Below are 129,770 nucleotides of genomic sequence, written 5' to 3'. Positions count from 1 at the left end.
TTTTTCCACTTCCATTTTCAAAAGGAGAGACCCTGCCAGCGGCAGGGCCAGGGAGCAGAGAGCCTGGCTCAGTGTCGGAGTGTCCAGAGCCTCAGAGCCCCGACTGGCTCCCACCAGGCATGTGTGGCTGCTGACCCTGGGCTAGGACATGGTCCTGGGACCCAGCCAGGGATACTGCCCATGGGGACAGGAAGGAGAGGGGAGACAGGGGCCCCACCAGCCCAAATGGGCAGTTCTGGTCACCACACACAACCCCCTGGCTGAGGGAAAAATAAATAAACTCAAAATCTGAGGTGTCATGATGTAGCTGTCTGAGGTGGAACAGATTCCATGATTCTCCCCACTCTCCTCTATTTTCTGAATGTTTTTTTCTTATAAAAATGAGACTTCTAATGTACAAAACATGAAAAGGCTGTAACAAATATTTCTAAGAAATAATTAGGACTTCATGACAGCTGAAAGACACACAGCTTATTCTGAACTCTTGTAATATGCTTTTAGTGGAGATGTACTGCTAGAAGAAATGTCTCAGTACATTAAGAATTATCAAGGCAAAATTCAGCTGTGAGGTAACATAGCACCTTTGCCACATTAATTTAAGGAAGCAATTTAATTTTGTGTATCAAGGCAGACTTTGCCTTCTTCCAAGAAGCAAATAGTCTTATTCTTGTGCTCTTAAATACATACTCTGTGAATTCCTATGAGACATATATATTCCTTATTGAACCAACTGTGTTTGTCATTTGGAATGTATTGTCTATGTTGCTACTTAGTTGCTTATCAGTAAAGTGATAAATAGCTGGATACTTTTTGTTCTCTTTCATTATCACAACAACCAGTAATTTTATTTTAAATTAAGAAGAACCCAGAAGAAGAATCACAAAAAAAGGGCTGTAGAAGATGCAGCTTGCCTCTTTTAAACTAGATACAAAATGTTTCAGAAATTCTTAGCCTTTTGAAGATAATGTAAACAAAACAGCAAAAGCATTAAAGTTTCATAATTGCATCATATGCTCAAGACTTTCCAAATTCAGTTATATGTTTGATCAACTACAGATATATATAAGAAAATATGACTCAGGATGTATTCAAAATGCAATGATAACATGGCCAAAAATTCATGGCTACTTTTTAAAGGAATAATTTGTTGTTGATATACTTGATACCATCCACTGCTCTGAGCTGCAAATGGGTCTTTTGCAGCATGGCAGGCATTACAAATGTCTAATCCTCAAAAACCACGGGTATAAACAAAATGGGGAAAAAAATGATGCATCACTGTTAATTTGTATGCTATGGGTCATTTGTCAGTTCTTCAAAGTGTCCTCATCATGCTTTCATTCAGTGGTTTACTCTATCTGTGCCCTCGTCAGTCCTGATATCAGTCTGCAGCCTCCAGACTTCACCAAAACTTACTCCTCTGGGGAGTTTTGCAGATAAATCCTTGTCTGGCAGATTAAGCATCCTCCTTTTTCTATTATCTGTATGCAAAATAGATGTATGATTTCAGTGGAAGTGCTTACATACTGCAAATCTGCCACACTGGTGTATCTCAGTGTACACCCAGTCTTCAGGCTGTTTACAGTGGCATGTCTTGCCATTCATTAATGCCGGCCAAACATGAAAGTGAATATGGGCTTAAAATACGTCCTAGCTGGTATCCATCACAGGCTATTCTTTGGGCTGCTGTAAATAGTCATTGCATGTCATCTAATGTATGGTTCATAGTGCTATTCTGGGATATTCAAATAGAAATGGGCTTTGCGATCTCCTAGCTGAGGGTATCTGGAGTATCGTGTTGCCCCAAACTCTGATATGAATCATACCACATATAACAGTTCTCAGAAGATCTTGCCTCTCTGTGCTGTGAAAGGTTACTTGGGCGCCATTTTCGCCAGTTCAGTTACCTCAAGAATTTGCAGTGAAACAAATATTGAAAAGATAAATTTCCCTCTTATTCTGTTTTCCACAGTTTTCCATCAAACTTGAGAGATAATTGGACTTCATGTGTTTACAAATTAAGCCATCAACAGCTACCAAAGTATCGGAGCTGGGCAACTGCCCACCAAGCAAAACCCAAAACAACCAAGTGAGGAAAAGGGAGGGAAAACAGATACAAGAAACACAATATTGGAATGTGACAGGCACTACAGCAAAAAATGTTTAAGTCTAAAGAATATACTGATGTTTCCTGAAACAATTATTTGCTCCTGCATGTTGTGTATTATGCATACATCATATCTGGATAATTAAGGCTAGTTCATAGTTTTGCATATACTTCCTAACACTGGAAATTAGTGCCTTGGGGCAGCCTGTCTGCATGAACGGATTTTAAACATATAAGATACTTTTCAGTGTGTTGGTCCATGAAACGTGGCAGCAAAATGCGAGAGGCTTTATTCAGAGAAGTTGTAGTTACTGTGTCGGCCTCCCTGCCAAACTCTGGAGGCACTGATCTGAGCTGCAAGTCCAGCAGACAGAATTTTTAACATATTGATTAAGTAAGGATGGTGTCATACGATTTCAAAATACAAAACAGTGGCTATGTTAAAGAAAAAAAAACCAAATACTACATGCAAGTGTACATTCCTTCACAGAATGCAAGGCTTTAGGAGAGAAATTTTTAGATTGTTATGAAGTTTTTTGACGCAATATAAAATTAGGAGGCATTATGAATGAAAAACTGCATGATCCTGATGACCGGAGTAGTAAGACTGAAATGAAATTCAATGGTATGAAGATTAAGGTCATGCACACATGAACTAACAGCAACATAAATCTGTTGGAAACTGGAAGCACATCAGTAGGAAACAATGGCAGAGGAGAATGACTTGTATCTAACCTGGCCGATCAGAGGATGGCTGTGGGAGGGAAGTATCGTGTGAACATGAAGAAAAAGTATTTTAAGATGCATGAAGTGTCTCCAGCTGAGACAGGACAGTGTTAGTGCCATTTGTATGTAGAATAATACTACGCTTAATTCTTGTCACACACATTCATAAGCATTGAGGAGACTCCTAGAAGGGACACTGTGATGGTCAGGGGAATGGACAGTCGGTATTACAGAAGGAGAGTGCCCTCGTATGAGTGAAATGAATACAAGATGGGATGCAATCACTGCATGTAAACATGGTGGGGATGGGAAGAAATACTTAAAGAACAGCTGACCTGAACAAATGGATAAACTGATCAATAAATTATTTCAGAAATCAGGGGGATCCTGGCACAATTGGAGCAATCAAGCTTTGGAAAGCCTGCTAAAGGGGCTGGGAGGAAGAAAACAGACAGCTTTAAAGACAAATCAGCATTAAGTGTAGAGATCCCATGATAACTTGGAGCAGCAGTGGTAGCCAGTGGGTAGCTTTGAACCCTGCAATCACAAAGAATACAAGTCCTAAAAGACTGAGGACTGAGGCTACAGTCACACCCTGTCATGCCCTTCCCATGTCACCTGTACTTGTACTGTTCACAGGTCCAGGAGTTCAGGCTTGTGAGCCCATCTCAGGAGGGCAAAGGGCTGTGGCTGGGCACCAGAGGGGAGCTCAGCCCCTTACTGTCGCCATCCAGGCTATCCACAAACCTCCAGTTTTGTGGATACCCAAAGTACTTTGGAACTACTCCAAAGTTCCAGTATTTTGTGTGACGTGCACACATGTTTGGTGCTAGTGACAGCCTTCCCCTCTCGTCCTGCTCAGGGTGGGACTGCCAGCCAGGCATCACGGCTGCACCGTCCTGCATCCAGCCACCAGCCTTGAGCCTCTCCGCCTGCCGCTGAGGCTCCTTTGTACGCTACGGTCTGCTAGCTGTCTGCCCAGGAAAGAAAAATATCTGAATTTATTCTAAATCAATGTAATACATTCCAGTGACATATTTAATGATGTCAGCTTCCACAAACCTAAATGACGTCCCTGCTACGTCGACATGCTTTACGCTCCACTGGGAGACATTTGGATCTGTTGACACACAGAGATACTTAGCATTTGCTGAAATGTGAGCTGAGGATCTAAAAATAGGGCAGAGTTTTCTAGGCTGGAGCAGAGAACAGTCATCCAGCAGGCACCCACTGAAGGTACAGTCAGAATAACACCACGGTCCAATAGCAACACTACACCCATGCTACCCCCTCTAGAAAAGGGGTGTTTGTCTCAACTTCACAGATGATAAATGAAGATCATTTAAATGCATTCTAATAACAAAGCCTATTTTTTACTTTTTATTTCACCAGGAACTGTGGTTGAACATCCATATAGATTACAGATTTTTGGTATATGTTACCCCTTTCAATGTTTTTTTACAACAACTGACCTCATGAAGACTAATGTGATTTGTGGCTCAAGAAGCTTCCTTCGTGTGACTGCAAAGTTCAAACAGGTTCAAACTGGCATTTCTATCTTTCTTCTTACAGCTTTCTGTACTATCCTCTAATTTGTCTGTTTATATGGTGGATACCAAAGGAGTCTGGTATTATGCAAGCCTGGAATTCTAATACATACAGCCAGGGTCTGCTCTTAGTTACTGATATAAATATTGAGTATCTGCATGAATTTTTCTAGAACAGAACTACGTCCATATTAAATGTGTATATATAGATTATAAATACTTTTTATTTTTGCCAGATTTTCCATTACCTGTTAAGTAGTTGAAACAAATACTTTTTGTGACTGCTAGAAGAGGAGACCAGTTTCACCATGCAAATTTCACATAATGTATTCAGCGGTTTATACTGCAAGGAAAATGTACAGAAGAGGGAACATGGGAAGTTACAACAGAGAGAAACCTAACTGAAAGATTTTGAGCTTATGTTGCTAGGAATGGATTTCCATATTTCTTCTTCTCACAAGCAAGTAATCTGAAATACCACAACAGATGGGATCTCACCTGGAGTGCCCTACCCTGATGTGCTAAAACACACTGTGATGAGGCCGGCTTGCTGAAATTCACCAGACAGCACAATGCGAAAAAACTGTCATATAAACACAGCGTACAGGCAACACTTTGGTGGGAAATAGGAGTTTTGTTCTTTATGCCACTTGTAAGGGACCAGCAGGCTGCCACATTCATGCTTGGGGTTCACTGCAGTGAGCGCTTGTTTCACTTGGCTGTTCTGGGTTTGCTTTTGTGATAAAGAGAAACATTGGGATTTTCTTCATCTTAGGTTGGCTGTTTTTTAAGGAAAGCTCCGTAGGTAGAGACAGTGTTTTCCATTAGGCCAACCAGTATCAGGAAAAGGTAGAAAAGCTTTGAGAAAACCCTCCTTTGCGTTTTTAAAGTATTTGATTCAGTAACCCCAGGTGGATTCAAACCCAGCTGAAATGCACAGCAGCCCAGCACTAATCCAGATTTTCTGGTAAACAACTTTTTATCGGGTCCTGATGCAAAGCTCTGCCACCCCGGAGCTGTACTACAGGTGTGGCATTGTTTCTTGGGAAGAATTAGGTTATTATCTGGAAATTCAAACTCCAGATGCCCTAGCAAAAGAATCACATCAGGAAAAGCTTTAATTAGAGAAATAAAACCTTTTTTTTTGCAAGATTGCTTCATTTCTTTCAGACATTGTATTTCATAGGCACTGTCAAAGCTTTTACTTTTTGTTCTGGATCATGAAACACTGAAAACAGAACAAAAGACTTCCCAGCAACTTGGGTTGTGTCTACATTGCAACTGTATTTAGAAATACCTGAGCCAAACTTAAAAGAACTGGTTTGTGTACCCAAAAGTAGTAACATGGAGTTTCATGCAAGCTTGCTTCCTCTGCAGAGAAGCAAAGCAACCTGGCCAACTCTAGTGTGTTACCTTAATGTACTACCACGTGTAAACTTGCAGTTACTGAAGGTACTGAGCGGAGGCAGGAAATTCTAGACACAGAATGATTCACATCTATTGACTATATTCCATATCACTAAGATTTTTTTCCAGCCTGCAGTTTTGCCTGATTAAGGGACCTTCTGTGTTTCAGTCTCCCACTTTCAGCTTTCTCTGATGCTGAAAATGATAACAGATCTACATACAGGAGTTTGGTAGCCAGTGTTGGTTGTTTCTTTTGGTTGTTTTTTTGTGTTTGGTGGTTTTTTTTTTTAATTACTACTGTTATTTCTGTGTCAAATTTGAATTGTGTTTTAATTTGTAATTTTGTTCAGTACAGAATACATCATGTGACTGATTTCTCTTTGGACATGTTCTGCAAGAGCACTACAGGAAAAAAAGTAAAACACACATTTAAAAAATGCCAAGTGACACTGTCTCTAGTGCTCCCAGTTAATCCTGATTACTGTCCAGCATCAGCACTGTCAGCTACTTAATTGCCAGTCATTTTGGAAGACTGATGAGAGTTTTGGGTAACTGGCACTAGTAGCCAGCAGTCTTGACAATGGAGTTTTAACCATTTATTCACGGAGTCAGTTCTTCTTAAGCCATGGAAAGAAAGCTCTAACAACATTTTTCCCTTTTCACACACAGACCCTTAACAGGTAGCGTGATACTTTTGTTTCTTAAGCAGTATGTTTGCACAGAGTTGTGAGAAAGGTCTCCAAGGAGCTGACACAGGGCTGCTCAGTGTTGGTGCCACTGAACTTTCAGTACTTTTCCCATTTTTTTCTCCTGTGTTGTCTGCATACCTTCTCCCTTCCCTGCCTAGAGAGGGGCACATTTTGGAAAGCAATTTCCCTGCCCAGCATATTTAGAAATAGATTAATGACACTGCAACTTTAAATAGCAACCTAATGTGCAAAGGCTGGATTTATGGGCACAGTCAGTTCATTGAGCAGCAGCAGCTCCCTGGAACCACCCCCACCCCACCCCAGACAGTGGAGCAATGACTCTGCGCATTTAGACTGTAGAGACTTGAAGTTGCATCCTCTGGTGCAGTCATCAGCCCTATGATGACTTACCTCTCAATGAAAGAATGGCAGTGAAACAGACATTTCAGGAGCCTGCAGGCTTTGAATGCACAAGAACACTTTGAAACTCCTCAGGCGGAAGGATTTTAAGTGGATTGTTCTAATAAAAGGTGCATCTTTACAGCCTCTGTGTAAGGAAAAGCCCATAGACTCCATGGCATAATTTGACATATGTCAGAAATCTTGCTATACTGGCCAATTTAGGAAAATATTTTTGCTGCATTAACATTAGGAGAGTTGCCCTGGTGCAAGAAACATCAGAAGTTATTAAGCAGAGCACAGATATCGCTCTCAGCATGTAATTTACTCCAAGATTTTGAGTGATACTGAGGTAAAAAAGGGATCAGCAGATAGGGATTTATTATAAAGCATGGATTATTATAAATAGATGTTCTTAGGTTTTTTGTATTTTTAAGCAAGTTTCTTTGTCAATCCTAAAATAGGAAATTCTTCTGTCTTTCTCCATTAAAAGTGAGATGCCAGACATCAAAATTCAAACATTGAGGCCAAATTCTGCTGCGTTTGTAATATACCAGGCATCACACACAAGAATTTAGCTAAGGTGCTAATATGATATGATTAATCGCAGGTTATCGCAAAGCATCATCCAAAACAGGACAATGATTAGACACCGCAAGAAGTGCCAGATATAGAAGAAAACATGACGCATATAGGAACAGCCACTAGCCTTAGACGTTACAATTACAGAGTTTGGAGACAGGAACTACTAGAATAATCAACAATTAGTCACATGGGAATTAATCCTGATGAGTTGGAGTTGTTTATGTCCAAGAGAATCCCTCAGTATCTTACTTTCCCAGTGTGATATTTAATGGGTGCCATTGTACCCAGCAGATGTTGTTGCCGTCCCTGCTCTTATAAATATTATGTGATACAGAGCTGGAAGTTCTGGCTCTGGTATCTCCTGGCTATGGCTCGATTGTGCACCATCAGAGTTGAAACACCTCTATGCCACACACCTGCTAATTCAAGACCTGGGATGCTCATCACCTAAAAGCATCAGATTTTTATTGCTGTATTATGTGTGACATATAAATATATCTTATTTTTATACATCTATGAATTGCTTAAAATATAAACTTGAGTAGCCATCTGTTCTCACTACTGTTACATTCCTCTTTTTGCTCTTCACAAATTCTGTTGTACTGTGTTCCCACCTTGCATCTTGTCTTGAGGTGTGAGCTTTCTCAGCAAGGGCTGCCTTTTACCCTCTTTCTAAAGTTCCTCACACAGTAATGATCCGACTGGTACAGTTGGATTTTACTGAACTTAAGAAAATATAATATGTATTTTTATTTTATAGAATAAATGAACACCACCAACTCACAAGGAGCACATTTTAAAGAGCTACATAGGTGATACCAAACTACTACAAATCGGTAACAGTTCAACTATTTCATTAATGTAAATGTCCACTGGAATGCCCATTTATTGCCTATCAGTTGTCCCTATGGCAGGATAGTTCTGGATTAATACTGAAAATGGTTGGATATAAAGTACTTCCAGGATACTAATAGCAGGAGTAATGACAATTCAGCATTAAAAAAGGTTTTATTGATGGTATTTGTCACAAAATTTAAGATACCACTTTAAAACTGATCCCATGAGAGAACAGTAAGTTTTGATGAAGCAAATATATGAAGCCACATTCCTTGCTTCCCTGAATCCAGGATATTGGCTGCTCTACTTGTGCCAGCTGGCAGAGATTCCCAAGGGGCTGTGTGCCAGGTATGTGCCGTCAGAACACTCCAGCCGCTGCTGCTCTTCTTTTCTGTGCCTAGACCTCTCCTCCCATGCCAGAGACTATGAGATGAGGTAGGAGCCGAAAATACTAGCTGCCGTTGGCATAGCTGGGGAACGGCAGTCTCTTGGGCTTAATGGAGGAGAAGAATTTGCTTTACAATTCCTAGATATATCTGAACTGTATTTCCTTACAATCAAGTATAGGACACATGGGGTCAACATGAACATGACTTACCAGTATCCTCAGGCCCCGAGACTGTTTCATGTATTATTGAGGCATGGTTAGGCACCCATACTAGTAGCAGAATTAATCTTCTTAATTATCTAGAGATTTATTTGTCTGTCAGTGTGGGGTATAAACATCTGACCTGCTAAAAACTGTTGGTAAACACTTGCAACCTTTTAGGAGTAATGATGAGTTGAATTATTCCTTTCTAAAATCTTTTTCTAACTTTTTTTTTTTTGAGCTTTCATGTTATGACCAGAGAGCTATTATGCTTTCTAACTTGTTGAACAGCTAAAAGCTCTTGGGAAGATGCAGCAGGCTACCTGCAGGTATGTTGAATTAATCATGTGGACTAGCACTATCCCAATGTCACCCTGCGGTCAGGCCTGCTCTCTGGCTGAAGCAGCTCGGAGGTGCTGCCCTGTTGCGCGAGAGACCTGGATCAATAAACTCCCTCTTCCCCACCTCCCCTGCACGCTACGTTTTTGCTGGCTGCCTGGAACATGGACTTCCCCCAGCCACACGGGGTTCTCTCAGTTGCAGTCCGTTCCGCTGCTGGTTTCAGGTATTTAAAACATATCCCTTCTGGGAAAAATCCCAAGTTTTTGAATGAGAGGCAGGTTCTTGTGAGACTTCGGCTGAAGGGCGTGAGAAGCAGCGGCCAGGCGCTGACGGCGGGAGCCCGCGAAGAGGCTGCGGCGGGGGGGCCGGGCCCAGCGGAGGCCTGCGAGGACCGAACGCCCTGAAGGGACACTGGGCGCCGCGCCACAGCGGCCGAGCGCTGCGAGGCTATGGGAGGGGACAGCGGGGACCTGGCTGGACTAGGTGGAAAGCGCGAGGGCGAAGCGGCAGCGAGCGGGACCGCGGGCCGCAGCGGACACCACAGCGCGGCCGGTACCATGACAACACGGAGAGAGGCGAGACGAGCTGGAAAGCGCGGCCCTACCAGGACATCCTCTCTGGCCGCTGGAGGATTTGCTCTCTGTGGCGGCCGCTCCTTCCCCCAATGGGAGGCGGCGGCGGACAGCATGGCCCGGCATGCACCACGGCCTCCGCCTCACTTCCCGGCCTGGCCGCTAAGATGGCGACTCCCATGCACCGCCTCATCGCTCGGAGACAGGCGTGAGTGTGGCGAGCGGCCGATGTGGGGCAGGGCGTGGGAGGCGGCGTGGTGAGGGGTTTTTATAGGTGAAACCGGAGCGAGGGGAGGCCCGCCGGGCAGCGGCCCGAGGCAGCCGCCTACGGGGAGGGGGCTGCGGAGCGGCGGCTGCGGGGCCCAGGCAGGGCCGGGGTCTTCTGCGCGAGTGTGGGCTCTGGGTCCGGGTGCTGGCTGAGGGCACGGAGCTCCGCCCTTGCAGGTGCACCGCATCCGAGGCAGGGCGCTGCTCGTCTGTGAGGAAACAGCTCCGAAGTACGGCTGGGGTGACCCGCTTAGTGGCACCGTTGCAGTGAAACGATGAGAAGGGAAGCGGGATTGTGGAAGAGGAGAGCGCTCTCTCGGCGCTAACGCTGGTTAGCGGCCTGTGGAGGGAAGCCGCCTCACGGATGACGGCATGCTGTAGTGTCGGTGGGGTGTGTAAGATCTTGTGGTCGCTGATCTTCACTGTAGACTTTCAGCAGTCTGATAAAACAAAATAAATCCTAGATTAATGTTTTGATCTGCTTAAAGAACCGTGAAAGGGGGGTGTGTGTGGAGCAAGCAAACGACCTTTACCCAGATAGGGCTATTGTGTTCAGTTAATTCCCCAAATACCAGAGGGACCTGATTGCAAAAAAAAAAAAAAAAAAAAAAAAAAAAAGAAAAGCCAATGTTTTTGCTTGTTTATGTTAAGTACAGCAAATGTGTATGTTCTGCTCTCATGTATTACTTGCATTGGCTTTTCATTTATTTATTGGTTTGGGTTTGATTTTTTTTTTTTCTCTTTAGAATAATTTATTTAGTGTGTTTAAATTTTTGGAGTGTGTTTGGGGTTTTAACCTGGTCAGAAGAGTTGGATAGAATATGAATGAGTTCAGTATTCTCTTTCCTTTTTCATTGTTTATTATAGTCTCTTTCCTGTGGAAAGTAACTTAGAATTTCAAAGTACTGATGGAATATGTGATCTTTTAAGTTGCTATTTTATATGTGTCAATTATTTCTTGCATTTCTTTGATGTCTGTGTGCTTGAATTGTATATGCTGAATGTGTATCTGCTGGCCTTTGCTTCTAGGCTGTGGTTATTGATCGCTGTTTAAAACTGTACTTCAGTCTCATGCTTTTCATTAGTGTTAAAACTTAGTGCTGATATGGTACTTACAGATCTGTAGCTGTTGTGCTAGTCTGCTCTGTTTTCCAGGTAATTACTTACATTGCTTTTAGAGCTTGATCATTATCTTTTTAGCTCACATAGAACTGCATGCCCTGATCATGTGAGTAGTACTAAAGCCCTGGAAATACAGTTATATTACTGTTGCTTTAAATGTTCATTCTCTTCTTGTGGAGACAGGTCTGGGCTAGTTTGTCATGAAAACCACATTTGCCTATTTGGGTTTGCATGTTGATGAAGAGGAGGAACATCGTCATTCTGTTTATATGTAACTCTTAGATCCAGAAGTCCAAGGCAAGACAAAGCAAACCACTCAAAGATGTTGGGGTTTTTTTGTTCACTGCTAGATATACTGCTTCCTGTTCAAGTCAATTGTGCAGTGTAGGCTATAAGCTTAATTAGTTTTCTAGTGCTGATTTAGATTGGTGTTTATAAGGCTAGACTATGAAGCCAAATCCTCTTTGCGTTGAAAAAGTGGTGGATGTTCAAAACAGGATTCTCTTCGAGATACAGTAGCACTGTCACAAAAAGCGATGGATAGAGTTGAAAAGCAATGTTTCTTTTGAGAGAAAAATGCTCACTACTGGTTTGTCACTTTGTGCTCTCTAAATACTAAATGAGCAGTCTAGGAACCTGCTCTTAGTTAAGCCAAGGCTGTGAGTTTAGGTGGGGGCCTATTCTTTAAAGTATTTTGGAAAAAAAATGATAGAAGGTGGGAGTAAGTTACAGAAGCTGCGATGAGCTGTATGGGAGGTACAAAGTCCTGATTTCAGTCCTGGATCTAAAACTAATTTGTGATTCTGACCTCGAGTGAGTCACTTGACTGGTATATGAATTTCCTTATTTGTAAAGGGGGCAGGTGTCTGTGAGAAGGTAGCAAAGCAGCTACATTCTGTACGTATCTAATGTTCCTGTTCATGTCCTGACTTAAGGTAATAGCTAAAGCACACATGAATGTCTAATCATAACTGTATGCAGTTAGGAATCTGCATGATTTAAAAATATGTCTTTTTCAGTAGGTAGAACAGACTTGGAGTCAGTCACTTAAGCAATTCTGCATTTTTATAGGGAAGCAAACAAGCAGCATGTAAGATGTCAGAAATGTCTAGAGTTTGGACATTGGACGTATGAATGTAAAGGGAAGAGAAAATACCTGCACAGACCTTCGAGGACAGCTCAATTAGCGAAAATTCTTAAAGAAAAAGAAAAGCAACTATTACTGCAACAAAGGTAAGATTGGCAGAATTATAACATCTAGTTTATTAATGAAAAAGTAATTTTGTATGTGGGTGGGTAAGGTGGTGTCCTAGACCTAGATCTTTTCTTTCAGACTGTGTGGTGCTTGCTTAATATTAGAGCTGGTTTGTATGTTAGGTGGAATATATACACTCGGGTCCCAAAAAATTAAAATGTTGTTCATTAACACCTACTCATCTGAAATACACTAAAAACTTTTTTTGGCCTGCCTGAAAAAGTCGTGCACTAAGCCAAAATTAAAATAGTTGGGGCCTTTTTTAGTGGAATACTGTTTCCTGAATTCCTTGGTTGATTTCTTATGTTATGTGCTAGCACAAGCAAGTTGGTGTGAAAACTGTAAATGTATTTATATCGAAGATATTTCTATGGAGGTTCTCTCACTTGTGTTTAGGTTTGCTGTTAGACTGTGCAGTTAAAACTTGGTCTTCTGGGTATGACCTGACAGTGGATCTGTGCCAGCACAGCTTCTGTATGTTGCTCAGTATGAGCTGTAATGGCTAAACAGATGAATGAGAGTTGGATTATCAGGTGTTTTTAACTCTCAAGCATGAAGTAAAAACATCTCGCTGAATTGCATAATTATTTCCCGTTTTGACATCTGAGAAAGTGAAAGATGCCTGCATATGTAATGTGATTTCCTTTGCACTTTGCCCTGTGACTAGACTTTAATGCTTCCCCCAAGTTTAATAGTTGATAATTTAACAAGCAACTCCAGGTGACAAAGAGAAAAATAGAGTAGCACATTAGTTTTCTGTGAAATTCCTATATATGAGGGTTTCCATTCTGCCATTGCAACTCAAATTTGGTTGTGGTAGCTGGAGGGTTGTTGCCTCAGCCCCACTGAGGCATTTACAGTACCATTTGTAGCCATTGTAGCTAAAACTGTTGAGGATTTGGAAACATACTGTCTGTCATGGCTGCTTGCAGCTCAGTATGTTGGCTGTAAGTCATTGCTGCCAGGATGTGAGTTATGGAAGGGTGTTCACGCTTTTTGCTCTGTTATCTTAATGCAGAAAGAAAATGGGTGCTAACCTCTAGCAGTGAGGTCTGGTTTGACTTCGTCAGCTGTTTCAACTGAGGCGGCACTATGAATCAGAGTGCTGAAATACTGACTTAAGTGGAAACCCGTTAGCTTGTGTTGAGTGACATAAAATGTTTGAAATTAATTTTGGTCCAATGAGTAGTTCTGAAGCAATTGTAGTCACCTGGTATTATAGGTAAGAAATCAGGAGTGCTTAGGTGCTAAAACTTGCTCTGTTTGGAGACAGTTTGGAAGAGTTCTTCAGAGACTCAAGATCTTTAAGACTCAGATTATTTCCTTGTTCCTTTTCTGCCCTATTTCCGTTGAATTCTGCAGGTTAACATTGGAAGATAGTGAATTGAGGGCAAAGTTGCTTGTTCCCTGGCTATTGTGCTTGAGTCCATGTGGGGGATAATTTTATATAAGAGTTACAGGACTGTCCAGTGTCTGACATCAGTGGAGGTTTTTTTGAGCTGTAAGTCTTACCAGTCGACAGCGTGAGGGGTATGTGGTGTGAAAAATCATCTCATAAAAGGAAGACGAGGTAATCCTTAGATGGAAACAGTTTTTAATCCTGGTTAAATTGGGCTGGATTCATAGTGGTTACATAATCCTAAGCTTTCTGAATCCCCTTGACTGTGCCATGGGGTTTCCCGTTCCTCAGATGCCAATGTTACACTATTGAGGATGAATCTTATTCTTCATGGAAAGAATTTCCTAGGTCGCACCTTTTACTTTTTGTATAGCTTGCTTTGGAAGGTTATTTCATGTGTTCAGAGAAGTTGGGTCTCCTACAGGTCTGCTTCAGAGTATTCGTATCATCATCTTTAAAGATCTAATAATGAATTATTAACCAGAAGGTAAATTTAGTCTTATAAGGTTAATGTTTACTTTTTGACAATTGCATACAAGATTTTTCAGAAGTTAACTAATTTCAGCAGTTGTTCCAGGATCCTTCTATTTGCCCTGTGTTGACCCCATGATTCTGATGGACATTATGGAGGTTTCACTTACTGGCATCAGTAAAGCTGCTTGCTTGTCCTAGAGTAGGAGTTGGGAGGGAAGGAAGTGTAAGGAAATGTTTATTCCTTGGTGATGTTACTGCGTTGAACGAAAACCAGGATGCCTAGAGTCTTTTTTTTTTATGGTTCTGAAGACAGTGTGATGCCATAGGGAGAACGACCAAGTGTCGTGAAGCATATTTGATCCGCAGGGGACTGACTACTATCGGTTGTGTAGTTTCTTGGAGTAGTGAACTCTTAGACTTATCCATACATTAAACGCTAGAGGGAAGCATAGACCTGTACCACGGCAGCCCTGGTTACTCATATGCCAAACTAGGTCCCGCCCTCTAAAAGGTGCTTTGGGATCGAATTCTGTTTACTGGCAGTGAGTTCTCTTACTTGTGAAACACCTACTTACCGATGCTAAAGGTATAAAGCCCTAATAAAATAAATGTTAACATTCAGCAGTCCAGGAGGGATTATGATTTTGTTTCAAATTTGAAGACGAATGAATCTTCCTCTTGCCCACAGATTGCAGAGAATGTGGAAAAATCTTCTATATAATGATAATATTTGTATACCATATGTATGAAAAATTTCTCATTTTTCTGGCATACAAATTCCATTGAGTACTTTTGTGGAAATGCATTATAATTTGCACTTAACACTTTCTTCTTTATGCCCTTTTCTGGAGTCTATATCAACACATTCTGCTTTCTAATTTATAAATGAAATATATTTGCAGCTTTTACTTTTATTTTGGGGGCTTAAGATGGCTTCTAATAATAGGTTTCAGTTGAAGAAAAAGTATCCTGGTTCATGAAAGAATGTACAACTTCCTCATATATCATTGACACATCAAGCATGTTGTAAGTATATGATGAGAGACTACTATAATCATACATATACATTCCAGGTTGAATTATGTGCCATATATCTGCAATGGATTGAGAAGGGCATGTGACTGGTACATTTGACTGAAAGAATTTTATTTAAAAAAAAAAAATCCAGAAATGAATACTGTTTTTAAAAAAAAAAATAAAATCCTTAGCGTTTTGCTAAAAGAAACTTTCTTCTGTGTCATTTACTACTAAAACTTTGTGATTACATGAACACATGGGAATCTGAAAGGTAAATAGCTGGAAAGCATCAATATAAGTAGATCTGTGTCTTTTTGTGCTTGAAATGCATATTAAAACTACAGATTAATTCAGTGTTTTACCCTTTGTTTCAGTCAATTTGGTTATTGCTAAATATGGTTATGCAGAACTTTTTTGCATCCTTTTCTCCTATGCATTTCCCATCCCAAAATGTTGTTGTCTGTGTAATATGAAGTAAAGAATAAAGAAGAGAAAATCATAATTAACACAGAAAATTAGAGGTGAATTGCTGCTCTTTTGTTATTTTTCCTTTCCTGATTTGTAAGTATTGTTTTTCTGGTTGGAATAGTGACTGAAAATAGATGCCAAATGAACTTTGGGCAGTGTGGCTCTCTGTCAGTGGGATACCAGTGTTCTAATATTAAACACAGTTCTACTGTGCTGCTATTTATTTAGTTTTCCTGTTGTATTAATCAAAGCCGTTGTTTCCCCCCCCCCCCCCCCCCCCCCGCCTTAATTAGCACTGGAGAAAGTACTGCAGAACGGAAGGCCAAGAAAAAAAGGTATGTGGGGAATGATGACAAATTGTGCAGCTGTTTGTGTGTGATCTTGCACTGGGTATTGCAGCAGGCAGTTTGGAAGGGGTGTGTAGGGAAGGTCAGCACTGCAAATACAGTTTTGATTTTACTGACTTTAGCCTGTTACAGGCATTTGTATGAGAAACATCTGGAGAATTTCTGCTCTTCCCTGTCGAAAAAGTCTAAATTCTTTGTCCTTTGCTTTTGTCCCTACTGATTGTCCTATCTTTGTGATCTTGTTTTAATAACAAAAATCTTCCCATTTCTGCCTCAGTTTGTAGTGTGTAGTTTAAACAATTGTGTAAGAATGGCATACTGTTTTCTAGTCTGTGATTGCTCCACCTACCCGTCTTGCTCTTCCTTTTGTTGTTTTCATTCCCTTCTCATAGCAGCTGTCTGTCTCTCAAGCTTCGTCTAGAGAATTAAATAAAGCATCTAAAAAAAACCCCCAAAGTCACCCAACCCCAAAACCAAACAAAAAGCTCTTGATCCCAGACCAAACCAAAATCCAGGAAGTAAACCTCCCCCTGCCAAGGTTCTTTGAGCCAAGAACTCTTTTTGACATTATTTCTACATCACTTCACATTAATGTTTGCTTGGGCATTTGCAAAAATGGTTCAGGAACAGCTAGAATTCAGGCTGTAATACTCCTGCTAATGTTGTGAGTTTTACTTATGAAGGATGTCTGTATAGTAATAGCCTCATTTATCTATTCACATTTAGCTGTTTTCTGTCTCTAAATCTGATCTTCTAAAAACAGGTTTTGGAAGCTTTTATGACTAGGCCTTTTGCTTTGTGTGGAAGTCATTAAATAAACCACAGCAGTTTTTTAAAACACAACTTTATTTTAGTCTGTCGTGTAGAATGTGGCTTTATTGCAATGCTTCTTGCCAAGTCTCTCAGTTCTGCTATCAGAATGTGTTTTATCAAAGGCTCCTTTCTCAGTAGCGTCCATTTATTGTTGGGAGTTACTTAAGATTAGCGAGATCATAAATTAACTGATTTTTAAACAGTGTAGTTCAGACCTCTTCCTGCCTCAGCTTTTTCATAGGGTGCAGTCTTCTACTTATGATGTTCAGAGAGTATAATGATTTTCAGAGTATTCGTGCTCTAAACAAATGCAAAAATGAAAAGAGCAAAAGGATTTATGGAGATTGGGGTGGTTTGGTCACTTTTTCCCTTCAAATTTTAAAAGTCTTCTAGGTTTGAATTTTTATCCTGGTTTTATGCAAGCACCAAAACTGTCAGTATACATTCCCTATTTTATGCTATTTATATTTTTTTATTAAGATACAGGAAGAATTAAATGCAGAAAATTTAGCAAAAGGTTACCGTTGAATATGAGTTTCAGATGTTTTTTAAAAAACGCAAAAGTTAGGGTTCTGGCAGAAGTGAGCACTAACCTTTTACATAGTGTATGTTTGTTTTGATATAAACAGTAATAAGCAAGCTACAGGCTTAACCAGAAAAACAGGAACAGGCAAAAGAGCTGTTGTACAATCTTGCGACCTCAGGTGACCCAGAGCTGTCTTCTGGGTGCATGTTGACTTCAACGTTCCCATACAGCATGCTTTGGTTATTGAAAGCCTGTTTCATTCTTGGATCACACATAAATCTACCTGTCTGAAGGACAGAACCCTGTCTTAATTCACCTGTTTCTTCAGGCACTCAGCTGTGACTGTGCCCAAGACTGTAGATTCGATTTAAGTAGCATGTTTAAAATCCCCTGGGGCTGTGAGATGATTCCAGTAGAATTAGAAAGGACAAAAAGTCTCAGGGGAGGGTGATAGCATGTATTACAAAATGTAGCAGTTCCACAGTTGGTGCATAGAATCAAAAAAGATATTAACAGTTGAAAAGTTGTTTTGAGGAGAATAAAACTTTGTCTGCTGGAGAAATTTTGTACCTTTACAGTGGTGTAGTAGACCCAAAAATCTTAGATCTACTGATCTATAGGATCTGGATTGTCAAGTTACCTAACTAGGACAAGGTGAAGTAGGTGATTTTTACTTGCTACCAACAGACCATGTATGAAAACAAGTATCTGCTTGTTTCTTCTGTCATAGATCTAGCTATTGCTTTCCTCTTAGAGAAGCGGTATTAAGTGTTACATTGTGATGTTTCTGTTGAGTGGTTTCAGATCATAACTTAAGTATTGGAGGTCCATAGACTGCTTCTAGGGATTCTGTGAAACCTTGTTAGGAAAATAAAGTTCAGTCAAAGCTATCATTCAGGGGATCCTCTGACTGTTCCCTGCCCCTATGAATGGCTCTGCACATCTAATGAAACTTTAGATTGAAACTGCTACTCTCACCCCCCACATCTTAACAGTAGTTTTTCCACAAACAGTAAATCTGTATTTAACCAGCCCTTACGGATTTCTCTTTAATAAACAGCCATTGTGTCTGCACACATGGAGATAACATATTACAGATGTATTATGAAAACTTCAGTGGTTCATGGATTAACACATGCATCCACAACTCTCAGCTGATGTGACCGTGGCTGATACGGTGAAAAAACATTACTCTCTAACAGTCTTAACACAGGCATTTCCTGAGTTGTTCTATTGAACCAAACCATCTGATAAAAACTACTACATTAATTTTTCTAATGGAAAGAAGATTCTGCATTACTATATCTAGCACTTTTGCATGCTGTTTGGTTGACTTGGTGGGAAGAGAGGTGAATTAGTACCTTTACACTACATTTGGAGGAAGATCTATGGGAGAACTTAACTGTACTTTCTTGGAATTCATATTGCCTTACTTAGAGATGTTGATCTTGAGAACAGTCTCACTAAGGGCTAAACATGGCGGGGAGGTGGGGATGAGAGGATAACAGAAATCCACTTTGTGTTCATAATTCTGTCTTTATCTTGGACTGCTTCCACCCTTTCTCTTCCACCTTGAAAGCATAAGCATCTTGTAGGGGCAGGTAATTTGGGTTCTTTTGCCAGGAGTAATCTAAGAACAGTTTCCGATGAGTACAATTCTGACATTTGTGAAATCACTGATGAAACTTCCACCAACTGTTACATTGCCAAAATTTCACTTCTTATTACAGTAGTGTGCCAGGGAACTGATTTTTGTTAATTTTCCCCAAGGTTTTAGCTGTACAGGACAATCCTACTTCTGCGTCCTTGTTCTTCTGTTTAGCCAGGCCAGTAAAGACACTCGTCATTACTCTGAACAAGATCCTTGCCAGCTTTCAACCATAACCTTTTCTGTAGTCTTCTTTTGGCTTACTTCATGTACATGGTGTCACTCTGCCATTGCTCAAATAGCCAAAATGCATTTGTTCAGAATTGGAGGGGTGGAGTGGGTGGGCGGGCACAGGACTTTGTCTTAAATTGTCAGGCCTGGAAATTTTCAGGCCAGATAATTGGACCTTTGGATCGTAACACAGCAGAATGCTGTGTAATGAATGCTTTCTTTAGCAGACCTGTTCTCATCTGTGTATATCTTTTCTTTCAGATCTAAAAGCGTGACCAGTTCCAGCAGCAGTAGCAGTGCCAGTTCGGCTAGTGATTCCTCATCTGACAGTGAAGATTCTTCTACCTCTTCTTCTTCTGACGATAGTGACAGTGATGAGAGCTCTTCTACTTCCTCCTCTTCTCCATCCTCGAGTAGTACTTCTTCCTCTTCAGAGTTTGAATCAGATTCTAGTTCCTCCAGCAGTAGCAGCAGTAGCACAGACAGTAGTTCTGATGATGAGCCACCAAAGAAAAAGAAGAAGAAATAGTGCGGTACAGTGTAGAACTGTTGTTCAGTGATGATAACACTCTTCAAAGATGTTTTGAGCACATGATTGCCAAACAGTTTAAATGGTCAACATTTCTACTGCTAAAACTTTCTAAATGTTTTGCATAGTTGTTCATAGGACATGAAAGGCATTAAATGGCACATGAGACTTACTGAAAGAGTATTTTTGTGGTTTATCCTTTTATGGAAAATTTTACTTTTTTAGTTCAAAAATCTATCATCAGATTTGTTTATATGAGCTAAGGTCCAGTAACCTGGATGTTTACATGCTGGAAAGCAAAAGCTTTTTATTGCAGATCATGCTGTGCATCATATGCTACTATGTTTATGACAGCTTCATTTACATTTAGAAAATCCTCTAAGCTATTAGAAGCAAAAGTTTTACACTGCTGGCTGTAGAGCACTGTCATTGTTGAAATTGAATGCACAATGTTGCACACAGAGGGCCTTCTATCTCACTGTTAACAAATGTATTATATGCTGCTGAGCTTTTTCTCTGATGGCTTTTCCTGATGCTTCCAGGTTGAGTCTTAACTACAACATAGAACTTTAAATAGTGTTAATTTGTTAATGATCAATATATTACTTGTACTGTACAGAGGCTTTAGTCTTTTCAACTCACTTGTTTCCTTAGCTCATGTATTTATAGTATTTTCTGAGACACAGAGTGTCTCTTGCAGCAGTGTCTGTGTAAGGAAGAGGAGCAGTGCACAGTGAAAGAATTATGACTGATGCTGCTTAGGAGTTTCATCTTTGTGCCTTTTTTTGTAAATTAAATGTATCCTAGTGAGAGAAGGGCTTGAGTGGGTGTTTTTCAGCACTCCATTAGCTTTCCATACAGAACATGGTCAGTGAAACCAGAGATATAGTAGTAACAAACAAAGATGGGCACTATTTTTGAGGAGATGGGAGAAAAGGTTATTTCACTGGACACTCAGTAAGAAAAGGAGTTGCTTTTAAATAGAGGCCCCAAAGGAAAGTGTTTCCCTTTTGATATTTTTGCAAAAAATTGTTGTGTAATGCAAGATATACCAATCCATGTTGTTGGCCACATGGTGGCTGGCATTATGGTCTGCAGTATCATCACTCCATTATTTTTATGTAATAGTGTGTATGTGTCTGTGAAAATCTGGCATGGGAGAAGCAAGTTAGTGCCAAAAAAAAAAAAAAAAAAAAAAAAGGCAAATTCCAAACATACGGCAGTTCAAGTATTGCTGGTTGCAAATTTGAAGTTATTTGTTCTTTTGGTGGATTGAAACAGTTGGCATTAGTATTCTGATTTGTGATGGCAGTCTCCTAAACTTATTGTTGGAGTGCCCTTTTTTGGGGAGGGGACATCACATGTGGAAGAATTCCTAAATATCTTGGTTTAGGTAAAATATAGTAACTAAACTATTTTTTATATTTTTATGGAAAAAGTAGTGTGTAGAATTACTTTTGAATAAACTGTGCTTATTTAAATGTTTGAAAATGTATGTTGTGTGTTTTAGTCTGTAATCATTACTGTGTTTTACAGAACACACTGCAGACTGCAAATAAAATTACCAGCAAATGGTTTTAAGTCTTTTTGAGTAAATGTACCATTTAATGGGAAAAGTTAATAAATTATTAAACGGTAATTGCCAAGTTCATGCTTACTGCAAACCCAAATGTAAGTGATATCATAGTAGCTAATCATAGAACGGTTTGGGTTGGAAGGGACCTTAAAGATCATCTAGTTCCACCCCCCTGCCACAGGCAGGGACACCTGCCACTAGCCCAGGCTGCCCCCAGCCCTGTCCAGCCTGGCCTTGGGCACTGCCAGAGCTAAGCGTGTGTAAGCCCTTTGGAATAGAGGGCGTTATAGTGAAGGGTTTAGGGCTGTCTGGGCAGTTCCAGCAAGCCATGCTTGATGCCCGACGCAGGTGTGGTGGTAAGCTTGCTGTCAGCAACCTCTTTGTTGAATGGGGATGGTTGAAGAGGGATGTGGAGCTCTTCTGGGTGGTGGTCCCATCCTACAAAAAATACAGGTGTTAGTTCAGTCAATGCTGAGCAGGGCAGCACCAGTGTGGGTGTGAGGGCTATTCAGAAGCGGGGGGATGGGGATCATGTCTCTGCTGTGTGCCTCTGCCATCCTGCTCAGACCATGTTGTACATTCATTTCTTTAATGTTATTGGTGTTTGAGTGTAGGTGTTCCATCAGAAGTGCTCCACACAAGTGTATTACTTCTACCCATTAAGTTGCCAAGAAAAGAGAGGTTTGTTAGACAATTACTAAGTACTAAAGCCAGTCATTAAAATCAGAGGGTTGGTCCTTTCATAATCTGTTTACCTTTGGTGTCTACAGTCGGACAAATTGGGTCCATTCACAGAGACAAAAGGACATGCTTGTGTATGTTCGGTTGTGTCAGCAGGAGCTGGGATAAGATAACGTAATTACAGGTGATATTAAGGAGACCTTAATTCAACTTCTGGGCTGATGTTGGCTCATGAGCAGAGATTCAAAGAGGTGGCTTACTGCGTTCACTGTGTGTCTGGTACTGCCAACTGCTGAAGTCCCTCTACCCTTATTTGTTTAAAATGTGTTTAATTTCAAATACAGTGTTTTGTTGGTTTTTTTAATTTCCCTGTTTACTTTGTCTCTATGTATTCTTATTTTACAGAGTAAAACCCACCAGCCTGTTGATCTTTACCAGTTCATCTTTCACTAGATCACATCCTTGTATCTGAGTGGATGCTTTTGATTCAAATTTTTTTTTCAATGGGAAAGGTAGTTCTTTAATTACTGTCTTCCAAAGCTCTAGGTTAAGTTGAAAAGATCATTAATTTTTAACCAGAAATTGTTATATTTGCTAAGCAGTTACACAAGGCTTGTGTAGCTCTGAACAGCCTCAATTTAATCCTTCCAATTACAAGTACAGCTGCCGTTGCTAATTGAAGGGAAGCAATTGATGTGGGCTGGTAGAAAAACAGCCTCAGGTAAAGGCATCACATTTCAAGGAGAAACGCTGGGAACCGAACCGGTGGGAGAGCAGAGGAAGGGAGAGATAACTTGATCTTCTAGTCTGGGTCTTTATTAAATCAAACATCTGTCAGTCAGAAACAGGTTTTTGGGTGCCCTCAATGAAATTGCATTACACAGTCTGTTGTGGATTGATAGATAGATTTTATTTTTTTTTAGGGAGGAGTGCTTAATAAATAGGACTTTTGCTAGCAAATGGATTTGATTTATAAAGAAACGATTCAACATACCTTAGCCCCATGGGTTTAATTTGCTTTATGAAATTATATTTATTTAAGCTCTGCCTTTAACCAGACACTGAGACACCAGTTGTGGCTGAGGCAGATCTTCGCAACCTGATTTCGTTACTCGAGATGTGTAAGGGGAGGGAGGGGTGTAATAAAAAAACATAATACCAGGACATGTTTGATTTTGGAAATTTGATGTATCAGAAGTGTCACTGGCAGAATGTAATTCTAAAAACATCATTGAAACGGATAGGAACAGTGTATTTTTGTTATTTTCTGTTATTTACAGTACTGTGTTACTTTCCTAGAGAAGCTGCCTGTGCCTTTCCTTCCCTTTATAGAGAAGGGAACTTACATGTGCGTTTAATTTTCAGGTAGGTTGGGGCTCCACCCCAATTTGATTGCCTTTGTTGTGTCATTGGTGGGATTTCAGCATCACCACAAACATTAGATTTCACTACCAGTTAGAGTAGCTATGAACTGCTTCAGATTGGCTCTAGATTTAAAACTTTTATTATGACTTTTTACATAATTTTTCTTTGAAGGGTCTCTGCAATCATAGTATCAGAGACTTTTTAAAAGAGGATTTAGGTTCTGGAGTCTGTTACACTTATGGGGGAAAAAAAAAAGTCGGTGTGTTTTCACTGTTCTGCTGCACTTGACTCAGATATTTCAAGCCATTCAAAAAGTATTACTTGGTAACAGCCGAGCTCCCGGTAGAACCGTGCTCCAGTGCCTTTCAGCATCAGTTTATGTGGAAGAAGTGGTTTTTGTTTAAATTAAAAAAGGTTTACATAGCCTAGTTATAAGTTTTTTCAAAACGAGCTTCTGTTGGAGATGCTTGTTCAAGCCGCTGCCGGGGGGTTCGTATCCTGGCGGGTGCGGGGGGCAGCCCGGGGGGGCCGTGCCCGTTGCCGGGGGTCGGGCCCACCCCGAACGCCGCCGGGGAGCGGAGCAGCGGGCAGAAGAGCTCAGGCCTGGCCCTGCGTGCCCGGGCAGGCGGCGGGGCCGGGGCCGCGCCGGGCACGGCTCTGCCGTGCGGGAGTTCACCTTCCAGTAGGAGGTGGCCCGTGAGAAGGGCGCGGGCCCAGCGGCTGGCGGGCGCAGGGAGCGCCGCAGTGCGGGAGCGCGGTATTTACATGTGGATATTTAATCGCCTGCGAAAGTGACGGGGTTTTAACCGACGTTAGCGGGCGCGAGCGAGGCCGGCAGAGGGCGCCGCGGGCGGGAGCGCGCTTCAGGGGCGGCCACGTGACGAGCTGCCCCGCCCCGCGGGGTCGCGTGCTCGCGGGAGTCCCCCCCACCCGGTGGGTGGGTCACGTGAGCGGCGGCTGGGGCTGCGGCGGCGCGGGGGCTGTCGGGTAGCGCCAGTGCCCGGCTGCGGGAGGAGCCGCGGCCCGGCAGGACGGGCGGAGGGAGGAGGGAGGCCGGAGCCGGGCGAGGGGCCGAGGGCTGCCCAAGCCGACGTCGCCGGCCCTCGCCGATCTCGCCTCGCAGCCAGCGCGGCCCCGGCCCGCGATGGAGCGGCGGGACCCCTGGGGAGCCGCCGTCGCCACCTCCCGCCTGTGAGCCCGCGCCCCCCCCGCCCCCCTCTCCCCGGGCCTCGTCCCGGCCGGGCCTGCCCCTGCGCTCCCCGGGCGCTCGGCGGCGGCGCCCCGCTCCCTCAGGCCTCTTCGTTCCCCGCCCTCCCCCCCCCCACACCCTTCCCCGCCCGGCGGGCCGGTGGCGGCAGCCAGGAAATGGTCCGGGCCTAGCGGAGCGGCGAACGGAGGTGAGACGCGGCCGGGGGTGGGGACGCGCCGGGGCCCGCCGCCGGGATAGGCCCTCCCGCCGAGACTGGCACCCCCGCCGGCGGGGGAAGGGCGGGATCCCGGTGCGGCCAACGTCCCCTCCCCCCGCCCCCCCCTCCCCCCCTCCCCCCCGGCTCACTTCTCGGGAGCTTTCCTGGCCCGCCCCGCCGTCCCTGCCCGGCCGCAGCCCGCCTCCCCCCGCCAGCGCTACCTGCGCGGCCCCGGCCCGCCGGGCGCCTGGGACGGGCCGGTTCGTGGCGCATCTCCTGTTTCCAGCGGCGGAGCTGCGGCGTTTCCCCGCAGACGGACGGGGCGAGGGACGCGCCGAGAGGAGCTGCGGGACCGGCGGTGGGTGGCTGTGTCGGGCCCCGGTCCCCCCGGCCCGGCCCTCCCGTCTGAGAGCCGGAACCCTGGGAGCGGGCACCCGGGGTGCATCTGGGGGCCGGTGGGGCCGGTGCCTTCCCCTCTCTTAGCCGATGGGTTTAATCCTTTCCCAGTAATTGACGTCAGGGCTTTGTTCCTTCCCCTTTGCTGTCAGTGCTTTAGGCCCGGAGCTGCTCTGGGGATGGGGAGGGCAGGGCTGGGTGCTGCTGGTGCTGCGGCGGCCACGGGAGGTGGCTCCGGTGGGTGCTGCCGAAGGTCAGGGGAGGGCAGACTCCGGGGTCACAGTCACATCCTCCTCGCAGGTGACTGGATAGTTGTTATGTAAAGCATTGTCCCTGATGAGGGTTGTGTTATAATTTGTAATCATAAGAGCATTTGCTTGACGTTTCTTTGACCTGGGCTGATCAGTGGGTTAGTCGTTCTTTTCCTTTTTCCAATGAACAAAACGAAGCAAGGAAGTATTGGGATGTGTAATGCCCGTATCGGTGCTTTCAGTCCCTGTGTCTTCCATTCACTTCTTGAAATGAGAAAGTGATTAACGTCATTTTGGGGGAAAACGGAGTGCTTATACCCGTACCTCAAATTCGGCCTGAAAAGGTGATGTACTGATGAGAAGAGAGCGCCACCTCGCAGGTGGGGACCCCTCTGTTTCACAAAGCCTGTCTCCTCAACTTACTGCGGTCTTGTTTGATTATTTACTTACGAAGACTGATGGTTTTAAATGTTTGCGTTTCCTTCCACTGATGTCGGTCAGACCTCCTGCTTGCGTCTGTGTGAGCTGAACAGGCACTTACTCAGCATCAGTAGTCTTTGAAATCAACTTGTTCTGCTCAAGTCTGTGCTTTTATTTGTCACCTTATTGCCAGCTCTCTTCTGGCAGCTGAATTCTCATGGGTATGTTTCTGGTTCCTTACATTTCTTTACAACTTCTGAGTACTTCTCTTTAAGTCACTGGAACACAGTGTTTTCCAGCCCAGGGGCGTTATTGTGAAATTGGGTCTAGTCAAGGCTTTGGAGGGGAGTGATTGTACACTTGATTTCTCATTTTGTTATCTCCTCTAATGAGAGGAACATTATTAAACTCACAGTGGTCCGGTTGTGTCGTCTGCCCCAGCAAGGTGTGGTATAGGTACTGTGTATGGGTGTTATACTGTAGTTATACAGTGGCTTGTAATGGTAATCGTTTTTTCTTGTTGGTCAATAACAAGAAAAAAATTCTACCCTTTGGCATTGTTAATATCTTGGCTTAATTAATATCAGCACTAATTTTTATGATTTCCTAACTGCTATACCGTATATTTGCAGCTTTGTGCAAGATCAAGCTCTCCTCTGTTGAACAGTTTTAGCAATGATGAAAGAAAATAGTAAATTTAAACTCTAGTCTCAAAACCAGTTTCAGGTCCCTGATATTTCCTTTAAGCATCTCTGCAGTTCTCATTTTATGACTTTTATCCTATGTCTCAAAACACTGAGTGAGCAAGACTGAGCCTCTGGGGTAGGTTTTTGTGCAAGAAGGCACACTGCAACCAAAAAAAAATAGTTCATATTTGTGCGGTTTGCATTCTTCCCAGTTCTAATTCTCTGAGCTTGATAAAACATGATAAAACTTCACTGAAATGTTAGTTGGATTCCTAGGTTGTCTTTTTCAGTAAGCTGGAATGTGCAAGTGCTTTTGCATGGTTATGACCCAACTGTTTTATAAAAAGATGCTGGATATTTTTATCTGCAATAGCCATACACTTTGTGGTGTTCAGGTTTTGTAGAGAAACAGTCGCAGCAGAAAGTTGCCCTGACTTTACAGTTGGTAGATAAGTGGGCACGTATGTGCTAGTTCCTGCTTCCTTTGCTAGCTCACAGCTGGCAAGGATGTTCTGCTGCACTTAGTTTTCCACTGTGGTTGCTCCTGGATGTTGGATATGACTAAAGACATACATGACTTGTGCGTTACTGACAGAGAGCAGTTCACAGCATCTTTTAAAGTAGACAGGGGACTCTGTGACCAAGTAATGGTGAAACTGCTGTCCCTCCACACCTATTTTCAGTGTTTGTAATGAGAGTTGCCATAACAGCTCATATCTGCTTCTGATGCCTGCCTTCCTGCTCATCCTCTTGTTTTGTGAGCTTTTTAATTATTACTGCTCTTACTCTTTGCTCCAGATCGACAGGAGTCTGCAGGGTTGAGGGTAGAAATATTAACCCATGATACCCATGTCTGAGGCTGAATCTTGAGACGAGAAATCAGCACCTGTCCTATAGGCAGATTTTGCCTTTGTTGGGCATATAAAAAACATACAAGCATCTTTCAAGAGGCTGCCTCGAGCAGCAGCAATGTGCATGTAGAGCTGAGAGGAAAGTTAGTCACGCAGTGTCGCGTTTGGGGTATACCTGTCTGAGGATGTAGGAATAGTCTTGAGATTATAGTGACTCTGAGGTCTTTTTTCTGCTGCAGTAATTGTTCTTGGCCACGTAATTTCAAATTGTTACTCACATGTGGTTTGTTCTACAGGTGTATTTCCTTTCTCTCATGTTCCTACAGTCTCACAGTTACCTTCAACAGAGGCTAAGAAATAACTAAACTTGAGTCCACCTGTCTTCCTTGTCATTTGATTTTAATGTCTGTCTGAGAGTTTGTATCAAAAAAGAAGCGATGTTGATGTCATCTTCACTATGCATTGAGGAAAGAATGCTCTAAATTGTGGGGAGATGGAGAGGCTGAAGGATGAAGGAGGACTGCCTGGAAATGAGTTGGGGAAACTATAACAGATTACATTTAGATAGAGCAGGGTTAGATGTATGTAAAAATATACTGCTGTGTTAAGATAAGAAATCAAGTTCATAGAATTGCAGAACTAAGGATGAAGGAACTTACCTGGCAGTTATACTTCTCTTGCAGAATTGTTCCTTCTCTGCTGTTACTAATGACTAACAAGATGCTCTCCAGCTTATGAAATGATAGGGGTTCTATCGCTGCTTAGGAAGTGTAACTGCACAGGCTTGTGCTCCTTCCTGTCATAAAGCTTTTCTCGTAAGTTTAGTCAGTCTGATTTTTTTATAGTAGTTCTGTTCTCTCTCTTACTGTATATTTTTGGCCGATGGGAATCCAGATTTATTCTTTTCCTAGATACTTGAACTACATGTACGTACTCCTGTTGAATTAAGGTTTCCCATTTTGAATAATTGTATCTGCTCTCTGAAATGAAAATCTGGTGTTGTGTATGACTTTTGTAGAGGTGCCTAGCACAGCACATAGCTGCAGCGTAGCACAGCTTGCTTCCTTGTCTGGTTCTGTGCCAGCTTCGTACGTGCCGTCCAAAATTCCATTTTCCCTGTAGCTGTGATATTGTTTGTCTCATGCACTCGTGTCTAATTTGGTGTCTGCCATCTCCCCAGGCTCTCAAATTCTTACTACTTTCCAAATTCCTTTCTCCAACTTCGTGTTTCAAAACTCTCTTTTCCCTAGTGTAGCGATCTGTATTTTCTCCCCGAGTGCGTTAGCTTGTAGTTCCTCAAGTTGTCATTTCTCTTGTTCTTACTTGATTCATTAATTCTTGCTGATGACTGTAAAACCTGGTTTATTAACTGGCAGTAGCACCAGGTACCAACAGGAAAAAAAGGAAAAAAATATCTCCTGCTCAGTACTGTACAAACATTGAATAAGAGAAGTTCTTGCCCTGAAGTCTTGAACTAATTTCCTTCTGTTAACAGCTCGTTAAGAAAAGTTTTCCTGCACTCCTTTCTATTGAGCTGTGGTACTCAGTCCCAGCAATACCTCACTAGACAGCTCACAGCGGCCTTCTATTGATATTTTTTTTTTTTAACAGTTCATCTTAGCTTTTGTGTCATAACATTTACTGATAATTTACTTAAATGTGTTGCTTGCCATGTTTTATAGTTAAATACAGAGTGTACTTTTACTAATACTGTAACCCTGTAATGATTGTATTTTTCAGGAGAGACACTTTTTATCATTCCAGATCTCTCCCTGTGGATAGGTGTACTCCTCTGCAGCCTTACAGCAGCTTCTTGCTGTTTATCCCCAGTGCTACACTGGGGACATAAAGAATAGATCTAGTAGACAACAGGCCAGAATAATGGTGCGGTTCTCTTCAGTGTTAGCGCTGTGTTTGTCTTCTGGTAGAGGATTGATGTTTTTCCTTTTATCTGCAGTTTCCAAGAGCAGCTCTAAGATGCTTGTCTTTTGGACTGGACTCCAAACTTCCCTCAGCTTGTAAATTTAGTGGCTTATTTGTGGAGGGGCAGAAGCAAACCCTGGAAATGTGTGTGCTGCTCCTGAAGCTCTCAGGGGTGACTGGCATTGGGAATAGCATCAGAGAATGTGTCAAACCAAAGTGGATCCCTAAACATGGTGCTTTTGATATTCTGTGATTTTTACTGTATATGGTGTTAAAATGAGAAGGCACCCAGGTTTAGGTACGCTCTAACTTTGTAATCTCCTGGAAATGGAGGCAAGTCGTTGGTCATCTCACTGTAGTTGGTTCATACATCATTTTATTTACATGCATTTTCCAATTCTAAGAAAAAAAGCGTGTTTAATTTTTAGAACCAAACATTGGGAAAATAGCGTTTAGAACCATTAACCGGTTGAAAAGTACTCTTCAGACAGGAAGGATTGTTTGAAGTTGTCCTTAGTTCAGGTTCTGAGATTTCACCAAGGTAAATTCTTCCATATTAGATACTTCCCTCAACAGTTTTGGTTCTTGCTGAAGTGTCACACCATTGAGCAGTCTCTCTGCCCTGCTTTTTCACTGAAGCGTAGCAGCTACATGTGAACCTTTACTTTGAGGGTTGAATTGTGATCTGTCATCAGGCAGTGATGTGAAACATGGAAGTGTGTTTCAAATATAGAAACCAAATAAGAGGAGAACTGAGCAGATGTTTTGTGCCTCTTCTGGCTGCATTTAGTGTGTAGATCCTGAGGTAGTAGGCACCTACCCATAGATAGACACGTAGTTACAGATAAATGTGTAAGGACCCTGGAGCCTTATAAGGCAATGTTAGTGTAACTGGTCCTCCAGCATCACAAAACCTGGGAACAAGTTGTGATAGCTGTGTTCACCCTCGAAGGCAGTTATATTCAGTGCTTTCCCCCGCTCCTCGTGCTTCAGGGCTGTGTAGAACAGTCAGAAATGTAGAATGCACTTTCCTTAGTGTGATCCTGTTGCAAGTGTCTGTTTTTAAATGAATGTTCAGTATGTGTATTGGATGTTTGGAGTATATATAAGTTACGCTTCAAAATACTAAATGTGTACTTCCATGGACGTCACCACCTATGCTAACATTACTACAAAAGCTCAATAGATGATCATAATTGTACAGCTTTGTACTACTGGGAAGCTGCCCGGTGGGAAAGGGCCTGGGGGGCTGGCTGAGGGCTGGCTGGGCATGAGCCCCTGGGGTGCCCGGGTGGCCAGGGAGGTGGTGGTGTCACCATCCCTGGAGGGATTTAAAAGCTGTGGAGATGTGGCACTGAGGGCCATGGTTTAGTGGTGGGCTTGGTGGTGCTGTGTTAATGATTGGACTTCTGTAGGGAACAGCTGGCTGTGCCTGCTGGATGGACCTGCTGCTTTTGCATCATCTCTGCCTTCTTCATCATCTCCTCATAAGCTTCCTCAGCTCTCTTAAGGGGCTTGCTGGCCGGCTGGCTGGGGCCGCTGTCCCCTTTCTCCATCAGGACCTGGCACAAACATTCTTGTGTTTGATCAGAGTTCAGCGAACACAGACACACTGCGAAGGACCCCAAAATATTTAAATGCATTCCCTAGCACATGCTATATAGAAGATAAAAATAATGTATGAAGAGATGCTGGCTATTTTTTGGCATTTGTCAAAGTCACCAGCAACTCTGTTCAAGAGGAATAAATGCACTGGATGATCTTAAAGGTCTTTTCCAACCTAAACGATTCTATGATTCTATTTTTCCTATAAGGCAGCGTAAAAGCAAACCAAAAAAGCCACATCAAAATAGGAATTTAGTTTTTGTGTGATGTTGTGTATTTTGTGGGCAGAGGAATAACCAGAGTTTCTGGGGGAAAAAAAATGAGAAATCTGCCAGTTTAATTTTCCAGTGTTCTATTACTATTAGCATAAGCATTTCCTTATTTAAAGGTAATTAAAAAAAAATTTGGTCAAAGTCCAAATCTGAAAAATTGAGCCATTAAGATTAAAATTTCAGGAACATTAAATATGGAGAAATGGGTTAAAGGATTTAGTGGAGGAACATGTTGTAAATTGAATTTAGCAAGTTGTACTGTGTTTCGGCATAAATAAGAACAGCAGCCTAATGGAAGTTGCTCTGGTTGAAAAATGCTTCATTTTACAAAGGTGTCTTAATAGTATTTTGTTCTTGTAACTTCAAGGGCCTTGAAGCATAACGATTGGCTAAGATGAGATGAAATGGACTGATATTTTTCCTATCTCATGTCTTTTTTTGATGTGCTGGGTGGTCCTGTATGGAAAAGAGCTTACTGGTAGTTTTGTTTGTGTGATTTGAGTAGGTTTTTGTATATTTGGGTGGGTGGGGAGCTGCTGCTGGTGGGGTTTTCTGTTTGTTTGAGATCTACTATTAAATCTTCCAGTTCATGTGTGGTTTGTACGTCAGTGACTCGTGGTGGATTGCAGCTGCTGCAATCCATGCTGGCTGTGGGTGGAAGGCAGTATGGTCACTGTACCTCCTTGTTATACTATTTTAAATTGCCTGGTGAAGTTTTGGAACCACTGTATTTTATTTTGTCCTTACAATACCTATAGGGTATACTAATATCATATTAAAATGTTGATCTGACACGGTGAAAGCTATGGTGTAGATAGCCTTTAAAAGACAAAGGGTGAAAATGTTTTTCTTGGAGCAATGATTACTGCTGCTGAAATATCTGCACCAATTATATTTAATGAGGAAAAAATACAAGTAAGAAGTTTGTGTTGTGACACATTCTTAGCCAATAATTACCAGAAATATGTTTTACTAGGAGTTTCAACAAGTAGTTTTCAGCTTAAATTTGTTAATCACTAATAACTGTCTAAAAAATAACTTTTTTTCTTGATTTTTTTCTCCAATTTTTTTTAAGGAAAAACTTGCATCCTTTTATGGCCACATGAAGCAAGATCCATGCTGAATTGACATGTAAAGATGTTTTCACGGTGTCCTCTTCACGTGCCTAATCAGCCCAAATAGCTTGTGTCGATGTTTTTGTTGTTTGGGGTTTTTTTGATAAAGCCGATTCCCGTTTGCTCTGGTGATGCAGAGGAGCAGTGTGGTGTGTGTGGCAGGGGGCACGGGCAGGGAGAGGGGAGCACCAGTCACCGCAGGTACTTGCATCTGCTGTGTGGCACTCCTGCTCTCCCCTAGTGGCACGTGCCAGCAGGTATTTATTCAGAGGAATGTTAAAATACATTCAGTCATGATTTACCGACAGACTCGAAAACTAAAGATAAAAAATGGGTGTGGTTTAACCTTCCTTTCTCTTTAAGAGAACAAAATTTGGATCTCATTGGCTGGTATAATGGGTTGATTTCTTGCTAGCAGGAGTGTATTTTGCATTTATACAATTTATTTTAATCCATTAAACATTAATATTTTTTTAAAGTATTATGTGTAAGTGAATAGTGAATCATACCTTTAAAAAAATTAATCTTAGCTTGTACTTAGTAGAATTCAATTAATTCAACCAACAACGAGTTGCTGCCATCCGTGCCAAATGTCTAAGAAAGACGACAAAACTGGTTGAAGCTACTTAGTCCACCGTATCCTTGGAAGCTTTAGCGATGAGAAGTGTATCTTACTGTGCAATTTCTGTAGCACTTGAAAACAGTTCTATCTGTTAAGAGACGTTACCAGGTTTAAGCTTTGTAACAAACTGACGTGCTGAGGGGCTTGGTATGAACAGCCTATTGCATTTAGTGTTTTGAAATTCAACTGAATTTTGGCAAGGGTTTTGCAAGGTTGCCTGTGGGTTTTTTTAACAGCATTTGACAAAAAAACTTCATTCTCTAGTGGCAAGATTCATTGAGTTTCACAGACTTTACATTATATATGTTATGATTCTACATTTTGCAGTTCCATGTCTGTCAAGTCTTTTAGCTTATAGTTAAAAATATGTTAGGAACAGGAGTTCAGAACCAGCTTGCACAATGCCTTTACTAGTTTATCAAATGCAGAAGTTAAGTTTTTGGTCTGGATAGACAGAAAATTCTTTATCTTCTGTGGAAGATACTTTGTAATCATTACTATTGGGAGTTATGACATCTCTGGCGTAATGGCATGGTCCTGGGATGTCAGTGGGTACCACACGAGTGGTGCCGGTGCTCTGTGGGGATGACCACAATGGCACTGTTTGATTGCTGGCCGCCCTGCCAGCGACACGGGAGCAGCCCAAGGCATGTTCTGTCCGCAGTGTCTTTGGTGGCTCAGTCTCCTTTTGGTCCTTAAATATAATAGACCTTGAATAGCATCACTTTTGTTTTAAGGCCATATCCAGAAAAGTGAGAAAAGCTGTAATAACTTTGGAAAAAAAAAACCCCAATCCCCAAACAACTTAGTGGCATTAGTAGTGAAAAAAGGTAACATCACTTTATTAAAAGGGTTTGTATAGCTAAATTAATGTTTATCATCTGTTTTCCTGAAGTAATTGATACTATATTAAATGTCTTGATACTCAGTGGCTGCTGAAATGTTAATAATTTTCTCGGTCTGCTCACAGGGATTATAAAATACAGGTGGCATTTAATAGGTAGGATGAAAGGTTAAAACTTTCCAATTTAGACTAGTGTTTGTTTGGAAGCACTGCACATCAAAGCTGTGGCTTTCCTGCTGAATTTCAGCTTACCTCTGTAGATTGTTCTGGTCCCTTCCTCTTGCTTCCAGATTTTTTTTGCTTTGTCTGCAAATCTTAAATACTCCTTCTCCCTAATGGGTTTTTCCAGAGTTTAACTAATACACGCTCTCCTCATCTTCAGTATACTTAAATGGAAAAAGAAAGTTTTAAGTGATCAGAAAGTGTCCCTGGTTTCAGAGCTGTCATGTCATTCAAGTACTAATAGCAGATTTTAGATAGGTGGCAAATGGTTATTAATTTGGTAACTTTTTGCATGCAAGTTAGGGCTGAAAATTGGGAATCAGAGTTAAAATTCTTATTCTCTCTTTTCTGGTACTCAAAACTGTGGATTTTAAGAAGTCTGTGAACTCTCGTTTTCAAAATGTAAGGCAATCCTGGAAATACCGTAACTGGTAATGGGGACCCTTAGTGCTGTGAGAGCCCAAGCTGTCACGTTTGAGAAGATACTCACATGCCGACATGCATGAACTCAGTTGGCTTTTTGATGCTTCCCCTCCACCCCCTTCGGCTGTTGCCCTAACAGTCCAGAAACATAGTTTGCTTTGTTGTGCTACAGAATGACAGAGTAGCACACCTTGAGTGTTTTCCCGTGGTTCTGAAGAGAGTTAAATCACAAAATGGTGAAGTTCATTCTCTCTGGCTGCTCTGCTGACGTGCTCTCCAGCATCCTCCTGCTCCTATTTCATCAGTCATAACCTCGCTGCTTGTCAGCAGCTGCAGACAAAGTCCACCTATGACACTGATACAGAAAGCAGAGGCAGTAATATAATGAGACTTTTGTGGATTTCTTGGGGGGTATTTTTATTTGTTCGAGGTTTTTAGTCCTTATTTTGTTTTAAACAGGTTGCTTATTCCTGCTCGCTAATGCCAATGTGACTTTCAGGGGCCATGGAGCATTCAGGTTTACCTGTGTTTAAAAATAGCCCTACCCCCAAAATAAGTATTTTGAACCAGCACAGATTTCCCTAATTCAGCTTAACCAGCTCCAATAGACGGCTATGTCAGCACAACCAGGAGAGGGGTTTGGGGCTGGCGCACAGCACGCGGGTGGGAGCTGCGTCGAAGATCTGCCCTGGGCCAGGGGCTCGGAATCGCACCCAAGCTACACTCTTGAGTTGTAAAAATTGCCTTTTGCTCTAAGTACCAAGTAGAGCTGTGGACAGGGTGTATTAATAGCCCCCAAATATTTTATTATTGATATTTGTGTTGTGAAGATGTATCAAATAAAAGCTGTGTTTAGAAAATAAGCTGCTTGAAAGAGCAAGGGGAAGAGGCAGAGATGCTATCGGTGTTTATGCAGCATTGCCATGTGGAAGAGACCTCGCTGCTGTGAGCAGTTACAGAAGACCTACGTGGTTTATACAGTGGCAGAGTGTTACTATCTCAGACCCTGATGTTTGTTGTAGTATGTTATACAGTAGGATGTGTGAACTTTGACAAAAGCAAGTCCAAGATAAATGTCTTGTGAGAGAGTGCAGACAGATGATCTTTCAGTAAGGCTGGAGGAAATGGCAGTTAAACCTCAGTAATGTATTTGATAAACTTTTTCTCTCCCTGCTTTCTCTGTAGTTCTGTTGAGATGGGAGAAGGATGTGAACCTTGAAATGAATGTGGTTTTTCACTTTTGCCTTTTCCACTCTTTCATTTTAGAGGGCACCTCATTAAAACATTGTCTGCAGTTTCAGATCTTATACAGAGCATATTTATCAGAATTTCTGTGAAGTGAATCCTTTCTTAATCCTAATGCCATAGAGTTCATAACACTCAAATGTAATGATGTCTTTTATGAAAGTAAATTAGTGTGAGGAAGTCAGAACTATAATAGTCAGATTAATGTTGGATGTCTGAATAACTATTGCTTAATAAAATTTAAACGCCAATTGTCTTGGCTTCAAAGTTTAAAGAGAAGAACATGTAGGCACAGGAATTCGGTTATTAAGTTTCTGCTCAATTAGACTGGAGAATATTGTTGGAGAACAGTATTAGAATATGCTTTGGTTAGCCTGTGTGGACACGAAAAGATAGCATGTAAAAATTTTGTGTTCATGATGGTCTGTCTTTGCACTGTGCAAATTACAGAATCTAGCAGTGCTGGAGAGTTGAAGGGGTGAGGAGGGGATGTCATTGAGTGTGAGGCTGGATTGGGCTGAAGTTTGCTGAGTTGAGAATTGCATGAGAAACAAAAATGTGTTCCCTATGATGGCAGAGCTCTGGGTCGAGTCTGTGCTGCTTGGTTTTGTTATCTCCTGACCTGTTGGATGTCAGGGCTTGAGCTTCAGATGTTAATAAGAATATCGTTGCCTTGGTTAAGAAGGCCTCGTATCCCTGAAAGTAGTTTTGGTTTTAAGCCAGGTGAAGCAAATAGAAATGCAAAGACTTGGGAAGGCAAAGTTGAAATTCTGCTTGGCTGAACAGCAGGAGCGAGCTTTACTGCTGCTGGCTCAGGCTTGGATATCGGTAACGGGAGTGTGTTGGGGCTCCTTTGCCTTACCTGGCTCAGAGTCCTGACTTGGTGCAGAAAATGACAATTTCTGTGGATTATGACCTTGCCATGTCGCAGCATTCAGCCTTGGGGATATCTTTTCCTTGAGAGTCAGTAACACAGCTGTCAGGCCATTCCTTGGTGGGATCTCTGCTGTCTGCCGGTGCTGGTGCTTTGTTAATGGGGCAGTTGATGGAGGAATTGACATGTATCTGAGGAGAGAGCAGGGAGTGGTGCTGTCACTTCCTAGATTTCCCTGTTTCTCTACGATTTCTCAAGAGACAGGACAAAAAGGAGAGACTGAAGTTGATGTCTTGTAAGCAGCTCCATTCTCTACAATGAGGAAGAGCTGGGAACTTTGTTTCTGTGTAAGGTTAATCATTGGGAGGGGGGAATCAGATGTTTTCATTACCGTGTAATACTTTTGCACAACAATACAACGTTTTAGAGAATGGATAATTTTGGATCTTTTCAGATCCCTTGAGTAAATTACATCAAACCAGTTTTGCAAATTCTTCCCAGGTGTAAACAATTTTAAGCTATTTTAGTAGTATGTTTTAGAAATGGACTTAAAATTTTGTTTTGAATGAGCTATGTTTCAACTGCTGAAGTTAGAATTTCCTCCTTAACTTGGCTTCTAAAATGCAGTTGCTGCGTGTTAACTTCTACCTTAGTCAAAATGTAGTCCTTGCTTTCTTGTGCTGAATCTTGAATTCTCATCTGAACTTGTTTAATGAAACATTATCCTATAGAGCCTCTTTAGTCTCTTTAGTTCTAAAGGATCCCAAAGTCTTTTTCAGTAGTTAGTGTTACTAAGTTACGAATGATCGCTATAATTCTTTAATCCATCCTTTCGGTGTGGTGGCTTCTCAAGTAGAAGATGCTGGCTGATGCTTGGGTAACCTGATACAGTTTTGAGGGGTGAAGGGGGAATCTGGCAGATAAAACTAAAGAGCAGGATGTAATTACTTGCATTGTCATTTGACTGAGACACTGGAATTAACGTTGTGCTCTTTTAGAAAGTACTGTGAAATTTGTCTTGACTAACGGTGGTGAAGGATTTGTGCTCATTTGTCTGAGAAGCAGTGGCAAGCCCAGGCATATAGTGCTTTCTTGGGAATTTCTGCGGTGTTTCAGAGCTGAGTAGGAAGGAAAAGTGCCTACAGCAAATTGCTAGCTCTGCCCTCCCTGGTAGTTCTTGTCAAACATTAACCTGACCTAGGCCAACTTATCTTTTTTCTTTCCCCTTTTTTTAAAGCTTTCCCACCCTCACAATACATAGCAGCTCTTACAGTATTTTATGATGTCCCTGTTGAATGTGCAGAAGGGATCCCTGATGTGATGAGTGGGATATAAACATTTATGTTTATATTACAGAAACAAGAAACGTTTATGTTTGTATTAATGGTGAATCACTGGTTTTGTATTTGTATACCAATAAAATTGTATTACCAATAGCTCCGACCTTTTAATGAAACCTTGGAAGGCAGGATAGCACTCTCCTAGAGATGGAGCTATGTCAGAGTTCATTCTCATCAAAATATCTAAATGAGGTTATGGCTCAAGTTTCTTACGTTCACATATGCAGTCTTACTGTGTGAGCATGCCTAACAGCAAGTAGATTGATACTTAGTTATAATTTAATAACATACATGCTGCTGGTATAACCAACCTTTTCTTTGGTGGAGCAGATACCATTTGTAGTTGGAGCTGCCCCAAACTAAATACCCCTCCCTTGGCACAGCAAACCACTGCGGTGTTAACCAGAGCCGATGGAAAACTGCAGCCTTTGTGTCAAAAGGTGCGAGGGAGAGAAATAGAAGAGGACTTCATCCTTTTGAAAAGTTGTTTTTTCCTCTTTATTGACACATACACATCTTACTTGAATTCTTTGTAAACTGTTGGTCTTAGTTTTCCTTATTTCAGTGTTACAAAACTATGAAGATGACTTTGATGATCGTGGTGCTTCTATATTCGCAACATACTTTAGACTACTTGGAGAAGCATACTGTTTGTAATTCTTTGTGCAAAGCTGTATCATTATCATTTTGGGGGTTTTCTGCCTTTTTTTTTTCCTCTTTACCGTAATGTAGAAAGCTAGAAGTTGAAACTACGCATTCATTTTTTTGTGATAGGTATTAAATAGTTCTTGGTGACACCAGAGCATGTTCCTATTTTGTGTGCTGGTGGGTTTTTGTTGTTGTGGGGCAGTTATTTTTTAATTTCTCTGTTTAACAGCTGTTCTGTGAGTGTATTTGTATTAAAAGCTGTCAGAGTAGCATTTTTGGATTGTATATGTGATTTTAGCAACAGGATTAATAGTGACGCTGTATTTGACCCATGAGTTGGAAGAAGCTTGCCATGCCAGCTCCTTAGATACTCCTTGCTGTTCATGGTACAAGTAAGAAAAATAGTTTAAATAAATAAAATGTATCTTTGGGAGGGAGTTGGATAGCATTAAGGCAATTTCTGGTGTTTTTAAATGCCTTCTGAAAACATATAATTCCATACTACAAGGAGGATTTCTCAGGGTTTTTTCCTCCTTTTTTAAAAAAATAATAATTTAAGAAAAAAAATTGAGTTGTCTGTGCTTCGCGCAGCTGGGTGTGCCCTGCATGAAGTGCTAGATACTGTGTTTTCTCTCTGAAGACTGTTTATCGTTCATGGCCAAATGTTGTCAAACAAAATTTGTGTTTCATCACAGCCAATTAACCGGCACTGGATAAGTGAACTGTTTGATTTCTCTTGCTTATGAAACCAATTCAGATAGAAAAAAGCCCTTGAGTTAAATGAGGATGTCTTGAAGGAAGTCAAGGTGTTGTAAACATGCTTTGAAGATCCACTAATGCCTGCTTGAAAAGTGGTGGGTTTGGATCGCTTTTTGATGGGTTGCCTGTGGAGGGTCCCTCAGGCGGACCTTCACCTTTGATGGTTTTGCCTTACGGTGTCTGGGAAGATGGAGAGATGCTGCTGCTGGTGAGGGTGCTGGTGAACTTGTGCAAGGACAGGCTCTGGGATGCCTGATGTGGTTCAAGAGGGATGAGAGGTACCAGGCTGTTAGTCCCACGCCCAGACCCAGGGACCGGCGGAGGTCTTCTTTCCTTTAACAGCATTGCCAGGAAAACTTTGGCAATGAGGGTGTGTTGATTTTTTAAAAATTTTATTTATTTTTAACCTGAAAGCATGGTCCAAGAGTCCCATATGTGGGATCTGCCCCAGAGCTGAGGGAGTGGGTGGTGGGAAGTGGGAGAAGGCTGCAGAGGGTGGGCAGGGCAGCAGCAACGCTGCAGTTTCGTAACGCGAGTTATAAAGTCCAAGACGATGATGGCTTGAGTGAACTCTAGCCAAAGCCATGCCCTTTTCGGATTAAGGATGAACAGAAATACCAAATAGGATTTAGTAAGATGTTGGAACGAGAAATTAAAATTGTGTTTCTGGTATGGACGATTAGAATGACGCAGGACTAGTTCATGTGCTCAGTATGTCTAGGTCAGCAGTTAACAGCGGTGAAAGAATACACACAAGTGAATTTTGTCAGAGGTTTCTGTCAACTTCCTGCTGAATTTCCTGCATTCTTTCATCTCTTCGTATTGAGCTGGAGAAGAGGCATGAGATTTGAACAAAGCCAGTTGCATAGTTGAAATCCCATGCCAAATGGACGATGCAGAGGACAGTGTGGCTAACTGCACAAATAGTGACTCAAACCTGACAGAATTAGTCTTTCTAAAAATGGAAGTACTGTGCTGTGCTTTAGGCCTGTTTTTTAATTTCTTTTAATTTTTGGACTTTTCTTTCCCCAAATGTGGAAATCAAGGTGACTTTGGTCCTTGCTGTGAGGATGTTAATTCTGTCTCCTTTAGCCTGGCTCTACACCTCCTAGGTGTTCACACTTTTGCTCAGGCCTCCTGGGGAGAGGAAAAGGGAAATTATAGCAGGATCCTCTTGACAGCAGCAGGTAGAAGTTCTCCATCTTCCCCTTCCAGGGCTGGTGTGCAGGGAGGGAGCAGGGATGCTGCCCTCTTGCCCAGAGGGTAGGGGTGGCAGGAGCTGGGCTGCACCGAGCTGCTCCCAGCTCTTTTATCTTGTGGGAAAACATTTAAATCCAGGAAGCAGGTGTGGATGTGGGAGAGGGAGAAGCAGTTCTGTCTCTGTGCAGCTCTGGATGCCTGCAGCAGTGGTGGGGCAGAGCACCTTCCCACCAGTCAGCGTTGAACTGGGCAGGAACGGAGCTGCTCAGGCCAGCGTGGGACTGGGCTGGTGTCCCCTCTGACTTGGGCAAAAACCTGGACACCAGCATATAGTCTGTAACTTTGATCAGAGTGGTAAATTTTAGGTGGTGGATTTGAAAGGTTTGTTTTATCTACAAGTGGTCTTAAGACTTTGTTTTGCAATTTCCTTTATGCTGATGTTAATTGCTAGCAGTGTTAATTTAGTAGGTGTGCCTTAGTCTTCTACTTTCAAACTGTCTCTACTGCTTGCTTTTCCTCAACGCAGACAAATTTATCTTCCGTTATGCTTTATGGCTGTGGAAGATAGGGGAAGTTGTCTGAAGTACAGCGTTAAGGAAGCCTCGCTAACTTAATTTATTTACACATTTAATGCTAGTGTGATTTTAATAGCTTTAGTACACACTGTAGGCACTTGAAATATCTCTGTGTAGAGATACGGATTAGATACAAACAAGTTTAACTTGAAGAACATTCAAACTATTGACTCTAAGAAAAAATTTAAAATAATTAAAAAAGGCCTTAAACCTAGTCCCCATACAGTCAAAAAGACTATCCATGAAGATGTTTATCATTTAGTGTATCACAAAAGACTGGGGGGCAGTAGTAAAATCTGTGATTAGCTGGTATATATTTCTGGTGACTAATTTTATGTTAACGTGGCAGGTATAGCCAGATCAGCTCTGGTTTTGCTCCAACTCTGATCTCAAGTGGATCTTTCTTAACTATAGTGTTCCTTTCATGGGACAGTGTTGGTACAAACGGGGTTTTTTCCTCAGTCCCAAGAGTTACAGTCATTGTTGATACAATTTTGAAAGATGCTGCTTGTCTCTGTAAAAAAATAGTAAAGGTCTTTGTTAATATTTAACCCTCTATTTGTAAAATGTAAATGTAAAATTCTTAGTTAAGATTATAATCTTCTAAATGTATAGCTGTCTAATCCAGTCTTAGTGTACTGATGTGTTGGTACTCCTATTCCTTGCCTCACATTTTGCCTTTAATAGTAAAATGGCATAGATTCAAACTGTTCCAGTGGGCTTTAACTGATCAGTATTTACAATTAAATCTGTATTTGTTTCTGTTCAAATCTTACACATATAAGAAGTTGGGCTGCAGTCTGAAGAATAAGCTTTTTAAGCCTCGAACTTGTAAACCAAGTTTGCTATTAATGTCAAAATGATCCAGGTAGTTTGCTTGCCACAATCCTGTGTACAGGTCCCTCTCCCAGCAGGCAGCCTTGATGTTCCCTCACAGTTACGTCAGTCCAGCTGATTACAGGATAACTGGGGAAAAAAGGGGTTGTATCACATACAATTTTGAAGTTATCATAATCCAGTTGCATTACGCTAAATGCTTTTACCTTGTTACAAGAGGAAGTAAAACAAGCCTGTCACCTTAAAAAGCATCAAATATTAAACTTATGCTGTGGGTTTATTCTGGTTTTGGCGTTCTCTTAGATATCACTATATTCAGAGTAGTAGATGAAATTAAGCCAAACAGAGGCTGAAATGTTACTAAGGTGAAAAGACTAATTTTTTAAAAACTGGGTGATAGGTTGAAGGCTTCTTGTTTAGAATGGAATAGCTGGTTTTGCACAGCTTTCAAAGTAATGCTGTAGCAAATATGTATGTTTCAGTTTTTTATAATCAGGCAGCTGTCTAAAAACATGAGATAATGATTTTCTAAGCAGACAACGTATTCATTTTAGAGTGCAAATTATGTGGAAGAACATCTGTTTCTTTCATGGAAGCACCTACTGTACTTCTTGCAGATCACTAAGGCACATTTGTAACTCTCTTGATATAAAGTACAGCACATGTTAAAAGAGTTAGTACCACCTTATCTATCATCTTATATTGTTTACTCCTTTGAGTCCCAACGCTTTATCAACCTCAAAGGGAACCTTTCCCAACCTTTTTTTTTTTTTTTTTCTTTTCTCAACAATTTGATGCATTTCTGTTAACCCAAGCAGCAAAACCAAACTGCAAAGTAAAATTTTTAAGGAGGGAGATTGGTAGCTTATAAATCTGCATTTTTGCATTAGGATGCCACTGTATGGATTAAGGCAAAAGGTGTGATATTGCCAGAGCTCCACTGAAATTACTGCTTTGAATAGAAGTGTCTTTTGGGAGTCAGGAAGGGAGACTGGAAACAACATCAAAGCTTGAGGTTAGAATATGTTGGGGAATGGGTGCCAATAAAGGTATGTCAGCAGCAAAACAAAAACCAAATCTACAGTAGAAGTTGGGTGCTGAATGGGTGGGGGCATAAGAGAGTAAAACTGCAGAACATTTGGGGGATGTGGAGGAGAAAAAGTCTTTTAGAAATGAATGGGAGATGTGCAGCGTGGGTTGAAATAGCTGCATGATTCAAGAAAGGGAAATGGACTGAAATAGTTACTTGCCTGAGGACTTTGTGGATTATTTTTTTCATTTTTGATTATTACTGCCTAAACTTTCCCTGTTAGAAGCTAGCTGTAGATTGTGGGTTTATAGCTCTTCGAAGTATGAGGTGTCTTGAATGGGACAAACATTTTTCAGTTTTGAGGAGTTAGAGTCCGCACCAGCAGGAGGTTCTTAACTGAAGTCATTCTTTTGGCAGAACAGGTACAGGGGCTCGCCGTGTATGCTTGCATCCCTCCTCATTTCCTTCTGTGATCAGAAATTATTCTTTTGTTCATAGCAACATGAACCGTGAAGACCGGAATGTGCTGCGTATGAAAGAAAGGGAAAGGCGAAATCAAGAAATTCAACAGGGCGAAGAAGCCTTTCCACCTAACTCGCCTCTCTTTGCTGAACCATACAAAGTTGTGAGTTTATGGAGTTCTTACAAATGCAGTTTTTATAGCAGAAGTCGTATGCAAATGCATACTTTGTTTTTATCTGCCTTCTTTTTAGATCTGCGGCTCTTATGTCAACCAGGTATTTAAGCAGGACTTGAAAATAAGGGTGGACAGTTGCTAACCAGCTCTGCTGGCAGATGTATAATAATGCGTACGAAGGAGGGGGGGGCTGCTTTGCAGGGAGTGAGAAAAGGGATGATAAAACCATCAAATTGTTTTGCTTTCTTCAGCTTTTGCTACAGTGACTTGAAACAAACTGTCCATTTGTGTCCAAATCACCCCAGATTGCTTTTTTTGGGGTACTTCAGCCTGTTCCTAGACTTACATTGATTGAAGGTTAGAAAGCCAGACCTGGGTAAGTTCAGCAAGAGAATATTTAAATAGGAGGTTAATTTTAAATACTGAAATGCCTGATATGATAGAATTACCAGCTTTAACCAGTAGGCCAGTTGTTTGTTTCTGATTTTTTTAGTTTGTTTGGAAGGGGTTGACTCTCTTACCTTGTACAGCTTTAAGCCTGTGCTAGGTTTCCTTCCCAGTTTGCTTTGCTAAGCAGAAGTGGAAAAAAATAACCTAGTTCTGGTACAGCTAAACCAGTACCATTTAAGATTTTGATTATCTAGCTCAAAACTCAACTTTGAAAGCACTCGTTCAGTTATCGCAAGGTTTGCAAGAAGTGAAGTACCGTGACTGAAAACTGTCTTCCTTCAGGAGGAAAGCTGACAATTTTTTTTTTTTTAAATTTCTGTCCTCCTGTCACTTTACTGTATTTGATAACCAAACCCTGTATGTATGAGGTTAACTAAAGCTGGTAGGGATGCAGGGGTAGTGATACAGTATACCTGATTTTGAAAATAAACAGGTTATATAAGAAAGAACCCTTATAACTGTTGGTAACAAGAGTTATGCCAGTATAAATACCAATTAAAAATTACATGCAGTGGTGAGTTTAAGCTGATTTTATTTTACTGGTAATTAAAACTTCTTAGACTAATGCATTCTGTATTAGAGAAACAGTCTTTAAGGTGACAGTAGGCATCTACAATTTTTAAACTTGAATCCAGCTCACCAGTGCATTATCTGAAGCACTGATTAGTGCTGTTTCTACTGTTCCTGCTGCTGAAGTATGTTTTCCTTATGTTTTAGGAGGTTAAATTACTGCTTTAAGAACTGCAATTGGGAATTGGAAACAATGGCAAAAAAGACATGGATGCTAGCCGTGATCTTAGCCCTGAAGTTTAGATAGTGGTCAGATCAATTAACTGAAAGTAAAGTTGTGATTTTTTTTTTTTTAAAGCATTGTTTTTTAAAATTATTTTCACAGACTAGTAAAGAAGACAAATTGTCTAGTCGTATTCAGAGTATGCTTGGTAATTATGATGAAATGAAGGATCTTATAGGAGATAGATCGCTACAAAAGCTTGTTGGAATTCCCAAACCAACTGTACCATCAACACCAGATGAAAAATCAAACCAAAGTTTCTTTGGTGATCAGAGACATAATACTAGCTCACATCAGAGCAGCAAATGGACTCCTGTAGGACCAGCACCTAGCACTTCCTCACAATCTCAGAAACGGTCCTCGGGCTTACAGAGTGGACATAGTAGTCAGCGTGGCAGTGGCAATAACACTAGCAGTGGTGGCCAGAGGCATGACCGCGACTCGTACAGTAGCAGCAGCAGCCGCAAAAAAAGCCAGCATGGGTCTGAACACTCCAAACCCCGTTCTTCCAGCCCTGGAAAACCATCTACTGTTTCTTCTTTGAGCTCCAGCCATTCAAGATCTCATGGAAATGATCACCACAGCAAAGAACATCAACGTTCAAAATCTCCCCGGGATCCTGATGCCAACTGGGACTCTCCCTCCCGTGTACCCTCATTTTCAAGTGGACAGCACTCTAATCAGTCTTTTCCACCTTCACTAATGTCCAAGTCCAGCTCAATGTTACAGAAACCCACTGCGTACGTAAGGCCAATGGATGGACAGGAATCCATGGAACCAAAGTTATCCTCTGAACACTACAGTAGTCAGACTCACAGCAGCAGTGTGAATGAGCTGAAGCCTAGCAGCAAAGCACATCTAACCAAGCTGAAAATACCTTCTCAACCACTAGATGTAAGTTGCTCTCTGTTTCCTGGTTGCTTAAACCTAAGTTCCTTTGGGCTGGGATTTTCCAGCTGCTTTAAAATCCCAATCTACATAACCAAAATTTAGTTTTTGGTAAACACTGGATTTTTTTTTAATTACACAAAGCATCTTAAACTTATGCAGTGAAAACCTGTATTTTAAATGGGCAATGTGCAAAAGTGTTTTTTTCCTTCTGTTTCTTCCATATGAATACGATGATTTTTATTAAATAATGGCTGTGAGACTTTCAGAAAGGCTAACTTAACCAAGAGAGGCTAATTTTTGTAGAGTAGGATATTCACAAATACTTTGACAAGCTAGATACATATATTGTTATTACTGGGAGCCATGTTGTCTTAGGCTAGTGATAGTATCTGCATGTATCGGATTTTCTTTTGAAGTGTGTAGCAATTACTAGATGTGATTATTTCATCTTCACCTAGGGAAAATAAGGTAACCCTAAAGCACACCAAATTGAACAGGGTTCAGAACTTCTTATCAGTTATGCTGGATACAAAACACTATTGGGTTAACAACTTTTAGTAGTTTGGTAATTTTTGAATCATTAAGGCACAGACTCTTGACTACAGCTCACTTGCAAGGAGAGCATCTCCTGTTTAACTGCTTGAATTGTGGTAGCTAGAGAAAAGCCTTTGTTCCTGGGATTTCAACAAATAGCAAAATAAGATCCAGGACACAGGTAAGAATTAGAAAATTATTTTCTTACTTGCAAAGACTTGACATGCTAATGCTGATGCAGTGAATCGTATAGTAGCTTTGCTTCCTTTTTGCTTGTAGCCATCAGGGATGCAGAAGATTCATAGTTTCATAATTATTGCTGTTTCTAGAGTCACGCTGTAATGTATGTTTTACTTCATAATGCAGTTTGTCATTACTGGGCTTTCACGGTCTTGCATTGGAATTCAGATATTATCCAGTGGCATCTTCCAGGAAATGATTGAAAGCTACGATTCTCTTCCCCCCGCCCCCCCCCCCAAGTTTATAATATCAAACTGCCTGTGATCACTTTAACTGTCAAGTGAAAAGTAAGACGTTATTGTCAACTTTTTATAGATCTCATGTATTGCTTTTCAGAACTGGATGTGACTCATACCATAAACTATGGATCTATCTGATATTAAAATTAACGTTGCTGAAAAGAAGTAGCAAGATCTGTTTGTATCTATATAGAGTCCATATGAATCATGATAAGAATTGAAGGCTTTTTAAATGTTTCTAGCCCCTGGAATCTTTTAAGGAAAATTTGCTTTAGGAGAAGTTAATCTTGAGTTTTGATTTGTAGGCATCAGCGTCTGGTGATGTGAGCTGCGTGGATGAAATTCTGAAAGTAAGTTCTCTGTGGTTTTGTTCATAGCTTACTTACTGAAAATGCAAACATTGCTAAAGAGGTGGAAAGTACTCTGCAGTTGATTAGTGCCTCTTAAATTGACTTGGCTGCAAGTTGTTACAGGAGGGCTCTTCAATTACTCCTCTAGTGCAGGCAGACCAGGGAAAACTGGAAGCAGAGCGGTGTGAGCTGGGTACTGAGCGTTGCTGGGTATGCACATCATCTTCTGGATATCCTCACTGCATTCGTGTTCTTCTAGGCCTCCTCCCTGTTAACCTAACCAGAATTGCCCATTTCTTCCACCAAAATACAGTCCTGACATTCTGATAATCTGTAGTAGGTTTTTTCCTACCCCACAGCAAAACTTTCCCTTCTCTTCTACCCAGGTTATTTTCTCAAGTCTTTTTACCCCTCATGTGATCCCCCTGGTTGTATGTCTACCATCACAAAAGAATTGATCATGTTTCCCTTGAGCATTTCTGTGGCTTACCATTTGCTCTCACCTTTGGTACTGCATGGTCCTTGGAGATGCTCTGAGAAATACAAGACACTTTCTTCCCAGCTTCAGGCATTTGATGTTTCCCCGTTTTCCTCAAACTTTATAGGCTTTCCTTTCATAGGATTCTTCTTGCTATCCTTGTATGCTACGTGTGCTATTCACAATCTTAAGTGATCAGACTCTTAAATTCTGCTGGAGTTTATGTTCAGGTCTGCTTGTTATTACAGCTTAACTGTCTTATCTCACGGCTGACAATTTGAAATCTAGGTTTATATGCAGAATCTTTGTTCCACATTTGGGAAATTAATATTTGAATATAAAGCTTAGTGAAGTGTGGACAGTGAACTGAAACCTGAGAGACAGGGTAGCCATTTGAGTCAAGATTGTAACATGAAATCTTTGCTTTTTAATTTTGTTAATAGCTTTCCTTTTTTTTTTCCTGGTTGTAGGAGATGACCCATTCTTGGCCTCCTCCACTGACTGCTATTCATACACCATGCAAAACTGAACCGTCAAAATTTCCTTTTCCAACAAAGGTCAGTGCTGTAGTCAAATACTGAATGCTGTTGAAAGAGTAACTCCTGTTAAAGATCAGGATTTTGGAACTCTTCTAAATTCAGTTCTGCATAGTTCTGGGTTTGTTTTACTGCTTTGCATCTCTTTTATCTTGCTTCACCACAACATTTGTCAGCAGTAACCTTATGGAAAATGTCAGCATTTTTTCTCTGGTTTACACACACAGAGCAGTTTGCAAAGATGTCTATAATGTAACTTTCCTTTTACTACTTAAACCTTGTTTCATAAATTCAAACCTTCTTCAGGATACTTCTGAGGTTTGAAAATGCCATTGAGCCTTTTTCACTGTTGGGGAAACACTTTGCACCATTTTGTGTAGAACCAAACAAGTGCATTTACCTCTGTCTAGCAAAGTAATGGAGGCTGACTGGTAAATGCTAAGCAATTTTAAATGTACTTTGCTGCATCAAATGAATTTTCCTCATTATTTTGAAGTCTATTAATAGTTCTATTAGATTTTACATTTTCAATTTAGAAAAAAAACCAAACCAATTTTAAAATTGGATGTTTTGCTAAAGAAATTTTCAGATCACTTGTTCAAAAAGGTCCTCTTCCTAACCTCCCATGTACTTAATAACTACTGAAGTGTTTAAGCTATTAATTCTAAAGAGAAATCGGTCACTCTTTGCTGCTGTTGACAGCACAGGGCACGTTTCCAGGAGACCTGCTTGAGCTGACACCTCTGAGGAAGGAGTTCTTTTGCTCTCAGCTGCCTGCTTGCTCCCCTGAGGCTGGATCTGGCAGCCCCAGCAGCAGGATTTCAAGGCAGACTGGCACTGGTGATTGTTTGCCTTGAAATACACTCTGCAGTGAGCAGTATCTCGGAAGCTGATGGGGTAGGCAGGGTAGAGATAGGCAGGGTAGATAGCTGTGGGTAGCAACTTCAGCGAGTACAGTTCAGCTTGCGATAGCTGACTCACTCAAGGATCCATGTTTTGCTTCCTGTATCTACTGATTACCAATAAAAGATTTGACAATAAAACTTTTCTCCAGAGTCAACATCTCTCTGAAATGGATTGGGGTACTCCACCCCTAATTTGGCATAACTTCAGAATGAAGAAATTGCGCTGTTTATCTTTTGAAAGTTAACTTCATAATAGTTAAGACTATGCTTTTTCTGACCAGACTGCTCTTCTGGAGCACCGCTGGCTGCTGTCAGTTTCCTGTTTGATCCAAATCACTCCTCAAAGCAGGACAGTTCAGTGAAGGATTTCAAGACTTCCTCACTGAGGTCTCTAGTGTAATCCGTTTTATGTGAATGCTTTGACATCACCTTCTTTTGGTCAAAAGTTCGGCTCGCATGTTGTAAGTGCACATCCACAGAACTCCCTCGGGCTGGTGTGAAGTTAAATGGTTCAGGCTCTCACACTGGCAGCAAACCCCAGGGCTATGGGCAGCCCTGGTGTCATTGCCCTCGGCGCTCCGTGCTCCTGCTCACTGTCTTGCTTGCTTCTCTCCAGTGAGCTGAAAATGCAGAACATACTATGTGGTTCTCAGCTGTGCTTTTGAGGACGTGTCTAGAAATAAATCTTGTCATTTGTTTTCTTAACATTAGATCAATATTAATCTTGCGTATGTTACTTTTAATCAGGTTTATTTGCTGTGTTGTATAAAACTGTGAACTTGGAAACGATTCTTACCTGTTACTGTAAAAAAAAATAATTAAAAAACCCCACACCTCTCCTCACCGGCAGAGGTACTTATTCCACTGCTTTGAATACTTATTCCTGAACCTTTGGGGAGATGTTTTCCCTTTGCACATTTTTGAGCACATTTGATTATGGGGTTGCTAGAACTGCTTGTTCCTGTGTTTCTCTGGTATTTGACTCCGTTTGGGAAGAAAGGTGGTGTGCAGAAATATGTGTCTTTGACACAGAGAGAAACTATGTAAGATTGCACAGCCTTGTTGACATTTGAACAAAAAAGGTAGGTTGTGTTTCTTTGAACCTATCAAGCTGGATTGTATTTCTTCACCCAGTTTGCAAAAAATTCCATTTATGGCTGCTCTGAGTCTTTTGACTTTCTGCCAGCTTTTTCTATTTTGTGGCTGCACATCTTAGCCATGGAACTTTGTCAAATTCTCTCTCTGCATCCAAAGCCTATAATTTCCTCTGCCTTCTCCCCTCTGTCATTCTTGGCAGCAGCTCTTTGCAGAATTCCAGTGAGTTAGTGAGCCATAGGCTTGTGCAGTCTGGACCCAGAGCAGAATTCAAAAAACAAAACAAAACAGTGGTTTACTTTAATCATGCAGTACTGTTCACGGAAAGCTTGTTCTCTTTAATACTGTGCTCAGTTTATTTACAAGTAATATGCTGAAGTGTTCCACAGCATTCCTCTTTTGTGCAGAAGTTTAGTATGTTTTGCCTGTGCACGTAAAATTAAGCTCCCTTTGGTGGACCAGTTGAATTTATGTTTAAGACACTTGGGATTAGGATCATTTTCCCCATGTGTAGGTAGTGAGTAGCTTGAAGGAACCCGAACTCCTGACAGGGGCCTCTCTGATTACTATAAACCTATCTAATAGTTTTCAGGAAGTCTTTGAATCAGAAGATAAAACTTCTGATTATGAAAATAGGTCAGGGAAAGTTTTATGGATGCTATTAAAAAAATGTTGATTTCTGAGTCTTGATAAAAAAATGTTATCCAATGACCTAACACTCTGTAATTTTACCCCCTGTAACTTTTTTTAAGCCATGGACTTACAATCAAAAAATACTGGTGTGTTTGTAAAGTATATTAAAAATCCCAGCTGTCTGTTAGAGTGAAAGTTTTTCATTTCAAAGTAGCATGAGAGGTTTGGCAGTTTTCGAACCTGCATACCTGTGCAGTGACCTAGAGGCATCTCCGAAGAGGTGGATTCTGTCTCCAGGTTTGCTCAGCATCTGCCCTGTGCTGAAGTTCCCGAGAAGATCCCTTGATCTGCTGTAATACAGAAACTTGCTTCTGAGAAATGAAAATGACATCTGACCTGAGATTTCAGACATTAAATGGAAATGGGTCCCATTCAGCACAACCGGGGCTGCAGCCAAGCTGGTAACCTGCAGATGTGAATTGGTACCCGACTGCCATTCTGCGCAGCTGGCGAGCGTTTTTCTCTCCACCTTTTGTGTTTGAGTACAAGCTGCGATTTTGTTTCCTGCTTCAGTGTCTTCAGTATCTAACCCCAGCAGTCTATTACACTTCGGTTAAAAGGGTTTCCTTCCTTTAAGTTGTTTTTAATTTCTTCTTTCTGAAGTAGGCCTTTAGAAGATATTGCTATAAATAACTTCGGAGTTGAAAGTACAGCTTTTTTTTTTTTAATCTCCAAGTTTCTTAAAGAAATAAGTATTCAAAGACAACACAGATGGCAAGAGAGATGGAAAAAGTTGCACATTTAAACATAACGCCTCGTTAAAGTGCACTTAACTGAAAGACTGCACTATGCCCTAGTAATAGGAAGTTGCCTGAAGTGAGCAGTTAGGCCGGTTTTCTGCAGAATTTGTGATACATCTATTGGTAAGAATGGGTGCCAGTTCCTCATCCTGTGCTCACCCCAGTGCAGTTATTCTGTGGGTGTGGTGTTTGATTACTGTGTGGTCTTCACTTCTTTTTTTGACTTACAGTTTGTCAACTTGTCAAAGCTGACAGTGGAAAAAGGCAATCAGGGAATTGTACTCATTGTACCTGTGTAAAAGATAAAAATCAGTTAATTAATTTTGAAGGAAGTGTAGCTGTTTCTTTCCGTTGAAGTCATAAGGCTTCTCTCCAACTTCATCTTTGCTTTGCACTTTAAACATAGGTTAATTTTATTTTTATTGTACCTTCCTTTCTTTCAGTTAGTAAAGATTAGAGGCATTTGAAACACCTTACAAGCAAGTTCCTTACCAAGTTCACAGTCAACAAAATACTTGTTCAATGCATTATTGCAACTGCTTTTACTTTTAAGGGAAATTAGAAATTTCCAAGTGTACTTTGCTGTGTAAAGCTTTTCTGTGTTAAAAAAATTATATAAATTTATAAATTACGTATATAACTGCTGCATGTCACTAACTTGGCTGCTTGAGAAAACTTGTTCGCAGGTATAACAAAAAGACCTGGAAATAATTATTGAGTTGTCATTCTGGTTTGCCATTGCCAGAGCATTGAAGTAAAATGTGCATATGTAACTTTATGAATAGAGTCAAATATTTTCACTTTTTATTTATGGGGCCATCATTTGTCCTCATTTTAAAATGAGGTCAGGAAGGTCCTATTTTAAAATGGCACTCTAGCCTAGAAGTAGGTTTCCAGTAATTTGGTAGCCTCTTCGTATTTGTTTGCTAAAACAATATTTTAGGGTTTAAAAAAAATAATTACTATGTCCTGGGAGTCAGAATTGGGTTTTCTGGAATGGGAATACTGAAGATGATACAAGTCCTAAATTTTGCAAGGCTTTATCTTTCATGGCTAGATGTATAGGTAACAGACTCATTATATGTCAAAGGAAGTTACATATCATTGTTTAGTTGGTTTTGTACTAATGAATTGTCTGATTACATGAAGATCTGGCCTTTGCAGAGGAGGAACGATGCCTTTACCAGGGACTTGTGTGCAGCCATTGCCAAAACGGGGGTTTGGGCAGGCTGTGCAGAGCTCTTCAGCTTTTAAGTTTTGTTGTCTTTTAGGTCCCTTTGTTGACAAGGTGGGCTTTTGTGGGTTTTTTTGGTTTTGTTGTTTTTTTTTTTTTTTTTGTGGTGGTGGTATTGGTGGTGTTGCTGGTTTGGTGGGTTTTTTTGTGGGGGGTGGGGGAGATTGTTACTGTACTCATTACTTGTCTACCACAGTGGGGAGTGTGTGGAAAAGAAAAATGCAGAGAAAAGTCTTTGAATGCAAATACATAAAAATAGTAGCAAAGTTGTTGTGTAAGAAAGATAAGGAAAAACGTACTGAACAGTTCCTCTCCATGCTAAACGTACATGAAGCTAGGGTATATGGAAGTTACATAGGAATTTTGGAGTTTCAGCTCTTGTGTAGTACAGCTGCACGCGGCCTTTCTTAAAATGAAGCAAGTGGGAGAGCTGAGCGATGGAAGAGGAGCGTGAAGCTCCCCTTCCCTGGTATGGCTGGTGAGAGGAGCTGGGCCCAGATAAAGAATCACTCTTTCTCTTTTGTTGTTAGGTTTTTTCCTTTTTTAGAGGTTAGGTGCCATCCTTTCAGTAGAAAGAATATCTTGCTCACAGCATGTTTTTTGATATGTTAAAATTCCCAGTGAAAAAAACCCGCTTGTGATCTTTTATTCCCATAGGAGTCTCAGCAGTCCAGTTTTGGCACTGGAGAACAGAGTAAGTATATTAAACTTCCTGTAAAATGTTTAATGTTTTTGTTTCATGCTTTTTAGCGAATGAGATTTTCCAGACTGGTCATAGGATGGAGTCTAAGTTAAGATTAGCTGTACTTTCTCAAGTTTTAACCTGTTTAAACCTGATTTTCTTTTGCATTTCTTGTTGAAATCTAGAAAGTTATGACTGAGTTGCGAAGTTGTTACCATCTTCTAGAAAATACCCTGCATTTTTAATCTGTCATGTTTTCTGACTCTTGAAAAAAAAATGCCATTATGATTGATCTAACTGAATATAGCTGAGTACAAAAACAAAACACCCTTTAAAAAAAACAGCTCCCTGCTTAGAAACACATTAGAAACCAAAATAATGCTTATGCTTATATTTCAATAGAAAAGGCACATTGCAGTTTCACTGTTCATTTTCACGTTGTCATTTGAAAATCGAGAGAGAGAACTGGTCAAGAACTCATACAGTAATATGCTTACTAATATCCTTGAATTTCTTTTCCCACAATGCATTTTCAGATTTTGGACAGAAGCTGCTTTTATTTCTCTTTAACTATATCGTTGTTTTGAATATTACTGAAATTAATAATTTAACACAGGTTACATACCAGGTAACATTGATTTGTGCTGTTACCTTCCAAAAGTCTTTCTGCTCCCTCTTGAAGTGGTGAAACAGATGAAATAGTAAAAGAAGAGCGGTTTAGTCTTAGATATTCACAAGCAGCTTAATCTAAACACCTGATACAGTAGGGAATTAAGGAAGCAAATTAGAACTTAATTCCATAATGCTAAACCATAGGTTTACATTGTAGGAGCAACTATCTTTAGGTGTGTAAGTAAAGAGGCTCGGTTAATCAAAACGCAGAACCGGTTTTCAACTCCTGTTTGAATTTTCCAGGAAACTTTTGACAGCATCAGTTCTTGTTTCTGTTGAACTAAGCTTAGCTATTTGCCAGAATTAAAGGAAAGGGAGGGAAAAAGAACCCAAACTGAAAAGCTGTTTATATCAGTATGTATTCCTATTGCAAGAATTGGCTTTTGAGTTTGATTTCTGGATGTAAAGATTGTTTATGTGCTAAAAAGCTATGTAGGGATGCTGAAATATGTCAGACCTTGACTATTAGCTTGACAGGGTGATCTATACCCTGTATCCTGCACGTAGAAGGCAGTAGATTAATCTTGATAGAAGCAAGCCAGTTTTTCACACCATTAATAACAGATTAAGTGTGTATTGGTTTAGATTTTCTATAATCAATTTTCTTGATTAAATAATTCGCGCTATTTAGTATTTTATCTCTACATCTACTACTACTTCAGTCTGAGGGGGGATTGTACCTCATGTCAGCTAGTTATTACTCTCTCGTCTACTCAGCCATTCTTGGTTTATCCTAAGACCTTGTATTTGTGGCAGCTTTGGAGTAACTTACTTTACTGGCTGAGTTTTCAACTGTGCATTTCTTTTTTCTTCTAGAACGATATAATCCTTCATCAAAAACATCCAATGGTCATCAATCCAAATCGTAAGTGGCTGTTGAGAAAACATTTTATGAACAATAGTCAAACTTCTAAGAGCTTTGGAAAGTAGCTGTTTCTTTTACTAGAATGTGCCAGTTCTTGCACGGACACTTAAGCAATACTTTTCCTTGACGGGCAGAAAACAGTGATCATCTTTAAGCAGCCATTTTCTGGGACATTAGACTCAGTATTGCACACTGGAGTGAGTAACAAATACCCTGTGCTGCCTTTCTGTTCCCCTGTTTCTTGTCAGTTGTCAGGATAGGTGTGCAAGAGTTTGGGCCTTGGAATCAGCTTGTGAACCGGAAAGGTATCAGCATCCAAGAATGGGCAGGATGGGATGGGATTTAGCAAACGTGTGCATTGCAGAGCTGTGAGCTGGAAGCAGTTGCATGCATAGGCAGGAGAGGGAACTGTTTCATGTTGGGGGAGACTGTAAACTCTGCTTGGGGTCTAGTTGGGTTTGTTCTGCTCAGCCTCTTAACTGACAAACTTTTCTGTTAGTTATGCACACAGACCTCTAATGTTTTACATTGCTGATCATGCAGCTGGAAGGAAAAATAAAAACCCACTGGAATATTCTTGGTGCCTGTAGTCCACCTATCTCATACCTGAAAATCAACTATATGCTGTTAACAGATGGTTTCCAAACAAATATTTCTATGAAAGGTTTACCAGCCGATCGTATGTTTAATGAAAGTGGTTGTAGCTTCTGAAAGCTTGTTATTCTGAGTTAACATTTCTTGTGATGCAATCACAAAATGAAGTCTTGTTCTTCTGCTTGTCTGTGCATGTTGCAGGATTGGCAAGATTAAAAAGCACATGACCTATGGGAAGGGAGTAGAACAAAAAGAAACCCTCCTCAATTATTATAGTCTTACAGTCAGTTTCCTAAAAATGTGTTGTTAAGAAGATGCTGATACACAGCCAGTTCAACGAGGGGTAGAAAGAGAAGTTCGCCACTTGGCTTTGCTTTTGTCATAGCAGTGTAGGCTGCTGAGAAGGAACTCTGCTATTTCCGAAGCTGGGGAGTGGGACAACATCTAAGAACAATAGGTAGCGTAGGACATGTGTTGAACTGGGATGCACAGGAAGAAAGCCGAGGTGTGATGTTTACTGCGACAATACAGTTTTAAATAATTAGTAGGGAAAAAAAGAAGTGATTGTGATCTTAAAAAAAAAAAAAAACCAACAAAAAACCCCCAAACTTAAAAAAGGAGATAAATGCATCTTTTGTAAAAGGATAGAAATGAAAAATATTTCAGGAACTAGATCATAAAGGCTGATGTTTCTTTTCAGATAGTCAGTTGAACAGCTATACTGTGAAACTCAGAAGTATTAGAATTTAATCCTTTCTCATTTTCTTTCTCCAGATGTGAATCGAACCAGACAGAGTAAGATGTTTTATTTTTGTATTCAAAGGTGGTTTTCAATAAGCACAAAGGGCCTGTACCCTGCTATATGTTTTCAGTGTGTTCACATGTCGTTATTGTGAAATAATGTGTGTATGTATGACTACCATAAATAATTATGGCTTTGAATAATAATAAAATAATTATGACTTAGAACAGTTGTGCTGTTGCCATGAGACAGGAAGCAGCCACTAGTGTTGGCTTCCTTGATTCTATTTCAAACAATGTTCTTGGCCATTGTGTATTAAGGAGTTGAACACACATGAGTTAGCTCCTCCTGCATTAGTAAATTGTGTCAAATTTCCTTTCGAAATTTAACAGAATGGACTAGGGAGTCAGAGGACTAGAATCCTTATTCTTCTCTAAAGAATGACTTCAACTCACCACTCTTAAACATCAAATGTTAGAATGGTATCTTGTGGGTTTCACCCATGCAGCCTAATTTGTAGTATAAACAATAGCGTGTTGAAATATAGAAGAACGCTTTGAACGTAATTAAAGTACGTGGAAAAACTTGTCTTACTTTCTCCCTTTTACTTAGTATGTTGAAAGATGACTTAAAACTTAGCAGTAGTGAAGACAGCGATGGAGAGCAGGTATGTTCATTAAATGAGAGTTTCAGAAAAACATAGTGAATGTATTCATGGTTCAGTACTTGAGCAGTGTTCAATATTCCAACAGCAAACCAAGCAGCTTAAGAGGAGATTTATGATTAAGAAACAAAAATCAAACAGAATGTTTTTAGACAAAACTCAGGTATTCCTAAATGGAAACTTTGGGAAAATTACCTGTTTTGTGAAAATGGTACACTTTTCTCTAGAAAAGCTCATTTTACTGATTCAGATGGGCTTTCTCTGAAGGTATATTGGCAATAGTGGATTTTAAAATATACGTAATGGCCTGCCATGTAAAGATCAAACCCTTCATGTTCTGCCACTCCAGCTAAAGAGTACATGGTGTGAACATCTCTGTGCATTAGTAGCTTTGGACTGTGTTTGGGATGATAAAGGATACTGTATCTGTAACTGGCAGTATAGCAGCACTTTGATTTTTATCAAAAAGTCTTTTTATTCTTCTTTGTCAATACTAACTTCATGCAGCTTCTGCCAGAAAAGGCATTTAGTGTGCTAAATTAAAAACACCTGTAGGGTCTGTGCTACCTAGCAGTAATCCACCCTCCTCTCTTGTTTTGTTTCTTTTCTTCCTGTTCCCAGTTCTTGTACTTGATTTTCTTCATGTGGAAAACTTTGAAGATAGTACTCAAAGTTAACTCCTAGTACTCTGAGCATCTCTGGAATATTGTAAAATGTTGAATCATCAGAGTCAAAAAGATGGAAATGGTATTAGTGAGTGGTGGAAACAGGGACTCCTAGAACTGTAGTCAGAATATATGGGACTCTGCGATAACAGATTGGTGGTGAAAATCTGGAGAAAATAACTGTGTTTCTTTCTGTGTAAGGAAAATGCAGCACTTTAATTTGTCTACAAGTACTGAATTAAGGTGCTATTCAGGCTAAATAATTTTAAAAATTGAAAGGCTCTAAATTGATGCTTTGCAACTTAATTGTATATACAGTCATAAAATAAGTTCTAGAAGCTTCATGCTCTTTTTTCTAATTGCAGGACTGCGATAAGACAGTGCCAAGGAGCACACCTGGAAGGTAGGCATTCCTGGTAGATTGCAGCATAGAAAGTAGAGTGGTGATATTCAGCCCAGTCAGAGCTCTTGACTTGATCTCATTTCTAAAATTCATGGGGTTTTTTTGTCTTGTGTTAAAGCAAAAGGTGATTAGAATTTAATCAGTGATTAAATAGCTTATATCATACAAATTTTACTGACCACTTTGGCAAGCGGGGAAAAATAAAGGCTGTTGTTTGTTTCCAGGGTGACTGTGTTCAGTTATGTTTAATTTTCTAGTAACTGTTATTTAAAATAATACTTTTTTTTTTCTTTCTAATGAAAGGACTTCTAGGATATATTTTTGCCTTGGATAGCATTTGTTTATTTTTCCTCATTTTTGTTTTCAGTAATTCTGAACCTTCACAGCATAACAGTGAAGGAGCAGATAATTCAAGGGATGACTCGAGCAGCCATAGTGGATCTGAAAGCAGTTCAGGATCTGACTCTGAAAGTGAAAGCAGTTCCAGTGATAGTGAAGCTAATGAACCATCACAGAGTGCTTCCCCTGAGGTAGGATTTGACATGTGTTTGGGCTGTTTTCATTAGCTTGGCATTAATCCTGAGTTTCGAAAGCAGAAAAGATTAATAAATGTAAAAGTGCTTTTAAAAAAAAAAGTAATAGACTGACAAATATGTGGTCAGTTTCCAAGATGGACTGTTCTTTTGCTGAAGTACCTGCAATTTGATATTGTAACAGTTCTCTATATAAGCATGCATTTGATGTTTGAATTTGAGATGATTTTTACTATCCGTTACCTGTTGGAGAACAGAAGTTGTATGTGGCAACAGTAGCTTCAAAAAACTGCAGGCTTATAGTGTGGAAGGCTATGGCAGTACATGCTGCCTGTTGATGGCACCTGCTCCAGATGAAGAAATGAGGGCTGTTACTTGTACCTATATTCATCAACCTATATTTCATTTGTTGTTTATCTCAGATTTGTTATTTATCTCAGTTTTTTTGGCCCATAGCACAGTACAGCTGTCCCCTGAGAAGGTGGAAGAAATGTAAAATATTTTATCTAACACTCGTTTTTAAATTTTTTTTCTAGCCAGAGCCACCACCAACAAACAAGTGGCAACTGGATAACTGGTTGAACAAAGTTAATTCACATAAAGTGTCACCAGCTTCTTCCGTGGACAGCAATATCCCATCTTCCCAAGGCTACAAAAAAGAGGGACGGGATCAGGGGACAGGGAGCGGCTACACTGATCAAAGTGGATCCAAGGATTCGATTTCTTCTACACCTGGGCGAGATTCCAAACCCACCCAAAAGGGCTCAGAGAGCAGTCGTGGCAGGCAGAAGTCACCTGCCCAGAGTGACAGCTCGTCACAGAGGAGGACTGTAGGTAAAAAGCAGCCCAAGAAAGCAGAAAAGACATCTATTGAAGAACCTAGAGGAGGTCTTAAAATAGAAAGTGAAACCCCAGTAGACATGGCAACAAATATACCTTCAAACAGGCATAAGGCAGCCACAAAAGGCTCCAGAAAACCCAATATAAAGAAAGAACCCAAATCTTCCCCTCGGCCTACAACAGAGAAAAAGAAATACAAGGCTTCGAGCAAATCTGCCCAGAAATCCAGGGAATTCATAGAAACAGATACCTCATCCTCTGATTCTGATGAAAATGAGAGCCTGCCTCCTTCATCACAAACACCCAAATACTCTGAGAGCAATAGGACTCCTGTTAAATCTTCCATGGAGGAGGATGATGGCTTTTTTCGGCAAAGAATGTTCTCTCCTATGGAAGAGAAAGAGCTTCTTTCACCACTCAGTGATCCTGATGAAAGGTACCCACTTATTGTGAAGATTGACCTGAGCCTCTTATCAAGAATACCAGGGAAGCCTTACAAGGATGCTGACGCACCCAAAGTGGAAAAGAAAAACGTGCCAGAGAAGCACGTGAGAGAATCCCAGAAGCAGTCGTCTGACAAAAGTTCTACAAAAGGCAAAAGGAAACATAAGCAGGTGATGATTTTGTAGAGATTTACCTGTTATTGGGGCCCCTTAGTGGATTGGTGCTGGTGTCAAGCATATAGCCCAGCAATCCAGATCATACCCAGTGTAGTGACTGAGCAATTCAGGAGGTGACTTTGGCTAGTTATTTTGTGTAGAACACATTGATCATCCCTATACTGTTATAGTAGAGACTACTGGGATTTTCTTAGGAGGTTGAACCTGTAGGAGTATTAGCACTGTAGCTGGAGTTCAGGGAGGTGGCACAACTGCTGTACCTCTGGGCGCTGCATGCCTCATGCCTCCACTTGATCTGGCAACACCTCCTGTTGCACCGCAGGCCAGCTCAGGCAGCTGATCCAATGGAAAATTCACCTGGCCAAAAAAAAGGCAGTATTCAGCTGGATTGCCTCCTTGAACCAGTGAATCATGTAACGTATTGCCAGGACAAGGGATGGGACAGAAATGGCCCTGGGGCATTGCAGCAGCAGAAACCATAATGTCAGGGGTGCTCCTTTACTGGGAGCAGAAGGCTCTCTCCATAACAATGTTTAATCTTCTCTAAAAAAGCATTTTATCTTTTCAACTATAAACAAAGAGCGGGAATGCCTGAGTGCAGTAAAATGGGACAGGACTCAAATGTGGGAGCTGAATAGAAGTAATACTCCTGGAGTGTTACTCCAAGTATCATTGGAGACAATGGTAAGAAGTAGCTGGTGGTGTAATTTAAACTGCTTTTAGAAACCTCAAAACATATACAGTCTGTATAAAGAGCAAACTTGTGCCTGTCAGATGGACTCAGTGATCCAGTGAGTTTTTATAAATTTTGGTTTCCCTGATGTTAGGACTGTGAAGCCCTGGTTCAGGGATTCAAAAATTGCCATGCTACTCTGGATTTCATTCTCAAAATTTCATTTTGACAGAGATTTGGCAGCGGTTGTAAGACTTTGTTGACATGTGGAATCAAAGGATTATATGATATCATTTAGAGTCATTTGACCCTCTAGAGGAGATACCTAATTTCAGTTAAACCAGTTTTCCTACTGAGCAACCTAAGTAAACTTGATTGCTTACTGAAATTGGTGTTGCCTAGGAGACTTGACATGTAACTGCAAACAGAAGAACAGTACAGGAGAAACCCAAGATTCCTATTTTGTCTGGATGACAAAGTGAAGTGAGAAAGTATGAGCTTTTTTTGTAAAATGGGAGTAACTCTGACCAGTACAATGATTAATTACGTTTTGCAAGAGTTACTATGTAATTCCTGATGTTCCCAGGACTGCACTCACCTTCTCCAGTGGCTCTGAACACACTGACTTCTGTTTCTTTGAGTAGTTGTGCCTCTCGGTACGCATTGGGAGTTACAGCATTAAGGGTCTGTGCTCTTACGTCTAAACCAGAAAGCTTTGGTAAGACCAATTAAATTTAGGCTTTATCCCAGAAAATAGTCTGCTTGTTAATTGGTTTGAATCCTGATTACTCTGATGCGTACTGGTGCATGCCAGAGAAGATGCATGCCTGGTTGAGGCAGCTAAAGAAAACCCCACCCCTTCCCCCCAGCCTTCCAGTTTTTAGGTTTGTGAGCGCTCTGTATGCAGCCATCACCACTTCATTTCTACACATTATTTGCTCACGTTTCCTTGATCATAAGGCTCAGGGTTGCAGCGTTAGCGTAACAAAAATGAAACCTTCAGGTCTGAATCTGGGTTATGTTGCTGGATTATTTATTCTGTGAGGCCCTGTTTTCCATTGTCTTCACTGTATTGATACTTCCAGTGCTTGCTGAAGGCTGCTTAGAGATTTAACTTCAAGACCCTTTGACTGTAGGATTACATTTATATAAAAAGCTAGTCTTCAACATCCCTGAGCTTACTTAATAGACTGCAAGACTTTTACCTTTTCCTGGTGTTCATAAAGCACCTCTGTTAGGCTTGATGACATAAAATTGTTTCCTTGATCTCAGGTATTGCATGGTGATAAAAACATTTGTGCTAAAGCGAGCAACTGCTTAGCTGCTACTTCTTTCACGTAGGTTGATAATTTATAAGCCAGACTTTGTTTTTCATGATGTTCCAATATCAGGGCTTGGGCAAATATTTTGTATGGACTAGATGCTGTAGGGCATACTTTTGTGGTCTGTATGTATCTTATTCTGGACACTGCAAAATGCCTGCCAAATTAAGTTTGTTAATGTGAAACATTGCCACTCTTCGTGAAGCTGTAAATGTGGACGTTTGCCTGGATGTATTTCTTGTTTGCTTTGCTCAGAACGAGGATGAAAACAGAGCCAGTGAAAGCAAGAAAACGAAACTGGAAGAAAAAGCTCCATCAGGACACAAGACTTCTAGCAGCAGGGAGTGAGTATCTTGGCTATGTTTTCAACAGCAAAGGCTCAGGGTGATCAAGGAGATGGGTGTCATCTTCCCCCCTGTCCTCCTTCCTCCTACCCCCTGCAAAGTGTTTCCTCATTATTAATCAATCCTAAAATTTTTCATTGTTTCTTACCCTTCAGACAGATTTACTTTAGAGTTTCCACTAGTTGCTGCTGGAAATTAATTACCATAACAAAAAACATTGGCCAACGACATTTTTTTTTTCACTTAACAGTAGTGAGGTAACCCCTTGTGTGAAGGGTTGGTGTATTATGGAATATGCTTCCTGTTTTTTGTCTCGTATACAGCAGGGTTCTGTTTTGTTTTAGAAATCAGCTCTGCATCTAGTTTTTTGGTCTTGCAAAATCTGTGCTTTTAAATTAACCCAATCTAGTAATTCTCCATTTAGCAAGTTGGTAAACTGAATAAATTAACTGGTATTGCCTGGAAAGCTGAAGGCATTGAGATTTGGATCCATGGATTTAGCTTCACATTTGCTTGATACATTAGCTAAAGAAAAGTGTGAGTTACACAAAGGCAAAGTAACACAGAATTAGCGAATCAATAACACTGTTTAATACTCTTTTACTTTTATGTAATTTTCCATGCTTTTTGTAATAGCTGTTATGCTTTGGCTTTGATTTAGTTCTTGGTCAGTGTTAATCCATGGGAAAGAGTTAATTTTTTTCCTCACTGCCTTTTAAAACTGAGCTATTTCAGATTAAGCAACTGAAAGCTGGTATAATTATGCCATGGAAAATAATTCTATATAGTGAGCAATTTCCAAATTACAAATATGTGAAAAGCTGCAGCACATCAGATGCTAGAAATCTTGTTTACCCATTCTGAGTTAAATAGTGTCTTACTGTTTCTTGGAACACGGATATAGCATGAATGGATGCATTGCTAGCTAGATTATGCTTTTTTTAACCTATTACTTCTGATATTTGCTTAATTGCGAGTGCTGTCTGAAGGACACTTAATTAAATTAAACTATATCAATACCTTATAAAAATAATGTAGAAATAATTATTATGGGTAGCCAGGAACAGCCAACAGTAGCTCTCAGCAGCGAAGGTAAGAGTTTACTGAAAGGCTATGCTGAGAAAGCTTTCCAGTTCCCTGGGTTCCAGGGAACATTTATATGGACCATATTTTTTCTGAGCTGTTAGGCTGACTAGTCTGCAACAGACAGGCTGGCGCTAACATTGGCATTGATTTCTTGCATTGTAAGTGTTTAGGGTGTTTTTTTAAGAACTGTTGTAGGGATGTGGTTTTATGGTTAGAACTTGTCTACTGTGTTTTCAGGTCAGAACAAATAAAATGGTGAAAACGAGTTCAATCTGGCTTCGTAGAACCCTGCTTACTGAGATGATCACTCTCTTTTCCTCCATAACTGGTTTGCTAGGTCTAACAATAAAGATCTTGATTGTATTAAAAATAATAAAGTTTTGTGGTGTTGGGTTTTGGGGGTTTTGTTGGTTGGTTGGTTTTGGTTTTCAAGGAAAGAAACCTAAAACTTCAATTTGTCCATTTTGTCCAGGTCTTCAAAGCCAAGTACTGTTAAAGAGAAGGATTTACTGCCGTCTCCAGCTGCCCCAGCGCTGCAGAAAGATTCCAAGCAAGAACATGGGTCCCGGAAGAGGACTGTCAGTCAGTCATCATCCTTAAAGTCCAGCAGCAACCTTAGCAAGGAGAGCAGCAGTGGCAGTAAAAGCAGCTCATCTTCTAAACAAAAAAAGACGGAGGGGAAGGGTTCAAGCAGTGCTAAAGAAACCAAGGTGAAGTCCTTATTCTGTAAATGCCTTAAGCCTGTTTCTTTGCTTTGCAGTTTGACATGCTCTGTGTAATCTAAACAATAATTTGCAGTTCAAGTTAAAATTAATTAGTTTTAGGTATGCATTGTTTCATGTTGTAGGACTTAAGTACCTTGGAGGTCTATAAACTGGAAAACAACTTTGGAAGGATTGTGGAATACTAATGCCTATTCCTACCAAATTCTCATGTTAATTAGTGAAATGCATTTAGTTGTCTTTTGATTACTGATGCTGCTTATTTATTCTTTACTTTGTTAATAAGAAATATCACTAGAAAACTGTTCACACAGCAGTAAATGGAACAATGAGGTTATTCTTGTCTCATCAGAGCAGATACAGATCTTGTCCTGATTTTTAAGGAGAGCAGGAGCTTGGTCCACTCTCATAGGAAGCTGTAGCTCTTGTTCTGTGACATTGTAGGACCACAGAAAGATTACTTTAACTCCAGCTTCAGGAATGTACAGCACTCTCCCCATGGTTAGAGTGGAGAAAACATGGTTATAAAGATGGTGCAGAAAATGTTTTTTAAGGGATTTGTGTTAGGAAGGTATTTAGGTGTGATGTGATTTAAATATTATAGGAAAATTATAGTCTTACTAAGTTTTAATGTGCTTTTTCATCGGTATATAAGTGTGTAATACTGGACAGAGATCAGCCTGTGCGGACATCTGAGAGTGTATTGTTGAATACCTGTGAGCAGTTTCTATTGTGCAGCCAGTTGTTGAGCACAGCGTGTTTAATTGGGAGGGATTTTGGCTTGTCTTTGTGATGCCAATGTCTGTGGCAGGTGTGGTGCGCCTGTCTGCAAACTCTCTGCAGCAAAGCCCCAGAGCCTCCGACAGGCTGTGGCAGCTCTGGTAGCTTAAGCAACTGCTAAACCTCGGTAGTTGTATTTGCAGTCACTGAAAAGCTTAGAAGCAAATCTAAAAATGTTCAGGAAAGATAATTGATTTGGGGAGGAGTAGAGCAGCAAATAGACATTAGCAATGGCAGAAAGTAACTTAGTCATCAGGGTGGAGTTCGTGAATATCTGAACCGGGAGACATGCTGCATTACTTCAGATGCCAATACCATGAGATTTTAGAAGCGTGGCAGGGTTGCATATATTGGTGTCTGTGTACGACACTTCCAGGAACTGTAGATAGTCAATTTACTTACAGGCTGAGGCTTTGTCCTTTCTTTACTTGTCAGCATAGAAACGTCCCTAAGTATAAAATGATAAAAATCTCATGAATTAACAACTGGCTTAAGATATGCTTAGTCATGCTTGTCTTATAGTAGTATATACTCTTCCTGCATTGCAATGCACATTTTGTTATTGTTTCCACATTACAATGGTAGGTAGTGCATCACTGTGAATTTGATGCCTTGCAACTCTAGGATCCTTCTGGTTAGCAGTAATCTGATAAATGCAGGTTATGAAATACGTCTATATAGATGGCCTTTGATCATGATAAACCAAGAGAGTGGGAGCCACATAGGAAGCTGAGGCGTTTTATACTGTTTAGCTACGAAAAGTAGATTCACTTAGGGTTCTGGGTGTGTTTGTAGTGTCTGGTCTTTAGCCTGAAGTGTTATGTTGAGCCATTTAGGGGAGCGAGGACAATGTGTTTGTGAAATCAGTTAACTTTTCTCCCTGAAGATGATGTTTATCCTCCCAAAATACTTTTTTATTATTATTATTCGAGGTAAAGACATTCGGTAGAGTGTATTGTCGAAAGAAACAAGAAATCATAAAAATATTAATCATCTCTTTGTTAGAGTGGAAAAACAGGACTTGGGGGGGGTGACATGGGAGATTTAGGGAGGGATTTTCTGGATCTGGGTGTGTCTTGAAAGCCTGGGCTACATTCTTCCCTCTAGTGGAGATCTCCTGGTGTATTAGAGTGAGGAGCTCGATTGTAGCCTCTGTGTGTACCTCTGTGCCAGCGTTAGGTGAAAGCCCCATGGGAGCTGTGTTACTGTCTACGGTGAACAGCAGATAAATCAGCTGCAAAACTGACCTTACCACATGTAATGCATGAAGTCATGGGAGAAATTTATGCAACAAATGCTTTTCTTGAAGGCAGAGAAGATTTAACTGTTCTTTAAATTTATTATTTGGCAATAATTTTCCTTTCAGGAAAAGATTCTGAACAATTCGTCAAATTGCCCTCCTGTGTCTGCTCAGTCTATGGAAAGTTCAAAGTCAAGAAGAGCAAAACTTGTTTTTGATGATAGGTAAGAACAGCAAATGATGCCTTTCCCTTTGTGAGGCTCTGAATTTCGAGCATAGCCAGCTCCTATGCTCCCCTCGGAGGAGAGCTGTCATTGTTTCACAAAAGATGTTAAGTACAGGCTCACACTCTGGAGAGCCGCGCATTATTCCTGCATCGATGTCGTGATAGCCAGCTCCCCTTGGAGAAGAGTTGTCGTTTTGCTTCACAAAAGACGTTAAGTGCGGGTTCACACTCTGGAGAGCTGCGCATTGTTCCTGCATGGATGTGCCTGTCTGAGCGCTTCCTGTGCCATTCACTTGGCAGAGGGTGCAGTCCTTGAGGAGGTACTGGAGCCTGCCCTGTACATTCCTGAGCATAAAAGGACCATGCAGTGGACTTAAATAGCTCAAAGTTGTTCTGTTTTTAAATGCTGATGGCTTCTTTTCACCTCACCAGGGCACTGCTGCTACCTGTCTGTTCCCCTCTCAACAGAGCCCACGTCCTCTAGAGTCAGGAGTTGTCATTGATAGTAGAGAGGAGCCTTTTTTTATTATTGTTAAATTTCAGATCCACAAGGGTGTGATTGGGCTTGAATCCTGTGGGGTTAAATATCTTGAAAAGAAAATACAACAAATATTTGTGCAGTCTTGTGCAGATTTTAGGTTTCACTTGTACCAATTCATATCTCAGTACAATGCTTGCTCTTAAAGCATTTCTTTTTGTTGTTCTTTTAAGTTTACTTTACCGATAAAATTATGTTTATACCGAATGTAAAAGTAACTTCCTGATTAAGATCTCTTTGGAAGTGGGCAAGCTAGCTTGTCGGTGTTTTACTCCTGGTATTTATTCCTTAAAAAGTTTTAAGTGAATTTGATTATTGGAGTACACTATCAATCATTCAGGACAAAATACTTTAGGGGGATTTTGTAATTATTCCAAGACTGAACAGGGCCAAGAAATTGAGATAAGATCAAACTTCTTAAAAAAATAAAATCTGAATATGTATTGAAGTATAGGTAGACATAATGAAAGCACCCCCCAGGGAACAGTAATTGTGCTTTGGAACAGCGGCATGTTATAATCTTATGGTTATGACTGAGACGTTTCAGGATTTCTTGGGTCTGGACTGATTGAATAATTTTGTAGGTGTATAATCTTTTTAGTATTAACTTTTGCTTTGTAATTACATCAATTTTTTGTAAGTGGACTCTTAAAAATTTCAAATATCTTTAATTCTTACACAAGTAAGACAGGTTGGATGGGAGAATTTATTTCAATGTTAATATATTGAAATGTATAATTACACTTTTATGATTACCTTCTGCTCATCTACTTGTGAAAGCCATTTAGCATTGATTGTCTTGGGTGACTAAGCAAAAGCGATTACCACCTGACTGCATCTTGATTTATTTTGTATTATTACCATAATTTTTAAATATTTCACACCTTCAGTAATGCCAGTCCTGGAGGCAGTGGATTCATTTGTTCTCAAATTTTGTAGGTTTTTTTCCTTCCCTTGCCCCTGTTGTTGGTCAAATGTTTGGTTTGCTTGACTGACTGTCAAATGCAATAAATTTAACCAAATCATGTGTACTTATCAACTTGCTTGAAATGCCATTTTGAATTACCTGAAACTAGAGAACTAACTTAAAACTATTTAACAAATTCTATCATACTGTAACTAATCATGCTAGTTAACTATTTTAACAACTTTAACACCTTTATTATAGTGTAGCTTCTGTAATTTGAATTAGACAAAAAAAAAATTTAGCAATATTAAGAAACTTGAGTCATAAAGGGGAAAAACGCAGTGTGAGTGGAGCCCCCCTAAGTTTGTGTCCTCTGTTACAGGACTTACTCAGCTGATCATTATTTACAAGAAGCAAAGAAGTTAAAACATAATGCAGATGCATTGGTAAGTAAATCCCCAATACTTATCCAAGGTTTGCACATTATACTGTGGCTTGTTTACTACTTTTGCCATTTTGCTGCCCTTCTGTACTGGAGCTTTCTTGTGCTTCCTCTCTGGTTTTTGTTCTTAAAAGGTTTTTTTCCAATCTCAGTCTGACAGGTTTGAGAAGGCTGTGTACTACCTAGATGCTGTAGTGTCGTTCATTGAATGTGGGAATGCATTGGAGAAAAATGCTCAGGAATCCAAGTCCCCGTTCCCTATGTATTCAGAAACTGTGGAATTAATCAAGTAAGCATTGCAAAGCATATGGAAAAGTCAGGTGGGTGGGAAAGAGGTCTGGAAATCAGAACTTCAAGTTTTACTACAGTTTTGCTGCCAACTTTTCAGATCTCTTATCGTTCCTCCAATAAAACTGGATCACTTACCAGTTTGTTCCAGTTGCTGAGTCTTAAAGTGTTTTCATGATGCTTGAGATGCTTTCTGCTAAGGCTCTTGAAGCCTCTCTACAACGCATAACATGAAAGACAAGGTTACTCCAATTACTACCCAGTCTGCACTTTGCTTATGGTCTGAGAGAGGTTTCTGAAGACAGTTGAAACTAGAAATTTATAAAAACTTCAGTGTTTTGTGATTGGTAAATGATACAGTAATCTTTGTGTTGTTTACTTGTTGTCTGTGTAGATACACTATGAAACTGAAGAATTACTTGGCACCGGATGCTACGGCTGCAGATAAAAGGCTAGCAGTGCTTTGGTATGTGTATTCTGAACTTAGTACAATGCACTGGTTAATTTCAAATGTTTTATCTACATGAAATGCTGTTTTACACTGGGTTTTCAGGTGCTACCGACACAAATACATGAGTTTTCCGCTTGGCTGTATGTAAAGGTTAACGCTATGTATCTGATTGCTGTAAACTGGGGAAGAGGGGATGTTGACAATGAGGACCCAAGCCTTTGAAATATTAAGGAATAACAGCAGAAAGGATGGGGGGGTCTGTCCTACATGCTCATCCAGCGAAAGTAAAAATTTGGACTGGCTGTAAAGAACTGTCACTAGCCTACTAGATTAATTAAATGGCTGCAGCAGGTTCTGCAACTCTACAGACCAGAACCAGTTGGTGTCAGGTGGGAAAGAAAGGGGAGGCCATGGCAGAATGCATTAGATTCAGTGAAAAATAAACTAAACTCTTGGAGGTAGTTTAGTGTCATCTCCTAAGCTCAGAACTGGAAACTGATTATATCAGCAAGATCACTGAAAATTACTCAGTTTCAACTTAAGGCACACAGAGCTAGTTTTATTTCCTTGAGAATTTAAAGGTGGTTATGGATTTTTCTGGTTGAGTTACTACTTGAGAGCTGGCTTGTTAGAGTTGGCAGAGAAAGCTTTAAACCCACAGCTGCTAGATTTCTGAAATTCACTGAGTTGTGATAAACTTGACTTTAACTGTGAATGTTTTGTTGTTCTGTCTTTGGTCAGTCTTCGGTGCCAATCTCTACTATACCTAAGGCTTTTCAAACTGAAGAAGGAAAGTGCGTTGAAATATTCTAAAACCTTGACTGAACATCTGAAGGTAATTGCATATGTAATTTCTTCAAATATTAAAACCTAATCAAATTAAAGCTCTACATCACTTAAAATTCCTGAATCCCGTTTTAAGACCACTACACATGAACTTGGAATATACCCAGTTTAGAACTGGACCTTGAAAATAGTTAAAAGTTGGGTAGTTTAAAGCTGGGAAGAGACAGCATGGCTGTCATAACCCTGTTGGTCCTAGCGTGGTAGCTCTCTCGATAACTTGATCTAGCTTTTGTTGTCTTTAATGAATACAGAAAGCTTCAAGGAGAATTTAAAAACTTTTTCTTGCTGCAGCTATAACAAGCTGAAACTTCACTTTCATGTTTAACCTTAAGGGAATTCAGATCTAGGGGGGTGTATTACATGGGCTGCAGCTGTTCAGCCTTCGCAAAAGGTGGCACCAGAGCCAACTTCTAATTCTTCTAATTCAGAACCACGTTGGTCTTTCTGGATTTCTGTTGTTTGCAGTGGAATGTTCTTTTTTATTATTTATTTATTATTTTTTAATTTTTCCTATCTGTGAATTTATCTAAATTCTTGTGCAACTGATTTTAAGAGTCCTGTCAGGGAAAGGAGATAGAGAGACACATTCTTTGAGTGAATTTATTTGAATCAAGATGTTGCAGTTGGGAAAAACAGTTACAATATTTCTGTAATGTTACTCAGTCCTTAATCTAGACTGAGATTTTTCAAAGGAGCAATTGGGGATAGGTAGCTAATGTCACTGGTTTTCTCTGAAACTTCCAGCTATTGATACTGAGAGGAAACAGGTGTGTCACATGCCCGACCTCTCACATCTTTTTGAGACATCTTTAATTGTTCAGTGCCAGTAATAACAGATTAGTAATGGGCTGATAAAACCAAAATGTTCTCATAAGAGGCAGTGGAATCCAATGGTTAGAGCAGAGAACTACTCCAGTCCTGTATGTTTAGTGGCCTTCTTCGTGTTGGTAAAATAATCCCATCATTTTTGTCTTAGTCATCAGTAAAAAAGGATATTTTCCCAAATTGTAATTTACTGTGATATTATTCAAAATGTTGCTGTTCTTGCTTAAAAGAAAAGCTACAGAAATTAATTTGCTCAAAAATAACCAATTGAATAGCCAAATAAAATATAACCAGTTAAAGTAGAAACATAAATCAGGTGACAAATTTATTTTTCCCCCCAACAGAATTCCTATAATAATTCTCAAGCACCGTCACCTGGTATGGGAAGGTAAGTAGTAAAAGCTGTTACCTGTATTTCTCATCTGGTAGCTAGTTTTCTACATAAGCCGTGTGCCTGAGGTGCTCAAAGAGGAGCTCTTCAGCCTTGTAAAGTGTTGGGGTGACTGTTCAAAGGGAGTAGGTTTTGATTCTGTTGTTTGTGTAATTGCTCTGATGAAAGGTTTGGAAGACTGCCGCTTGTGGTAGTGCTCTGCAGAGTCTGGCAGGCAGCTCCTTGTTGCAAAAAAAGGGCCAGTGTGTCACTAAACACAAGTCACTTATCTCAGTGAGTTTTGCTGGTTTATTTATTGCTTTTTCCCTCCAAAACAATAACTTTATTAATGCTGCGAGCCCAGATAGTTACAAGTACTTTCAGGATTGTCTCTGCTAGAGTACAGCAATTTATTTCTATTTTTTTAAACCTAACAGGAGACCTTTGGTAGATCACTCTGAGTTTTAGGAGGGTATTTCAGGTTTGCATCATGTTACCTGAAAGTGTAATGTTATGGCAGTATAGTTACCATGTAGTTGTAATGTCTTTGTTAATTTTCTCTAAGGTTCAATTTATTTAAACAATTAATGTAAGATTTTATTGAAATAAGAGATGCTAAGGTTTTGGCTGTGAAGCTAAAAGATAAAGAGTTGGAGGATCCTCAACAGTTGTTACAGTGTCATGCATTTCATTAGTTGTAGGGCAAATCTGACTTGTTGATGTGTGAAGTAGGAGTGCTTTAGTGTCTCACGCCTTGAGGTGTGGGAAGAGAGGTCTGGAAGGGCATCTTAACAGCATGATGTGCCTAAAGTATGTCTCTCTCTGCATTTTACAATTTAATATTTTTCTTTGGGTAAGCAGCAAGCCTGTCAGTATGCCGTCTCCAGTCTCTCCAAAGCTGTCTCCAGGGAATTCAGGAAATTACTCTTCTGGGGCAGCCAACCCTTCAGGGAGCGGGTCTTCGGTGACGATCCCCCAGAGGATCCATCAGATGGCAGCCAGCTACGTCCAGGTTACATCCAACTTCCTCTATGCCACTGAAATTTGGGACCAAGCTGAACAGCTGTCTAGAGAACAGAAAGGTAAGGGCAGGCACGGGTGGATTGTAACATCAGATGTACCTGAGCATGCTGAAATACTCGCAGGCTTTGAATTTTGGAGTTGCATTTCATGGCACACAGGATGCTTAAACCAGGTCCTCTGCAAAAGTAAGGTGGAAGGTTGTACTTTTGATTTATGGCGATACCCTGGGCTGGTTGTCTAAGTGGTATTGGAGATGTGATGCCTCCTACCAGCTATATGTTTTTTTAAAAAAATTAAAATCTTTGTTGCATGTCCTGTGAAATGTTCATTGTAGGGAGAGGAACTTGGTATGGGTTTTTTTTCTGTAATTCTTAAGTGAAGTGGCATACGCATTTGAGGGGGAAGGCCCAAGGAAGTTTACAATAGTTTAACCATACTCTAGTTGTTCTGATCAACCAGTCTTCTCCAAAACAGTAAAGCAATTGATTATCAAGGACCTCTTTCCTTTCTTTTATTCCATCGTTCAGCCATCTTCACTACTTTGTCTGTCTTAATCTAAAAGATTCGTGCTGAAAAGATGGTGGTTGTAGTATTTCCCCCATGAGAATATGTGCATAGTTTAACTTGTGTGTCTGTTGTTTTAGAGTTCTTTGCCGAACTGGATAAAGTTATGGGCCCTCTGGTTTTCAATTCAAGCATCATGACAGACCTAGTGCGTTACACCCGTCAGGGATTACATTGGTTGCGCCTGGATGCCAAGTGATATTTGGAACTGAAGGAATGGAAAATGGAACGCATTTTTCTCGCTGCCTCTGATTTATCTCCACAACACTGTGTCATGTCAATAAGGAAGACTGCCATAACACATTGCTTAGTTGACACTAAGAGCAAGGAATGCTTTCACATGTCTCCCATCCTCATTTGTGTTTTGTGTTTTAACCCCAAATCATCTGGTTAATGGACTTCTTCAGTATTCCCGTTCTAAGTTATTTAAATATTTTAAAATCTGCTACATAAAAAGGTATAGTTTTGCTGATCTGTCATGGATAGATCATTGGAATTCCAGTCACAATACATAAATCGTCAGTTTAAACCCTATTTATTTTATTTTTTTAATTTTAATTTTGAAAAGCCCAATTTTGGGCAGTTTGTAGCTATTTCTCCCCTAAATTTACCCTTTCGAGTACTTAGCAGAAATTAAACATAGACACTTTATTTAAGTACTTTGTGAGCTTTGTTACTCTGTAATGTCTTGTGGTGGTAGAGCCTGTAAAAGGAACTAGGGTTGATAGGTTCTAACGTGTAGGGACACCATACTTTTCATGCCTAATGCCTATGAGTCAACTAATAAATGACAACTACAGATTTATTATTGCAGAATTTGTACTAAATAGAGAAGTTCCAGATATTCTTCTACGTATTAAGATACTTCATTTAAATGAATTATAAATAAATTTATATGGAAAAGTATTTAGCTGGATCTGACTTGGATTGTTTCCAAGGCAGTTTCAAAACATCGATTAACACTATAACAATCGCAAAACATTACAGTAATTTGCATTTAATGTGATATCGAAGTAATGGTGTAGGAATGGACTTCAGTCTGATAGGTGCGATGCATACAGGAAACGTTTCTGGAAAGGACAATCTTGTGCTTTTTTGCATCTCTTTGTTTAAAATAAGTTTTGTTTGCGTGCTTGTCATTTTTTGACACTTAGAAAATGGGTGAACTTTGCGGTTAAAAAACCGACAAGAGTTACAATTCCTACCAGATCTGTCATTTGCATCTTTTCCATTGACTGAGAAACCAGGAATCTAGTAGAAATAGAGGTCCATTTTTTTCCTTTTAGGGTCTGATAGCTAATGGACACTACAGGATAACAGTGCAACAGCCATCATGGGGTGGGAGCACGCCTGCTATTACAGGGAAATTGACTGTTTTGATGCAGAATGGATTTAAAACTTGTATTTACCCCGTGTTAATGAAGGTCCCGTTAATGTTTGATGGAGCGTAATACTCACTTGCAAGGGAGCAACTTGGTGCAACGGAAATGGTTCATGGAGTTGCAGTTGATTGCTCTCAAAAAGTGTAAACCAAAGTACCTTTCCATGTAAGGTGCTTGTCTGAGTAAAAGGTTTAAAATGCTACTGCTTTCAGTATTGCTTAGTGCCCCTAACATGTCTGGTGTGCCTTATGCCTTACTTTTAGATGAAGATTTTATGAACTGTTTACAAGATGTTTTACAGCAGGACCAGGTATACTGTATGCAGTGGTCTTCTGCAGTACTTTGGTAAAATTCCACTTCCTTTTTAAACGTACTAGTGTCTGTCACACAAACTGACTTCTCATTGCAGTGGTCTCCTTTTGAAGAGTCAAACTCTGAATCCTTTGGAGTGAGATTGTGGAATGCTGCTTTGTTTTCTTTTCCATTTAACCCTTTATTCTGTACCAGATATGAACGTGCATGTTCAGGAAAATTATTGCACTAAATTTTTTGTGTAGTTGTAGTTAAGTGCCAAAATCACGGCAACCTCGAGAGAAGGAATAGAATTCTACGCTACTTAGTACTGCAGTATGTCCTATGGGCTTTAAGAGTTTAGAAGTTTTGCAAATTAGTAACCTACTAAAAGGTAGCTGCATATTCGTAGAGCTTCCTTTGCGTTCCAGCGTGTTTTGTACTTCCAGAAAAGCTTTGCTACATACAAATTGATACATGGTTAACAGACCTGTGACTTTTTCCATGATAGCTGAATTTACTCTTCAGGTCTGTCGGAGCATCCTTTTTATTGAATCACTGTGCAAGGTCACGTTTCTGTTAGTGTTTGCTGTTCAAGACAGAACTCTGTACCCTCAAACTCCGCATCTTGGTTAATGGGACACTGTCAACTATTTTTCCTGTAATACTCTAAAGTGCCTAGCACACTTTTGACGCTATATAAAAAATACCTTCGTACAAGTTGCATTCATAGTTTATTTTTTGTGTAGTGCTGCACTAGCCAGCATGGCTGTGTTTTGGCTTGCTCCTTTGTGCACAGTTACCATTACTGTTAGCAGGAATGGTCTCATCTCTGGGAATTTTTTTTCCTTAACTAGAGTCCCACAAATACCTTTTGGTGTCACACTGAATTGGTCTCTTAAAAATGTATCGCTTATCCCTAGATTGGTGGATCTTAAAAAAATTGTCTTCAAATAACCAGAAGACTTTTTACATCGTGTCAAAATGTGGACCTGAACTGGTTGAAAGTGTCCCACCTGAACAGTGTATTTCGTAGTAGACTGTCCTCTAGAGTGCTGTCCCAGGTCTTCTGTCTGTACGGGAGATATGCAGGAGTCTTGTTCATTGAAAAGTAATGCCTTACGCATCTGTGGCTATTAGATACATTTAAACTTTGCAATTCCAAAAGCATATCTTAATTTGGGATTTACCATTTTTTCCAAGAGAAAAGTTACGTACTTTGTCAGATTTTGTAGCTAAAAAATCCCAATGCAAGTATGTAACAGGCTTCCATCCCTCTGTCAAAGTGCAGGCAAACAGTCTGAACCTGTCCTTTCGTACCTCTACACAACAGCAGTGGAAATGCATGTCACCGCAGCACTAATGCACGTTGCACTAGTGACTCCGGTAGGGAATCCCTAACTCCTGGCTTCCTAAATGGTTCCCTAGGCAGTTGTCGATCAAATACATATCAATACCGTAATTTTAATTCCCTCACTGAATGTGGTCCCAGTTGGTGAATCTTAAAAATGGCTTAATCAGACTAGGCTTGCTCAGATATCAATACTATTTGAATTTGCTGTCAAACTTGCAGGTTCCTAGGTGATAAGGTGCAACCATTTATAATTCTAAACAAATCTTCAGGACACCAGAGTAAAACAACCCAAGACGACTTCTTTTGATTTGAAACTATTAGCCATAAAGCAGAGCATATGGATGGCTCTTCCTGGCTTTTGATTGCAGTATGCAATTTGTATTGTATGTGTCTTTTAATATATATGTATATATATATGAGCTCAGTCTGTCCAAAGTATATGTTATACTTGTTTTTTAGATTATGGTGCAACTGACTATATTGATATATTATTTATTGAGTGCTGAGTCACCATCTTACTGGTGATAAATATTGCATATTATACAGGAGTGCAATGTATATTCCTTTAGATTGCTGAGGCTTGATTGCTGTGATAACAAAAGAAACGCCCTGAAATGTATTTATGAGTGGCCCCAACATACGGAGAGTCAGTACTTTATGGAGCTAATGTAGCGCTTGCCTGGGGCAAGTAAAATAAAGCCGTAGGCAGATAATTATGTAGTTTGCCAAAATGGCCAACTGCTAGAGACTACCTTTGCTGTATTTAATATTTCATTTCCCGAACAGATAGTTGCTGTCACTGCAGTGTTTATGTAAAGGCAGATAAAAAAGGGCCTGAGCAAGTCAAGTTTGAATTACCCATTGGGGAGTAAACAGCTTCCAAATTCTTAGATTTCTGACAAATACTTCGGTCAGGGTTTCAATTACTCCATCTGATGAATTGGTGTTACGGAAACCCCTGTGTTTCCCAGCAACAAACTTTTAATGCTAGACATCTTCGAAGTATGAAGAGTACCCAAAGCTTTCGCTAGCCAACTCAGACAAATCCAGGCCTGTTCTGGGAGACAAATTTCCTAAGTAGGAAAGTTCTGTGAACTCAGATCAGTTGGGGAATCGTGGTGCATGTCCAGCTCCATGGCTTTCCGAGGAACTGGTGTCGGGCGGGGGGTGGCCCTATAGCCATGCTGCCCCCTGCTCTGCTGCCTTCAGCTGGGCTTCGACCGAGCACCCCACACTGGGCGACTGGGAGTGCAGTGGTACTGCACGGCCTTTGTGTAGGCTGTCTTGATGTCCATGCTTCACTTGGTTTAGTTTCATCTGGCAACTCGATGGAAGCGTATCCATTCCTGGCGTAACTCCGCACGTGCTAGCGGAGCTGACAGGCGGGTTGGAATGCAGTGTTCCCTGTCCTCGGTTTTTATATGCAACCCTAGTCGCTGATGTAGTTGGGTGCACAAGTTCTGCAGCATTTGTTTTTGGCTGCATTGGCATTATACATCAGAAAACTCAACTCTAAGGACCAGGCATGACTTTTGCAAGCACAGTTCCTGACATTTGTATCTGGTCCCCCTTTTAAATTGTTTTCAGAAATTTTGTATATGGAGGATAAAGTGCTTATATATTTATTAAAAATCCTTTATCTTATTTGAAATTATTATTTGGTGAAGAAGGGTTTTTCTTTTGGGGGAGGGCTTGCGGGTGGGAGAAGGTAACTTTTAACCTGTCACTTATAAATGAAGCCCTTATTAATCATACAGAAAGGTACTGTTAGTAACTAATGGGATGTCTCTGTTTTATGCTTTGTACATGACAAGTCCATGTGTTACATTTTGTTTTCTATCAAAATATTTAGGCATCTGTCTTCAACCAAAACCTAAAAAGAAAAAAAAACAAACTGTGATTTTATTTGTTGCAATACATTTAAAATTTCAAAGGGTACTTTGGGGCTCAAAATTAGGATTTCTAAGTCAGTATGTGCATTTCACGTAATAAAGCTGTTAATGGTGAGCAAAGTATTATATACTAACTAGATTTTTTCCACATCTGTATAGTATATTCTATGTATTTTGTGGTATTGAGATTATAGAAAGTTTAGTGTCTGAAACATGCGTTTAATGTGTATTTTTAAACAAATTTATGGCAATTAAAATATTTGGAGAAAAGGGTATCACATTTCAATTTGTAAAGATCTTTTTAACTACTGTGTCATTAAAATGCTTTGTACAATGCAAAACTGTAACTGGAGAAACTAAGTTTAATAAATATCAAATAGATTTTCTGTATTAAACTTCAAACGCTGTGCTCGTATCTGTTGCATGGGTGTTCTGCTCCCTGGTGGTGCATCTTTAAGCAGAGTTTTCTTTTTTCAGGCTAGTGCTCTGTGTATAACAAAAAGGAAAACAGCATTTGGTATTTGTGTCCCAGGCTTGCTGATACATGTCACATCAAAAGTGGCTTGATTTCCTTCTCTGAGTTAACATGCAACAGATCAAAATAGGATTTTGATCAGTTTATTTTAAAATAGGTGATACTTTAGTGGCAAAAGTCAGTCTAGAACATTTAAGTAGATCAGATCAGAAGTAATTAAAAGTAAATACTTTTCTTTCCAGTTATCACTGGATATATTTGGGATATTGAAAATGCTATCAGTATTATCTGTTTGTTTGCTCCCTCTTTCTAACAGGCCTTATCTGAGGTACTGATAAGAGTCCAGCTGTTGAGACTGGAATGAGACGGAAGCGTGATCTGCTTTGTACACTCGCCAGGTTGAAGGATAAATGTCTAAAGTCCTCCTAAGCACCTCTACTTGAGATGCCAGCTGTGGACTCGCCACACACTTTGTTCTCAGGATAGAAGGAAAACCATGGTTTGCTGAATATAAATTTTTAATTCACACCTTAAAAAAAAAAACACAAAACAAAAAACCAAAAACCTGAAGAGAACCATTACAACAAAACAAAATGAACTGGAGGTGCAGAGTCCTTTTATTGAGCTTGGCCAGAGAGGCATCCTGAAGCGTGTGCTGCAAAGGTACAGCCTTGGTTAGGAAATGCTCTCAAGTTCTTTGAAGTCCTTTTATCAGTTCGTATGACAGAAATGTTAAATATACTTATTGCTGGATTCACTGTCCTAGATTTTGAACAGTCAATAAATATTTCACAAGTGAGCGGGGCACTGTTAGCAGTAACGGTGATGAATGTTCTTCATCGTGACAGGTCACTCTGAGGCTGTTGTAAGGAAACAGCGGTTCCTCCTGGAAAACAGAAGATCGTCGGGCACTGCCAGCTTGGGCTGTCAGCTGAGCAGGGCTCAGACATAAATCCTTAGCAGTGCTCCTCTCACGCAGCTGTTACAGCACTGCTGGTATTCAGCTTGTGTAGCTGTTACATTGTATTTACCTCTTTAACTCTGTTTGGTTTATCTTGATTAATTTTGTGTTCTTTGCTTTACGTAACAACTCCAAAATGCATCTCACCCAGGGCTATACATTCAGGCTGCAGTGTAGAAATGATAACAGGACTGAAATCCCTTTCTGTCTGTATCCTCCTGCAGCCGCTGTTACAGTTCACCTCTGTTAATCAGTAGAACCAAGTGATGCATTTCCAATGTCCTGTTACATTTATGTATAGTAGAAAATGGGCATCTTCTACCCTCTCTCTATTTGCTTTCTGGTACCTGTACAGCAGGTGCCACAGAAAATTGCCCTTCGGTCACTAAGTAGGAATTTTAATCAGTTGGACAATTTGCTTATGTCTCATGTTCATGAGAACTAACTGTCTTTTGATATTTTAGTTGTCTTTTAAAGGATGAGCTTAAGTAATCAGCTTAAAGGGATTCATTTAAGGTAACGTACAGCTTTTAATTAATACATGCCTGAAAGTGAACAATATTGGCTTTAAGAAGAATTAATTGTAAGGTCTCTAAGCAATTATCTAATCTGTCTAGAATCTTATGTTCTTTTTTGAAGAGACGGGTTATGTGGGGTCGCAGTGAAAGAGCTGAGGCTCGCAGTCAAGGGCACTTGGACTCTGCTCTGTTTGCATTGCTTACAAAAGAAGTCTATATCTATTGCCCCATCCCTATTCCTGGTATCTCTTTTTTAATGGACAGAATTAATTCTGTATCTCGTTTGGCTGAGAGTAGGTGGGAACTTCCCCCACATAATATATTGTATTAAGTGTCACTGAGCCCAGATGTTGATCAGGATTAGTTACCTGCACAGCATTGTAATGCATTCGCTGTTATCCCTGCACGAGGCTCCAACAGGTCTTAGGGAGACTCCTCTCCAGAAAGGTGTCATCCGCCTCTGCCGTGGCTGTCGGTGGTGCAGGGAAGCGCAGTGTGTCTGAAACAGAGTCGTAGAGGGACTGTCAGCAGCTGTAAGCAGTTGGTCATTCTGATGTGGAGGTCAATAGTCTTAATTTTAAGTGAAGAACTTGAAATCTTTCTTACTTTCAGATCATAGCATGCTCTATCGAAGTCAAGTTGCTTGTGTCCTAACCCCAAAGAAGAAGTACAAAATATAATGGTTTTAATCTTCTTGGGAGGGAAGGCAGAATTACTTGCTAAGTTACGCCTCGGAATCACCCAGTATTCCCTAGGCAGTCTTTTTTGTGATGGTGAATCCTCTAAAAGAGCACTACTGTCACCTCTAGCTCCTGCCAGTTATTCTTATTCATGCAAATCCTAACAGTTGCTATTAACTACCATTTTAATTAACACTTTAAATAGTTCTCTCTTTTTACCTGGCTGAGCAGCAGTGAGCAGAGCAAAAGGACCGCTGTCACTTTCCACCAGCACATCTTCCCAGTGTGAGCTGTCACTTCGGCTGCAGGACCAGCCTTGGGCAGAGGAGGTAGGGAGAGCCCCAAACAGAACTTCCCAAGCTTCAGCTAGATTTTTATAGACTGCACTCTCTTTATCTGCATCAGCTGTCAGTCATTACAGGACCAAAGTTCACTTCAGAGCAAGAGGGGATTACAAAGTTAGCATCTGCTGGAGCGATCTGGTTCAAGGCCTGTCTGTCTAGCTAATGATTTACTCTTCTTCCACTTGTACTTTGTCTGGGCAGCTTACCCCTTGTGCCAACTGTTCCCTTTTTTAAAATCTAGCTAACATGTTACCAGAACTTCATGGTGTCTTTGCAAGAAAAAAGGTGGCCAGTCCAAAGTCTGGAAAAAATCAAAAAAGCCGTGACCTTATTTAGCTTCTGTGACAGTCAGTGTGTGCAGCATTGAGCCTGTCAGCTGCAGGTACATATTGCCTTACCAAGCTTATCTGAAGCAGAAAATGATGCTTTTGATTCTGCTTCTCATTCCTGGTACATGAAAGAATCACAGGGAAGTTACTTAACCTTCCTTCCCGCTGCACACACTGTACCCAAAAAGCAGTTGTAATGCTTTTCAGATGGATTTTGGAATGAAAAAAGAATCTTATAATTGATAAATAAGAGACCTCTTCTTCCAGGGATGCTAATGTGTAGATAAAGATAATAATCTCTGGATAGCTAATCCCAAAAGTAGACGAGACTGCTGCAAGGGTTTTCTGGAGCTGAGTTGCTCCATGTGACAAGACTATGGCTTTTTTAGATGAACTGTCTCTACTGTAGTCTGCCTCCGTCCCTCACAGCGTAACTCACACTTAGCCTTCTAAACGGTGCCAACAACTATTGATGTGGATGGGCAGTTTGTGTATAGGAGGAATCTTAATTTTTTTGTATCATGAAATGAGATGCCTGGAGAAAAGAACGTATAAGAAGAACTGTCTATTACCTCATGTTTTCTATAATCTTCTCAGTTTACAAATGTTGGGACAAGTGGGAGAAGCGTACGTCTGATATTACCAGTCTGTAAATGGACCTTACTGGTACCTGCTGCTGCTCCTCCTCTGTGAGATCTTGTGCATCTGGCTCCCACATCCATCCCATGTATGCCGAATCTGTCTGGTACAAGATTTTTGAGATTGAAGAGTACCATAAAGAGAATACCAGCTTGGTTGTGTCAAGTGTGTGCAGGGTTTGGAGCACGCTATGTTTTAAGTCACTTCAAGTAGGAAGGTACTGTATGAAATAGTGAGCTGTGTTTTAGCTAAATTGTACATACAAATCTGGATGTAATAGGCTACTGCTTCCTGTGATTGCTTCATATGGAGGCATAAGTGCCAGCGTGGAAGGCAAGTTACTTAGATTAAGATAATGCCATGTTGTTAGGTTCCTGTCCACAGATGACTACCCATTAGCCCAAACTTCACTGGGATTAAATAAATACCCTTCCTAGCATATTGTCTGCAACCTTTATTGGAAAATTTGTTCCTTTCCTTGGGTTTTTACACTCCTTCCTCTGCCATGTTTGTCTTGCTTCCCTGGGAAGAGGCATCAAAACCCTTCATTTTCACCTTCCTGGTTCTTAGGAAGGGAAGGAAATGGGACAGTAAATCATGGCACATCAAAGAGCCAAACTTCGAAATTTCTTTTACCTTTGGCTGTGAATTTCTCAGTTGTTTTTCCCATTTCTTTATGTGCATCTGAGTTCTAATTTCTGCTGTTTCCAGTAGGCACTGATACAGAACACAGAAAGGAAAGCAAGAGGCAGCAGCGATAGGCTTGACTTCATCTGTGGAGCACAGGATTTGAAATGACAGCTCTTTCACTTCTGACAGCACTGCCCTCTGCAAGTCATCATTTCTTAGCTTTTTTGGCTAGGTAAGTCTAGTACCTTGTGCAGCACATCAAACTTGTTGTGTGTCCTGGGTTACTAATAGCACCAGTGTATCCCTTTCAGGCAGAAGTCTGTTTACTCTGTGCAAAACACAGGGGGGAAAAAAAGAATAAAATGGAACCAATTGTTTCCATCTCGGCAAGTCTAGCATGCCAGTAAAAACCCACAGCAAAGATGCAGGTTGTAACAAAACAAAAAGACACAAGATGCTGCTCTGTTGCCACTTTCAACATTTACCAAACGGAGAACAGAAATGATTAGACTGAAAAATTTTCAGCCACCTTGTTCAGATTCTGAAATGCCCAGGGGCTGGCCTGGCAATGCCAGACATCCAGCGGTAGCCATCCCTGCTGGTAACAGTTCCGCAGCTGGCTCCCTGCCAGGTGGGTGGCAGGGCCGGAGGACGGCTGGGCGGCGTTGCGCCAGGCCGGTGGCAGAGCAAAGGGCGAGGAGACCCTGCCTGCCCGCGCCTGGCTGCTGACGCTGCAGCGGGGCTGAGCTGCTGCTGCAGCACTGGCTGGGTGCGCTGCCTGGGGTGCAGGTCACCGGCTGTGAGGAAGCTGCTGCGCTGTTTACAGTTGTCTAGCAGCTGGTTCAGGCACGGTTCAGCTGTCTGTGAACAAGGACAGAGACCGCGGGAGAGAGACCAAGAGGAGCTACTCGCCTTCGGCAGAGCTGGTGACTCAAAATGCGGTGGAAAAACAAGCGTTTAGTGAAGCTACTGACGTTGAAGTTCACATGCACTATTGTTTAGGCTGCCCATCAGCTGCTGTGGGTGCTCTTGGAGCCTACATAAGCAGGCCGCCAGTAAGGCTTTGAATAAAGTCTGACTCCAGATGTCTTTCCCAGCTCTTGCAATTATAGTAGCCACTTGGTTGCTCTCTGCTTGCTTAAGCTGCCTAGAAAATACCAACAAACTGAAATGCAGAGTTAAATTTAAGCACAGAATATTTTTGGCACAACATGCAGCGCTGGATGATTTGTATTACTCCTGCTTATGCCAACCTCAGACCGTACTTGGAGTAAACACGAGCAGAAGGAACAGCCTTAAGACTGAGCTTAGTGTGCTTTTAAAAACATGTGCTAAGAGCCCTAAAAAAGCATTCAGCTCTAAAAATTGCATACCCCTCAACTTCCTGCAGCGAGAGACTGAGCATCCTTGTCCTCCAGACAGCCCAGCCTTGAGCACACTGAGAAACTTAACACAGGGAAACATCCCTCCTGCCCTGCGGATCAGACTCTCAGTACCAGCTACAGGAAGAGCACAATGGAGAGATAAATGTGTTGCTTTGCATGTGGCATAAGCTTGAGACAGTCAGCTGGATGAAAGGGACAAAAAAAAAAGGATAAAGGAACCAGCTCAGTGTTCTGGAGTTTGAAGAATGAAGCTTGTTTGTATACTGAAGAGCCACAGCATGAGTTTCTTTGTCACATACTTAAGTAGCTTTATTACTAGCATTTGTTTTTAAGTAACATTCAGGTATTCAACAGTCTTGTTTCTCCTGGTAGTTTCCAAGAAGCTTCTAATCCAGCCTATTAACACTAATCAGGTATCAGAGTTGCAGTTAATCATCCAAATAGCATTAGTTAATATAGAATCACAGAACAGCTCAGGCTGGAAGGGACCCTGAAAGATTTTTCCGGTCCAGCCTTTTGTGGGAAGGTACCCCAGATGAGGTTAGCTGGCACCCTGTCCTTGAAAACCTCCAGCTGGGGCCTCCCACCGCATCCCTGGGGAGGTTATTCCAGTAACTGATTATTCCCACAGCAAGAAGAACTCCTTTCTTACACTGTAATGAAACCTCTCCTGGTGCAGCTTGTACCTGTTGCCCTTTGTCTTCTGCACAGGTCTCCTTGTGAAAAGTGAGCCTGTGTACAGAAGTCAAGGTCCCCATTCAGTCCTGAGCCATCAGCCAGCTCAGGCAGTTCTGGTCAATACCAAATCAGGTGGACTATTTGTTTTTCACAGACCTCGAGGCCAGAGTGGAAAGAAGTGGCCAGTGATGGAACGACAAATGCAGCAACGAGCTGTTATTTCATACCATCTCCAGCTGAAGGCAGTCCTCACTACACCAGTCGTACTGACAAATGTTCAAAGGAATGGTAGTCACAAAGGCTGGAAATGCTCTAAGATAAAAATATCTGGACATACAGAACTTTAGCCTGATTATCTCCCTGTACAGAGTGATCCAGACAGGGATTTGATCCCGCTCACCTGAACCATCTCAAGACATAGACTTCACACAAAGTCATGGAGCAAAGTTAAAGTTTATTCGACAAGACTTATCTCCCTTTTAATACCCTTCCAGTCATGTGAACAAGCTTAGCAACACCGAGCTGATAATACAGTGAGGTAAGTCTCATTAACTTCATTACTGGTCATTTTCATAGTCAGCGGGGTTCTTCCTCTTCAGTCGCTCAAACTCTTGTGTTCCCCAGGAATACAAGAGGTAGCCTCCCACAAAGGCTGCAAAGGAAAGGGGACACTCAGAAGTCGCCCTGCAATACACACACCCCAGAGCAGCTTCAGCCACCGCGCCTGTGACGAGGCAGCGTTACACAAGGCCCCCGGTGCAGAGGCGCCAGCCCCGCGCTCCCCCATCCCCAAACTGCCGGTGCTGCGGGGAAATACCCGGGAGCTCGGCCCGGGCCGCGCCTGAGCCGCCCCCTGCTACTCACGGGGCGCCACCTTGAAGACCTGGGAGCTGAAGCGGCGCCAGATGTTGGGCAGCCCGTGCGAGAGGACGTTGGGGAAGGCTCGCTGCTCGAAAGGCGACAGGCTGTAGGTGATGACATGGCGAACCCGCGCCAGGTTACCGAAGTGAAGGCCCATGGCGCCCCGGTGTCACCTTCCTCAGTGGGGCTGCAGCCGCCGCCTCCCCCGGAAGCGGATCCTCCGCGGCCGCTTCCGCTTCCGGCGCCCACGCCGCCTCACGCCCTCGCGGGGGGGCCAGGCCGCTGCCGCTGCCCCTCTGAAATCACAGTTTATATACGAGAGTTGTGACCGTTTAGTCCTGGTGATTAGATTATTAATCAAGGGCGAGTCGGCAGCGCCTCGCTGGGCGGGGGGCGCCTCACGGGAGCGTGTCCGCAGCCTCTCGGTGCTGAGCACGAGCCGCTCAGCAGGCAAGGCCGCATGTCTGTGGTGCTCCTGTTCCCTACCTCTGCAGCAAGAGGGCTTGAATATTAACATTATTATTAGAGTGTGTATTGCTGCAGGCTAAAGGTGCTGTAGCAGCACAAAACTGCCTTGGAGAACATGGTCTCAACCTTTAACCTGTTGCTGAGGTTACATATTTCTGAAGCTGCTTGTAGCTGACCCAAAACCATGGTTTCTTTAGCTTGACTTCAGCACTTTGTCTTAAATAGGGTTTTCCATTTGTGTCAAGGAAGGAATTAAGAAAGAATTCACTTTATTTCCCTTCTTGGCAGCTCGGTGAAGCTGAATTCCCACTGTTTGAAAGGGATTACTGTGAATAGCGCCACATTAGGCAATTTGAATTAAACCTATCAAACAGAGCGTTGGCCAGAGGCTGGGATGTTTTTTGTTTGACTTTGAGATATTTGTATTTATTTCAAATGAACCTTCAATTAGAGCCAGAACAAGCACAAACTTTAGTTCAATGGTTCCAGGCTAACGCAAGCTTCACTTAGGAACTTAATTTTTAAAGCAGCTATATGACCGTTAGCCGGATGGCACTGCACCTCCATGGAGCAATTCAGACTTTGAGAAGCATCATAGCAACACTGACTGGTTGGCAAATGAGCAGGTGAACCATAGTCACAGTACAGGAAAACCACACAGCGTCCCCTCGGGTGGATCCTTTCCCTGCCAGGCTGAACTCCCAGCCCCAGGCCAAGCCCTGGGGAGCCAGGATCTAAGGCAGGGTCTGGTTAGGTGGTTTAATTGTAGAAAGTTAAGGCATTTATGTATCAATGCATTAGCAAGTCATCATTTTAAGGGCTAATCTTAACAAGTTTTAAAAGATTGCGCTGCTCCACATCCTTTTATTGAAAAAAAACCCAAACAACCCCAAACAAACAGACAAACCACAAAACCACACCCTACGAAAGCTGGGCTTTTTTTTTGTGCATGAGCCCCATCTAAAGCTCACCTAGCTTGGGTCCCCAGTGTGAAACCACCATTTTTGACACAACTCTTAAAATTAGAAGAGTTTAGGAGAAAATAAATTGATCATAGTAAAAATCTGGTTTGGAAACATCTAGCATTAAGGCGCCATTACCTACAATTTTATTGCCAGAGGAAGTGAGGTTATGTCCCCACACTTTCAGACTACTAAACCAATTTAATAGCATTTAAATAAACTATTTTAAAATGGGCTTCTAAAGCCCTTTCTTATTTTTTTATGCTGACAACATTGAACATTTCATAATTCAGAAGCAAGTGGTGGTGTAGTACCACCTGTAGAATCCTGTGCCCATGAACAGCTTGTGCTTTGCTCTTGAACTAGATCAAGCCTTTCCATTTTTAACAGCTCACCCACAAGCTGTGCCGGTTCTTACTCAAATAGTTCAGTTACTTAAGTTTTCACAAGTTACGACACAGCCATCCTTCAATTCTTACCACTCTTCACTGAGAAAGCCCAAAGAAGAAAAGCAAGAAGCAACCTTGTAACTTTTTTACAGAGCTGTGAGGAAGAGTTGTCTTCTTGCCTGGGGGAACTGGAAACAGGGTAGGGAAAAAGAATGAAAACCTGAGAAAGTAATTTTAACATTAACAACTTTCTTCTCTTCCTAGACACTTGCTGGAAACTTCATGCAAAAGGTGTCTTTATCTAGAGGAAGACTATCAGGCGTTGAATATAAGTGGTATGCATGATAGACATTTATTTATCTAAATTTATAACAAAGCAGCTTAAAATAGACGTCTGGTAGTTGAAACCTCTTCCACATTTTAAATGCAAAATTATTCCAATAAAAAGATTTTAAATTTAATTTCACATTCTAGAAAGGCTGAGTGGCTACAAAAATAAGTGCTATGATGTAAACACCTTCTACTAACTCCATGCTAAATCATAACTGATCTTATAGAGCTATTAGAATTTCACAAACACTATTCTGTTGATTATAGCTACAGATACTTTGAGAATACAAAAATTACCAAAACCAGAGTAAAACCAAGCAGGATTCACCCACTAACGACAAGTGCACTTTGTAGCTATCATATCTTCATACTCTTTGTAGACTATGGAGCCATCAGGCTCTATGGTCAGGACACTCAGTGGGCTGTATTCCGCAGGAACACAGGAGGGCCTTGGAACAGATGAGTCCAGTTTCTCATATATTATGTTCTGCACCATTGTGTGCACTGGAGAGCCGTAACGATGCCCGACAACCCTTGGGCAGTCACCTTTGCAATACTGAGGGCTGTACCGGTGTGGTGCTATTATCCATTTGTCCCATTTTAGTTGGCTAAAACTTAGACTGAAGCTGTGAAGCTCACACTCATTTTGAGGGAACAGAAACTGTTTGAAATATTCACTCAAATTGTAAAGTGGAGTTGCTGGCGCTTCTTTCAGGCTCTCATCTCTTCGCTGTCGAGAGGCCCTTTTACCCTGTGAATTCTCTTTTCCTTTGTCACCTGTAACATCAACAAGCGGATTGTTCCTTTGCCTGGGCTGCACTGAGTTTTTCCTTCTGTGTCTAAGTGAGTTCCACCTGTGATAAGCTTGTTCACTGGTATCATTCAGATAAAGAAGAAGAGAAGGGGGAACCAGTGCCATATTAATGGGATTTTCCAGTTTAGTGTTCTGTTGTGGATCACCCATCAGACAAGTGAAGTTCACAGCCATATGAATATTCCTCCTGTTAGTGGCAATTAGAGGCTGGAGAAAAGAAGTCACATCAATCTCAACCCACTTGCGTTTTCTAACTTCAAAGTGCAGGCTAAAAGCTATAGAGTGTGAAATGCTGGGACATATTTGGCTGGAAAAATCATGCTCCTTAACAGATAAATGGCACATGCATGTAGTGGAAGAAGAAACAGGAACTGACGTGTCAAAGGTATAAAGCAAGACAGACTTGAGTAAGTGCTCCAAGGCAGTAACACGATCCAGGTTGAAGAGTAAATCCGCTGAGTGAACATCTCCTGAGAAGGGAAACAAAATCTTGTAGAGTTACTGCATCTTATTTTTTCACCTAGACATAAATAACAGCCATGTAGCAGGTAAGTAGAAATAATTCAGCAGCAGCAGAAACCAGCTTAGTTGCCCTCCCTTACTTTTATTGTATGGAACTTCTACTTTGGTCAGGGACAGAAGACGTAAAAGTCAAGTGGCAACAAAACCAAGAAACCCATGATGAAGAGTTATTAGGATTCGTTTCATTAAAAAAAAAAAACAAACCAACTACAGGAGGAAGTTAGCAGTTGTCTTTTCAGCATTGGTATGGGGAAACAGAAACTAGATTATACAAGTCATGAAATGAAATAGCTAGTTTTAAAGTGAGTGCTTTCAGAGCTTTTTAGCATTAACTCTGGTTATTCTTTCTTATATTTTTCCTATTTAAATCTTTTGACCAGCAGCTGCCAGCAAGTCTGAATAATAGCAAGGCAGAAAGTTATTTATTAGCACTACTAAAAAAATATTATCATTCTTTCATGCACATCACTTTGCTTCTCTCACAAAACAGGACCAGAGTTTCCAAGTTATTCTGAAAGCACATTTGTCTCATTAATCTCTACTGTAAGATACACTGCTCTTATCTTTTCCCCCACAATGTTAAAATTTTTCTGGCATTCTTTCAGTTTGCTCCAGTTTCCATCTTGCTTTGAGACTGATAAACCCATTTCCCGGCCTGTTTTCCAGATGTGGACATAGCATGTGTTTAACATATTGCTTTTTTACTACTCACCACTGTATTTTTTCTGTAAATAAGAAACTGTTCTTTTTCGACCACTAATGCATTAAGCGACCTCTTCAGACTTACATAGGCCAAAATAATAAGCAATCAAATGAGGGCTCTGTAGACCCTGCTAAACTTTTTATTTCCTACATTAATGAATTTTTCTAAAATCATGAATCTGAATATCCTCAATAATTGTAGGAAATTGGTTCAGATTCAGGCTGCTGCTTTAATTACTACCACATTTAGAATATATAATCACAAGATTAACTGTTAATTCTGAGTATGTTTCTGAATCAGTAGATTATACTATGCCAGGAAAATATAGTCATAAACATAGCTTGGTTATTTTATTTTTCCATAGCGAATACCCCTTAACTGAACCTCAGTCTCAAAGTGCTGTTACTGTGCACAGGTATGATGTTTGTGTTTAGAGTTATTTGTCTTTCTAAGTGAACAAAAATCCAAGTCAGAAGAACTCAGATCACTTGTCAGCAGTCGCATAAACAGAATTAAAGGCTGAGGATTTCTAGCTGCTATTGGTGTGGCCAGCCCACATTCAAGAAAGCCATGAAAGCATGGTAAGTTACAAAGTACCCAGCTACCCTGGATTTTCATCCCTGAGCCTGACTTACAAGTAATTCTACTCTTCCCTTCAGGATAGTCACAAATTCGGGTTGTGATTCTTCCCCAGCAAACATACAAAGCAAGGGGAAGAGTCATCTGGCAATAGGAGTCTGGGAATTTGTTGTCTCATTACAGTGCTATGTTTTTATTCCCTTGAAAAAAACAAAACCAATATGGGCAGTAGAAGGAAACATGGGTGTTTTTTTCCTATTTTCTTACTTAGAAGCGATTATCATTTTCTGTGACTCATGATGAGCCAGCCTGAAACATCAGCATCATCTTGAACATAGTACCATTTGTGTGGCATCTATGTCGAATGCCATTCAAGGAGAAGTAGGTTATGAAAAACTCCTACAGTTTAAGAGAGGAGTTATCAGGATTAAGACAGCAACACATCTAAAGAAATACGGTATTTTTCTATTACACTGCAAGCACAGAACACATGGAAAACCCCCATTTAACCTTGGCAACTCAGTCTCTGCACACCTACCTTTCATGAGGTCCCTGTGGTGGTGCTTGCATTCAGAACATGGAGTGAAAAGTCGAACAGTGTTATAGATGTGGCTTTTGTTAACCTTTGGGATTCCCTCCTTCGTAGCAGACATCTTATATAGCCTTTTCATGTACCGAAGGGCTCTGGAATCTGGCTGTAGCCTGGTGGCCTCGCTTTCCCAGTTCTGGTGTCCCCGGTCAGACAGCACCTTGAGAAGAGGAGGCAAGAGAGCATATCCACGTCTCACACCTTTTGGCAGCTGCAGCAATGGATTTGGCTCACTGGCGGTATCCTCAGGGACTACCAGTATCCCAGAGGTCTTGTCAGAGACTACACTACCCCTGGAGCGGGGGGAACACTGGATGCTAGAAGAAAGCCAATGAAAACAGCAATAGAAGCAAACACAAATTCTCCAAGTACTCTCCATGTTCGTTAGGGCTACAGCCAAAAAAAAATGCCTCCCCTAAAATATTCAAGGGGGGGGGGGGGGGGAGGGGGGGGGAAAAGAGTACTGGAGCCCCAGCCCTTATATATGTTGCAGCTGTGGAATGGGAGGGAGGTTTCATTCTGATTAGAAACCAAAGAGAAAGATCTGCAGCTGGCTACTGAAACCATATGCCTGTTTGCATTTAGGCTACAGCCTTTGCCTATGAAAGTATATTATAAACAAAATCCTTATTCAGAGAGTTAACCGTTTTCACGTGGTAAACAACAAAACAAGAGCGCCAGCCTCCAGAGGGAGCTGGGGAGACAAGCTGGTATTGGCTAGTCTAAGTCCCTGTTTATTTGCAGAAATCTATAGAGCTAAAATTTATTGCTTTTAGCAATAGTACACTAATGAAAAAAGAAAGAAACATTTCATTTTCTGTTGACGTGTTTCTCACATTTCATGTCTCTGTAGACAGTAATATCCACTTGAGAGAGAGGTAGCTGTGACTATAGTACCATCAGATTTGTTTTCATTCCAGCACGCAGCACATGTTTAGCTCAGGTAAGGCATCCAAAAAGCAGAGTGCTTTTTCAGTCAGTATCAGATCTCTGTGGAGTGTGCTCCAAAAGACTCCAAACAGAGTAATATTGACTGCATCAAAAGTACTCAAAACTCTTGTAGCTGAGCATAACTAAAAGGATGGGGAGGTTAGTCTTATTTAATTAGGAAAATATGGGCTGGGGTGGGGAAATCTGTTTTCATGACAGTTGTTTTTAATTAGACCTATGCTATTGGTAATCTAGTGAAATGTCACCCATAATCCAATTTACACATCTTAAGGCTTCTGAGTAAGGATTGCTTGTTTGGAGAGTGTTTGATTCACTTACAAAAATGGCAGTGTGGCATTCTTTGATTTGGGGTGGAAGGTTAATTCCAGTAACAACCTAGAATATGAAACAATATAACTTTTTTGCAAGATTTCTCAAAGCTGATTTGATCAGAATGAGAGTGGGATACTGTTACTTCTAAGATCAGCTATGTTTAAACTGTGATTAATAAGGTGATCTGTACTTTGATTAGTTTTAAAAATATATCCTTCGGTCAGGCTTGCTCGCACTGAACAAGCTCATCTTCTCTCTCCCTTCTGGGTTTGAATTAGTCCCACTTCACATGAGTTTCCATCAAATGTAACTATAGTTTCTGCTGTTCCATGGCCACTTAAGCTGCCTTCTAACCCTACCCTCTTCCACAAACCAAATGTGCATTCCTGCTCTCTCCTTTGCACTGGTTTTTGATGTTACCAGATCTTGTGGTGGGTCCAGCCAGGGAGCTGAAACGGTAGGAAAATAATCCAACAAAAAGTGAATATTTGCTTTACCTTGCTGAAACCACAGGACTGCTAAGAAAAACTAAGCCTATCTTGAATAATTCAGGGATCAACAGGACATGAGTGGTACTTGTGGATGCTAAAGGCAGAGCGAATCCTGAACTATTATTCCATACGGTGAGTGCTGAAATAATCTTACATATCCTTATATATATACTGCACTGAAGAGGGTATTGTTAAATATGTAGCTTTGGAAAATTGTATTAAAGTAGAATGAAAAGTTCATGAAACAGGTGGAAGGACACAGAGATTTTTAACTGCAGATTTAAACCTAGCCCTGACTAGAGATACCCCCTCTTTTGCATAATCTAGTGGCCTGACCGTAAAACTCATCCACATTTATTAGCTGTCTTGTTGGAAACGTAAGTGGAGAAGTCAAAGTCCCAATATATCCAACTTGAACCGATATATCAGGCACTTTCACTGACTGTAATGACAGGGAGAAACCTAGTACAAACTGCCTCATGCTCTGTTGGCCAAGGCTGGGAGCTGCTGTAGTGATGGCTGGAGGGCCATCAACACAACTGCTTCTCATCTCATCCTCAAGCATAATGCTGATTAGCATCCTGTGGTGCTTTGGTGTAGAAGAAAGTTAGATCTTGTTTATTTTTCTTCATCCTGGTGTCCAACTCAGTTAGAGGCTGTGGAGGCTTTCAAAGGATCTTACAGCTAAGTTTTCACACTTTTAGCAACTTGTCGGTCTAGACCTGTGGAAATGTTGTCATTTGACAACAAATGTGGTCAGTTGATTAGACTGTGGCATGCTGACTCCTCAACCCTTTAGGAAATGTGATCGTTTTCAGTGCATAAATAGGAGCTAAAACACTCTGAGACTGGCTGTAGCAGTGCAAGGATTCTTAATGTTACTGAAGCCTTAGAGTCTTCCCATGAATGTATTTATAACTTTAGGCAGTTCTTCAGCAGGTTCTAATAAACTAGACTTCCTTTGCTCTGCAGTAGCCTGTAATAAAGAGGGACAAACCTGGAATTTATGTTGCCGTTGATTTTTTTGCTGTGAAACCCAGCTCCTCTGAACAGATTACTGATCCAGCACAGTCACAACAATCCCTACATGCAGAACTGAAGCCGAGCCACTTGCGGAGGAGTCAGGAGCTGGGGGAGGGAACGAACGAGAAAAGAGAGAGCCCTGTAAGCCACACTCACTGCCAAAGCCAGTTTATCATCCCAACTGTGATTTTTTACTGGATTTCAGGTTTCTTAATGCTTGGACACATTTGCTGAAGAGTTATAAATTGCAGCTATATTTGAGTGAAGATTCTGACATACTACAGTTGTAGGTAGTTCCAAATACATGTGCATAAACATTTCAGATATTAAAGAACTGTTTAGTAAAACATAATATCCAAGGAGATTAGTTTCATTGTATCTCTGTAAAATCCTGACCGTTATTAGATTGTTTGATAGTCTCATGTTTTATCTATCTGAAATATTTAGTCTATTATAATCATTAGTTTGTTGCAGCAGCAATTATATTTTCCTTTTTTCTCCTGGGAAACACTGAGTACCTAGTCTGTACTACCATAAACTAATAATAATTGTTAAATTCCTATAAAACAGAGCCGAAGAATGTTTAGCTTTGCCTTGTAGCTAATGACATTTGTTTGTTTCCACAAGGGAGCAAAAGCATTAATCATAGGTATAGCTGTTATGCCCTGATAAACAAAGTGTTTTAATTTTGGCTCACTGAGCTTATTCAGTGGACTTTGAAATATAAGAAGTATCAGGTGCTCTCTGCAGGGTCCATTAATAACGTTGCAGAAACTCAGCTAACTGCCCATGCAGAGTAACAGCTGAGTTGTGTGTCTGCTATACAGATGTGAGCTGTAGCGATTTCTAACAATTTAAAAAGAAGAAATGTTTTCTGTCACTTCTAATAGCTTCTTCCTGCCACAAACCAAAAAGATCAAACAAAATATTTTGAAGAACCGATGCATAGATACATATGTCATGGTTTGACAAGACAGAATCAGAGCTACAGAACTATGTACCACTGTTTTTATGACTACAGTGTAAAACAGAGATTTTTTTTGTCACTGATGGTAGCAGCCTATGCTCAAGTCAGCCCACTTTTATCTCCTTGATGATAACATCAGCAGCCCCTTAACCTGATGATAGCCAGAAGGTTGGGCTCCATTTTCCTCTCTGTTCCTAACTGCCTTCTTGTACCTGATTGTTACAGCAGTCTCCATCGTCTTATGTAGTCATACCTGCAATTTGAGCTGTTTTTCACAGACACAGTGGATGAGATTTTTCCTGTTTATCACACTTGTAATTGTCCCATGGAGGACTTATTTTCCTAGCTGAAAGGTCAGCCTTCTTGAAGAGCTTGGAAAAGAACTGAAACATCCTAGACGTAAACAGAAGCTGTGGCACTGATGGATAGATAGTTTATGAATTCCCTTTTTCTTGCAGACTACTACTACTACCTTTGCAGCTTTGCATGTATCTTTATATTTTAATTTACCGTCACTTTATCATTGTTTATAGAACCTAGAAATTTCCTTAATGGACTGTGAGCACATTTTCCTGGGTGCTGCATAAATACAGACTCAACTGCCCAGAGAGTTTGTGATCTAAATATAGGACAAGAGAAGGGACTTAGCATATGAATGATTATCTTGTATTTGTCGTCATTATAGAAGAGCAGAGTTTTAGGGCTTTAAAGAAGATTACATAAGAGCATTGCTGTTTGCATCAGGGGCAGCATGAAGATCTTGTTTTAATTTAACAGGTGAACACTGGAAGCTGGCCCCATGAGAGGTTGTCGGCAGAGCACACTGGTATGCCCCTTACCTTACAGGGGTGCTCTGAGGATGAATATATATGAAACACTGTGAACCATTCAAGCACTAGGGTAATGCGAGTTTTGTAATGACCTGAAATAGATATGCACAGCTAGGTACACAGCCATGATCGTGACCATCTCAGATACCATTTGGTATCTGCAGGCTATGGCTGTAATAGGTAGGTTAGAAGCCAGCAGCAGTGATGATGTACTAAACAGTGTGAATTTTCCACAATAATCAGGTTTTAGAATCTGAAATAATGTAAAACTTCCAAATTTTAATTGTCTCAGTTCCTCAGGCAAGGGAAAAACCTGCATGAGGAGGACATGCCCAAAAGGGCCTTCCTCTTTGTTCACATGCCCACCGAGGTCCCCAAAGCATCAGGATGAGGAAAGATCGTTCCTGGGTGGCTGACTCCAGTGAGGAAGGTGAGAAGGGGAGGGAGATGAGCTTTGTGGTGTACCTGGCAGCGAGGAGCACTCAGAAATGAAGTACCTTGTCCCAGGCATGTCTCCCCCTTTCTTTATATCTGAAGAGAACTGGACTCTGAACTGCACCCAGTGCCGTGGTGTCAGCTGCTGCAAAGGCAGTGCCTGGCTCTGGGGGCTGGGGCAAGACTGTTAGCCACCCCTCTGTTTTTATAATTACTATCTGTGGCCTCTGTCTGCCTTAGCTAAAAAAGACTGCCTTCTACTATATCCTTGTAGAGCTAAGGGGACCAGGCGTATGCTGTGAGTTTATCCAGTGGCATAATAATATTATGTTTTAGTTTTCTGCCAAGGGCACAGTAGTAAGTCAACCAAAAAGAAAAAAATCATTGCCTCTGCTTCTGCCTGCTTCACTAAGGCACCCATGTCAAGTACTGGATTCCCACTTTACAAAAAATATATTATAATGGTGCCTAAAGTTAATGTATATATAGTTACAATTCTATTGTTTGCAAAAGGTATCTATTCTTTGTTGCTAAAAGACTTAGCTATAGATGATCCAACAGTCAATTTTCAATTTAGTTCTTCTATATAGTTTCTAGATTTATGAAAATTAAATCTAGATCTATGGAAGTATAACTTTACTAAACATTCTAATATCTCATGCATTCTATATTGGATTAGGATATTCTGAACAAAAATGAAACCTCATCTCTGGTTTCTTGTATTATTTATATGTCAATAAAAATAAGTAACTCTTTCAAGTGTTACAAAACACTTAGCTGATAGATGAAACAGCTTGGTCGGAGTATGGAGTTTGCTGTACAAGACAGAGCGATAAAGATGACAATGGCTTCTGTGAGGATGCAGGGGAAGGTATCGTGGTGCGTTTCCAAGCTCCTGCTCCCATTCCTTCGGGCTGGTTACCTTCCTGTTCTCTTACGTGGCATTGCTGTAAACTGAGCGCATAGTAACGCCGAGGAGTGACCTTGGGGACACTTTGTACAAGTGGAATTAATGAATGTTCTTGACAGGGTAATCAGTTAGTCGGTTCATTTAGGACATGAGTTTAGTGGCTTAATGGGCAGCAGCGTGAGAAAAGTTTTACTTCATCATGTGGCGAAAACAAACGATTACCAAAGAGCAACCTGACAGCCCCACTCAGCCACGGAAAAAGAGCCCAGCTCTTCCTTTGCAGCTGGGCTGCTGGTGGCCGTTTGGATACTGGTGTGGTATCTTTGTCAAACCTCTTCAGCTTTACTGATGTGAGGGTACATGCTGCTGGAGTGCTTTCTTAGAGCTCTTTTGTGTCAAGAGTTTAGTTTCCCACTCATTCACATGTTACTTTTCATCATCCATGCTATGATTGGGGAAGAATGTGGATATTCAGTGCTGAAGTATGACACTTGCAATTTCACCTGGTAAGGAAATACCACATGGAAAACTAGCAGGTTTGTCCTTTTCGTAATCGGATATTCTTTAAAAAAATAAAGGTCATTCTCTGAAAAGAAACAACAGCTGCAGAAAACACTCTACTGTAGGTAGTACAGCAAGGTTCCTGGAGGGGCCCTTCAGTAGAGGGACACCTCCATTTACATTATGGCTGTATAGCATCTAATGGGCATATAGCAAAACCATAGAAGTTAAAGTTTTGGTGTACACTATCTGCAAGGAGTGAAATCTGTGATGTTGACTTATTTCTCATAGGTCTCTGGAAAGCCATTATAGGGCAAGTTTTGTGCATACTTACAAACATGACTACCCTTCTGGAACCTGAATGAGATAGTCTTTTAGTACAGTTAAATTTTTATTGAAGTAAAACTTCTGAAGTTAACGAACAGAACCATCACTTGTTTGCACATGTCGTTTCTGTTACAGGGAGGTGCTATACATGCATCCATAAAACATGGCTTTCAGGTGAAGTTTCAGAATACATTTAATCTGGTCTCAGGGCTATAGGGTGGGGTTTGCCTTTTCCTACCTGCCTTCTGGCTTCTTTCCATGTGTTGGTGGAATAGTTTTCACCTGGCCTGTGAGCTGAATGCTCACAGCTGCATGCTCAGTATAAAGCTCTGGGGCAGCCTCGGCTGTGTGCTTTGTTTTGGAGGAAGGTTAAGGGTAGTGGCCTGCTGCTTTGGGGGTATCTTATGGTTAGCTTAACTTGGGTATAATGTGAAGTTATACAATGCTAGAGTCAAGAATATTCTAGATACTATAGGTACCTAGAAAGATTCAGTGATAAAAGTGAGTAGGTAGAATTTAGTTGGGCTTTTTATTTGTTTCCCCTCTCTTCATAAAAATGTAGGTAGGGTTGCGTGATTTATCTACCTTCCCCTTTTTTCAGAAGGGAGAAAGAAAATGTTTGGAACAAACTATTCTAAAAACGGGGGAATTGGGGTCATGTACTAGATAGTTTTCCTCTAGCCTTGGTATGCTAGTATAAAGAGCTGAGTTTGTGAAGATTGTTACTATCACTTTCAGCTTTCCTGTTGTACTCTCCTGTCTGGTGAGCTCTTGTTTACAAGCTGCAGAGAGAAGAAAGCCCTGAAGAATGAAAATTCTTGAAAGTAAGAGAGCCTGCTGGTGTTACCTCAAATGTCACCTCAGGTGGCAGGTAAAATGCTGTGTACCAGATATGATTTTTATTTTCTTTTCAGAATTTTTTTTATTACTCCTAAATAAAATAAGTTTGGCCGTTCTTGTAGCATTGCTGCCATGTGTTCAGCTGTGGCCATGAAGTAGGAGCTGGGAAACTGTTTTTCATTTTGTTGGCATCTTGTTTATTTTATGCTGCTATCAGATATGGTTAAGATGCAAGTCTTTATGTGACCCTTAGATGAGAAAAATGCTAAATTATAATTCAGCTTTTTAAAATTGCAGAAAACTAAATTCCATAATTATATTCTTTTCCAATCTCTCTGTTCTCGTATATGGATACGCTCCTCGTATGCGACTGTGTTTACAGTTGGACTCAATGCTGTTAAGGGTCTTTTCCAACCTAAATGATTCTGTGATTGTATCCTGCGAGCTATTCTTGTGCCTTGAAGACCTTGGTTGGCAGTGGGCTCTTGACTAGTGTGTCCTTGTAGCCATGAAGGCCAGTGGTATTCTGGGGCACACTAGGAGGAGTACAGCCAGCAGGTCAAGGCAGGTTATCTTCCCCCTCCGCTCTGCCCTGATGAGGCCGCATCTGGTGTCCTGTGTCTAGTTCTGGGCTCCCCAGTCCTTTTGAAAATTTAACAGGTGAACAATGGAAGTCCAGCACAGGGCTACAAAGATGAGAGGACTGGAGCATCTCCCTGGTGAGGAGAGGTTGAAAGCCGGGCTGGTTTAGCCTGGAGAGGAGAAGGCTGAGAGAGGATCTTATCCACCCATACAAATATCTTCAGGGCGAGTGCCAGCAGGATGGGGCCAGGCCCCTTCCAGTGGCGCCCAGCGACAGGACAAGGGGCAACGGGCACAAACCGCACCACGAGAAGTTCCAGCTCCACGTGAGGAAGAACTTCCCCGCCCTGCGGGTGACGGAGCCCTGGCACAGGCTGCCCAGCGAGGCGGGGGGGTCTCCTTCTCTGGAGACATTCAAACCCGCCTGGACGTGGTGGGTCCTGCTCTAGGAGAGCTGCTGCAGCGGGGGGGACGGGGTGAGCTCCAGCGGCCCCTTGCCGCCCTGGCCCCGCAGTGGTTTGCGGGCGGTGGGCTGCCCGTCGGGTTGCCCAGCTCTTGCGGGGCGTCTCCTCCCTCTGCAGCAGGAGCCGTGGCTCCGCGCAAGGCTTCTCCCCCGCCGGCAGTTTCAGGTTCGTTATCCTGACCCCACCTCCGTGCCTCCCCCTGGGCCGGGCCCTGCCCGCTGCCTTCGCGGGCTGCAAGTAGCCCCGGTGGCGGCTGGGCGAGCGCTGCCCTCCCGAGCGGGGCTCGCCGCCGGCCGCGGCCGCCCGGGGACACCAGGTAAACCCGTGCCGGGGGCAGGGGGACGCTCGGGGGCTCGGTCCTTGCGGAGCTGGCAGAGGAAGCTACAACTTGAAGTGACGAATGCTCGCGGTGATGATCCCCGTTATAGAAATTACACTGATTGGTTCTAATTACTGTAACCGCGCGCACCCATCTGGAAGTGATTGGCCTTGGAGAAGGTGACTGGGGGTGGACAGAGGTGGACGGGGTGGGAATGCTGGCGGGGGAGGCGATCGGTGCTGCAGCGCCAGAGCCGTTTAAAGTTCAGTGAGCCCTTCAGAGGGGTGGAAACGTTAGAGCGGCGTTTTCCCGGACCTTGCTGCTGGAATTGCCACGGCAAACTCGGGTTGCCGGTGCGGGGCAGCCCCGGGTGAGGGCGCGGGGCTTGAGCGCGTTCCGGGGGGGGGGCGGGGGGGGCGCTGAGGACAGCTATGGCACTGTCTGCTGAAGACGGAACAGTTTTCTAAAAATTACTTTTATCTAACCTGGTATTACTCCAGTGGTGAAAAGCATTCTTTCGTAGTTTAGAATCTGTGGAATTGTAGTACTAAAACAAATTTTGATGTGTAACAATGTGGCCTATTTATGCTGTCTTCAGCAGGAGGGTTTTTAATCTTTCTACTAATTTCAAGACCTGAGCTACCTAACTATTTCCTGCAAAATTCACAGGGGCAGTAATTGCCTGGGCCCTTCTTTCCCTGTTGTGCAGAGACCTGTTAATAGGATTCTTCTCTCAGAAAGAAAGGTCTCCTTAGCAGCATTTGATGTCAAGAATGAAGCAATGTCAGGTACAAACAATGTATTTCGATGAAGTGTATTCTAAAGAATTCCAAACTTAACTCCTGTGTTCAGTGTTTTGCAAAGTATTAGTGATGTATTTAAAAAGTAGAAGCATCTCCAAATGATGTACACCTAAATGTGCAAATTAATGAGAAAATCTTGAAGTTTGAACTTGAATAACAATTTGAGTGTGCATTTAGAAAATAGAGATCCAGGTTGAATAAATAGGGGAGGGGACAAAAAGAAAAGTATTTTCAAGTGGAGGGGGGGGGAGGGAATTGCAGGAGATTTTCCAGCCACTTACAAAGGCTGAGAGAATATGCGAATGTATTTATTTATGAATTTGCCTAAGAGGGTTTTATTATGCTCTGATACTGTCTCATTTGGCCTTATTTCATGCTAAGGTGCAAGTCCAAGCATGCAAAGGGCCAGATTCATACTAACAGGGCTATTCAGGCCTGCCAGGGTCCCGCTGGCTGCCTATACAGTGCAGAGTGAGCTACGGAAACTGAAAACTACATCCAAGCATCCAGTGCAATAAGCTTCAGGCTGTAGCTGGAGAGGGGCAGGGGCTACTGCATCCCTGGCCTGGACAGCCATCTGCCCCCTGGACAGCACCTGCCCCGGCAGTACCTGCCCTTGGGCCAGGCATGGCCTCTGAATCTGCAGTTCGGGCTCCAAGTTGGAGAACCAGTGACTGCCGCTGTACGTGCCACCAGGTGTTTGGTACTTTCAATCCTAACAAGCTCATTTCTTCCCTCTGACTTTGCTGGAGTTTTTCATCTGAGGGTTTTGCATTCCAGTTGTTTGCTTTGCCCAGAATTTTGGGAATATGTAGACAAACTGAATCCTACATTTCTAAGAAGCAGCTTAGGGAAAAAAAGTCTTGCCTGTTTTCAATACATCTGACCTGTAACTGAACAACTTTGTTTCCCACGCTTTGGAGAAGGGAGCTAAATTTTGTTTTGCATGAATTTGCATCAGGGGTGTGCTCTTCATTGTTTCCTCTGAAAATCTTCGCAAGTCTGGCCAATTAAGAAGTCTGAAAAATGCACATGCTTTGATTTTACTTATTTTAGTAACTTAAATGTCTGAAGATTCTGTCTTCAACATACTGGAATCTCTGAGAGCTTCCAGTTGTGGCTGGGCTGATTCTGTGCTAGTCCCAAAGCATAAGTGAAGATGCTGCCTTTGACCTGTGGCTTCAGATGATAAACCAGGTTGTCGCCATCGTGGCTGGCTTGTTGGCCTCAGCCAGCTTGGAGCTAAGAGCTGGTGCTGGCTGAACCCCCAGCGGTGACTTGATAGGGGACTTGCTGCTATAAAACAGTGAAAATGGGTTTGTAAAATAACTGAAGGGTAGGGCTGATGCAAGTGGAATAGGAGTACTGTGAGTGTTCTTTTAACGTAATTCTATATGTATAGAATTTTAATACAGAGTGAATAAAAAGCAAAGGGGAGAAGGGAAGAAAGGTGCTCTGCGCTCCCCGGCTACCACCCTGCTGCCTGGCAGCAGCGCTCTCTGCACTCGCTCTTCTTTTCTTTCTTTTAATAGTGTACTATATCCACACTCAAACAAGAGAGGGCAAATGTAAACTTTCTTTAAACAGGGGATGTATTTATCCCAAGGGTATGAAAAAGATTAATTGCTTTGGATATTTTCCTGCTTGTTTGGGTCTGATTTGGGTCTGATTCAAAATGGTAAAATCAGTGTAAAGGTGCCATTTACTTTAGTGGGCCTTGAAAAAAAACTTCTTAAAGGATAGCAACAGAACTTAATGTTATGCCAAATCATATACATAATAAAAGTCAATAAATGTACTTAAATATTCCATAAATAATCTGATGAGCACATTTTTTTGGTGACCTAGAAGATCCTTTGCTATCAGGTGAATGATGATTTTATAGTGGTTTTTAGGTTTTGGCATTGAATAATGGTGGGTGCTAAGGTGTGAGAATGAACATCAGACAGCATGCTGTGGAAGTGAAATCAGTTACATCAGTTCTGGGGATGATGCTCCTGCTCATTCAGTGGGTTTCCTGGTCCTATGGTTGTACAAGCCTGGTTCCCATTCTGGCTTGATGTGCTGCTTAGAAAGTTATGCCAAATACAGTCCTGTACATCATCACAAGTGACATACAATTTCCATTTTTTGCTTGTGTGCATGCATGGGTGTAGACTATATGTCTCAAAATGAGATTTATAATTGTTTCGTATGCAAATGGATGGAGTGTCGGTACTTGCTCTCATAGATATGCATCATTCTATAAATACAAGCATGGCCTGCCTTCCTGTCAGAACAGCGGTTAGTTCAGGGAGGCATTGGGGACTGGGTAAAACACATCTATTTGTGACCTGCATGCTGGTTGAGCTAGCTTGGGGATCTGCCGTGAGCCTTTTGTTATCCCCAAAGACTTCTTGCATCTGATGTGGGAAGTGCTCACAGACTAATGAGGAATGACAGAAGGTGGTCTGAGAATGAATGCTTTCCAACTACTGTGTAGGGATGTGTAAAGTATTTGAGCCTGGAAGGTCTTCATACAGTGAATGAAGTGCAGAAAATGTGCAGAATGAATGTAAATAATCAAAGGAACTGATCATGAGCGACTGTAAGTTAACAGATTATTTAAAAACATGGACTTGTCAAAAATAGACAAGGTCAAATCAAAGTTAAACCAGCCAGATGCTTTCTCTTTTTGCCCTGTTTTGACAGGCATTTTATTTGCCTTTTTTCCTGTCTTCTCTGGACCAGCTTCCATCAGCCCTTGCAGATAAACAGTAACGGTCCTGAGGCAGCTTTAACCAGGCCTGTAAGTATCCTGAAGTCTATCAGACTTGGATCATCTGAGGTCCTGTCATTAATTCTGCTTTATAAACTGTATGTTCCCTCTAACAGGGTGAGTTCTTACACTGTGGTGGTAGTTTTCATTGACCAACTTATTTTTGGCTTTTTGAACAATGACACTAGCCTAGTTAGCAAGAAGTATGCTCTTCCTTCTCACTGAATCAAGAATACCTAATATTCCCTTGGGTTTATTTGTTTATTTTATATCTTGGGTTTTGAGATTTTTGTCCGTTTCTGTTTGCCTGAACAGCCTCTGCTCTTCTGCTGGCTCTTACTGTGTCTGCCTGCCTGGGCTGCAGCTCTTCCTTGCCACTCTTATTTCCAAGGCCCAGTCTTTTTGGCAAAAAAAGTCCACGTTCCCTCAGTGTTTAATCTCCTCCAAATCAGCATTTTGGTGTTTGGGGGATTTTTGGTGCCCCCCAATTAATTTCCTTTACTTGGCTCCTCTTTCAAGCCTTCTTGCTAGGACAGCCTCACCCATCATCTATCTACCAGTCCAGCCTCAACACACTTTACTGTATTCCAACTGATTCTAACTTTTCTCTGAAATTGGCAATTCCTTTGCTCCACCTGACTGTGATCCAAGCAGCACAGAAACGAGAGCTGAAACTTCTCACAGCTGAGAAGTGCTCTGGTTTCACTAGCTGTGGATGATGCTGAACTTCCAAAATAAATTCCAAGAATAGCCTTGTAAGCTGTGTATTGACTACATGGAAACTTTAATACATCAAGTCTCTACTGAATATATGCAAAGTGATTGTTCAGGGCTGTAAATTCAGTCCCAAATTTAGATGACTTAGATTTCACAGATAAATCTAAGACAAGTGCTTGGTGCAATAGCCAAGCCAATCTGCAATCCTTGCCAGATTTTTTAGTTTGAACTCTAAAGGACAAGAGCTACTGTTTTATAAATGATTGCCAGATATTTTTTTTAACCTTGAGAAAACAATGTATTATCTTGAGACTTGTTCTTAAACAGCTGGAACACTTCATCTGACAAGTTTAAAAAAAAAAAAAACACACAAATCTCCAGCCAGAATATTACAGTCAAATGGATAAACATTTGTTATAAGTAATTATAGCAGGAAACATGAAGCAATGCTGATATGCACAGGACCTTTCTAGAGTACCCAAATGTATCTATTTTTCATCCTGAATATGAAATGACATTTCTGTCCTCTTTGGGAGCTTATTCTTGGTGCAGCATTCCACACATGGAGCTATACAAGATCATTTCTTGGATCATGGGCTTTTCTGCACCTGTCCCTGTTACTATACAGGCTTCTAGCTTCAACAACAGGAACAGAGTATGATTAGAATTTGAAAGTAATCTTTCTGCTATTCATCTGTCCAGGACTAATTATGCATTGGGCTGTCCACTAAGCCTGTACCTAATAAAATTTCAGTCCCGGTTTGAAGCAATTTTTTCTTGTTAATTATTTATGATAATAAATCTAAATCAGTGAGTGGATTTTTTATATTAGTAACTTTTTACAGGAAAAACTACAACTAAGTATTTATTTTTAAATTGCCAACAAACTTTCCATGAGTTCTAAACCAAATGGTTTAGATAGTAGACATACTCTTTGAGCTGAGTTTTGTGATAATCTTAGAGCGTGTAAAATGTAAAAGTTTGACCCAAGGGTTTGTCATGTCTGTGACTAATCACCATAAAGCTAATTTTTGGGGGTTTACTGTTCTGTCTTTGAAATAGTCACAATTGTATCACCTATTTATTGCTAAAGTTGAATTTTCTGGTATCTAAAATATCACAAGCCATTTTTACAAGACCATTTGTAGAAGACTCAAGAATGACTTGACTTCATATCATATATTGCAGAAATCCAAGCATTAGCGATGTAATACAGCTTGTACATTACTGACACTGTCAAAACTGGTCTGAGAAATGAGCAGTGTCTCAGCTCTTCACCCAATCAAACCTTCTAAGGGACCAGTATTCCCAGTAGCACGAGGTCTGATTTAGGACATTTATCCAAGTCCTAGAAGATGCTCATCTCACTTCAGCATGCTCAAAAGAGCAGCAGTGTGGTGCCCCAGGATCTCGGAGAGCTGAACTTCTCTGCTCCCTTGAGTGCTGATGGTGAAGCTGGAGCAGTAACAGCTTGGCTTGTGTCAGGAATGTTTGTTTCATCAAGGCTGAAAGGAGGTCATCTGTGCTGATTCCCCACCGTGGTCGTATGCACATATTCCACATTGCTGAGGGATTTGTACATTCAAGGGTCCTTCCAGCTTAAGATCAGCTGGGCTTGTACATTTGTATTTTTGTCTAATCCAGGAGGACCACAGTTGTCTTGCTTGTGGCAAGTGTGTGGTTTGCACCTGCCCCTGCCTCAGTTTTATTCCTTCACCTGTCCCTGCTGCTGAAGACCATTTGTAGAAGAAACTCAAAGACAATTTAATTGTAAGAGTGCTGCCCTTGTGGTGCCTGCTGCTAGGAGACCTCAGTAGGTGTTAACCACCCAAGAAACTGTCCCACTTCCAGGTGTGTTTCACAGCCTTTTCCAGATTACATGCTGTTCAGTTACACTGCTGGCCATGTCCACAGTTTGGTGGTTCCTTGATGGTTTTGCACATCCTGAATACGTGAAATGTTTCATTTTGGGTGGAACTGCAATGTTTTATTTGGCACAAAACAGAAGCTTGTACTTTAAGGTTTTTTTATAGACAAGCTGTAGAAGTGGTTTTGATATTAACTGAAGCAATTCTTACTTAGCCGATTCGGCTGTCAAACTGAAAATATCTATGATGAGATGATGCCAGAAAGCTGTTCCTGGCAGATCTCAGCTGGCAAAGTTCATGTCTCTGAAGCTTCTATAGTGTGAAATTGAGTTTCCAGTCCTGATCTCATGAGAAGTCCCTGCAAACCCTTGACTGAAATAAGTCATTCAACTAGAGAATATGGCTTTCTCCATAAGCAGCATCTGTTCCTCGGGAAGCTCAGCTACTGTTTCTGCCATGTGGTGTTTTCCAGCAAGGGCTGAGGAGCCCCCATATTGGACAACTGTAACCAAGCTTAGAATTACATGGGTGGGAGCGACTCCAGGATGTGTTGGTTCCTCCCTGCCCTTCCTTTCACACCAGGCGCTCTCCTTTTCCCCATGGCAGATCTTATGCTTTAATGTAGAGGAGACACTCACATCCATGTGAAGGCCCATGGTAAGTGACATGGTTTTTAGAATTGCTTTTGTAGTATTTCAAAGGGTCTTGGGTGGTGCTTCAGAAGGGTCAGTAGAACCTAGTCTAGCATACTAATGGAATATGAGCTTGCATGTGCACTCTTGAGTCTTGGGCTTAAGGATCTGAGACCGTAACCTGACCTGACCTCTGAAAATGCACCCACAAAGCTTCCCTCTTGCATGGTCATCTAACATGGGAAATCTGGTCTGGTCAGCAGGGAAGGGAACTGGAAAATAGACTTGTTCTCTTTCCACTTTTGCCGCTAACTTACTGTGTGAATGTGGTTAAATCGCTGTGTAGCCCCAAACCTGGCCATTGAATAGCTTGTCAGCTCTGTGTCTGAGAAGTGTTGAGTTCAAAGCACCTTTATATATATTTATATGTGTTGCAAGTAATTTTGCCTGAATTAAACAAAACAGACTGGTAAAACGAGAAAGATTTGTTCCTACCAACTAAAAAAAAAACCCTTTCCAGTTTTGTGGGGGTTGTTAGCAAATTGTCAGTCATTAGATGAGAATAATAGAATTTCACATTGTGTATCTAGGAAAATTGATTCTTTTGATATATAAAATCATATTTTAAAAGGGGGGAGATCAGTTGTAGCATCTTGTATATCCACTTACAGGAATTTCCAGAACAGACACCTTTCTGTCTTCTGTTACTAATTTCGTAGAACTTTACCACTTGAAAAATGTCTTGAAATTTATTCTTGAGTTTTTTTCCATAGTGAAAACTCTTGCAAAAGCTGGTGTGACATTTGCATTGTGCATAGCTTGCAGAGTAAGACCTTATTAGCAGGAATGGTTCATTCAAAAGAAAATGTATGCTTCCTAAAATACCAATCTTAAAGGTAGAATGACTTTGTATATTATTGTGTCATCCCAATACCTTCTGAAATTCAGGGAGACTCCAAAATTCAAATGATTAACTGGCATTTCCAGACTACTGGCCAAATGAATGCTTACCAAATCTGAAGTTGAGTGAGTAATGAGCCAGGTTTGCCTGGAGACCTCTGAAACTCTTTTTAGTGCTTCATTATTAGAATAATATTGCTTTTACTTGTGGAAGTATTTGTGCTCAAGTTGTGTTGGGAGACAGACTGATTTTTTTTTTTTTTTCCAAGAGTCATTAGTGCAGATCCTGCTGGTTTTATACATTTATAAGCTTCACTGCAGAAAACAAAAGCACATGAGAAATACCTGTTATCGGTCACTATTCTAAACTGAACTGTACTTCATGCCCAGACCTTCACGTTCTGTATCTCTGTTGACCTTGTGTAATTTTTGCCTAAAAAAACCACATGCTGCTGGACCAAGCCTCTGGCAGTCTGCAGCTTTCTTTGCTGTGCATTGGTTTATTTGGAGATGGCAGAGCTGCCCCGCTCTGTATCGCTTAATGCTCCATTTCTTTATGACATCTAATGGCTGCGTTATTTATTTAGCCTCCCCTTAACAAAGACACCATTGTACTAAAGTGTTGTGAGAGAAAGCAGAAAGCCTGCTGCTGCCTTTGCTGTGTAACTGGATCAACATGCCACCAGAAGCCCCTGTAATTTATTTATTTTTCTAAGCACAGCAAGAGAGGAGCACGTACCTGATGACAAAAGCAGGCAGCAGCTGGCTTTTCTACTCTTCAGCCAGACCCTTGTCCCAGGGGAACCATAATGTCCCTCTCTTCTTAGTTCTTTCACATTTTGCAATGCTTAAAAGATAAACAAGTAGATCACCATTTCTTTGGGAGTTGTTTATTAGCGTCTTGCACCACTCTTTAATACTTAGCTACGAGTGTGACTCCTGAACAAATTTTTTAAATGTAGCAACAAGCTGCATTTAAATTCTAGTTTCATAATTATCTGTGAAAAAAGCAAGCATACAACTACTGGCAAGTAACATGTTCCTGAAACGGTGCCCTACTTCTTTTCTGAGTGCCCTTTCATTTAGCCAATATAAAGAAAGAGTTTTGACAGATTCGAGTGGAGCCACTATCAAGAAAAGCAGATTTCTGGTAAGGCTCCCTTTGCTGGGAGTGCTGGATACACATCCCTACCCCAGGTACCACCATGGGTGCACCCACTGCAGTTAGCTCAGGTGGTGGTAGATTGGAGGGACAGAGACTGATGCTTGTTATGTTTTGCGCCCAGACTCCTTTTTCTGTCAAAGGATAACATGGCACAGCACTAATGCCAAGAGCGTGAGCTGGCTTGTGATGCACTTCTGCATTACAGCACAAGCTGCCGGGGTGGCTCGGAGCTGCTAAAAACGCAGCCATCCTGCCCGGCAGCACACTCCTCTCATCTGCTCACCACTGGCATTGACTCAACATTCACCCAGGTCCTCTGTGAACTCTTCCAGCTCAGTAAATCATCAGAAAACTTAAAACCCTGGACAGCTTCTGCCAAATTAGTAAACTGAATCAATTCGGCAGAGCCTGAGTACTAGAGCTGCAGGAAGGCCAGTGCTGGGGACAGGAAGGAAGGAAGTGCTGGGCAAAGGAGGGGTGAGGACAGCCTCTCCCCTTTCAGCAGCAGCGTTGGCTCAGCTGCATTTCCATTTAAATGGCTTGAGCAGATCCTGCTCTGAGGCCCAGGGATGGCTGACTAGTAATCTATGAGCCATACAAAATGAAGTTCAGCTGGTTTGAGAAATGACATTAAATAGTAAAATTAAAGCCACTTATCCAGGCTGGTACAGCCCCTTGATTCAGAAATTAAAGTGTCCCAGTGTTGTGTGTATGATATTGTCTAAAGATTTTTCTGTGGGTTCAAATAGCTCAGATGCTGGTGGTGTAGCATTTAAATGCATCTTCGGGGTGGTTTCAGCTGGAAGCCTTGTTTGGCTAAATGTTGTTCTTTTCTAATGAGACTTTCAAATATGATCTGATTGTTCTCACCTAAAGACCTACAATTATATGTTTTACTAGGGACAAATCCTGTAACCTTTCTCAGTCAAAACTCCCAGTGAAGATTTCCATGACTAAAGTGTGGCTGGGCTGCTAGGCAGCAAGAGCAGTTGCAGGTAATTCCTGGCAGCGGTGCCTCCCCAGCACACACACCGCTGCTGGCCGCGGCTCCACGGGCAGCAGAAACCCTGCTCCTTGCCACGGCTTGTACTGCTGCGGAGTGGGAAACCAGCCTTGAAAGGAGCATGAGCAAAGGAGACGTCTGCAAGTTGCTTTGGCCATAGAAGGTTTTGTATTGGATCAGGGATTGAAGGAACATGGGGACCTGCCTTAGATCCCCGGTACCTTGGCATGACTTAGAACAATAGTAGTTACCTTTCTTCTAGAAACGATTACCAAACAGATAACTCAATAATAGGAAATGCTAAAAAACATTGACCATTTTTGCTGTAATGTAATTCAGAAGGGTTAACTCCTGTAGGAATTACTGGATCTTAGTGAAAAAATAATGAATGTGTGTGTATAATACCACTGCCTCTGCCCAGCTAGCTGGTTTGCTTGCTAGGTAGGGCAGCCGCATCCCTGCAGCCTGGGATTGATGAGATTTCTCAGGGATGTTATTTTGTCTATTAGGCTGGTGTTACTTGGAGGGTTTTGGTGGGTAAAACCCAGGATTTTTATTTTTGCTTTATATCTGTGATATAGCATTGACCTAGTTTTTGAAGCCAATAACTCTGAGCAGCCATCTGTATCCCAGCTGATGCCAAGTAATGAAAATAACATGGAAAGGTAACAGCCCAGTGGGCGATTGGAGGGGTTTACGGGTAGCATTTGCTGTTTGTGTTGCTTCCCGTCCGGATTTCGCTTTCTAACACCAAGTTAAAAGGGCTGGGAAGGCAGATGAGCAGGGATTAGCTTGCGGGGTGGGAGGGGGGCTCCGTGGCCGGTAGCGGTGCTTTTCCTTGTGTCCTGCTGCCTCGAGGGGCTCATCTCAGTAACCAGTGACGGCTCTGGGCCTGGATGGAAGACTGGCACAGCTGTGAGAAATTATTTTAATGGTATATTTATCTGATATCCCTGTAGTCTGTAAATGTTTCTGTGGTGTTGGTACAGTAAAGCTCGTGTTAAAAGGGCAGCGTCAGGACGTGAGGGGCTGGTGAATGGTGGGCAGGCATCTACTGTGGTGGTGCTTGATTGCTGATGTTTCCTGCGTTTTTATCCAGAGTTACAGTCACCTGCCTCCAGGAGCAGCACACAAGTGCAGAACGCATCCCAGCGATGTGCAGATCTGGAAAGCAGCTTCATGAGGCAAGTTTTGGCTTGTAACCCTAATTCTTGCTTTTCTACTTCCAAGCAATTTTGTGCAGTGACTGTGATGGTGTTCAGAAATGAAAGGCATACTGATGGCAGCTCCTGATATCTTTACCATGAGCGTTATGAGACTTTATGCATCTCTGAAAGCATTAGGTGTTAAAATTCAAGGGTTCCCTGGAAGTCTTAGCTCTCAATTAAGAACTCCCCCGTGTATACCAGTATTTCTGGTTGTGAAGAAGAGTTTGAAAACATAATGTAAACATGCTCTAAACATTTAGGAACCCAAGGACAAATAAAATAAACTTCAGCTCTGTTGTTTTTACAAAATCCTTTGATTGTTTTTACTCTTGGCCCTGTTTATTATTGTTACCATGTAAATTTATAGATAACAAACCTTAAGCATGGTTTTTCATGACTTGTAGGTCTCCCAAGAATACTTCAGTTGTTTCCCAGTGGAGATGGATGAATGAATGGCTGATGTCTGATATGAGAGCAAGGATTATGCCTTGGTTCTATCATATTCTCTGATTCTAATTTATTGTAGTGCTTTTAATTGCCAGAAGCAGCTGTAAAATCTCTCTTTTGGGGTCTCACCGTTACATCTCATTCAATTTTTCTTAGTTATGAAACATGCTGTGGCATTTGAGTGAGGCAGGGCTGTGGTGAAGCCCCATCTCTCAGCAGCATGTTCTTGCCATCACCCCTGAGCTGCCCTGAGGCTGGATCTGAGGGCAGAGCAAAGGGCAGTTATTCAGCCAAAATCTGCAGCGCTTCCTGCAAAGGCAATGGGAAGCTTTAATTGTTGTAAAACGTGGATTTTAGCCCTGCTCCCTGTTAGTTCGTGTTTCGCGTGCTGGCGGTGTCAGCAGGCAAGTGTGGCTGCGTGGTCCTCCCTGACAGTAATGCAGCCGGATCCAGCCCCAGAACAATTTGCCATTGTGAGATGCAAATCATTAGAGCTGCAGACCATATATAATATTTAATAACTTCTTTACAAGGCAACTGGTTTACAGTTCGGGAGGGTCACTCAGAGTCATGTGATTCATATTTTGAAATAACTAGTAATTAGTGAATGCTGTTACTGTGTGTTATTGCAAGTTACTAGTAAAACCTCTGCTGGTGTAGAGCTCCAGGTTACATGATGCTGGGCTGACAGGGCTGTTTTCCTGAGGTTTTGTATTGTTTTGCAAAGTTTCAAGTGATTTGCTCTGAGCTGTTGCTGGCGCTCCCCACCCCGCAGAGGCTTTCAGCACCCGCAGGTTAGGGGGCAAGTTGTGTTTGTTTCCGAGAGTCTCACAGTTTTTAACGGATTTATCTTGACAACAGTATGGCAAGAAGAGAGGGTTTTATCCCCAGTTTACATACAAAAGATGCATCATTTAAAGGCCTTTGAGCTTCAGTGTCTGTACAGTTCTTGTTTGGAGTGGTGAGGAGTCAGAAGTCGTCACTGTACTGTCTGGAAAAGTCTGGATGCAGTCTCAATTTTGATGTGGTGAAATGTCTTTTTTTTTAAAAAAAATAAATCTTATCCTCAATATAAGGGCCAAACCTTACAAAGATCTGTGACAAATCCTGGAGCTAAACCAAACTCTCTGAGGTTAATGGCCGAGCTGCTGAATCCAGCTGCCCCCGCTGTGCCCGGGAGAAGCAGGAGCAGTGCATTAACCCTGGGAGGTGTAGGGTGGAAAAGTGACGACTTTGGCTTTCTGTATTTTCTCATGTGATGTGTTGGAACCTTTATTGTTCACATAGGACCGAGGTCAGATTTTTCTGCAGCGCTTTAACACATCAGTCATCCCTGGCATACCCGCACACAACTTTCTGTTGCAAAAGGAACACAGACAAGCTCCCACATGGAGGAGGCATGACCAGCGTCGCCGGCTCCATGCCCAGATGAGAGCTTTGCTCGTGACCTGGCAGGAGGAATTGCTCAGGCTTGTCTTTTTCCTTCCAAGCTGGCATCATGCAGGCACGAGTATTTATTTTCTTTCCTTCTCATTTCTCAGAGCGTTGGAAAGGGTCCCCTCGCCTCCTGTTGCAGAACACTTGACTTGATCAGATACCAAGTTGCTGCTTTGTGAAAACAGTATTTAATGCAATGACTAAACATGGAGTTAGTTACTGAGTAACTTCACAGGAGCCCTTCTCCATACCCTGGGAGTACTGATCATGTTATGTGCTGGTGAAAAAAAACCAGCTAGGCTTAGGGGTGGCCTGTCTGTGGACAGGGTTTTGACAAGGAGCCTGGATGGTTGCTTGCAGAAAACCCTCAAACATGAGTTAAATGAATCATCAGTGAACTGTATTCCAGAGGTTCCTGTACTCATGCACAGGAGATGTGGAGTTGAGGTTTTTTCCAAAAACATAATTCCTGTCCCCTCTTGCTTCTGTGCAGTAAACCCAGGGACAGGTTCTGAACCCTCTGCAGTGGCTTTAGCACTGCCTGCCTGGAGAGTGTGGTGAAGGCAGGCAAAACCCAAAGGCTGAGCCTGTGTCCCACTGGAGGCCGGTTTGCTCTCTGCCCCCACGTAAAAACTGAACGTAGCCACAAGCGAGCAGATTTTTCCCTTGAGAGACTCTACATAAGAACAAATGGGGAAGCTGTTGTCTGCCTGGCATTATCCAGTTGGCAGCTTAGTTTGAGGAAAAAAATAGTGGCATAAAATCGGCTTATTTTTTAAGCCCATCTGGAAACTAGCAGGAATTCATTTAACCAGATAAGAACTCTATAAAATGTTAGTACAGAGCTCCATTGCATATATTTGGAGGCAGGAAAGAATTTATTGCAGAAGCTTGAGTTGATTCAGAGTCACACAAAATAGATGACAGCCTCAATCTGTGTGCCTTCTGTGCTGTTCTATGAACAAAACACATTAAAATAAAATAAAACCCCACTAAAATATCTGCAGCACATAAAACATAACTTCAATGTTTCCTTGAACTGTATTAATTTTTACAGTACACCCCTTTTTCTCTTCCCCCCTCTGAAAGTAGTATGTAATATTTTTTAAGAAAATCAAGTCTAACTACTTTGTTGGATTTAATTCAAATGACTTGTGGTTGGATTTAGTTAGCTTTTGTCTAGTAGTGCTTCTTGGATGCCCCAGAGCAAGGGCTCTTGGCCAGTGCAGTACGACCCTGGGCTGGGGACAGTGAAGGGCAGTGTGCGGCAAAGTGAAGAATGCTCTTCTGGTGATGCTGTCCCGGGGGGATGCGCAGGAGGGGAGTCCGCTGGGCCCTGGTGGGGCGAGGACTTTGCCTGCTCTCTCTGCTCTGGCCTCAGCAGCATCTTCACAGAATTTTCACTTGTGCCCGCACGGGAGTCGTGGCTGCTGCCCCAACAACTCAGGCAGAAAAGCACGATCGTTAATAATTGACTGGTGAGATAATGAAATAGCCGAGCCTGCTGTTTGCTTTTCTTCCTTTTCCACTGCCACCATAACACTACGCACGACAGAACGTAATAAACCAAAGGCCAGTTTCCATCAGTGAGGCAGAGGGGCTGTGTGTGTCACCTGCGCAGCTGTGATGCCCGTGGAGCTCCTGCTGCCTCTGAGACATCCTGGTCGAGTGGTGGAGCAGGTGAGGTTGGGGAAATCGCCTCTGACACTGTGCGAGTCGCACTGAAAGCACTCCAGGTTCTGATGTCAAGGTGTTCTTTCCCACTGACGTTCGGATCCTTCCTGCGGACTTGGCTGGAATGTGGAACCAGAGCATTAGCTTTTGTTTTCTAAAGAGAAAATTGGAGGTAGAAAATTTGCGCTAGCTATACTTACAGTGAACGTGCCTTCGGATCTCTAGAGGTAACTAAGCCAAACATAATTTCAGTGTGTGTGTGTGTGTATATTTTCAGATGGCTTTATCTGGTATATATTATCTCTCTGTAATTCCACAGTTCCTGTGATCCCTCTCTGTATATTTGCTTTATGCAAGAAACGAATGAAGGTAACATTCTGGTCACTCGTGTTGCTCGTATCTTGTTTTCTGTAAATTTGGTAGCAACAGTGATTCTGCTGATCAGTGGTCTAAGTAACTGCTCCTTAATCTCTGGGTCAGCACGTGTGTTTGGGGAGGGAGAGCAACTGGATGAGACCATGAGTGCAGACCTTCGAGGGCCACACCATCCGTGTCTATACTGCGGTTTGGGTGATCTTGCTAGTCTTCCCTTACAAGCAGATTTTCCTTCATCGGTGGCCCTTGGAGCATGTCCTGGAGCAGCTGGAGGATGCTGCACAGGTCCTTGGACCTCACAGGGCTTAATGCAGAGTTTGTATGATGTTACATGGTCTGAGTGCTTCCAGATGCACCCAGCCGTGCCCGTGGCTGTGGGTGCTTGGGGGCACCGTGGCAGCAGTTCCCAGGTGGTTTGTGAGGTCTTGGTGAAACAGGAGGTGCAGAGCATGTGCTCAGCACCCACAGCTGCAGAGCAGGATAGGCAGCGCGGCTGGGCACAGGGGAAGGACAGTTAGAGATGTATGGCAAGAGCATATCCAGACCCAGATGTGAGCGAGTGGAGGTGGCAGAAGAAAGTGTAACATCGGAAAACAAAGTGTTGGAGTGTTGTGTTCTCTGTTGATCCTTTCACCCCACCGAGGGCTAACTTGGCTGTCAGGTTTCTTCCAGAGCATCTGTTGCCAAAGTCCATCTGCTCCCATTCGGAGGCACCTTTCTGTACTGGTCAGCAGGAAACCGGATGAAGAAGCAGGCTGTGTCTTGGAAAATATTAAAGCCACATTTTGAAATGTTTAACCTAGGGTTGAAAGCAGCTTGGGCATGTGGGATCACACAAGGCTGCCCGAACCTCAGGCGTTATCCTCTCTCTGCATGTGCAAGATGGCATTTTTCATAGGGAAATGTGTGAATGTAACCAAATAATTGAACAATGGCAGAACTGAACTTATACCAGAAACTTTATCTTTATAACACACTAACAATTTTAGCATTTTAGTGTGTAAAGGACCAATCTCACATGCATTGTGGACATGAACAGTCTGGTGTGTCACCTCTGGTATGGCCATCAGTCTAACACAAACACAGGAACTCTGCTCTATCCTTAGGTGTGCAAATTATGCATATTTTTTTTTCAGAATAAATAAAATTTAGGTCCACATTAAATAGATGAGGTAGGAGGTCTGGAAGTTAGACATTTTTACATAGAAAATAGTTACCCTAGCACAAATGCACTTAATGATCCTCCAGCACCGGCTGTGTTTGAGTGGCGAGGCTGATGATGGAACGCAGGGTATAGATGGCCGATTTGGGAGCTTGAAAGGGAAGTTTCTGTAGAACAGACTAAATGTGGAAAGCTGTATCCGAAAAAAATCACACCTTTCTATTTGGACAGGAACTAAGTGGTGTGAAGTGTTACAGACAGGGAATCACTTGGTCTCTTATTCATACGCTAACCAGGTGGTCCTCTAAATTAAACTTCCCCTTCTCCCTGTTGAATTACCCGCCTGTGTCAGAGGTGGAATAACTGCCCTGGCATTAGCTGCTTTGTTAAAGTCTCTCATTATTGCTTTAGGCACTGCCTTTTCCCAGAAGTAAATAAATTTATACTTTCCCCAATCTTTTCCCTCCGACATCTCCTGTCTGTTGTGCAGCGTGTCTGAACACTGTTTGCAGACCAGGTGTTTAATTTCTGCCTGTGATTCCGAGCAACTTGCACCCCACCATTAAATCTCTGCTAATGTAACTAACGGGTATTTCCAGATTATTTGTAACTACTAATACGGTTTGATATTGTTATGGAAACTAGTGATAATAATATTTAGCGTGATTAAGAATGAACTTATGAATTCTACCCAAATGAAAGATCTGGGAAAATACTTGAATGTGATACTTGCCAAAGGAATGGGCCAGTCTAATATAGTATGTCTTGTGTGCATTTTGTGTTTTTTCTCTTATTCCAGTGGAATGTTCTGTAATAAATGGGTATTACATTACTGTCTCCTGCAGCACAAAGGCAGGCACAATTATGTTTAACATCTGGATGAATTAGACTGAAAACAGATATCCTCTGGAAAGGAACAGTTTGTTTCTTTTGTCAAAATAAAAAAGTTAAAGAGCTAACAGCTTTTTAATACCAAATTAATTAATATTAATTCATAATCCTTGATTTGTATATAAGAAAATCAGAGTGCTAATATTGTTTGCTAATTTCAATTTTATTGAGGGTAGTAAGGTATTAAAAAAATTAATCTGTGGTTACAAGAAGTGCATAGGAGGTGAGAGCGCTAGGTTCTGTTCCTGTTGTAGGACTCTCAAATGATTTTGTGTCAAGGCAAATAATCATATACTGTCACTACCAGCAGGACTACCTTTATTATGAAGTTTGTAAGCTGCATCCTGAGGTATAAAGAGATTGTTTTGTTAGATGAAGTTCTGTTGCCACATTTCTGCTTGCTTTCTCTCTCTGAACCCCTGAGGCAAACAGTCTCCTGCTCACCAGTGCTCAGTGTTACAAAGTTTTCCAATTAGCACAAGCTGATTACTGTGCTCATCTGTTCTCTGGGAGAATCTGAGTGAGACAGCTTGGCTCTGCCATCCCTCTGCTCTGGGAAGATCTGGTAGGAATCTCTGACCAGCTCGTTACCTGTAGGTCATCCCTAGATGGGAATGACTTTGGGAATATAGTGAAGGGAGCGTGAGTGGTTCTGTATGGCGAGCTTTAGACTGCCACCAAGTTCAGCAGAAAGTGTCTCATCACGCTTAAGGAGCAGGGAATGAATTTTTTAATTCACCTTTATCACATCTAAAAGCCATAATCTAAATGCACACACATACATTTATATACATATATAATCCCCTTTGATTAAGTGTGCAGTGGACGCTCCCCCTTGCCCAGACCGGTGCATCTGGATCTGTCTGGTCTAAAACTGGAGCGGCAGCAGCTATGTTTGTTCTCATGGCAGTTTTGTCTGTGGAAAACATAGTTACAGTATGGAGAAATTGGAATCTGCAGTCTTTTTCTGTCTGGGCCTCTCGGACTGCAATGACAGAGCCATCCATTAAGATTCTGGGACTAATTTTATATTATAACAAAAGAAAGCCTATATAGTTGCCAGCAAGCCACTGTTCTTCAAAAGATAAGATGACTGTATGGCATTTCCCAGCCAGCCAACTCTTGCCTCTGAGTTTTGGTGCAAGGTAGCTCTCCCAGAGCTCCACGGAAGCCCAAAGGCAGATTCTGACCCATGTAGTGCTGTGAATGCATGTGGCTCAGGATGTGTGGCAGCTGCTGGAGCTGCCTGTTAGAAGCACTTTGGTTTTTCTACTTACAGGATGTAAATAATAGACATATTTTTAAAACTGTCTTGCACAGAGTGCTGGCTAACTCATCCTGTTAGTTACTCTGCACTCAAACCACACATCAGTCGGTGGAAGGAGATGTTGAACTGGATTTCACCTATTTAGAGGCCGGTTTCTTCTCTTGCAGGCTTGACTTGATGCCTAAGCTGTGGGAAGCGCAGTGCAGTCAGTACTAGGTCAGGGTGACTGTGAGAATTTCATTTTTCTCTGATATTTCTTGGATGTCCTTGCTGGCAAGCAGCCAGCGAGCTCGGAATGAGAGAACAGCTTCTGAGGCTGCTCGTACCGCTCGTCCGTCAGCCTGTGCTGGCGTTGCAGTTTACGCTGTTCCTGGAAATCAAACCGCTTTTTTTCCTTGCTGTCTGTTAAAATGTGATGGCTTATGCACCAGGGAGAAAGCAGTCCTCTGAATGTGTCCTGATCCGTCTGAGATTCCTTGCCTCTTTGTTTGTACTGAGTCAGGTGTGTGGGGGGGTGGAAAGTTGTTTTCTGCCCTTGAAGAGCAGCCTTGTTGTCGGGAGAGGAAGGAGACTCATGAAGAGTTTTAACTTTGATTTTTCTTCTGTGTTCTCTAAGATGCTAGATAATATATACTAATTCTAAAGGCATATGACTAAAAATCAAAGTACCATTAGGGTTTTTTCTCTGTCTGAAATTTTGAGTTCTGTAGAGTCTGTAGTTCTTTATTGCTCTTGAATATTTTTGAGTCTGTTCTTGTAGCTGGTAAAAGCAGTATGGTTGGTAAACTTAATGGCATCAAATGAACTTGATTAGATTTGAAAAATAAAGAAGGAAAATTGTGATGAAGTAAGAAGGGATGAAATGGAAATGATTGGAAAGAAATGCATACATTTGGGATGAAACTGATTTCTGGCAAAAGAATGTTTTGAGAAGTGCTTTCAGAAGTAGAAACAAAAAAGAGTGTTTGGTGTTTTGTAGATTAGGGAATAATGATGATGGAAGCCAAGCAAAATTTTTGAGGCTAAATAAGGAAAGTTGGGGAATTCAAGGACAATGGAGAAGTATGTGGCAGGTGACCGCTCTAATTAAAAGGTCAGCCTGCTGGGTGCTCAGAAAAGGTCTCTCGCAGGGCTGTGAAGAGTTGCCAAACCTGATCTTCCTCATTAAATCCTTGGCCAGAGATCAGATCATGGTTCTTGGGTCCAAAAACATTTTATTTGGGCCTCTGCTTTTCATCAGCTAGGCGACCATGTTCCTGCTGTGCCAGGCGTTCGTGCCAGCAGTGGGGCTATTGCTGTATGGGGGTTCCTGCAGGGGAGGCGCAGGACGGACCCATTCTGGCACCGTGGCTCGAGCAAAGCTCCCACGTACTCAGCAGGGTTGTCTCCCCCCTGCAGAGAACTAGGCAGAGCTGGGTAAGCAAGTTCAGAGAGATTTATCTCCCTCCCCGCCCCCACAAAAAAAGGGAGGGAGGATATTTACATGCATTACTATTATTATTATTATTTTCATCCTCCTCTAGATTACTCTGGATGCTTTCATAGCTCCAGAGAGCCTTAAGTCTGTATCTGTGGGTTTTAGTGGAAATGTTTACATTCCTCCAACTATGGTGAAATTTATTTCTGTGCACATAAGGCACAAACCTCCTCTAAATCCCATTTAGCCTCTGTTTTGAGAATGTCTGATGCTTTGACTTTCCCTGGCTCCCAGTAGCAGGGTGAGTTTCCCACTGGGCCCGTGTAAGCCAAACTTGAATGTTTGTCCTTGGGTTTTGATGTATGATCCCCTTGGCTGCCATTAGCTACCTGCCTGATAGCTCTGGAAATCGCACTAAAAGGCAAATCTGGCTTTTAGAGTTCTCAGAAATCTTTGCCAGAAAAACACAGATTAGCAGAGTCTGTGTTTTCTAGTCATCTAAAGGGTATGTCATCTGAGCTGTCTGCTTTCCTGTTTGAACCCTAAAGCTGAAAGTCCTGGGGGTGAAATTGTTGATTATAGGCTAGAAAAAAATAATAATAAAGAGAATTTATCTATTTAAAAAAAGAAAAAATAAGCTAAGAGAGAAACAGTGGCTTTCAGAGATGCTGGGTACAAAATTGATCAGCCAGCCACGCTTTCCTGGTTGTGGTATCCTTCCGTTTCTTTCACCCTTTCAACAGTCTTGTGAAAGTGATGGAATTTGAAGACTTCAGACATTTGTCTGGAATTTCTAGATATTTCACAGTCTCGTCAAAGGAGAAGCTCTTATTTCCAGATGTCTCATGTCTTGGAGATACAGTCATTGAGAATGCATCCATGTTGTGCACGTGCATAGATTTCTGTCCAGGAAGACCTGGATGGAGATCTGGGAACCTGTGCTAGATCATCAGTTGATGACCTACCAAAAGTGTCTGTGACACCAGAAACTCTGCACTTGTCTTCCCTGGGATTTCAGACTCTTTGGGCTTCCCCAGGATGGCCAGGGAGATTGCCTGCTGAAGCAAGTCTCACAGACGATATTTCGGTAGCAATTAGATCTCATGGTCTGTGAAACAGATGGGTCAGGTGCTGTGGCTGTGCAACTGATTGGAATCTGAAGAATTTTGGCTAATATTTACATCAGGTGTTTACCCTTTGATAAGAAACAGGTCATTCACAAACATGTACATGACATAATATTGGTAGGCTGGTCACGCTGTTTGCTTTGCATTTCACACACTTATTCTCGTTGCTTGGAGAACATGTTGTAGTTTGATGTGGATTAATAGCTGTGTTTTTCCCCTTTATTTCCACAGAGCTGTTTGTCTCAAAATGGCAGTTTTACAGGAACAGATCTATGAAGTTTTACACACACCAACATGTTAGCAGGGCCTTTGCCTCCAGAGTGGCAGGCAAAGAGGAGGAGGAGGAGTCCTGTTTGGTTTGCCAGAGTTACAGTTCCTCACCCATAAACACCAATAGCCCAGTCTCAAAAGGAGGTTTGAACTCTGCTTGTGTTTATTAAGGAAAAAAGTTCTTGCTTTTCTGATGGAAAGATTGTGCTGGTAAACTTTAAGGGAACTGCATAAGCGTGCAAACATACTGCATGGCTGTGCTCGGTGTCAGGGGCTGTTACTCCTGGGTTGCTGAGGGTAAATCAGAAACTTGACAAAATACCTGTGTTTCAGATGGGTGATGCTTTGCTTGGGCAAGTGTTGTATGTAACTGCAGGTGAGTTATGGATTAATTAGCAACACCTAATACAATCTAAATGAGGTCAAAGAGGAACAAACTGTGAGCAGAAGAAAGCTTGCCCTTAGAAGACGGGTAACTTGCTAACTGACTGCAGTCAAGAGTTGCTGATTTCTCTCTGTGTAAAGTTAATTTGCCAGAGACGTGAGGCTTTGACCTACTAAGTTGTTTGCAAGGAATTCAAGGTTGTGCAATACAAGGCACCTTCCCCTAGAATTAAGAGGTTGAGGTGGTGACGGGTGTTTTAGCAAGCAGTTTGTGAGGGACCGGAGACTTCAGGACTCAGGACATGAACCTGCACCGAATGCTCAGGAACTGCATTTGATAATGTTCGGGTGAAGAATTTTAATGCGAGCACTTGTACGTGAGCTGAGAAAACGTATAGCATGGGCTGTAACACTGAATTTTCCAGCACTGCCTTGCCACTACTATTTTTTTTGTATTAATATAGTGGTGGACATTTGGAAGAAATAGTGTATTGAGACAGAAGATTTCATTATCTTAGACCAGAGACAGCCCAGCCTTATGTAGGCGGCATTCTGTGTTATCTGGGTTTTGTTCTTCCTCAGCCACCGGCCTGCTGGGAAGCATTAGGCGGGTCCTATTCCCTATGGAGACCCTGTTTCTCTTCCATGCTTTTGTTTGTCACATCTCTCTGGTTTGTCAGATCTATAAAGCAAAGAGCACGTGCTTTGTATGTGCAGACTGCTTTGCAGAGAGGGCTGTGCTCTGTGCAGGGTGCGCTGTAGTCCTGGAGGAAGTACGGGGCTGGGGAAGGGGCTGGGGCTCCGGTCTGATGGGGGGCGGCTGGGGGAGCTCGGCCTGGGGAGGGGGCGGCTCCGGGGGCCTGGTGGCTCCCTACGGCCACCTGACAGGGGGGCTGGGCAGGGGGGGTCGGTCTCTTCTCCCAAGTAACCAGCGACAGGACAAGAGGAAACGGCCTCAAGTTGCGCCAGGGGAGGTTCAGATGGGGGAGTAGGAAGAATTCCTTCACGGAAAGGGTTGTCCAGTGCTGGACCCGGCTGCCTGGGGAGTGGTGGGGTCACCGTCCCTGGGGGTATTTAAAAAACACGTCGGTGCGGTGCTTGGGGCTGTGGGTTAGTGGTGGGCTTGGCAGTGCTGGGTTAACAGCTGGACTCGATGATCTTAAAGGTATTTTCCAACCTCAGTTCTAATATAATTGAGGTTGAGTTCCAACCTCAATTTTATAATAAATGAGTGGATGGATGTCATTAGTCTCTCTTTAAAAAAACAAATAAACAGCAAAGAACTTTGCATCCTAATAGGTTGTTAGTGGCTTTATTTCTTCCTTGGGCATGGAGTGACACACTGTTAATACACTTCCCTTAATCTTTTGGTGTTCTTCGTTCTGATACATTTAATTAACATTTTTCTTCTTGCTTTCAGAGGTCTACAATGAAAATACTGCAAGCCCGTCTGGAATGTGCGAGTTGTATTACAGCCTGGCCAGAGTATTTGTAAGACCCAGAGACAGTGCAGTCCATGGGGGTGCTCTACCACTTACCAGCTGAGGAGAACAATAATACCATTGTTCATGTCAGTTGAGTTTTAAGTACCTGAAGGTTTTTCTCTTGCATGTGAAAGAGAAGGCAGTTTTCACATAGTTCTTCAAACACATTGAGATCTACAATTGTGCTTCCACTGTGACAGGTTTTCCCTAAGATGTGTTTTAGTATGGTATTATTTCATTCTAGCAGAGACTTCTGGGGAACATTATATCTTCAGTTCTCATCTTTTTCAGTTACTTCAAGGATGTGAAATTGCAAACTTGGTCTTAAGCAAAACATACAGGCAGAATGCGGGCCGTGGCGAGAGTGGGAGCAGAGGGCACCCAGGGTGGTGGAGGGGAGTGTCTTCTTGCTTAACCGACCCTTCTCCTCGGAGCAGGAGGGGAAGGCTGCAGTGGCTTCAGGCTGGTGGCAGGAGAGACTGCACAGGAGGAGCAGACAGGGGAGGGAATGTGCGATGAGCTGCAGTGTCCTCCTGCACCTGGCACAAACAGGGACTTGGTGCTTGCTGGTGCTGTTTCCAGGTCAGGTGTTCTTACCTCGATCTTCTAAGATACTGAAATTATATTTCCTATTATTTCTGGTATCATCATAAAAACCCAAATCAAAGAAATCTTCGCTGTATTGCTGACCTCACCGTAAATCACAAATGGGTACCTTGAAATAATGAGGGAAAACAGATCCTGGGAAACACTGTGACAGGAAACAGAGAGAGTGCTTCCATTGATGTACATAAACCACACCACAACTGTTATTCAGATTCTGCACATTGCTGTGAAAAGTTAGAGCCAAATTCTCATCATAAATCAGGGTGGCTCCATTAACTTTGGTGGAACGGTGCCATGACACCCCAGACAAAGACTTGGCTCTGTCTATTAATAGCAACAGTCGAGTAATAGAGCTGCTTGGAGAGGTTCCACTGGAATAAAATTTTGATTAAAAAAACCAGAGATTAAAATGACATAGGAATCTGCCTTCTGGTTCTTTTGTGGAATGTTGCTACCATGGGGTTTGCTCCTGTGCACCGCCAGATACCTCTGAGCTTGCACAGCTCAGCAAGACCCAGCAGCTGCTGCGGTGGTCCGGGTTTTTAGGTGCAGTCTGTTCATTTAGGTAACGTAACTGCACTGTGGATGCAGCTGTGCTACAGTCTGATTCTGCACTGAGTGTCAGTGTAATCATTCTCTTGACTGATTTTCTTTCTCTGGAGCTTCAGAAAATCCAAGGTTTTCCTTTCACCAGGGATCTATGGTTTTTATTTCTTTAAATTCTTCAATACACCATGGTGAAGAGGGTAGGGAATGTCGTTATCAGCCATTGATGCATCACGTTTCCTATGTGACCCTGTTATTCAGGGATAGACAATTCAATTTCACAGCAGCATTTTAGATCGTCTGTGAAGAGGGAGACGCCTTCTCCAGGTGTCCTTGAGTTGGTTTCGTACTGAAATTTCTAAAAGAGCCCAGCAGAAATTCCCACTGTGCAGTGTTATGCTGTTTTCATTTCTCAGAAACTAGTTAACTTATTTACTGTGCCCTACCAGTCCCAAGTTCCCTTTATAGATTAACTTGTGTATTTTGGCTCCTGTCCATCTCTTCCTTTGGCTCAAAATGAACGATACCAGGACTGTCTCTGAAACAAGGCAGGAATGTGAAGTTTTTTTGATTAAACAGCAACATCACCCTTGAAACCTCTCTTTCTGCCAGCTTTATGAGGCCCCACTGCAGATGTACGGTATTGGGAATGGCAGATCAAGGTCTGGTGAGTTCAACCTCTCTGAAGAAATCAGGCATGTCATATTCTGGTAGGATTTGGAAATGGTTTGCATCTCCTCAGAAGGTGCATTACTGGAGTAGCTTGTCACTGAAGGTTTTCAAGAATGTTTTCTTGCTTTCTTTTAATAACTAATCAGTCTTTAGAACTGGTCTAAATGAGAATTACTGAGCAAGGTCACTGACTAGCACCTGGTTTGCCACGTTCAGCTCTTTGTTTGGGTCTTGTACTGCCTGTGAGCGTGTTGGTGGCGTTTGAAGATGGCAGAGGCGGCTGAGGGGTGATGCTGTTAGTGTGGCCATTTCTTGCAGCCTGATGTTGGCCTATTAAGCCGGCTGCTTGTAAAGATCTCGCTTCTTAAATTAAGCCTGCCTGCATGTATAACAGAGTAAACGTTGGGTGCTGCTGATAAACACAGGCTGTTTTCTAGACTCTGCAAAAGTTGTGTATTTGTTGCACGTGAAATCTAAGCTGGTGCTTTTTTTTCTAGTACATTTGGTATGTTTGCAGAGGAGTTCCTAGCATCAGCCATCAAAAATATTTGGCTGTCTTTTAAAATCTATGGTTTGTTACTGACAGCAGAATCTCTCATCAAGCCACTCACTACAAGCCTCTGGGAAAGGTGGGAAAGGTTTTTCAAGATGGGCATTTTTGAGCATGCATGGCAATGGCATGGAAGCTCACTTAAATGATAAACCATTTTCATCATGTTCATGAAATAAAGTATGATTTGATTCTTGCTTCTCTGAGAAACAATGGAAGTCTTTATGGAGGGGGGAGAAGGCTGATAAGACTGATCATAGTCATAATTTCTTCCTATTTGATAACTCTTCTGGGTTAATCTGCACACTGCTAGTTCAGTACAGTTCTCCATGGGGCACTGACATGTCCAGCTAACTGTTCGTGTCATTGTATTTCTGCGTGAGATTTTCTGAAAGGAAACGTGGAGGCACTGGTAGGGTTTGGGACACGCTTTGTGTAACGTCATCATAGTCACATAGCTGCAAGGCCCCTCCGTGGCTTAGACCCGTGCGAATTGGAGTGAGGCACCAATCCATGGTTGTGAGCGTTTTTGGAAGCACAACTCTAAGTCACTTAGAAACTTCAGCTGGCCAGATATGTATTTGTGTTTAAGCAACTCCAGGATTAGGTAGCATCTGAGCTGGGATTTTCAACCCCTCAGGCTTGTTTCAAGGCATATTCAGAAGCAAGTTTCGATTCTGGTTCTTGATGTTGTGCAATCATAATGAAAGAGCATCTTCTAATTGTATGCGTAGTCCTTTCGATTCAATGAAGATCTAGAGAACTCTTGTTATTAAAGACTTAGTTACTCTGTGATAGAGGAAATGGTTGTTCCAAGGTCCTGATAATTACTGAAGCCAGAAATTTAGTGCTACCTGCTCTAAATACTGTTTTTAAGTTCTCATCTCAAGCACATGGGTGATGCTCACTGCCTGATCTCCCCAGGTGTGATCAGAATCCTCCCAATGAGTCTTTTTCACATCTTTCTCTTTCTTTTTAGGATCCTCTAGATATTAGTGGAATGTGACTGCAGAGAAAAATGTGCTTTTCAAACAGTTTGGTTGTGGACATTTAATCAGACTTTGTCTGGGAAGGCTGCGACATGGCTTCATCTGGGAATGAGATAGAAAGATGGGCTCACAGGCAAAGTGGCAGACTTGGAGAGCTGGTAGAGCCTGTGACCTCTCCTGAAAACGGCAGTGGTCTTTCACCAGTGAAGCTGATAGGCAGCGTAGACCATCTCTTGCATCTCCCTGGAAGAGTGGACTCTGCTTACAGCTCTTTCTCAGGGGGATCAAATGTTCCAGAGTATTCCACCCTATTGCGCTCTAGTGAAAACTGGTGTTTGCCTCCAGAGCAGGTACCGTACATGGACTCGGAATATGTAAGCGGTATTTATAATCTCAGTGCAGAAAACTCTGACCTCAGATGCCTGCATCCATACAAGGCACCAGACCTGAGTATCCATAAAAAGTCTCACAGCACTGGTCTCGCTGAATGCTGTGGAAGCACTCCTACCCGAGGGACTTTAAATCAGGGACCACTAGCTCTGGTGGCACCTCCACCTTCTCCTCCCACAAGACTTGATAGCTATAAAGTCACTAGACATCTTGAGAACTCAAGAGGGAGGCACAACTCTGGAAGTCACGGTGAGTATGGTGTGAAGGACAATCAGCTAACAGATAGGGAGCTGCCATGGCGCCAACGCAGGGATGAACTTACAGAGCAAGATACAGCGGCTGCTAGGGGAAAAAGTCTGGAAAACAAGGGCCTTTCTACTGACTCTGCAAATGAGGTATCTATATCAAAAATTCAGGGGTTGAAGGTGGAGGAAAACGGAGAGTGGAGACCATCCCAACCTATAAAGAGAAGCAATCCACACATTTTCAGCAGGCCTTCTTCATTCATTTTTCAAGAATATTTAAAGACTGACTCTGTGTCTAATGTTCCTAAAATACTTTCTGCTTATAACTCAGATCATGTTTATAAAATTACTGAAGAGATGAACTCCAAGTCCCATCACCCAGCGCATACCAACCCTAACGCTGTTAATGATACACAAGAAGACAAACAGTGTCCTGGTGGAGTACGTAAGCCAGCTTTCAGAGCAGCGGATCTGCAAAGCGCAGTGCCAGAACCCAGCCAACGACCAGGATCCTTGCCCTGCACTCAGCGCCCGCTCCGTGCCGAGCTGCATTCAGACATGGATCAAGATGTGTTTGAGGACAGCTGTGACTTAAAATATATGGAGAATGCTCCTCTAATTACAAATGCTTCCAGGAAGCTGAACAGTTGTACAGACGAAAATCAGTGCTATGACTCTGAAGAAAAAATTGGGAGTCATTTTAGGGAGCCACTCCCGAATCAGCAAGCCAAAATGCAGAGATCATTGCTGTCCTGCAGCTACAATGCTGTAGAAGCAGGGCACCTTCACGGTGAGGAGTCAGATCAGGGAAATAAGCAATGCTGTGATAATAATAGCCAGATGTCCTTTTTCAGACCAAACGAAGACTCCACATCTCAGTTTTTATGTGAAGTCAAGAAAGAAAAACAGGCTAATAAAGGCAGTCCTGACCTTAGTGTGGCTCTAGAACAAGAGGAACCTCCTGTTCAGAAATATCAAGCTGAATTTCAAAAACAGTGCTTAAGAAAGCCTCAGGATGATCTCGCTGGTGAACAGATAACCAGGCAGACGACTCCCATGCTTTACTATCTTTCTGGGGGGAAACCCACCAATATCCTGCACCACAACAAGCCCACCCAGTATCAAGGGGACTCAAGGAGCTCACCAAAGGAATTTCCAGCAAGCGGCTGCTCTGCCTCAGCGCGGTGTCTAGAGATACAAAGGGAGAGCAAACAGGTCCAGAGGACAAGCCACCACCATCAGGGCAGTGCTGATGATCTCCTGCCCAAGACCAATGATCTCATTCTCGGGAGTCCTGCTTCATTCATGGATGAGAGTTTCAAGAATGACTATAGAGAGAAACTTAAAGTGGCTCAGAAGAAGGTTCTGAGAGAAACTTCCTTTAAAAGAAAAGACTTGCAGATGAGTTTGCCTGTGAGACTGAGACAGAAACCCTCTAAAAGGCCATCAATTGAACACCTTCGGTCTTTCTCGTTATCCAGTGCAAACGAGGATGCCAAACCTGTTCTTTCTTCCCCTTCTCATCTAGAATGCTTGCAAAGTTTCAGTAGAGATGAAGAAATTAAGAGGCCACAAGCAGGTCGAATAGGGGCAAGGAAAAGGGTAACCAAAGAGCAAAAGAAACTGTGTTATTCTGAACCTGAGAAGCTCGACCAGCTAGCAGATAAGGAAGTATCATGGAGTCAAGTCAGGGCTGAAATCACTGAGCAAGACACAGTGGCAGCTATGAGGAAGACTCTGGAGAACAGAGGGAGGGCACTTCCCAGTTCAGGTATCTCCAGGACAGAGCTGAAACAAATCCAGCATACTGCACTTATCGAATACATGGAACGAAAGATTAATCAAAGACCAGGTAGCTCACAGCATCTCCCGCTGCATAAGCCACCCCTGCAGAAGAGGCTGTTGCATCCCAGGTGGCCTCCTGGCAAGATTTCCAATCCAAATGGGAGCAGGAAGACACAAAAAAATGATATTTTCTGCAAAGAAAAATCGCCAGATGTTTTTTCTCCTTTGGCTTTTGTTCCCCCGCTGAGTGTGGGCAGCAGGTGCCATCCCAGCCCTGCTGCTGGTGGTACCACAGCCCTGAGGCAGGACCTGTCTCCCAGCAAAGCGAGGGGGAGCTGCACCAGCAGGTGTGTGTCAGCTGAATGTCTGCCACGGGCAGGTGCTCCTGCATCTGGGAGAGCTCGTGAGAGATCAAAATCGACTCCTCCTTCCACACAGGTGAGAAAGATATTAAGATATTAATTATTGTTTGAGTCCAATGTATGACTCTCTACCTGTTCTAGAGAACTGTGGGGCTAGTCACATGAAAAACTGCTGAACATCGCAAATGAGGAATTGAGACTTGATTTATTTTATTCTTTTAGCGTGCAGTAGAGCGGTGATGGATGTGGAGGAGAAGCCACATTGGCTTAATCTCTAGGAAATGCTGTGTAGCTGTTGGAAAGCAAAATGCATGCTCTGCTTCGCAGCGTGCAGGGGGAATAATTTGGGAGGATTCTGAGAGAACTGCTGCCAACTTTAAGGTGTTACGAATTTACAACTGGTGTAAGAATTCATTGTTCTTGGAAGTATTTGGTAAGAAAGTGTTGAAGGTGAACAAGGTGTTTAATGGGAAAAGTTGCAAGAGAATTGCGTAAGGATGGGTACGTACCCGGTCTGGGAAGAGCCGTTTGTTACCATTCAGCAGGTGCAGGGGTGAAGGCAGGGAGGATGTGTCTGCTTCAGGGGACACCTGTGCCAGTGCTGGAGGCTCTGCTCGAGGGCTGGGTGATGCCAGGCTCATGAGGGTCCCCTCTGGAGGGGTGGGTATGGGGTCTGGCACGCAGAAGACATGTTTGCAGAGGGATGCTGTGTTTCAGCAGTCACTGTTAACTACAGCAACTTCTTCAGGACACTGTCCCAGAGAAGGTTGTTATAGAGAGATTTTTATAAATGACCAACCTTTTTGGCTCCTGAATTTGAAGGACAGTAGCTGTCAATATTGCTGTCAAGCAGAATAAAGAAAATAAAGGGGTCAGAAAACAAATAATCTACTGCTAAAATTACCGAGCTGAAGAGGCTGGCAAACTTCCACCAATGTTGTCCCTACTTTCTGAATTGTTCTGAGAGCAGAGGATATATTTTATTGTCACCTATTATTTGGATTTCTAGGAAAAAAAGATGGATGCTACCTAGGAAGAGCATAGTAGCAATTTCATTAATAAAAAGAGGTAGACAAAACAAAGCAAAAAAACCCACAGAAGCACA

At 41.7% G+C, this 129,770-nt stretch overlaps 6 protein-coding genes and 1 long non-coding RNA gene across 15 annotated transcripts in view; 4 read left to right on the top strand and 3 right to left on the bottom strand.

Annotated features, from left to right (window-relative positions):
- The first annotated feature begins 8,503 nt into the window (after positions 1-8,503).
- Positions 8,504-21,480, top strand: ZCCHC10 (zinc finger CCHC-type containing 10). Of its 2 annotated transcripts, XM_055812981.1 has the most exons (4): positions 9,882-10,008; positions 12,261-12,422; positions 16,096-16,137; positions 19,629-21,480. In XM_055812981.1, the coding sequence occupies exons 1-4, from the start codon at positions 9,893-9,895 to the stop codon at positions 19,894-19,896; spliced, it is 588 nt and encodes a 195-aa protein (XP_055668956.1). In that variant the 5' UTR covers positions 9,882-9,892; the 3' UTR covers positions 19,897-21,480. The 2 variants fall into 2 exon arrangements, with proteins under 2 accessions (XP_013159018.1, XP_055668956.1); XM_013303564.3 differs by lacking the exon at positions 16,096-16,137 and having other exon boundaries at positions 8,504-10,006.
- A 2,997-nt stretch (positions 21,481-24,477) lies between these two features.
- On the top strand, positions 24,478-78,718 carry AFF4 (ALF transcription elongation factor 4). Of its 8 annotated transcripts, none has more exons than XM_055812980.1 (22): positions 24,478-24,709; positions 43,561-43,687; positions 45,045-45,836; positions 47,152-47,196; positions 48,145-48,231; positions 53,535-53,571; positions 55,048-55,096; positions 56,465-56,485; positions 57,045-57,099; positions 58,127-58,164; positions 58,532-58,694; positions 59,234-60,151; positions 62,408-62,496; positions 64,055-64,292; positions 66,451-66,548; positions 68,378-68,441; positions 68,590-68,726; positions 69,120-69,191; positions 69,918-70,011; positions 71,192-71,235; positions 72,079-72,299; positions 78,515-78,718. In XM_055812980.1, exons 1-22 carry the CDS (start codon positions 24,663-24,665, stop codon positions 78,523-78,525), a joined length of 3,447 nt encoding a protein of 1,148 aa, XP_055668955.1. In that variant the 5' UTR covers positions 24,478-24,662; the 3' UTR covers positions 78,526-78,718. The 8 variants fall into 8 exon arrangements, with proteins under 8 accessions (XP_055668955.1, XP_055668950.1, XP_055668952.1 ...); XM_055812975.1 differs by lacking the exon at positions 78,515-78,718 and adding an exon at positions 72,885-78,125 and having other exon boundaries at positions 24,479-24,709; XM_055812977.1 differs by lacking the exon at positions 78,515-78,718 and adding an exon at positions 72,885-78,125 and having other exon boundaries at positions 24,479-24,915.
- An 81-nt stretch (positions 78,719-78,799) lies between these two features.
- LEAP2 (liver enriched antimicrobial peptide 2) lies at positions 78,800-80,723 on the bottom strand. The gene is made up of 3 exons (XM_005242778.3): positions 80,577-80,723; positions 80,046-80,176; positions 78,800-79,084 (listed from the first exon to the last, which is right to left on the bottom strand). The coding sequence occupies exons 1-3, from the start codon at positions 80,631-80,633 to the stop codon at positions 79,048-79,050; spliced, it is 225 nt and encodes a 74-aa protein (XP_005242835.1). The 5' UTR covers positions 80,634-80,723; the 3' UTR covers positions 78,800-79,047.
- Positions 80,724-80,865: 142 nt separating this feature from the next.
- LOC114013681 (uncharacterized) lies at positions 80,866-84,670 on the top strand. The gene is made up of 3 exons (XR_003556800.2): positions 80,866-81,886; positions 82,381-82,531; positions 84,517-84,670. It is a non-coding gene; the product is annotated as an uncharacterized LOC114013681 (long non-coding RNA).
- Positions 84,671-84,796: 126 nt separating this feature from the next.
- Positions 84,797-85,448, bottom strand: LOC101914592 (cytochrome b-c1 complex subunit 8). Its single transcript, XM_005242777.4, has 2 exons — positions 85,227-85,448; positions 84,797-85,014 (listed from the first exon to the last, which is right to left on the bottom strand). Exons 1-2 carry the CDS (start codon positions 85,378-85,380, stop codon positions 84,920-84,922), a joined length of 249 nt encoding a protein of 82 aa, XP_005242834.1. The 5' UTR covers positions 85,381-85,448; the 3' UTR covers positions 84,797-84,919.
- A 1,140-nt stretch (positions 85,449-86,588) lies between these two features.
- On the bottom strand, positions 86,589-91,000 carry GDF9 (growth differentiation factor 9). Its single transcript, XM_005242776.3, has 2 exons — positions 90,529-91,000; positions 86,589-88,656 (listed from the first exon to the last, which is right to left on the bottom strand). Exons 1-2 carry the CDS (start codon positions 90,956-90,958, stop codon positions 87,704-87,706), a joined length of 1,383 nt encoding a protein of 460 aa, XP_005242833.1. The 5' UTR covers positions 90,959-91,000; the 3' UTR covers positions 86,589-87,703.
- A 22,848-nt stretch (positions 91,001-113,848) lies between these two features.
- LOC129785027 (protein Shroom1-like) overlaps positions 113,849-129,770 on the top strand; it is a 15,966-nt gene continuing 44 nt past the window's right edge. The window contains exons 1-3 of the mRNA XM_055812302.1: positions 113,849-114,149; positions 125,874-128,741; positions 129,675-129,770. The exon at positions 129,675-129,770 is cut by the window's right edge and continues 44 nt beyond it. Coding sequence (XP_055668277.1) covers positions 125,976-128,741; positions 129,675-129,698 — 2,790 coding nt within the window. The 5' untranslated portion in view covers positions 113,849-114,149; positions 125,874-125,975 and the 3' untranslated portion in view covers positions 129,699-129,770. The remainder of the gene's footprint in view (positions 114,150-125,873; positions 128,742-129,674) is intronic.

The sequence above is a fragment of the Falco peregrinus genome, chromosome 8 (assembly GCF_023634155.1).
Source record: "Falco peregrinus isolate bFalPer1 chromosome 8, bFalPer1.pri, whole genome shotgun sequence".
In the NCBI taxonomy this organism is placed as follows: domain Eukaryota; kingdom Metazoa; phylum Chordata; class Aves; order Falconiformes; family Falconidae; genus Falco; species Falco peregrinus.
This window is presented reverse-complemented; position numbering and strand designations above follow the sequence as displayed.

Bases quoted from the DNA above. Each gene is read 5' to 3' on its own strand.
- ZCCHC10 (XM_013303564.3), top strand. From the start codon at position 9,678: ATGGGAGGGGACAGCGGGGACCTGGCTGGACTAGGTGGAAAGCGCGAG. The intron at 10,007-12,260 runs GCGTGAGTGTGG...GCATTTTTATAG, and splicing joins GCCTCATCGCTCGGAGACAG to GGAAGCAAACAAGCAGCATG. The intron at 12,423-19,628 runs GTAAGATTGGCA...CTTTTCTTTCAG, and splicing joins CAACTATTACTGCAACAAAG to ATCTAAAAGCGTGACCAGTT.
- AFF4 (XM_055812975.1), top strand. From the start codon at position 24,663: ATGGAGCGGCGGGACCCCTGGGGAGCCGCCGTCGCCACCTCCCGCCT. The intron at 64,293-66,450 runs GTGAAGTCCTTA...TTTTCCTTTCAG, and splicing joins GCAGTGCTAAAGAAACCAAG to GAAAAGATTCTGAACAATTC. The intron at 72,300-72,884 runs GTAAGGGCAGGC...CTGTTGTTTTAG, and splicing joins GCTGTCTAGAGAACAGAAAG to AGTTCTTTGCCGAACTGGAT.
- LEAP2 (XM_005242778.3), bottom strand. From the start codon at position 80,633: ATGTGCTGGTGGAAAGTGACAGCGGTCCTTTTGCTCTGCTCACTGCTG. The intron at 80,177-80,576 runs GTAAAAAGAGAG...ACTCTGTTTCAG, and splicing joins GCTCACTGCTGCTCAGCCAG to ACACACTGCGCTTCCCTGCA. The intron at 79,085-80,045 runs GTAACTAATCCT...TCTGTTTTCCAG, and splicing joins TGCATTACAATGCTGTGCAG to GAGGAACCGCTGTTTCCTTA.
- LOC101914592 (XM_005242777.4), bottom strand. From the start codon at position 85,380: ATGGGCCTTCACTTCGGTAACCTGGCGCGGGTTCGCCATGTCATCACC. The intron at 85,015-85,226 runs GTGAGTAGCAGG...TTTCCTTTGCAG, and splicing joins GGTCTTCAAGGTGGCGCCCC to CCTTTGTGGGAGGCTACCTC.
- GDF9 (XM_005242776.3), bottom strand. From the start codon at position 90,958: ATGGAGAGTACTTGGAGAATTTGTGTTTGCTTCTATTGCTGTTTTCAT. The intron at 88,657-90,528 runs GTAGGTGTGCAG...TTCCCTTCTCAG, and splicing joins CCACAGGGACCTCATGAAAG to GAGATGTTCACTCAGCGGAT.